General features: G+C 36.6%; 6 protein-coding genes across 10 annotated transcripts; 3 read left to right on the top strand and 3 right to left on the bottom strand.

The window, feature by feature from the left end:
* Positions 1-24,373: 24,373 nt before the first annotated feature.
* On the top strand, positions 24,374-42,977 carry LOC121997059 (serine/threonine-protein phosphatase 6 regulatory subunit 3-like). Of its 2 annotated transcripts, none has more exons than XM_042551276.1 (19): positions 24,374-24,775; positions 25,812-25,915; positions 28,075-28,161; positions 28,246-28,321; positions 28,421-28,495; positions 28,627-28,680; positions 32,245-32,304; positions 32,396-32,512; positions 34,956-35,050; positions 35,155-35,357; positions 37,514-37,611; positions 38,038-38,141; positions 38,220-38,385; positions 38,531-38,653; positions 39,110-39,192; positions 39,821-39,962; positions 41,596-41,622; positions 41,930-42,000; positions 42,085-42,977. In XM_042551276.1, the coding sequence occupies exons 1-19, from the start codon at positions 24,737-24,739 to the stop codon at positions 42,722-42,724; spliced, it is 2,364 nt and encodes a 787-aa protein (XP_042407210.1). In that variant the 5' UTR covers positions 24,374-24,736; the 3' UTR covers positions 42,725-42,977. The 2 variants fall into 2 exon arrangements, with proteins under 2 accessions (XP_042407210.1, XP_042407211.1); XM_042551277.1 differs by having other exon boundaries at positions 42,183-42,332.
* Positions 42,978-43,960: 983 nt separating this feature from the next.
* LOC121997058 (serine/threonine-protein phosphatase 6 regulatory subunit 3-like) lies at positions 43,961-58,984 on the top strand. The gene is made up of 20 exons (XM_042551275.1): positions 43,961-44,300; positions 44,377-44,427; positions 46,525-46,628; positions 47,516-47,602; positions 47,684-47,759; positions 47,871-47,945; positions 48,060-48,113; positions 49,346-49,405; positions 49,491-49,607; positions 51,060-51,154; positions 51,258-51,460; positions 52,168-52,265; positions 52,855-52,958; positions 53,034-53,199; positions 54,067-54,189; positions 54,708-54,790; positions 56,340-56,481; positions 57,318-57,347; positions 57,677-57,747; positions 57,847-58,984. The coding sequence occupies exons 2-20, from the start codon at positions 44,389-44,391 to the stop codon at positions 58,490-58,492; spliced, it is 2,373 nt and encodes a 790-aa protein (XP_042407209.1). The 5' UTR covers positions 43,961-44,300; positions 44,377-44,388; the 3' UTR covers positions 58,493-58,984.
* Positions 58,985-69,583: 10,599 nt separating this feature from the next.
* LOC121997056 (DNA damage-binding protein 1a) lies at positions 69,584-88,045 on the bottom strand. Its single transcript, XM_042551274.1, has 19 exons — positions 87,773-88,045; positions 87,263-87,311; positions 86,370-86,429; positions 86,185-86,276; positions 85,091-85,142; positions 83,866-83,928; positions 83,708-83,757; positions 81,963-82,038; positions 75,069-75,278; positions 74,852-74,958; positions 74,535-74,643; positions 74,148-74,348; positions 73,858-74,073; positions 73,541-73,651; positions 73,003-73,278; positions 72,628-72,902; positions 71,477-71,828; positions 70,772-71,056; positions 69,584-70,355 (listed from the first exon to the last, which is right to left on the bottom strand). Exons 1-19 carry the CDS (start codon positions 87,874-87,876, stop codon positions 69,774-69,776), a joined length of 3,270 nt encoding a protein of 1,089 aa, XP_042407208.1. The 5' UTR covers positions 87,877-88,045; the 3' UTR covers positions 69,584-69,773.
* Positions 88,046-89,676: 1,631 nt separating this feature from the next.
* On the bottom strand, positions 89,677-109,273 carry LOC121997055 (solanesyl-diphosphate synthase 1, mitochondrial-like). 4 transcript variants are annotated; one of them, XM_042551270.1, is made up of 12 exons: positions 108,945-109,273; positions 93,292-93,384; positions 93,010-93,090; positions 92,827-92,898; positions 92,376-92,507; positions 92,196-92,282; positions 91,944-92,015; positions 91,142-91,227; positions 90,857-90,989; positions 90,681-90,770; positions 90,465-90,563; positions 89,677-90,068 (listed from the first exon to the last, which is right to left on the bottom strand). In XM_042551270.1, the coding sequence occupies exons 1-12, from the start codon at positions 109,083-109,085 to the stop codon at positions 89,889-89,891; spliced, it is 1,266 nt and encodes a 421-aa protein (XP_042407204.1). In that variant the 5' UTR covers positions 109,086-109,273; the 3' UTR covers positions 89,677-89,888. The 4 variants fall into 4 exon arrangements, with proteins under 4 accessions (XP_042407204.1, XP_042407205.1, XP_042407206.1 ...); XM_042551271.1 differs by having other exon boundaries at positions 108,957-109,273; XM_042551272.1 differs by having other exon boundaries at positions 93,292-93,387; positions 108,957-109,082.
* Positions 109,274-113,616: 4,343 nt separating this feature from the next.
* Positions 113,617-125,749, top strand: LOC121997054 (translation initiation factor IF-2, chloroplastic-like). Its single transcript, XM_042551269.1, has 12 exons — positions 113,617-115,541; positions 115,642-115,674; positions 115,780-115,893; positions 116,692-116,841; positions 116,918-117,016; positions 117,124-117,186; positions 117,267-117,422; positions 117,589-117,654; positions 123,940-124,176; positions 124,262-124,537; positions 124,630-124,818; positions 125,171-125,749. The coding sequence occupies exons 1-12, from the start codon at positions 114,072-114,074 to the stop codon at positions 125,330-125,332; spliced, it is 3,015 nt and encodes a 1,004-aa protein (XP_042407203.1). The 5' UTR covers positions 113,617-114,071; the 3' UTR covers positions 125,333-125,749.
* Positions 125,750-126,413: 664 nt separating this feature from the next.
* LOC121994218 lies at positions 126,414-127,016 on the bottom strand. The gene has a single exon (XM_042548327.1). The coding sequence runs from the start codon at positions 126,929-126,931 to the stop codon at positions 126,569-126,571; it is 363 nt and encodes a 120-aa protein (XP_042404261.1). The 5' UTR covers positions 126,932-127,016; the 3' UTR covers positions 126,414-126,568.
* Positions 127,017-144,179: the final 17,163 nt, after the last annotated feature.

The following is a 144,179-nucleotide window of genomic DNA, read 5'->3' as shown; positions in this document are numbered from 1 at the left end:
TGTTGTATAAAGCCTAGCCGGCTAGCAGTGTGTTGATTGTGTTGTATTGGGCTTTCCGTTTTCGTTTTTCCGCTGTGTTGGTTTTTAATACAGCCGTGTGGGCTGTTTTATATATAACTGCGTGGTTGTGATTGTTTCATTCCAGCCGTGTGGGTTGTTATTATAACTGCATGGTTGTGTATATAAAAATTCCAGCCGCATGTGGCTGATGTATATTTTGTTTGTAGTGATGCTTCATATTGTCACCGGTATAGGGGAAATGCTGCCGGATTTTTGTCTGGCAGGGACTCCTTTGGGGGCGTGACAGATCAAACTTTATTTGTAAAAACCTTAGAAAAATATATCTTTATAACCCAAATTTACATAGATGATATAATTTTTGGCTCAACCAACACTAAGTTTTTAAAAGATTTTACTAAATTAATGGAAAGTGAATTTGAAATGAGCTTAGTAGGAGAACTTAACTTTTTCTTAGGCTTACAAATTAAACAAACCAAACATGAAATATATTTTTTCCAAACAAAAAATGATAAGGAATTAATTAACAAGTTTGGCATGGAAAATTCTAAAAATATAAATACCTCAATGACAATCAATGTTAAAATCGACTCTGATTTAGAAGAAAAATTAGTAGACTTAAAATATTATCGAAGTGGTATAGGGAGTCTACTATACCTAACTGTAAGTCTACCTAATATTTTGTTTGCAGTAGGTATGTGTGTTAGGTACCAATCTTGTGCAAAAAAAATTACACCTAACAAATGTTAAAAAAAATACTTAGATACATTAAGGAACCCTAAATGTAGGACTTTAGTACCCTAGGACTAGCACATTTGACCTAGTTGGATATTCTGACTCAGACTATACTAGGTGCAAACTAGATAGAAAAAGCACAAGTGGAAGCTATCAATTTCTAGGTCAGTGCCTAGTAAGTTGGTCAAGCAGAAAGTAGCACTGTGTTGCTTTATCCACTACTAAAGCAGAGTACATAGCCATGGGAGAATGTGCATCTCAACTATTATGGATGATGTATACCTTAAAAGACTATCAATTAGAATATAAAAATATAAAAATTTCAATTGATAATATAAGTTCAATTAACTTAACCAAAAATTCAATCCAACACTCAAGGACTAAACACATAGAAATGAAACATCACTTTGTAAAGGATCATGTAGCTAAGGGTGACAACTATGTTGAGTCCAAGTCCAACCTAGCTGACTGATCCGGTGGTAAGATCCCGGGACCCCCTAACGAGGGGTCAACGTCACGTGGAGGTCAAAGGGCCAGGTGGTCCGTCGAAGAAGGGTGAGCCGACCGGACGCATGAAAAAAGGGCAGGCCGATCGGCCTGCCCGTAAATGTCTGATAGTGAAAGACGCCCTGACAGGGGTCGGGGTTCCGACGCTCAATGAAATAGTAAATAATGACCGAGCGGAAGGCCTAAGAGAAGGCAGGACATAATGGGCGCTCCGGCCGGCCGGCGCAGGGAATTAAAGTCGTCCGGACGACGCTCTTCGCGTTGGCCGTCCGGACGAACATCCCGGCCGGGCGGTGGATGAAGGATAGGAACATCTTCTGATAGCCGTCAAGTCCTACGGCTAGGCCATACTCTAAGTCTGACAACAAGGTGTTCTGTTGTCCCATCGAAGACGTGATTGGACTGTAGCAGTATGGTGTCAGGTAAGCTCTCTGACAGGTACATACCGAGGTATGGGCTGCGGACACGTATACGCCTCGGTGGACGTGCATTAGTTCTTTCACCGCTCTATATAAAGAGCCTCTTACTTCGCCGGAGGTACGCATTCTACAAGCTTGGGAGCCACCTTTTGCTGTCCGCTTACCTGACTTGAGCGTCGGAGGGTCGCCGCCGGGAACCCCTTCCCGGCCCGACTTCTGTGCAGGATCGCCGGAGATTCGTACGACCAGTCGAAGACCCACATCAGCAACCGGAGAGCGCCACGTGCCCAACGTCCGTTGAGTCAGCCGTTCGGACAGGATCACTGACATTTTCATAAAACCCTTACCTGAACTTGAGTTCAGTGCACTTAAAAGATAAATAGGGTTGTGCTTAGTAGAATAGACTTTACTTTTAAAAATATTCCTATTTTAAAAGTTATAATTTTTTTTCTTGTTTTTAAAATTCTAGGAAAAATATTTTCAAATTTTCAATTTTATTAGATTTTCAAAAGATTAGACTTAGCCTAGGTATATACCCCTATAAAGCATATTCCCCTATGTCTCAGCCAGAGCATCTCACAAGCACACTAGGTTTATCTTGCTTGTGTATGAAAAATACTTAGAATGGTGTGGGATGCATATGGTACTGCCTGGACTTCAGAGTGCTTATGTCTGTGCATCAACATAAGTCTAGACAATAAATATCAAAATAAAATTAATCAAGTTAAGTTATCATGCTTAGTCAAACTAGCTGGAATACTTACTTAATTTGACTAACCAAGTGAAAGTTATTACATCATGGTAAACAGTTAGTAGCTAAAGGTTAGACATTTGTTTATAAGTAGATGATTAAGTTTAAAATATGTTCTTACTCATGCTTAGACTCTAGAACTCTAAAACTTAAAAAAAAAAAAAAGGGGGGGGGGGAGTGAAAGGAGTCAAGTTAAATATCTTTGAAAGTTAAAGTATTCTTTTTCAAAATTTCAAAGCTAAATTTTTCATTAAAAATTAAAAGAAAATTCAATTTTTATTTTTATTTTTTTAAAAAAAAGGGACAGTTTTTTTTAGTTTAAGCAAAATTATTTTTAAGCTAAGTATTTAAACAAAATTAGTTTTATGCTAAGTGTTTAAACAAAATTATTTTTAAGCTAAGTATTTATCAAATCCTTCTAAACCTAAGTGTTTATCAAAATCCTTTCAAAGCTTAAATTTTAACTAAGTGTTTATTGAAAAATTTAAGAATTTTCAAAAAGTATTTCTAATTTAGTTAAGTGTTTTTCAAAATAATTATTTTTAAAATTAAGTTTAGTTGAATTATTTGGTGAAAAAGCTAAGTACTAAATCTAAATATGTTTAAAAGCTAACCTTTACTCACAATAGTTTTTAAGCTAAGTACTTAAGCTACATTTGTTTAAAACTAAATTTTTATTAGAGATTAATTTTTTTTTTAACTATGAGTTTTCTCGAATTTTTAACTAAACATTTTTAAAAAATTCAATCTGTTTAATTTATTTTAACTACTTTTTTTTATATGACAAAGGGGAAGAGAAAAGTGAAGTTAAGTAACTAAAGAAAAGTGAAAGTTAAGTGATTAAGGGGGAGCTATAACTTAAGTGATTAAGTGTAATCTAGATATTACATCTTTTTATGGTATTGCATCTTTTTAACTTGTGCGCATTTATGTTCTACAAATTGTCTTTCTTTTTATAATCGAGTTATGTTTTACTTAACTTTAAATTTTGTTGTTATAATCAAAAAGGGGGAGATTGTTGGTGCGAGAAGCATTAGACGATCGAACCTGAGTTTTGATAATGGCAAAGGGTTCAAAGTTAAGGTTATTTGTGGTCTAATGAGTTTGAATGAAATTACAGGAAAGTCCTAAATGTACTTAGGCAAAAGTCCTAGCTACGGTTAGACAAGTGGAAAATCATAGGGGGGCGATAACCCTAGGTCCTAAGGGGAGGTAACTCTAGGCGGAGAGTCTTGGCGGGTCGAGCACTTCAGGCAAAAACCTAGAGTTAAGGACTCTAGGTTGAAATCCTGGTGTCGCGAACCGGGTGGAAGACTGGACAGATTGGGGATCAGGCGCCCAGCGCAGAAGTCCTTAAGACTCGGACGCTGAGCAAAAGTCCAGTCGATCTGGAGGACCGGTCTAGCAAAAGGTAGACTCTCCTGAGTGGAATAGGTGAAGATACATTCCCCGAAAAGGGAATAGTAGGTGTCAATTCGACCAAGGATTTCCGGAGAAAATCCGAAGTCAGAACCGAACAGTCCAATGATTGTCAAATGCTTATATTATTTGTATTTTATTGTGCTAACTTGGTTTTGCAGGGTATACTTTATTTGTGGACTAATATGCCTTGCAGGAATAAAGTTGCCCAAGGGAAGCCTCGGATGAACAGTACCCGAGGCGCCCTCCATGGAGCTTGGAGGCGCCTTAGATGCCTTAGATTAAAGCCTCACGGCAAGGAGCGAAGGCGCCTTCCAAGGAGATGGGAGGCGCCTCGAACGTTGGATGGAAGGCGCCCTCCATGGAGCTTGGAGGCGCCTTCGGGTGGATAAGCAGTGAATGTTGCGGAGCTTATCAACGCGGCTGACTCGGGGCTGGAGGCGCCTCTTATGGATGTTGGAGGCGCCCTCAATGGGCTATTTAAGCCTGGTTCAAAGAAGAGGCAAGAACAGACTTCAAATTACGATCTTTTTACTATATACTGCTTTACAAGATGAACCTGCTACTCAGTAACGCAACTCCGGCAACCGAGCGACGCAACTCCGATGATCAAGCAACGCGACTCCAGCTATCGAGCAACACGACTCTGATGACCAAAAGCATGACCATTCAGATCTGAAAAGTCGTTGGTATACTTTCAATTATTGCATTAAAACTGTACTTGAAGTTGTAACTTTCTCGAGCTTATAGTGATTGCCCACTAAAAACGATCAATGATCGCGGGCCTTGGAGTAGGAGTCGACACAGGCTCCAAACTAAGTAACCAAAAGTGTTGGTGATTACTTTTAGTTTATTTCTATATTTCGCTGCGTATTTATGAAACAAACATGAAAGCCACGAGCACTATTCACCCCCCCTCTAGCGCTTTTCGATCCTACACTAATTACCCTTGACTTGCTTGGACTTACCTTTGTCTAATCTCCAGTTAGAATTGGTCACTCAATAGACTTCTCACCTATCTAACATCTAGTTGGACTTTTCCTTATTTAATCTTCAGTATAACTTTTCCTTGCCTAACCTCTAATTAGGACTAGTCACTCAATAGACTTCTCACCCTTGTCTAACCTCTAGTTAGGACTTCTCTTTCTAGTCATTTGATTAGTGTTGACCTGACTAGACTTCTCCATGCTAGTCATTTGGTCAACTTTAACCTGACTAGACTTCACTCAAATTCAAACATTAAATTCTGTTTGGATCAACTGTTGATCAAACTAACCAAACTTAAGTATATTATCAAATATCGAAACCCTGGAGGTTGATTGCATCAACACATATCAGGTTCATGTTAGGGGTTAGAGATGATTTTTTTTCAATAACATTTTAACACCTCATGAGAAGATGAAATAAGTAATGGATGACACCATTGGACTCCTTACAACCTCAGAAATCAAAAGGACCTTAAACCATTGATAGACCTAAACAAGTCTGAATAGGCCTATTTTAGGTTCTTTGGATTTCTAAGACAGTAAGGAGTCCAATGGTGCCCTTCATTGAACTTTATCAGGCCCACATTAAGCCTAATATGATTCTATATAGTGGCCCTGATATAATTCATATCAGACCCAATATGTCCATCAGTGGATTTTGGTCAAACTCACTTATGTACCTTGACAAGTCTGATTAAATCTATTTTAGATCCTGTGGATTTCTGAGACTGCAAGGAGTCTAATGGTGACCTTCGTTGCTTATTTTGACTTCTTGAAGGTGGACCTAATATGATTCTATATCAGGCCCAATGTGTCCATCAATGAGTTTTGATTAAAATCTATTAATAGACATAGACATGTCTGATTGAACTCATTTTAGGTATTATGGATTTTTGAGACTACAAGGAGTCTAACCGTGTCATCCGTTACTTATTTAGACTTCTCAAAGGTGTTAAAATGTAATAAGGAAAAATCTAAACGGCTTGATATGATTATATATCAAGCCCAATGTGTCCATTAGTAAGTTTCGGTCAAAATCTACTAATGAACATACACAAATCCAATTAGACCCATTTTTTGTCATGTGGATTTCTGAGATTGCAAATAGTCTAACAGTATTTTCCGTTGCTTATTTCTATTTCTTGGAGGTGTTAAAATGTAATAAGAAAAATCGACTCTAATATCTAATGTGGGCCTGATATGAATCATATCAGAGCCATATTGGAACTGATATGGAAACATATCAGGCTGATATGATTCATATCAAGCTCAACGAGAGACCACATTAGGGTTTAGAGCTGATTCTTTCAATAATATTTTAACACCTCCGGAGAAACTAAAATAAGTAATAGAGGGCACCATTGGACTTCTTGTAGTCTTAGAATTCTAAAGGACCTATAATGTGTCCAATTAGATTTGTCTAGGTTAATCAGTAAGTTTTGACTAAAATCTAAAGGATCAAAATCCACTGATAGATCTAGATAGGTTCGATTGAATCCATTTTAGGTCATGTAGGTTCCTGTGACTGCAAGAAGTCCAAGGTTATCCTCCATTACTTATTTAGGCTTTTTTAGGTGTTAAAATATAATAAGAAAGAATCATATCTAAACCCAATGTGAGCCTGATATGAATCATATCAGGCCCAATATGGGCTTAGATAGGTCTGATTGAACTCATGTCAAGTCCTTTGTGTTGGAACAATCCCAATGGTCCGTGCGACCATGTGTTTTAGTGTTTAGACAAAGGGTTTAAGTTATGTTTACCCTTATATTTGATATGTGTATGTGAGTGTGTAGGTTTACAGAATACACATATGACTCAACTTGATGGCTTCGGGTTCGATGAAGAATGGAGCATCTGAGGGACTGTGAACAAGGGAGCAAGGACAAGAGCCGAGGGAAGCGCACTTCGAGGCATACAGGAAGGATGACATTGAGACAAGCTATGGACTTGAATGCATCCGAGGGACGAGAGGCAAAGGAAGAAGGCTTAAAGGAAAGAGCCGAGGGAAGCGACTTCGAGACATACGCGAAGGATGACATTAGGATGAGTCACGGGCTTGGATGCATCCGAGAGACGAGAGTCAAAGGAAGTAAACTTGAAGGTAAGAGGTCAAAGCTGCGAATAAGAGTCAAGTGAGTCATGAGAGTCCGAGTACTGAGAGAAATGTACTCGGGATGGAAAACCCTAGGTTTAAGGTTGTACCAGTCGACTAGTACTGGGATCAGTTGACTAGGGGTGAGCATAGAGAGCTTCTGTGCCTGAAATGGCTGGGATTAGTCGACTGGTCCATGGATCGGTCGACTGGTAAAGAGCCGTTGAGAGAGTCATTGGGCTGACACCAGTCAACTAGTGCAATGACCAATCGACTGGTAACGATAAAACAATAGGGATGTCTTCTTCCAAGTTCTATAAGAAGGAGCTTGGGATGGCCGACCAAGGTGATGAAATTAGACTTGGTTAAAGCCTAATTAGTAGTCACAAGAGTTCTCAAGTGCTTGTGTAATTCAAGAGGTCTTGGTGAGTTTTATGGTGAGGTTTCTCCACCCACAAGGAGACTTGAGATAACCGGAGTTTGTCGAGGGGTAATCCACCGAAAGATTGGGATCATCCATCTCAAGGATAGCCGTGGAGTATGAGCTCTAATCTCCAAACCACGTTACATCGACGTGCATTGGTTTGCTTGTTCTTTTTCTTTATTTTCAGCTTTCGTATTCATATTAGTATTTATATTTCCGCTTGCACACTAACGAATATGTAAGAAGCGATCAATTAGGGTCAATGTCTATTCAACTCCATTTCTAGCCGACCGCAAGATCTCCATCAATTTGTATCAGAGTAAGGACGCTTTCCTTTGGACTAACCGTCGAGAAAGTAAGGATGATCGACTTGATTGAACCGCCAAAGCTTGAAGGCGGAGGCTTATGGGACATCACCTATTGGATGATAAAGATGGAGGTCTTCTTCGACACAGATTGGGATACCATGATGGTGGTCAAGGAGTCGTTTGAAGTCTCAAAGGATAAGAAAGGGAAGAAGCTCTGACCACAATATTGGACGGAAGAACAAACCACACGATCGAAGGCAAATTCAAAGGTAATATCTATTTTGATTGATATTTTGCCTAATGATGTGATGAGTCATGTAGGTGAATACCAGAATGCTCACGATTTGTGGAGCAAGATAAGGAAGGTTTAATGGGAAGAACCTATGCCTATACAAGAAGAAGAAGAAGAGCCCAAGGAGATAGGTTTAATAGCTCAAGAAGAGGAGGTGGAGCAACTGGAAATTGAGTCATGCTCAACATCCAAGGAGGAGAAGGATGAAGAAATGCCCTCCGCAAGTGTGGATAAGGAAGCATCATCAACATCCTTAAGGGTTGAAGAAGAATCCAAGACGGATGAAGAAGAAGTCTTGGAGGTCAACTTAGTGAGTGTCTCTACCGAAGTCAAGTTAAAGGACAACATCATTTGCTTCAGTTGCAATGAGAAGAGGCACTACAAGAGTAGGTATCCAATGGGTAAGAAAAAGGTAACTCCTAAACCTACTAAAATTATTTTAGATACTAATGTGGGTTGTAGGAATGATGGTGCCAAGAAGAAGAAGGAGAAGAAATGACACATGGTACTGTGCTTCACGTGTGGTGAGCGGGGACATTACCGCACAAAATGCCCCAAGAAGAGAGAGATTAAGAAGCTTGCACATTTGAAGAAGTGGGAAGAAAAGAAGAGGAGTTCAAATCAAGGGGAAGCTTCAAGGGTAAGAGAGGTATACCCTAACTTGAATTACAATTATAATTCTTATACTCTCATGCATGCTAGAAATAATTTTCATTATTTATCCATGTAAAATTTCGAATTTAGATATCATGATAGGAATAAGGTAAATGTTAGAGATAACCCTAGGAGACTAATGCATGATAACTCTAGAAATGGTAGACCTAAGGAGAATCTTGGCAAAAATCCCAAGAAGGGAAGACATATGCCTAGAAAAATGGGTAGGTCTAGGAATGCCCAAGGTGGACATGTTGACTCTAGGGTTAGGAACCTAGAAAGGGGAAATCAAGCTTTAAAGGCAAAGCTTGATCAATTGAAGAAAATCCTAGATAGATTTAATGCTAGATCTAGAGGGTTAAGTATGATGTTGGGTAGCCACAGAGCCAACAATAATAGATTGAGTTTGGGATACTGATCTAGTGTCTCCCGGGCTAAGAGAAAGCTTTATGCTAGGGTTGCATATGAGTATAGTAAGGAGAAGACAATAAATGACAAGGGAAAGTCATTTAATGGTAAGGAGAAGTTAACCAAGGACAAGGTGACCAAGGTTAAGAAGGTTAGGTTTGTAGGCCAAGAAGTCCAACGTTACCCTCTATTACTTATTTAGGCTTTTTTTAGGTGTTAAAATATAATAAGGAAGAATCATATCTAAACCCAACGTGAGCCTGATATGAATCATATCAGGCCCAATGTGGGCTTAAATAGGTCTGATTGAACTCATGTTAGGTCCTTTGGATTTCTGAGACTGTAAGGAGTCTAACAGTCCCCTCTATTGCTTATTTTGACTTCTCTAAAGGTGTTCAAAAACTATTAAAAGAATCAACTCTAAACCCCAATGTGGGCCTAGTATTAATTATATCTAGGCCTGGTATGAATCATATCAGGCCTATGAAATCATATCAGGCCTATGTTGGGTCTAATATGAGCATATCAGGTTTATATCATGCTCAACATGGGCCTGATATGAATATTTATGTATGCACGCAAAAAGAGGGAGGAAAGAGAAGATATGTTACCTGCATAAGAGAGAGGAAAGATAAGAGAGAAAAGGACAGATTTGACAAGATAGGTAAAACAGGAAAAGCACATAATTGAGTGCGCCTTTTTGTAATAAAAGGTTATTACACTCATCTCAAATGCCTCTCACAACTCACCCCCAAGTTTCTTTCAGGAGACAGCAGTGTCAAAAAATCAACACAACTCATTAGAGAATAATGATTAATTGTCAGAGAATATTCTTCTATTACAATATAATCATTCAGTGGAACCTTCCTCGAAGGTGACTCTATACCTTCCATTAACTAACAGGTTATAACATCATATTCTCTCAACTGTATCATTAATGACATAAGTTATAAAAGATTGTTCATACACTATTAATGGGAGATTCCTCAGAGAGTGACTGCACATCTTCCATTACCTGACAGTTTATGACAGCTAATATTCCTTGTCACTTCATTATTATGAAAGTTATGAGAGGTGATATAAAAAGGGGAATGCCCTCTCTGTTGGCCAGGTATTCTCTCAGAGGCACACATACACATTTGCTATAGAACTACTGTTCATCTTCTTTACTTTGGCTAGTCCACTGTGTTGGTCCTAGTATGGTCAGTAAGAGAGGAGTGAATTGCCTGTAGAAATAAGACAACCCCTTTCTCGTTTGGACTTTGATTAGTAAGCATAATTCATTTAAATAAAAATAAACTAAACAACTAAAATAAAGAAGAGGTGAGAAATTACTTGGTTACAACATATGTGGTTATTAATCTAAGGCTTTGAAAGTGTTCCAGTAGATAAACTCCTTTGTTGAAGGTAGAGTAGCCTCTTATAGGCGTTGACAACTTACAAGAAAAACTAGGAAGTGATTACAAGACTTGTAGTTCAGCTGTTATTCAATTCCTACCTTCAGAGATCTTTTTATAGCTCTTGAAAAAACATATTCGTTGCTCTGAGACGTCTCAAAAGAGGTCCGGAGCACCTCCAACAGGATAAAACTTTATCCTCTATGCAACAGTAACCAAACAACTACTTGGAGGCACCTTCCACTAAGTGGAAGGCGCCTAGGCTAGGCAGTCCAGGTGGTTGGACCAGTCTAGGCGCCTAGACCAGCAGAAAGCAACATCTTTAACTCCGGTTGTTTTTCCACTGCTCCGCTCGCTTAGTGATTTCTTCCATCCGAAATTGGCTCACCTGAACCCATCTTCTGACCTTCTCCTCGAGCAAACTTCCGCTCCGGCTTCTCGTCCCTTGGAATTGTCGCGCACGTTCTTCTCATCCGCCGATGTAGTCTTCCGTAGCTTTTTGTCCCTCGGATATATCGAGCTTGTGGACTCGCTTCCCGCCATCTTCTTATCTGCTATGTCTTCTGCTTAATTTCTTGTGCTCCTAAGTTCCTGCATATTTAGACACAAGGCATCAAACACAAACATGACCTAATTTAACTTGGTTGATCACATCAAAACTGTCATCCTGCACACTTAGATATAAGGTATCAAACACAAATAGAATCTAACTTAACTTGGTTGATCACATAAAAATTACCATGAGGTATTTACAATCTCTCCCTTTTTGACATGCATCAACCCGAGTTAAAGTTAGGGTTAAAACAAAATATAATATAATGAATAAGTGAAGAAAAATTACAATGACACTAATTATTATACAAATAAGTATAGGAATAAATTTTTAATTATCACACCTCTCCCTTAACTTATACCTATTTCTCCCCCTTTGATCACGTAAAAAAAATAGAAAAAAATAAAATAAACAGTTAGAAAATTTTGAAAAATTTTCTACGGGGTGCATAACAAAAAGTACCAGTGGGTTAATATTTTTCAGAAATATTTTTTAAAAATATTTTATTTTTACTAATTAATCTTCTGCTTTGATAAAAATAAATTAAAAATGACTTTTCGGTTTCAAAAAATCTTAAAAAATTTTACCGAACTTAAACAAAAATGAAAGATCAGTAGAACAATTTTTATAAAAAGATATTATTTAATATAACAGAAATGATTTATTTCAGTAGAGAAACTAATTTTTGAAAATAAATCTTTAAAAATATTTTTTTCATCTCAAAAAATTCTGCTAATTTTCTTGGATATATAAAATAGATTGTTTAATGGCATAAAAATTAAAGTTTTCAAGTTTCTATTTTCTTAAGTTTTTAATATTAAAATTAACATTTCAGAAAATAATTTATAAAATTTTTATTATTTATCAAAAAAATTTGACAAAAAAAATCCCTCAACAGAAACACTACTGCTTTATTAGTCAAGAAATTTTGAACAAAAAAAATCAAATAGAAGATTGTTAAAAAAAAATTCTATGTCAAACAATTTCAACGCTAGAAAAAATTGAGAATTCAATCTAAAAAGGATTTCATAACCCAATATAGATTTCTACCTACTGGATTCACTAAACATTTTGGTGATACATAATTCCTAGAGATTTTCCTTATTTATCCCTCATAATTTTTAATGAACCAGTTAATTCTACCATAATTTTTAAACTTTGATTTTTGAAAAACATTTAAACATGCATAGTCATTTTTCAATTTCTCTATTTGTGATTTTAGTTTTTCATTTTTCATTTTTAACTTATCATATATTACTAAAGGACATGAATTTACTAAGTTTAATTTTAGCTTAACATTTTCATTTTCTAATTTTAGCATGTTTTTGGAAAGTATTTTAATAAATTTAAAAGATTCTTCAAGAAGTAAGGCTCGTACCTCACTTACCTCATGGTCGGATGCTTCATTTTTATTGTTGCTTTCTTCTGAAGATCCCCCCCTTGGTCGATACTCATTTTTGAAGAACTTTTGTCATTTCTCTGGTGGTCTGCCATTAGGGCTAATTTGGCATACTCTTCTAACTCCGATTTTGATGACGATGATTCATCTCATGTCGCCTCAAGGTCTTATGCTTCGATCTTATTAGTCTTTTACTCTTGTATTTCGCCTTTTTTTTAATTTAGGGCAGTCATTCTTGATGTTCCCTTCTTCTTGGCAATTGTAGCGTCAAACTTCCCTTTTACTTCGAAAGTGCTTCTTTGCTTATAATTTATTAAATTTATTAGCTTTAAGAAATTTACTAAAATTTCTTACCATTAAGGCCCCCGCTTCCTCGCCGATTGATGCTTTAGAGTCTGAATCGTCCGTTCTTGCCTTCAAGGCAATTATCTGACTTGGCTTCCTTCATTAATTCTACACATTTAGATTCATGAAGTTCTAGAGTCGAAAATAAACTTTCTAATGAATTTACCTCTATATCCTTATAAATGTAGTAGGAATCAACTATGTGCAACCATTCTTGTGTTCTAGGGAAAGCATTCAAAGTGTACCATAGTGAATCTCAGTTTATTACCTTTTCTCCGAGATTCGTGAGTCTGGTGATCAACTCCTTTAGTTTAGCATGAAGTTGCGTTACTAACTCTTCTTCTTTCAGGCGAAGGTTCGTCAGTTGGTTCCGAAGTAGGTCCCGTTTCATGAGCTTTGCTTCAGACGTTCCATCGTGTAACTCTAGGAACTTCTCCCAAAGTTCCTTTATTGATCTGTAGGCGTCGATCCTGCTGATTTCTTGAGATGGCATCACGCTTAGCAGGTGGAATTTAGCTCATCCATTTGTCATAAAGTTCCCTTGCTCCTTGTTTATCCAAAGGTACTCTTCTTTTTCTTCATCTTTTTTGATCTTTTGGAGCTACACAACCATATTTGATTATTAATAAAATCTCAAAGTTTGTTTTAAAAAATACCTCCATTTACTTTTTCCATAGGACGAACTCCCCCTCAAACTTTGGTGAATAGATACTTGGTTCGACCATCGTCTCATTTGCTTCGGTCGATGATTAGTTCTTCTGAACCTCCCTTGCTCTAATACCAATTGTTGATACCGATGCGGCCGACAAGAGAGGATGAATTGCCTGTAGAAATAAAACAACCTTTTTCTCATTCTTTGGACTCTGATTGGTAAGCACAATTAATTCAAATAAAAATAAACTAAAAAACTAAAATAAAAAAGAGACGAGAAATTATTTGATTACAACATAGGTGGTTACAACCTAAGTGGTTATTAATCGAAGGCTTTAAAAGTGCTCCACTAGAAAAACTCCTTTGTTGAAGGTGAAGTAGCATCTTACAAACATTGACAACTCACAAGAAAGACTAGGAAGTGATTACAAGACTTGTAATTCAGTTATTATTCAATTCCTACCTCCAGGGGTCTTTTTATAGCCCCTGTAAAAATATATTCATTGCTCAGAGGTGCCTTCAAAAAGGTCTAGAATGCCTCCAAGAGGATAAAACTTTATCCTCTGTGCAATGGTAGGTAAACAACTACTTGGAGGCACCTTCCATTGAGTGGAAGGTGTCTGGGCTGGGCAGTCCAGGCGCCTAAACCAACAAAAAATAGCATCTTTAACTCTGGTTGCTTTTCTGCTGCTCCATTCGCTTAGGTGGTTTCGGCCATTCGGAATTAAGATCACTCGAACCCATATTCCGACCTTCTCCTCGAGCAGACTTCTGCTCTGGCTTCTCGTCCTTCTCGTCCGTTAGTATACGCTTCCGCAGCTTCTCGTCTCTCGGATGTATCAAGCCCATCGACTCGCTTCCCGTACTATCCTTCTCGTTCGCTGCATCTTCCGCTCGACTTCTTGTGCTTCTAAGTTCTTGCACACTTAGACACAAGACATTAAATATAAATATAACCTAACTTAACTCAATTAATCACATCAAACTAATATAGGGTACTTACACACTGTACTAATTTAAGCATCAGAGGGTTTGCGCTAGGGCCCTAACATTATGTGGGATCTCTCTTTTATTTGCCTGGAGAGGAAGAAGACACTCAGCCTTTTCGCTCTAGTTTACTACCTTTTCTTCAATTCAAGATCTTCTCCGGGTCCACAACAGTGTCACTTGCCCAATGTGTCATCTCCACCTGTTTCAGGCATAATCAAATTTTACACAGTTTGTGGGAATTTTCGCCTAAATCTGAAATATAGAAATGGAAGAAGCTTGATGATTCACCACCGTCACCTTGTCTCAAGAGGATTTCAAGTTGTTGGTAACCACCCAAGCACAAACGTTAATGTAACAACAATAAGCAGTTGTCGCCAGTACGTTGCCTCACGACTCGGCCATGTTGAGGATGGCTCCTCACACTGAAAGAGAAACTCGAATAGAAGGTCCAACTGGGTTTCAACCAATTTCTCCTCCACCAGCGTATGGTTTCATATAGCCCCCCATACAACCAATCAACCTATCGCCTGTGCCACCATCCCTAATAGTATATCACCGGGCATTATTCTGCACTCCTCTCAAGGAGATGGACTGAGAAGAAAGGCCCCAAGTATCATTTCTAGAGATGTGCCCATGCAGGATTTGTGAAAAGGGAAAGCCCTGATGGGTGGCGGCTCTCCTGGATGGATTAGTATGTAGTTCTCGCACGAGATATTAGAGGATAAACTACCCAATCATTTTTGACCCTTGACAATTGGAGAATATGGAGGGATCATTGACTCGGAAGACCACCTCCATAAATTTAAAAATATTACTATCCTCTATCAGTATACAGATGGGGTAAAGTTCTAAGTGCTCCTTACTACACTCTTAGGCTCGGCACATAAATGGTTCAATCGGTTCTCTGCTAAGTCCATTTGCTACTTCAAGGATTTCAGCAAGACTCTCCTTCACCATTTCGCTAGCAGCCATAGGTACCATAAAACTACATTAAGTTTATTTTTACTCAAGCAGGGGCCAAGGAGACACTTAGGACCTACATCAAAAAATTCAACCAGGTGACTATGGACACCCCTCGACCACTCTTGATATTCTAGTGAATGTCTTCTGTTAAGAGCTCATAGACAGCAAGTTCTTTCACTCCCTGATTAAGAATCCTCCAAGGTACTTTGATCATCTACTTGGTCGAACGACCAAGTATATTAATATAGAAGAAGCTCAATCCGCTTGGAAGAAGGAGGTCCCCACACCCACTCCGACATCTACTCCCGAGTGTCGAGCTCCCCTCCCTCTTCCTCACAAGGGTCCTCTGGCAAGGCCTCAACCGCAAAGGCATGAGCCGAGGTCGCAAGCTATCCAGCATGTGGAGGTTGCACGTAGAAGATTTTTTGAGCTCCCTAGATGGGCTCCACTAAAATTCTGCACATATCATCGATTGGAGATACACAACACTCAAAATTATTATCATTATAATATAGAAAAATGCAGGCGGCTAACCAAGGATTTTGCCATCATTCGTCGTCCCCTAACCATCGATGCTATCAATGATCGAACGACCTGCCCCAAATAAATTACTAGGTCATCAAGAGGTGCCAAAGAATGCCCCAACAATAAGAGAATCGAACCCAGGTCACCGCCCGGGTGGAGCAGGAGCATTCCCCGATGCGGTAAGAGGAAAACTGTAATAATGTCGCTCAGAGAGATACCCAACCGATGAAGACTCCAATTGGGTGAGGAATTTATATGTTCGCGACTGGAGATCCACACAGTTGGCTACAGCCAGGACTAGGTACAAATGCCCGAGATTAGTTTCAGACCCAAATATTTAAAGGAAGTAGAAGTGCCTCATGATGACGCTTTAATAATCAAGGCTGTTATGACCAATTATAATATATACAGTACCTTTGTTGACACAGATAGCTCAGTCAATATCATCTTCAAAAAGGCATCTGAGTAACTATAGATTGATAAGAGCGAGCTCCAACCCATGATGATATCATTATACGACTTCACAGCCTATGTTTTAGACTCCCGAGTTGTTCAGCTGGGTTATAAGCGAGCATGCTCTCACGCTTATCTTCTAAACTCCCAAGCCATTCATCCGGATTATAAGTGAGCGTGCTCTCACGCTTATCTTCCAGACTCTTGGGTAGTTCGACCTAGTTATAAGCTAACATACTCTCACACATATCTTTTAGACTCTTGAGTCGTTTAACTGGGTTATAAGCTAGCATATTGTCACGCCTATCTTCCAGACTCTCGAGATATTCTGCTGGGTTATAAGCAAGTATGCTCTCATGAATATCTTCTAGACTCCCGAGCCATTCTACAGGGTTATAAGCGAGTATGCTCTCGTGCCTATCTTCCAAACTCCCGAGTCATTCGGTCGGGATATAACCAAGTGCACTCTCATGTCTATCTTCCAAACTCCCAAATTGTTCAGCTAGGTTATAAGTGAGCATACCCTCGTGTTGTCTTAAAACTCCTGAGTCGTTCGACCAAGTCGAGCTAGCTTTTGTGCCCATATTCTAAATGCTTAAGTCGTTCGATTGAGTTATAAGCAAGTTTGCTCTCGCATTTATCTTATTCACATTCTACCAAAGTTAATGTTTTGCCTAGATTAGGTTGCTCGGAGGATAGAGGAATTATTTTGCTATATCATTCAACCTAATTATGTCGGTCGGTCAAATCATATGTGTGTTTGCTCACACATTTACATATCAAATATTTATGCCACTCGACCTAATTATTATGCCGACTTAGTTACTGAAGAGATCACTTATGCTTCCAAACTCTTGAGCCCCGTGTTATCGAATATTTCTTGCGGAATGGCATTCACTCGGACTTCATTTTACAAACCCAAAGAATGCATCAACAAATTAGGAAAATGCATTAATAGTTAGGTATGATTTAACAAAGGTCAATATATATTTTACATTTTAATTCCATGCCCTCCCCTCAGCGGGCGTGCGACACAAAGATAATCACAGTATGCATTTAATCAAGCTTGCTTAAGAGGCCTCTAGGTAGACCATCTAAAAGTCGCTAGTGATTTATGAAACATCTCGGTGGCTCTGCCGATAGGAAGCCACCCTCACGGAGTTGTTGGACCACTCCTTTAGCTCCATAGATAAGCACCTAATGGTGAGCTCATCAAATTTCAAACCAAACTCGCAAGATTTAGGATAGGCTTTCCACCGGATCTCAAGACGTGTGTCCTCTCCATTTTGGTATGATGTTAGTTTGGACTTAGCAGATTCTAAGTCAGCAGTCTGCATTGATTCTAATCGGGCTTCTTATGTATTCAAGTTTTGTTGTTGCTCCATAATTAACATATTCTTGGTTGATAATTCTTTAGTTCACTCAACTGATCCCGAGGCATGAGAAACCTTCAGTTCCTCCAGCAGGGCAGTTTTCTGTGTCAAGTATAATAGGGCTTTGGATTTTATAGCAGTTTCTGCCAGTAGCTTGTATTCAACAGTATTTCTAATTTTCTTTTTTCTTCACTTATTGAAAATCCACCAGCTGTTGAAACTCTCCCAGGGTCCTCTCCATTTCCAATAGTAGCTCAACTTGAGTGTCCACTTCTTTCTGCAAGTTGATCACTTCAGGGTTAGGGACGGTCATAGGAGGGAGTTCCAATTCCTCCACACACTGTCTTAATATTTTATTATCCCACTCCAAGTCCACCACTAGGTAGCTCAGGTTTAGCTCGGCAGCATAAAGCTGAAAAGAACAACGTTAAGAGGTTTTCTTAATAGAGGGAGTAAAATTGGGAACTTACCATAATTGAGCTCTCGGCATATTCGCCCACACGCGCAAAAATAGAGAAGCCCCTTGGTTGTCTTCTCACACTCGTCCAAGCCTCGGCCAACGACCCTTTCAACTTCACCACCCAATAAGATGGCGGGGAAATAGAAATCATTCTCTATTGGGATAGCAAATTAAAAATAAAGCAGAATTGATGATCCGAGTTAAAAGAGGAGCTTGGCCTTGAAGAAGAGGTTCCCGAGATAAGACCTGCTGGTGGTGCCGGGCATGTGGAAGGCGAAGGTCTCTGAGTTAGCTCGACCGACTAGGGAGGGCGAGTGGATGATGAAGGCATGGTAATAGGTCGAGTGGGTTGTTAAAGAATGGGCCCAGCCGGAGGAGGACTGGTTATCAGCAAGTTTTTTCCTTGAGCTAGGGGAACTTGGGGTGTAGTAGCAATGGTCCGCTCGAGCCTCTATTGCTCGGATGAAGCCTATGCGTCTGGTCGATGCCTTTTACGCCTAAAGCTAAGTGACGAATCAGAGTCAGGAGCTTTAGGGGGGACAACTGGTACTTGAGGATGGTCGGAGTGTGAAGCTCCCCCACTCAGCTTCCCTAACCTCCAAAATTAGATTCCCAGTTGATTCAAGGTAGTTTTACCTAGCTTAGTGGATATCCTTAGATATAGTTTCAGCTACAAAGAGACACAAAAGGTTTTATTTATACTTAACATAAAGAGAGAAGTGAGAGTTTCTTACTGAAGGAGTATTCCAACCCCATCGGGGTGGGGCTCAATCCAAAGATATATACCAAATCCTCCTGGAGTAATCCAGGAATGTCAAACTTCAAGCTAGCTAGTTTTGTGGTAGTTGTGCTAAAGGTTTGATAATTGTTGAGGTCACTTAGCTCAAGTGTAGAGGGAAGGGATGACTACACTCGGTCGGCCAAAACACGAGTGTGGGGAGTCTAATAAAGAAGTATTTGCCCCTCTACTCTGTGTTTTGAGAGGGGATTTTGTCAAAGAATTTAGTCTTTGGTCGGGTATGGAAACGAAAGAGATTGTTGGTTATTTGTTAAGGGTAAAAAAAATAATAAAACACTTGGAGAGTCAAAAGAACTCTGAATAATTGAAATATAATGGTCACTCAACATAAGAGGCGAATAGAGTTGGGGACCAATTATTGAAGAGGAAGTCAAAAATACTAGCTACTTCAATAAAAAAGGGCAGAATGAGGAATCGTAGGTCGGCTAAGACTTGTTCCTTAAAAATAGTTACATAACCAGCAAGGGAAAGATTGAGACAATCCTGTTCCGTAGGTATGATTATATGCATAGAGTTGGAGACTTCGTAAGTAAATTGAAAGTCGTCCAAATCTACCCCACTGAAGTTTGAAGTGAGAAAAGTGCACCACACACCGGGAGGCATCCATGGTGAGGCTCGAAAGGCATGGTTAAAGGAAAACAAAGAAGAAAAAAAATCACTAGAACCTGTGAAAACATCGAATTGGTTAGCCTCGGGGGGAGAAAGAAGATGAAGAGACAAAGTCGCTAGGGTTTTTTAAGAAGTCCAGCAAACCCCTTCTCAATGGTAGTCATTGGATCAGATGTTGAAAAAAGTGGGCTAATTATAGTAATCGTTAGATTGGAAGAAAGGTGAACCATCTTACGTTTGAGAAATTGTGCACTATCAAAGTTGTTAAACACGTGTCAAAGGTAGGGGAGGCACATTTATCACAGACACAATGGGAAAATCATTATTCCAAAATGTCATCACTTATACCAATAAGAATATATCCCCTCATTTTTAGCAATCGGTACTTATTTAAAAGTCGATCAGCTTTAACTTCATTTGGATCTTGGGGGCTTCACCCCCATCGAATCACGGTCCTTACCATGTGTCCGATCGGCTCAAAGTCGGTCAGACCTTCATGATTTTGTTACTTGGTTAAGTACCCAGAATTGAGGTCCTTATTATATATCCTATCGACCCAAAGCTGATTTAACCTTAGATGATTGTTGCTTAAATACTTAAGAATGTGCACGGTCTTCTAAGCTACCCAATATATAAAGTAAGACTAAGATACCATTTGAATGCATGGAATACTTAAAATTACCAAGAAAAATTAGCAACAAGAAGTGACTAAATATGGAACAAGGTCAAGTAAACAATAATAAAAGTTTGATTACGAAAATTTTCTTGACCCATGAAAGGGGATAATATAGCAGATAGGTTATACAAGTTTGGGGAAGACACTGGGCCAAAGATCCTTCAAAATCCTCTGGCGGTCTAGAAACCGGGCAAGAGGTTTGAATGTAAGGTAGCCCCCCTCACGAAGTTGTGTAATCGCCCCTTCCGCTCCAATGAGAAACACTTTGTTAATAGAGGTGACGATGGGAATGTTAAAATCTCGTGATTGAAGGAGGGCTATTTTCCTAGTCTCAAAGTACTCATTCTCCTCTGCATGATAGCTTGTCAACTCTGCCCACGAGACTAATCATCTCAGAGGTAAGTTTCACTAGCTCGGACTTAGAGGCAATTAGTGTAGACTTGGTTGCTCGGATGCTAGATGAGTTTCAGCCATCAACTTGGCTTCTTTGACCTCCATCTTTGAGGCGTGAGCAACCGTCAATTCCTCTAACTGGGCAAAGGGGATCCGACTTCAATAATCTTCCCATTTAAATCAACCACCACTTTGGTTTGCCTGACTTTCTCAGATTGGAACTTATCTTCAATTATTTTAAGAGTAACCTCTGATGTATTTGCCCTCTCTGCCTCAGCATTCGCTGATACTTGAGATTCTTAGAGTTGTCATTTTAACTTGATTAGTTGATTGAGAGGAGCCTAGTTTCCTTGTGGGGATTGGGTGAGGGCATACATAGAGTCTGCCTCTGATAGACGCTTCTTTAGGACCTCGTTCTCCTGAGCTAATTCTACTACAAATCGTGATAAGTGCATCTCAACTCCCTAAAGCTAGGGAAAAGCATCATTAGCAATATTCTAAGTAAAAGATGGTAAGTGAGAGAAGGTGAGGAAAATAAGATCAGAAGGTTAAAATCAACCGTGGTCAAGTCATAAGAATATACCATTTGCCATCTCCGCCAGTGTGTGTTCATCCATTTGACTCATAGCTAGCTCTCAGGCCTTGGTTAAGGGGCCCTTCAATAATATTATATCCCAGACAGATGGGGGAGTCGATGGAGAAGATATTGCCTAGGTGGACAGTATGTCATAAACAACCGAAAATTGGTAGAGTCGTTTCAGCTCGCTCGGACGGGTCTCAGTCTGAACAAATATAGTAGGCTTTCATGCAACAATTTTGGACCTTGAACTTTAAGCCAACTAGCTTCCTCGAAGCAGAAACAAAGGCCAAATCATGTTTATAGTTTCCTACGTTGGGAATGGGAGGGAGTTCGGACTGTCTTTTTGTCGGCTAAGAAATCGATGCAGGCATCTGAATAAAAAAGAAATGAGATTTTTATCTCTTATTGGAGGAGAGCAGGTCCTTAAATAACACTGCCTTGGGGCACAATTAAAATAAGAAAACCTCCGATTCTGATTTCTTAGAATAAAAGAAGTAATGGAAACTTTGTGGGGTCAAGAGGAAGTCATATAAGCGAAATAAGATGGTCATGCCACACTTTGAGTGGAAGGCAATCAGTGCAAGTTGTTGTAGTAGAGTGCTAAAATAATATATAGCTTATTTCAATTAAGAAGGAAGGGGCGGGGGATAGGAAAGCGTAAACCAACAGAAAGTTAATATTTGAAAAAGTCACGAAACCATAAGGAGGACGACGAGGATGATCTTAGGCAGTCAAAATACTAATACGAAAGCTTTTAGAGATTTCTAAGGACAGACGAATCGTTTCTAAGTTGCAGTTGTCAAAATCCGAGCGAGTGGAAGTATATCAGGGAGCAAATAATTCTTGGGCCATAGATGAATGAAGAAAAAGCACAGGAAGGTTGAAGGGAGAACTTACTAACATAGGTCACAAGAAGGAAAGACTCGTCGACAAAAATTGTCGGAAGAAGGGGTTGAATGAGACGAAACACAAATAATGTTCTTCTGTGACCCTTAGGGTTTATAAATAAAAGTCATAAGTAATTATTCAATCTCAACCGTTCGACCAAAATGACTTAATCATTAGTAATCGCTGGATTAGAAAGGATAGAGCATTGTTGGTCCATATGAAAGTACATGTGTTAGCTGTCGTTTTAAAGAATACATTAATGAGACACGTGATGCTTACCCATAAATGAGCATTTATGATGGACGAGATAACCCAAATCATTTATCTAAAAAACGTATCACCAGCACCTTACTTAATGTAATAAGCATTTGACACACATCTTTTCAATTAAAATAAAGTTGACTGCTGCATTAATAGGCAAGCTTAAGCATAGTCAACCAGTCGGACCCATAAGAAGGGCAGATGGATGGAAATTAGAGTGGGATTTAGTTAGTCGACAATGGACCTCCTTCGATTAGACTTGAAAGGGAGGTTAGTGATACAGGATGTTACAAGTGTACTGGACCCAGAGATGACATGGTAGTCAAAGTCATGGTAAGGTGACGGCCAAAGTCAAGGTGAGATGGCGGCTAAAACGTCACTCTCATAAGGTCTTAGCTCCTCACTCAGCGTTAATGCCTTCGGTATAAGGACGACCGACCTAAAAGATGGTCGGACTTGAATGAGCTAGTGCTCCCACTTGTAAACAACCGACCGACACAAAGACTAGTTAAAATTATAACTCGCGCTATAGAACTTTGTTGTTTAGCCGACTGACTCAAAGACCGGCCAGGCGTATCTAAGCTTAGTATTCGCTCTCTCAATATATGGTTGAACGACCCTAGAGCTGGGCGGGCTTAATAGACCTATCTTTTCATTCAGTGCCAAGATATACAGACTATCCGAACGACCCCAGACTCGTTCGAGCATATGAGATACAACTCCCTATTACTGCAACGTATTCCCTTAGTATATAGTAGGATGAGTCTATGAGATTCAGTGTACTCTTCATATGCCAATCCTCATTCATACGACCAATCAGTAAAAAACTGGTTGGATTTATAGGGCTAAACATCCCTATCTCCTACACAAGCTGGTCAGTTATAACGTCAATTAGAATAAACTCATTTGGTCTTAATGCACTAGTCGAGCATATGAGGTTCAACTCTCCACTTCTGCAATATTAATTTCAGCTTACAAGCTCAGTCTTATCAATCTTATAATACAACTCTCAGTATACAGATGACTGACCCCATGGACGGTCGGACTTATAACACAACACTCCCCGTTCTACAAGGGTATAAATCCCTTATCAGATAGCTAGCCGGAAGCAGGGCCGATCGAGTTTCTTTCAAGAGATAGTAGTGTCAAAGACTTACAACAACTCGTAAGAGAATAATAACTATTTACCCGAGAATATTCTTTTGTTATAATATATTCATTCAGTGAGCAGGGTCGATCATGTTTCTTTCAAGGAGATAACAATGCCAATGACTCACAACAACTTGTAAGAGAATAACGATTATTTACCAAGAATATTTTTCTGTTACAATATATTCAAACCTTCCTCGAAGGTGACTCTACACCTTCATTAGCTAACATGTATAATAGCATATTCTCTCACCCACCTCATTATGACATAAGTTATAAAAGATGATTCAAACATTGTTAATGGAAGATTTCTTGGATGATGATTGTACATCTTCCATTACCTGATAGTTTTTAACAGTAAATATTTCTTATCACCTCATTATTACGGAGGTCATGAGAGGTGAAATAAAAAGAAGAAGTATTCTCCGTTGGTCAAGTACACTCTCAAATGTACACATACACATTTGTTATAGAACCACTGTTCATCTTCTTCACTTTGGCTGGTCTATTTACTAACTTGAACATCGCAGGACTTGTACCAGAGATTTTTTCCTTGGTTCTTGTCCTAACGTTATGTGGGATCTCTCTTTCGTGCGTGCAGAGAGGAAGAAGACACTCGGAGCCCCTTTTCGCTCTAGTTCGCAAGTCTCAACCTTTTCTCAAACTTTTCTCCAGGTTTATAGTAATATCACCTGTCCCATACGTCATTTCTACCGTTTTCGGACCGGATATATTATATTATATTAAATCTTAGATATTGAATTAATACCTATATTTTAATCTTAAATTCAGAGAGAGAATTATAAAATGACATGGTTATCTCTGCAGCACTACCAGACGTTGTCTTCATGACGTCTATTTAAGCTCTTGTAGGCCACACAAAGGCAATTATTATTTCAACTGATTGCCAACACTGCACACCCCCAAAATCCCCCCCTTCGTCCCGCGTCCAAGGTCCAGGGCGTCGCCCATCGGCCGCTCCGTCGCCGTCGCTTCCTCCTCTCGCACCCTCTCCGCTTCAATCCCTTCCTCTCCTCTCATTCCCTTATCCGCGTCCCTGTTCCTCTTCCATCTTGCTTTCTCGCTCTATTCCTTCCCGAAGCCCTCTGGAAGACCGGACTGGAGCCACCGAGATCTCTGAGCTAGGGTTTTGCTTCTTTGTTTTTTGGTTCCGTGGGATTCGAAGATTGAATTGGCGGCAGGGTTTGCCGTTTAGAACCCTAGATCTGAGTGGTTGATTCCCATTAACTATCAAGATGTTCTGGCGCATGAGCTCGTTCTCTCAAGGGTCGCCTGTAAGTGTGGCGTCATTGCTATACGTGTTTTCTTGTTCCCGTTGCTTTTTTCCTAAGGTCTTTTCTGCCTGTTGTGTTTTGTTTCATGTAATCGTAATCGGTGCTGGCAGTGATAGCTATCTGGTCATTTTTCTTAATCAGATTTTAGTTTTACAAACTCTATCTTCAATTTGCTTATTCCCTTGTATTTGAAACGGAAAAAACAGAGCTACTTGGTGGCCAGGGCATTATGTTCCACTATTTTGGTTCTTTATTTCTTAGTTATCTTAAAATTCTTTAAGTTGGATATAATGCCTATATGCACAGATACACTCACAAGATTTCCTACAGGGATGAAGCATGGTATGCTCATTAATTTCCTTTTGTCAATAAAGACGATGAATAGTTATATAGTCATGCCTAAATTAATTGATAATTGAGTATTACCTCTACGCCTAAAACTTTATTATGTGGCTGTGGGGATGGTATGGTCTCATCAACATTTTTCTGATTTAGCTATGTAAAGACTCTAGAGGAGTACTGAATTGTGTAGCAATAGACCTTGGCAGGCTTTGATTTCAAATAACCAGAGGGCATGTTGATCGGATTATGTTAAATGAATACGCTGCAGCTTTCCATTGCTTTTTGACCTAAAAATGTTTTTTTATTGTAATAGGTTTCCGCGATTTTCTTATTCTTCTTTCACGGTGATGGATTTTTCAGGTGGATTGCATTGGGTGCACTTTGCTTTTGGATTGGCTTTCTTTTTTAATTCTTAGTTTTGTGTATGGCGAAAAGCTTGGTCTTTGACTTTGGACTTTGATATAAGTATTGCCATCAATTTAGTTCTTCAATACCTCATAAGACCTCTGATTGATTCCTGATTCTATTTGTAATTTTTCTTCCAGAGAACCGGGAACCATGTTTGTTCCTTTTTTTTTGCAATATTTTCCTTATTTGTTTGTGCCTCCTTGAAAATGCTCTTTTGATTTCACAGGCTCTATTTCCTGCATTAACCAGTGAAAAATTTATTATTCTGGTTTCTGTGTTGTTTCAGGTGGAATCTATTTTAGACAAGGAAAATTTTACTTTGGAAGATCTTCTGGATGAGGATGAAGTTATTCAAGAATGCAAAGCACAAAATAGTCGTCTTATAGATTTGTAATGATTTGTTTACTCTTTCTTTGCTTGTTTATTCTATATCCAGAACATGCATATTTAAATCTGATCCTTTCTTTTTGCATATATTCATTCATGAAGAAATAATTTCCTTTATCAGTGTTTTTTCTATCCTGTCTATTACTTTTTTGGCAGTGTAAGTATGCTCTTTTTTTTGTGTTCCTATATCAGTAACCATTTATCGAGTATCTCATCTTGAAGTAGCAACACCTACTTGACACGAGAATGCAGAAAAATAATCTGGAATACATGTGACTGTGGGAATGACTAACCTAATTAAAGTGATGACATGCCTTCTCTTCTTCTTAGTAATTCATTAATATAAGAAACTACGTAGATTGAGATTCTAAGGCTACAATTCCTTTTTCTTTTATTTTTAATAAAATAAAATTGCAGAGTAAAATGTTTATCAGATAGCTAGCCTAGGTAAAGAGGTTATTTTCCTGTATTTCGTTCTGCATTTAAATTTATGCTGAAAACTGTTTCTGTTGTTTGGTTACTGATTTGTAAATAAAATGACCTATGGACCAATAATGACACAGTATGCGAGTTAACTTTAAGCCCAACCCATTGTGATGGTAAATTATGACATGTTTGGTAGTCGTCAACCAAATCAGTATTTTATGTGGACCCATGATGATGTTATCTCAGGGATAAAGTTTTCAAACTAGTCATACTGACTAAAAAAATATTAAATAGCAAAATAGACTAATTTTTAATTCAATAAAGAATGGTGCCTGTTGGTTTAAGAAACTAATTTCAAGGGAGAAGTCATCTTCCCAAATTTTATGTATTTTTTTCATTCATTTCAGTAGAAGAAAGCATTTTTTCTATTTGGAAGCAATTTGCCATGAAATAAACATAGACTAAAAGAATGAAAAATATTGACAGTGACAAGTTGAAGTCATGGAAATGGTAGAACCAAACTAATGGATAAGACAGAATGTATTGAATATGGATATATATATATCCTCACTTGAAAATTTTTATTCTACTAATTTATTGAGTAAAGAAGTAAATTGTGACATGACATCATCATCGAGCCATGTTTGTGCTAACTGGTGAGGATCAAATAGGTGGATCTTACCTGATTGCTGAGCTCTATTGCAAGATTAATAGTATTATTAATTTAAAAAAAAATCAATCAAATCAAATCAAACTGAAATTTGCTTTGGTCTTTCTCCTTCTTTTACACCTTTTACTCTAGTGGATTTTACTATAAGATACATTTGAACATCTCCATATATTACTCAAATTTATTCTCTCAAATTATCATATTTCAAAAAAAGCTAATAACTCTCAGATGTTGACATTTTTGTACATAACTTGATGAAATAAATATTTGTTTTTGGTTTTCATCAAAATATGGGTTAAATTGTATCTCCAATGTAGGCATAAGATTCCACTGTCTCTCATATGATAAACTCCATTTTAGATGCTTACTGGGAATTTTTGTAATGTCATATAACACAATGCTCAAAGTATAGTTCTACCATTAGTGATTGAAAGTATTTCATAAGGTGCCGTTCTCCATTGCCGATAGTCAGGAGTTGAATACCAATCTAGTGATCCATTTGTGGGCTGAAGGATATGTATTGTGCGAGAACTGGCTGACGAGATCATGTGTTAGCATGTATTGATGGTAGTTGTCACTGAAGAAGTAAAGCATATTAGAAAAAGGATCACTGGTGGCAGTCTATTTCTCCTGCCACCTCCATCTGTGCCTACTGTGAATGGATTACTGCAATTAAATGAGGATGCATTGGTGGGAGAAGATGAAAAGAGATAGGTATAGGAATCTTAAAAAAAGACATGATGCGTGTATTTCACTGCTCTGACATTGGTCCAAGAATTTTAATCGTTGCTTATAGCCTTATATTATTATTTTATGATCTTTAAACCCCCAACCGATCTTTTTTTACATGAAATGAACTCTTATCTATAACTTTCAAAAGAGAAGCAGTCTTGGTAATTCTCTATTCATTTTATATTTTTTTATTAGTCTTTGTGATTCATTGATGTATTTGATGTGAATGTCCTTTCTTTTGGTATATGACCCATGTATTTTAACTCTTTTTTCTAGTTATACAGTTTACTGAGTGTTTTAGATGTTTATAGTGTTGTTTTCCATTCTTATGCAGTTTGAAGGAAAAGTCTCAAGTGGAGAAATTGCTTCGTTACATTGTGGAGGAACCGTCAGAAGATGCTGATAAGAGACATGTATTCAAGTTAGTCTTTAGTTGTTTTCCCTTGGTTATTTCTTGAACACTGGACACATTTTATCGTCTTCTGAATTTGGGGACTAAATGCAGGTTTCCATTTATTGCATGCGAGTTATTTACTTGTGAGGTTGATATTTTATTGAGGACCTTAGTTGAGGACGAAGAGGTTAATATCACTAACACGTTCTTAATAGATTGAGTTATTTCAAACATTACCAACCTTTAACTTTTTCTTCGATAATCTGAACCCTGTTTTTCCTTGTAGTTGATGGATACGTTGTTCTCATTTGTCAAGCCGGATCGTCCCCATAGTACATTGTTGGCTGGATATTTTAGTAAGGTAATGGATATTTTCCTGTGTGTATGGGCTATTGGTTCATTCACAAAGTTATGGGAGCACCTTCAACAACTTCATCCTTTTCTTTCTTGCTTAACATTTGTGAATGAATAATGCTTGTTGTTTTTGAGTAGGTTGTAATCTGTCTGATGATGCGGAAGGCAGGCCAATTTTTCATTTATATGCAGGTATGCTATGTTTCACATACTACAATAAGCATAATCCACACTTTGTTTGTTCTATTTGGATTGCTTTATCATTTAGTCTTCTATATTTGTAAGAACTTACCTAGGTGAGAGAATTGATCAAATAACTATATTAGGCTCAACTATTATTTCAAAATGCATAATCTTAGGCGGCGTTTGGTTTAGGGGTTTGGGAATGAAGGAATGGATTCATTCTCAAATCTTGTGTTTGGTTGATGGGAATGGAATTGAAATTTAGGAATGAAACCTAAAAATTTAGGTATTGATGAAACCCACCACCTCCATTGGGTTTTGATGGGAATGAGAATGAGAATTAAGGTGGCGTTTCGTTTAAGGGTTTGGGAATGAGGGAATGGATTCATTCCCAAACCTTGTGTTTGGTTGATAGGAATGGAATCAAGATTTTGGAATGAAACTCAAAAACTTGGGTATGGATGAAACCCACCCCCTCCCTTGGGTTTTGATGGAATAGGAATGTGAATTAAGTTTTGGACGAAAATACCCTTAGTATATTTGTTCAATTTTTCTTTCATTTCACTCTTTCCTTATTCTCTCTCATCATACTTTCTCTCTCTTCATTCTATCATCACATTGTCTCATTTAATATACTTTCTCTCTCATCACATATTCTCTACTATTTTATCTATGTATTCTCTCTCATCACACACACTCTCTCTTATCATTTTCTCTCTTCATTCTCTCCTCATTTTTTTCATCATACTTTCTCTCTCATTCTATCATTACATTTTCTCTCTCAATATACTTTTTCTTTCCTCATTCTCTCTCATCACACATTCTCTACCATTTTCTCTCTGTATTCTCTCTCATCACACATTCTCTCTTAGGGCTGTAAATGAACCAAGCGTTCGTGAACAAGCTTGGTGTTCAGCTTGGTAAGAGCTTGTTTATGTTCATTCAATAAAATAAGATTAACTAAACGAACAAGCTTGAACAGCTCGTTAAGCTAAACAAACAACCTTGACCACATATGTGTTCAGTTCGTTAACGTTCGTGAATAACGTTCGTGAACAACGCTCGTGAACAATGTTCTCATGAACCATATTCATTAATAAAACTCTTTTCAATATGCTAAATAAATAATAAAATAAAATAAAATAAATAAATAAATTTAAATTATCAAGCTCAATAACCAATCAAACAACTAAAAGTTTGAAACAATCAAACAAGCTTGAATTAAGAGCTTGATAACATCTAAATGAACCAAGCTCAAGCCAAGCTTGAATTGAGAGCTTGATAACTAGGGCTGTAAATGAACCAAGCGTTCGTGAACAAGCTTGGTGTTCGGCTTGGTAATAGCTTGTTTATGTTCGTTTAATATACATAAGATTAACTAAACAAACAAGCTTGAACAACTCGTTAAGCTAAACAAACAACCTTGATCACATGTGTTTAGTTCGTTAACGTTCGTGAACAACGTTCATGAACCATATTCATTAATAAAACTCTTTTCAATATGCTAAATAAATAATAAAATAAAATAAAATAAATAAATAAATTTAAATTATCAAGCTCAATAACCAATCAAATAACTAAAAGTTTGAAACAATCAAACAAGCTTGAATTGAGATCTTGATAACATCTAAATGAATCAAGCTCAAGCTAAGCTTGAATTGAGAGCTTGATAACATCTAAATGAACCAAGCTCAAGCCAAGTTTGAACCAAGCTCAAGCCAAGCTTGAATTGAGAGTTTGATAACATCTAAACGAACCACGCTCAAACCAAGCTTTAAACAAGCTCATGCTTATAAAAAATAAACCAAGCCAAGCTTGAACACTCATTTCAAAAGCTTGGTTCATTTTAAGCTCGGCTCGACTCGGCTTGGCTTGGCTTGTTTACAGCCTTACTCTCTCTCATCATTTTCCCTCTCTTCATTCTCTCCTCATTTTTTTCATCATACTTTCTCTCTCCTCATTCTATCATCACATTTTCTCTCTGAATATACTTTCTCTCTCCTCATTCTCTCTCATCACACATTCTCTATCATTTTCTCTCTGTATTCTCTCTCATCACTCTCTCTCATCATTTTCTCTCTCGTCATGCTCTCCTCATTTTTTCATACTTTCTCTCATCATACTTTCTCTCTCCTCAATCTCTCTTACTATACACTCTCTACATTTTCTCTCATCACACTTTCTCTCAATTCATTCTCTTCCATCACACTCTCCTCCTCAGTTTCTCTCATCACACTTTCTCTCTCATCACATTTTCTCATCATACTTTCTCTCCTCAATCTCTCATTTTCTCTCATCACATTTTCTCTCTCTTCATTTCTTTCCTATCACTCTTTCTCTCTCACCACACTTTCTCTCTCATCATACTTTTTCTCTTTTCAATCTCTCCTATCACGTTCTCTCCTCATTTTCTCTTATCACACTTTCCCTCTCTTCATTTTTTCTCATCACACTTTCTCTCTCATCGTATGTTTCTCACATTCAACTTTCTCTTTCATCTAATTTTTTCTCTTATTTTCCTCTAAGGGTAAAAAAGAAAATTTAGGTTCATTCCGATTGAAAATATTCAACTAACCAAATATTATTTTTTTAAGAATGATACCTAAGCTCATACTCATCCCCATTCCATAATACTATGATACCTTAGTTAATAATAGTTTACTTGTCTTAGGATGTAAACTTCCTTCATCAGCCCACAATTGTCATGTAAGACTAAATTAGGATGTCACATTCTCCTTTAATTAACTCTTGATGTTTCCTTCAAGACCCGAAGGTCATCCATACAATCCATAACAATCGCTGCTAATATGTAGCATTAGAGGTTCAATGGTAGCTCTGCTTCGCCATATACAAAAGCAATCCTTTCCAAATACCTCACCATGTTCAAGATTAGATAGATTCACTCTAAGACAAATTTAACAATTGACTAAATTAGAGAATTGACTCATTACTTTTGTTGGATTCAACCACTAACCCAATATATCTAAACGCTAATTAATATTAGATTTTGTTCGTCTAAGCTTACAGCCCTCATTGACTTACAACTTTCCATGTGGGATAAAGTAGGGTGTCATCATAAAAAGTATTGTGAAGGTGACACCCTTGTTTAGTTCCACATGGAGAGGGGAGTTGTGGGCTGATGAAGAAGTCTAGATGAGTGAAACATTATTAACTCGAGTTTAACAATTTTGGATCAGTGGTTATACCTCATAAAATAAATAGGTCAATTTTCTCACCTAGGCGAGTTGTTAACATTTGGATTGGATTTACCAATTCCTCGAAAGCATTCACAGAGTTGTTCTTCTGTTGAAAAGTAAATCCTGTTTGGAAAATATACCACGGGTAGTAGGCATCATTGTTTGCATTTTTGGTTGGTTTTGGCACTATCTTTTTATCTGCATGTTGTGGGGTCTCTGCTTAGCAAACTACATAATGCTGTTCAGGGATAGTAACACATATTTGTATTTGCAAGGTATTAAAGAACGTTCATCCATATAACATTCTTATTTTATTTATCTTTACTTTTACTTTGGTAATGATTTTGTGATTATAATCTTTATTGTTATTGTCAAGGGCCATCTGGAGATAATTCATCAACTGGTTGATCTCATAGGGATAACATCTATCATGGAGGTTAGTGGATGGTGTTTGCATAATCTAAAAACATAGTATTCTTGTGTTTTCTATTTCTTTCTACATGTTCTGATTTGGGTATCTGAAACAGATTATCATCCGACTAATTGGCGCTGATGAAAATTTGCACCACAACTATGAGGAGACAATACAATGGTTGGAAGATATAGAAGTTCTTGAGATGATTGTGGATAAGTTTAGCTCATCAGTATGTGTATAATCGGAATTGTATTATCTTTTCATCCCAGAGATATGATACTGCTATTATTTAGAATATTTTTAATATTTAAATCTGTAGTCATAGAAGCTGATTCAGTAGCCAAGCACATAAGTTGGCCAGTAGTTCACAAAATCATTGGATTGGATGAGAGATTCTACAAATTGCCTGATGAATTGTTGTAGCGATCTCATCTGCTAATTCTTTTTGGTCTCTTTTTTTATGTAGCAAACCCTCACTTCAAATATATTGTATTAACAGGACAACATTGGATATCATATTATTTTAAATTGTTGATAGTTGGAGTCATGGCACTGACATGGTAGGATATACACTTTTATACTTGCAAAATAAGTTTGTTCTTGAAATTGAGCTGCAATTCCACTGTTTAGGTCACTGTGCTTCTGCAAAATGTTAGTGTAATTAATTTTTAAGTTTGATTAGTTGAAAAATACTTAAGCTTTCAGCCAAAGCCCTCTATACTTTCATACTCCTCACCTCACGCATGTCCTTAAAGAATGTATCTACCTGCCTTTTTGTCCATTCTCTGGATTTGCTTGCACTATTTTTATTAGCACTGCTAGGATTCAGACATTGAAACTTTGCTGTACTGCCATGTTGCATTTGATACACTCAACTTATTTGTAAAGGTCTCTATCTAAATATGCTACTTAGTATCTATTCTTTGCATCTTTAGGCATAAGGATCATATTTTGCAGGTTCTTCAACTTTCTTGACCTTATAATAATATGTGATTACATTTTTTTAGTTTTTATTGACTTTCTATCTGTCACAAGGAGCAGCTGTGACCAACTTAATGATTAACACTCTGTATGCCATTCTTTAGCACAAAGGTCTTTAGCACTGAATATCTTGTCTAGAGCTGAATGTCTGAGAAAATCATGAAGCATTTGCCAACTAGTTCTCACTTCATAGCTTTTCACCTTTTTGCTGTCACTGATTGATTAGGCTTAGCGTCACCTTTATTTTGTTTCCCTTTTCTTTTGAGCTCAAATTTATTATTGTTTTTCTTTCTCCTTAATGCTCACAGTGAAAATTCAAATATTGTGTCCTGTTAGGCGATATATCAATCATTTGTTCGCTGCACAAGTGATACCTTGACATTTTGCCCATGCTACCTTAGATGGTGCAATGTGAACAATGTGTGCAACATGAAGCTCCATGTTATGGATTCTGAATTGGATATGAGTGATACAGAGTCTCATACAAACAATTAATATAATGCAAAATTCATCACAACATTCTGCCTAATGTGCATGCATGATAGAAGTAGAATACAAATGTAAGATTGGGAAGAAACAAAATTTACACATAAGCCCCATGCTATCAAATTAGTGAAATTATGACTTGAGGATATAGTGTGGTCTCACATTTCCAAGCTTCAATTCATATCCCTTCGAAGTTGTAAATTCATAATAAGAAATTTTCTAAAGATTTTTGGTAACAATTACTAATTGAATAAGTTAGTCTTACCTTCCATTTGTGACTGTAGCAACTTCAGTAGCATCAATTTTGAAATGTTTGAGGTTTCAGACTTTTTATGGAAAAGGTAAGGAGACATCATATCTTACTGAAACATCATGACAATTTGCTAGGATAAACAAGAATATAAATCATGAAAATTTAATGAAGCAAAATATAGGGGAATGTATCTTTGTTTCTTGGTAGAGGCACACTCGTGCCGACTTGTATTGTGTTGATTTCAGTCGGCACTAAAACAATACTGATCCAGGTTGGGTCTGCGACTATTTCCTAAATTAAGATTTTAAACATTGTTTTAATATATAACTTGAGGTTATTTCTTCTATTGCATTCAGAAAATTTTAGAATTATTTATCTACTTTTGGTATTGAAAATTTGGACCTTTATTAGTCATGTTGATTAGCAATATTATGGCTTTTAAGGCTTATAAAAATTTCCTCAGATTTTCTCTATATGGTGTTTGATGATTGTATGAAAGGGAGGCACACATAGCTATTCAGAGGGGACATTTCTTTTCATTTATTGTCTACATTTAAGCTCTTCTCATCATCATTTAAAGGACCTATTACATGCCACTTAGGCTGAGGTTTTAGATGCATATTATCTGCCCACATCATTGCAAACAGGCCTACCCTTCAATTTCTTTAATTTGTCATGAAACATATTTGAATTTTAGGTTATACACATGTGAATAGGATGTAAAGGTGAATCTTTCTCAACCATTATGTTTGAAGCTAGCCTTCAAGGATATTATCATTAGAAGTTTAGAACTCAAAGGAAATCATGCTTTTCATGCTTTTCTAGTTTGGGGCAATGTTATATCCAAGATTGAGGACATCTGTGGTTCCTTGTGTTGTTGGACTGATTTAAGTTTATATTCCTTGTGTTGTTGGACTGATTTAATTTTATTTTCATTTTGCAATATTCTTAGGACTCTTTTGAGGTCCATACCAATGCAACAGAAATTCTTTGTTCGATTATTCGATGTGCCCCTCCTGTGCTTGCAGCCAAAATCTGCAGCCCAAGGTATGATTCCCTTAGATATACTGACAGTGAGTTTTAATAGTAGAAGTATTAGTTTTTGGTGATCGATCAACTCTTCTAATGTAAATATTTCTGTCAAAATGCAGTTATGTGCGGAGATTGTTTCAGCATGCTATGGAAGATTCCAGACCTAAATCTGTGCTGTTTCATGTCTTATCTTTCTGCGTATGTTTGTTAGATCCAAAGCGATTGGTACTGTCTTCCTATCAAGCATTTAGAAGCCAGCTTAATCATGGATCGTTTATTACTCCTAGTGATGATGCTGTTGTGGGATTGCTGGAGAGACTAGGTATTTTGCCACTTTTGCTGGTGGATCTGGCAATATTACTATATTAAGATATAGTCATTTTTCTTCAAATGCTAGGTTTTTAACCAAGCTGGTATTCTACTTGATATCGTACCAATCACTTTTAAATCATATCATCTCTCATTTTTACTTGAAAATTTTCTCATAGAAATGTATTTTGAATTTTCTAGTGTTCGGTGTGATAGGAAATCATGGTTATGCGTGGTTTAAATCTCAAGTGGTGTTAGAATTTCAACTTTTGATTAGAATAATATTAATACCATATCATGTTGTGCCAGTAGGGTTCCAATTCTTCTTTAATTGAATTATTAATTATAACATAATTAATTTTACATGGTATAAGTTGTAAGCTTTAACTCACTATCTTATTGTAATTAGTTATTCACAATAATTTTAATTTACTTATATTATAAGTATTTACTGAAAATTATAATTAATAATATTTGTTTTGTAATGATAATCAATAATTATAAATAAATATTTACTATAAGATACAAGAAAATAATTGCACTATTAATTATTATTTATTAGTAAATTAAGCTAGCTCTAATTATTATTTAACTGATTCTTTCTACATATTTACTAACACTAATTAATTAAACTGCTATATAATTTGTAACAAATAAATTAATCTAATCCTAATATATTTGTTATAAATTACACTGACCTAATTTATAATGAATGAATTAATCCAATCCTAATTTATAAATTACAAATTATATAACAAGTTTATTAACTAATCTATTACTTTCATATGTATCGATTTATTACCTCCATATTACTAATTTATATAACAAGATTGTTAGGGCCCATCACAAACAAGTTATTTTTCAGCATGACAATCAGAGGCTTTAGACTTTGCATGACCAGTATATATATATATATATATATATATATATATATATATATATATATATATATATATATATTCCATTATGACTGTCATCTGGTTGTATTTCCCTCCTGTTCCTATGTTTTTTTTTGCTGTTGAGATATTTGGTATTCCAAATATAATTGTTTAATGCATAGGTTGAATCTGTTGAGTAATTTCTAGAAGTACACAAGTAAAGAATGAACATGTAATGCAGCACTTTTGTTTTCAAGTTTAGAAATGATATTATAGTTTATCTTTAGCTATCTATGTTTACAGGGTTTCAAAGTACTTCAAAATTCACCAATCGTCTTAAACTTCATATTTTTATCAGGCTTGTTACTGAATAAATTTCTGCCATATGGCCAAACCAGTATGGCACACTGCAATGCATACTGTCTAGTACTGTTATAACAAAAACCATATGAATAATAAAACTGAAGAAAATATGAAGAGCTGCACCAAGCTGAAGGACCACTAGTTATTCTTTGTTTTACTAGCACAGTTAGTTTGCAATTTATGTTCATTTGGTATTTGCTAATCAAAACAAGACCTGTTCAAGGTTTAGACCCTTTCCTGACCAATTCAAGGTTTAGACTTTTAAACCCTATGTAAGAGGCTTAAAGATATTGATAGAGGTACCTTTTCAAATTATTATATAAAACTTTCTTTCTCCTCTATTTACTCTTCTTTCCTTTTTTTATTACTAGTACCGACAAATCAAGCCGACCCCATCTAATGGGATAATATTTGGTTGTTGTTGCACTACCGACAAATCAAAACTTCTGCAGTTTTAAGCTCATTTTCCCTTTTTGCCTTTGTGGATTCTTATGGATCTCTTCAGGTTGACAAGGCTCAGTTTTCTTGTTCTTAGGGCGAATGGTAATCAATAATCATCGAGGTCTAAAAAAAGCCAACATCACAGTGTGCTGGAGATGTTTGAACGTACACAAATGGCATCATTACAAGTTTCTTAACTTAGAACACGTGACTAAGTTGAGCTAGAATGCTTGCATACTTGGTCCTGGAAAATCGGTAGAAAATGCACTAGGCCATCAGACTGAAGTGATTGGTCATGCATTGCATACTTGGTTGTTTCTAGAATGCTGTCATCTTCAAATACCACATAATTGTTAAAGCAATCTATATTCTATAGTTGCACTTACTTGTGACTAGTCATTATTATTGTTTTTAGGCTCCTTGTTTTAATTGTTACAAATAATTTGTATGCCTTCACTAACCTTCTTCTCATTCAAACATGAAATAGGTGATTTATTGATATTGTTGGATGTTTCTTCTTTGGATAGTGCCTTGCCAACCACATATGGCAAACTGCAGCCTCCCCTTGGGAAACACCGTTTGAAGGTAGGACAGTGTCTCCTTGAGTTTTGTTTGTTCCTTTATCCTGTCAAGGTGAATTATGCACCCCCTCTTTTTATTTAAAATGAATCATTGTATTTTCACGATAGACCTTGATTAATGTGTTCTATCACCTATTCTTCTGAAAAACCTATCCTACTGATTAATCATTTGTTAATGTCTCGAAGGTTTTTTTTTTTTTTTTTTTTTTTGCATAGAAGTTAAAACTTAGTCTCTGCAGAATCAATTCATTTCTACCACGTGAGATTGCTTCATATTCGAGCTACATGTACCAAGTACAGGGTTTTTTTTTTTAATTTTAATATACTTTGACTGAGACATAAGCATTTGTGTTTAGTATTCTGTAATACAGTCTAGGCAATGTGTTGATGAAAGAAAGAAGGTAATGTGTCTTGTTTTTTTCCTTTCCAGATTGTGGAATTCATCTCTGTGTTATTGACCATTGGTAGTGAAGCTGTGGAGAAAGAACTGATCCAGCAGGGAGCGATAAAACTCGTTGTAAACTTATTCTTTGAGTGAGTAATATGTTTCAGTGATTTTCGATAAGGTTGCTAACTTTGTATCTTGTTGTTAAAGGTGGATCCATATTGCAGGTACCCTTTCAACAATTTTTTGCATCATCATGTGGAGAATATCATTGGATCTTGCTTGGAGAGCAAGACAACTTTGCTACTGGAACACATTTTGCAGGAGTGTGACATTGTCAGGAAAATTCTTGCGGCCGAAAAAAATCCTTTGCTGTCAACAGATTCTACTAAGGTAAAACTCAAGCAGTCCTTAGGTATAATTTTGATGCATAGAATTCGTACATGAATGCTCATCTTTTTGCTTCCTCATGTGTTTAGGTACCTCCCAAATTTGGTCATGCTAACTTTTCTTTTTGTCCCGAAATTCATATTTTCAGGCTACAGTATCTGCAGAGGAGCGATCACCCCCAAGGATAGGTAGTATAGGTCACATAACACGGATTGCTAACAAGCTTACTCAGTTGGGTGATAGCAACATCACAATCCAGACACACTTACAGGTCAATCATCTCTTGTTGAAAAAGAATATAATTTGTTAAAATATTTAGCTCATTTGGTTTATGTTTTATAGGAAAGTAATGTTATACAGTTTGGAATTGTTTGGATGAAAACTGTAGACTTTATCCTTCATTTGTAAATACTTGGTCTAACTTTCTTACTTTTTGATGCATATTTGCGTCCATAGTATATTATGAAGCAAAAAAATTTAAAGCATATCATTTTTGGTCAAAAAGACAAACAATAAACATCCTTTTATTGGTTTTGTGTTAAATTGCTTCTCCTTGATGATTGCTTGTTTTTACTACCATGTGTTTCATAGAGTTGCTACTTCTGCTCATTTTCATATTATTGGTTATGGCTTTACTGCACCCTTGTTTGTTTTTTTACTATTCAGATTATATTAGGTGTTGTCTGAAATATTATTCAATCTGCTGATTTTATTTTTTCACTTGCAGGAAAATAGTGATTGGGTTGATTGGCTTAACAATGTGTTGTTGAAGAGGAATGCTACAGAAAATGTTTTACAATGGTCTTGTGGGTATGGTTCTTAGTCGCTGTTGGATTCTTAATCATGATTATCATTACTAATTTTTCCAATGGCTCGCTCTCTTTAGTTTATTCAATCATACACAACCTAATGGTGCGCAAGGTATTATTGAAAATTAGTAAGGGTGAAATTAAACAAATATTTTGTTTGGGTGCGTGTTAACCACAATAATCCTTCAACAACAACACCAAGCCTTATCCGACTAGGTGGGGTTAACTATATGGATCCTTCTATGCCATTGAACTCTATCCTTTACTATATTCATCTATATTTAAATTTTTTTTTTCTTGTTTCATTGTTGTTAAGTTTTTTTAACCTTTCTTGTTTGATGTCCATATTTGTCAGAGTTTCACATCGCCTAACTAGAGTATTTATTGGTTGTCGAAGTACAATAATCCTTCATTTGGTTAAATTATCATATACTGAATTTTCTTAGCAGGTTGTTGCTCATGAGTCCAACAACATGTGACTTGTAACCATATGTACATGTTGCAGGCCTAAATCACTGTGACTGTAAATGTATTTAATAGAAATTAGAATCCTCATGTCTCTAATCTGTATATTCCTTTTTGAATCTCAATTGGGTCAAAACAAATATATATTTTTTCATCTCTTTCAGGCGTCCGACTACATTACAAGACCATGTTAGAGATAGTGATGATGATGACTTCCGAGATAAGGATTTTGATGTGGCAGCATTGGCTAGTAGCTTGAGCCAGGCATTTCGGTTGGATATCTATGCTAATGATGACATTGAAGAGGTATGCATCATGCTTTATAACTCAGTTTTGTTTTTAAGCACTCTCTTTTGCGTGTTTACTTTCTGGCAAGCTACTGGCATTTGCGATACATTTGGTTTGATGTGGATATGTCTTTGAACATACATTGTCCTTGATGTCTGTTGTGTTGTTCTGTTTGGCTATGAGGCTTGTTTCCTGACCTCTGGTAATTCCCCATGTTCTGGCAGTCGCTCACCTCTGACTTGCTATGTGCATATGTGGTGAGCTTGAATGACATATACTATGCAAACTGTTGTTATAATTGAATTGATGGGAAGAGTTCTTGCTTCATTGCCTTGATACAGCTTGAGTATAGCATAGACTAGTGGCAAGTTTTATGAGTTCCTTAGTATGTACGCCTGTCTTTGCATATCAATCCCTGCTTGTCAATTCTTTTAAGTTAACATGTTAGAACTTAGAACATTGCATGGTTAATGTTTCCAGTGTTCTAGCATGATAAGGAACATCTACAACTTCAGTTTTTTTAAACATCATTCTTTAGATCAGAAAATATATCACTAGGGATTACTTTCATTCTTGTTTTCTTGGATTAATAATTTTAAATAATCTGTCTGCTTTTGTAAGCCACAATCAACCTTGGAAATATCTTAAATGTTTAAAATTGTTTCTTACCATTTTCAGAAGTCTAGTGAAGTAGGTTTACTTCCATCCATACTTTTTTTTTATTAGAGTATGTTATAAAAAATTCACTGCAAGGAACTAGCTAAGCCAAAGATCAGCCACTGCTGCAATATAAGACACTGTAACAATCTGTTGTAGCATGGTATCTGGTCTAAGTGCTTTAATTCTTGATAGATAGATGGTGGGACAGCATGTGATCATTGGTTTGGGCCAGAAAAAAAACATTGAAGTCGTTCAGTATATGTTTGATAAAGCAATTTAACTAGTAAAAAAAAAATCTAAAATGGCAAATTAAAATGCACTACTATATTATAAAAGCATGGTTGATTACAACTGTGAATAAAGTATGAGTTCAAAGTTTTATTTTAATAATTTCACTCTATTGTATCATTTCAATTTTTCGGTCACTCTACTCCCATTTTCATGACTCCCTTCTGATTAATGTAAAAAGTATGTATACTTATTTCAAAAATTGGTTTCATATTATTTCCTAGATAGGTTTTTTCTTGTGAGCGGAACTTAACATTGTGTAGCCCTGTAATGGACCATTTTAAATGCAGAAAACTAAGATGATGCTGACGTTATAGAAGATAGAATAGCAAGGAAGAAATAATCATCCAAGGACACAAATTTCAATCAAAGATAGTTCTCCAAATAGATTGATAGTGAATTAAATTAAAATTTAGAAAAGTGCACTCTCTTCATGAGAAAGAAAATTGAAGAATTTAGAAGAATCACATTAAATTAACCAGCAGTAAAAGGTTTCTTTTTGTATTTCCACTATCCACAAGCTCTTAATATATGTGAGTTCCTTTCTATCCTGTAATCAATCCCAAGGTACTCGCAGGAAACCACATTAATCATTGTATATCAACAAGAAGGATAATAAATTTCATTTCACTATTTATATTATTGGTTTTTACATTCTAGACTGTCACTTATTTTATTTGTTTTGTTTTGCTGCTGAATGCAGGCTCAAGGATCTTTTGAGCGTGATGAGGTATGATACTCTGTCAAATATTTTCTTTAACCTGTTCCTGATTTCTTCTTTACTAATTTGGTACAGGTTAGTAAAATTATTTTATTGTTATTGTGTTATTGTTTTGTTATTAGGCACAGGTTAGGAAAGGTATTTTGTTGCTTAATTTTTGCTTGATTACTGATTGCATTTAGCTTTCATCTAATTTCCATGTTCCATTATCTTATTCTGGAATAGCTAGGTAGCTTATCAAGGTTCTTCATCATCTAGTTGAATTCGTTTGATTGTTTTGGTGAATGATCACATGCCTGATAAGTGATTTTTGCAGGATGTTTACTTTGATGATGAATCTGCAGAAGTTGTTATTTCATCTTTACACCTGGGGGATGACCGTGGCAGGTAACTAACATAAACACATACTTTGTTCATAGTAATCAATGGGAGTTAGTATTATCTAGGCTAATGATATCCCTTCTTGTGCAGTTCTTTCTTTACAAATTCAAACTGGTTTGCTTTTGATAATGATAGAGGGGTTAACAGATGTTTAACTGATTCCGTTGCTTCACCTTCACCAAATTCAGATGGAACGTTACCTGATGTGGATGAGGTGGATACTGTGGTACTTGATGATACGAATGATACAAGATCTATACACACAGCTGATCAAGGAGATACTATATTAGAAAATAAGGCTATGTTTGTAGGAAATGGTCCTGTTGATGGGTTCAAAGAAGACAGTGATGACTCTAACAAAGATGTCGATGAAAAGCCATTGGGGTGGGTTGAATGGAGGGAGACACCAGGACCTGAAGTGCCTGGTAAAATCACAAACGAAGATATTCCAAATGGTGATATTGTAAGGGGCAATGACAAGTGTATCTTGAAAGAAGTTATTGCTGATTCCACTAAGTGTGGATCTTCTGGTGATGAAGTGACAGATGATTGGGATACTGGAGGTCCAAAAACCACTAGTGAAGAAAGTCTATATGATTCTCAAGATTCTTGCAAGGTCATTTCGCATGGAAGTTTACCTGGATCTGAAATCATAGATACCAATTCAAGTTCTCAACAACTTGCAAATGAAGTTGCAGCCGAGGATTCAAAACACGAGAATGATCACTGAGAATGTAGGGTTCTGAAATTACGTTAGATGGCACTAGTACAGAAGAAGTGGTCTAACTATGGTTGTTCGTCAAAGTATGGTAACCTGAGTCACACTTATTGTAATTCTCAGAACCTTGTATATATTGGAATGAAGTTTATTGATGAATGCTGATGTATTGTTTTGTTGCCATCCAATATTATCTAATCAGCCAGTTATTGTAAAAACAAGAAACCCTCCGACATAAGAAATCATTACCATTTGCTTTTGATCATATATTTTGCGTTTGTTTATTTATTGCAAATATCCTGGTCAAATTAGTGCCCTGCTCTGTTGTTATTCAGCTTGGATCTCATGTTGAAACATTATAAGCTCATTAGTTTATCGTTAGCTAAATGGTTGATTTTATTCTTGTAGATAAGTTTGAACCTCAGCTTATCCCTGTGATGCTCTGTTGAAAGTTGGTGCAAGGGAAACATAGAGGAAGAACATAAATTGGAAAGACTCCTTTATTTGTTCCACCGGGAAGAGTCAAGGTTTGCTTGCTAAAAAATATTTATTTACAGAAATGATTTTTTAGAAAAAATTTAGGATAAAAATGTGATTCTAAAATTTATTGGAAAATATTTTATGTGTTTTGGTGCACATAAAAATATGTATATCCTTTTCCAAGCTGGGTTAAGTGATCCAAGTGAGCAAATTGTGCTTCACTCAATTGGTTGACCTGACAAAAGATTAGATCAATTGATGCAGTCGACCTTAGTAGTCCATCTAGTTCAAAAGCCGAAAAACACTGCCATTAGGTTAGTTGTCTCAGCATTTTGATCCATGCTATCAATACATTATTCATAGATCTCTACTCTGTTACTTGATTCTTAATCTGATAAGGTATAGAAAGACGCATGACTGCTAACACTGGACTTCATCTTTGGAAACCATATTATCCACTGCTTTCTTCAAGTCTGTAGTCTTTCCTTGCTACCTCACTTCATGACCATATCGCATGACTGGTTCTCTCCCCATTGATCAGTTCTTATTCCGTGAGGGATGAAGTCAATCTCAGACTATTCTCCCAGACAAATTAAATCGATATAACTTCCTCCAAAGAAACATGCGATAACAAAAATAAAATAAAGAACGCAGACTTGCCCACCAAAATAGAAAATAAAATATTTTTGTTATTATTATTATTATTATTTTTGTCTTTGAGAAAGAAAAAAAAAAGAAAACACCCATCCATATCCATAAATAAGGTGCTTCCTGCGACCGTGGAGGCAGTCGGGCAGTGTCATATTCTTCCCCAGCCCCACGCATTTTTATAAATTTTTTCGCTCCCCAAAGCCGTCGCCCCCCGTCTCGCGATCGAGGCTTCGACCATTCGCTTAACCTACCGCTAGTCTCGACTTCCGTTCCCTCCTTACCTTCCATTCCGCTTCTCTTCCTCTCAGGCCGCTCCCTTTTACTTTTCTTCGATTGCTTCCGTCTTCAATTCGATCTTGAAAGGCCTCGGGCATATCCGACTGGCGTCGCCGAGATCGGGGAACTAGGGCTGTCTTCTTGTCGCTCGGGGCTTTTCCGTGATCCCGGGAGCGAATTGGTAAGCAGGGTTAGGCGTTTCTAACCCTAGATCTGGAGGCCCGCAGTGTTTGATTGATATTGGGATCTTCCCATAGGGAACCGTCAAGATGTTCTGGCGCATGACCGGATTCACTCATGCGTCGCCGGTAGGTCTTTCGGTCTCCTTGTGCGCGTAGTGTTTTTTCCCCCCGTTTTCTTGTATCTATTCTGCTAGCTAGTTCGAGAGAATGAATTTGGGTTTTTTTTCGTAGTGATGGAACCGGCGGCTTATTAGTTTTGAGGGTTTTCGATGATGGCAAGATTACTAGTAATGCAATGGCAAGAAATCTGTGTTAATTTGGCTTAGGAGATGAAACATTTCTACTTCTAGCTTTGTCGATTATACTCGTATTTTTTTTTTACTGTTTTATCTGGTAAGGTCTTTCAACCTAGGTATTTACATATCCACCGTTTTACAAATTGATCACATAATTAGTTGATTAATTATGAGAAGTTTATTTATTATTAAAGTTATTTATGGGATCATAGAGTTGTTCTTGTAAATTTGTGCTTGCAAACGCCGGAGACATAAAAAACACTAAAGAAGGTGAGCTGGGTGATGGGAAGGAAGATGATTATGCTGATATCTGAAATAAAGTCGGTTGTCCTTTATACTGCTAGAAAGTTGACATTGCTACTCGGTGATTGAATCTGGTAATAAGCAACAGTAGTTATTTTTCTGAACCCTTATAGGATTTGAAGTCATTGTCATGTGCCCCATAGGTTAAAAAATTTTACAAGGCCATGGCACAACCAGTCCAACTGTACAGATCAGCTGATGTTGTAGTCAGGAAATAACACACGAAAAGCTAATGTAGCACTGTAGCAGAGATGTTAATGTTAAGATTGGCGTGTGAAATCGCTAGAGAAAAAAAAAATATTACTATCTAGGAGAAACTTAGGTGTAGCTTCAATTGACAAATAAAAGAGGGAAAATTCAGGTGCAGCTCTGATAGACAAATAAATGAGAAGAAATTTAGGTGTTGCTCTGATGGACGAATAAATTAAACTAATTAAATATTGTAAGACTGTGAAGGGGAGCCTTGGCGCAACGGTAAAGTTGTTGTCATGTGACCAAAAGATCACGGGTTCGAATCCTAGAAACAGTCTCTTTCAAAAAGCAGGGTAAGGCTGTGTACAATGGATCCTTCTCTGGGACCCCGCATGGCGGGAGCTTCGTGCACCGGGCTGCCCTTTTTTTTAAAATATTCTAAGATGGTAAAGAAAGAAGACTAAAGAAAACTCTAGTTGACTTAGTTAAAAGAATTAGAATAACTAATCATTACTAGCACTATATCTTTGCAATGAGTTCAATGGAGGGATATGAGTCGTCTCCAAATGGTTTGGATTGGCTTGCTTCAACTAGTCGAGACTAACATGGTTTGATGATGAAGAAGAGTAGTTTTTGTTTGACAATAACAAATCCTTCTGTAGGATTCAATTCTCATCATCTTAGACAATGCAGGGCACTTTTTGGGATTTGTGCTAGTGGAAACTATAATAAAAAGAAAAATGCATTTCTGCCTTGCATGAACAATTGCATCTGGCAGAAAAGACAAGGGATAAGACTTGGTTTGTTTATGTACTGGTTAAGGGCCACTGTTGTCATTATATGCAAGTTTGAAAATGTATATAGTTCATGCACATCTATCTAGTGCAGTCGGGTTATCTTGTACAGCAATCTATTCTCAGTCAGTACATCTTGTATGGCAGTCTGTTCTAGATCTTTTTATTTTGATATGCTTGCTTTCATCTATGTTGTAGATATGGATGTATTGAAAATAACTTAGCCATTCTCTTTTTCACTATACTTGCTTTGATATGCCTGCTTCTGAACCACGCTTGTGAATAGTTCATGAGCATTGATGTAGAAGACTTATTTGGCTATTTTTTTGGTCATAGGCGTGAAAATTTTTTCAATCTAAATTTATATTTAGCTCATCAGGATTGATAGTGGTCAGGCTTCAAAATATCGAAGTTTGGCTTTTAGAACCTTATTAACAAATTTGGTTTATGTTTTCTTTTTACTTCTTTTCCCATGCCTTCAACCTTTTTCTCTATGTTCACCAATCAACTGATGTACAGATTCAAGTTGTTGCTGATTCTAGCTTTATGATAAAACATACTGTTCCATCCCAGAATTCATACATATTATTCAAGGAGAAGCATCACATTTTTGTTATGAAATTCGTACATTATTGCAGGTGGATTCCATTTTGGAGAAGGAAAGGTTTACACTTGAAGATCTTCTTGATGAGGATGAAATAATCCAAGAGTGCAAAGCTCTCAATACACGCCTTATAAATTTGTAATGATTACACTATTTTACTTGATTCCACGCTGTATGCCAGTGGAAAATTTACTACTTGTCTTATATTTTTTTGCCAATATTTATCATAATTACATACAGATGCACTTCAAATTTTACACTAATTTTTCTCCACAGTTAAATTATATTCATAACTTGTGAGAAGTGAACATTCACAAAAGTTGAACAAATAATTTTGTGCATACTTATGATTTCAATTGCTGTCTCTTAGGCAGCTGTAAACTATAATTGCGTACTTGTAAAAATCAATATGCACTGACTTCAGGTTAGTTATTTTGAATATTTTTCATATTTAATTTGTCCTCTACTTCTCCAGGAACATGATCTACCAACTATTCTGGATATATATGTAAATTGTGTATCTACTAACTATACTTTTCATATATATGTAACTCATTGCAACTTTAGTTAATAATTTCAATGAGCATAGCATGGAGTAAACCTTCCCAATGTAAGATTTTCTATGGTTCATGTGGAAAAAGTAATTCTCCATGGACATATTTGGGGCTGCAAAAATTGGGTTTCTGCTAGTATATAGTGCCACATACATCAACTAAAAGAACCTAAGTTAGCTACTTGTTTGGATTTGATTAAAGTAATGAAGTCGGTCAATTTTCATTAAACCCATTTTAGTAGAACTTAACCTTCGCAACATTGAATTTTTCAGTTTTAGGTAGAACTTCCTGTTAGTTTAATGATGTTAGCTTCATGTATTATGTGAATATAGTTATTTCTGAGATCTATCCAATCTAATTGCTCAATTTGACATTACTTTGGTAAAGTCAATAAATTGTATGTTTTTTTTAATTATTATTTATTTATATATTCATGTCAGCTGTTTATTTGTTGTTTCTTTTTTTTTTCAGTTTGAGAGAAAAGGCCCAAGTGGAGAAATTGCTTCATTATATTGTGGAGGAGCCTCCTACAGATGCTGATCAGAAACATATTTTCAAGTGAGCCATTAATTGTCTTTTTCATCACTGTTAGATTTCTTCTACTGCTTGCACTATTTGTTGAATCTTGTTTCAATGCAGGTTTCCGTTTATTGCAAGTGAAATATTCACTTGTGAGGTTGATATAATATTGAGAACTTTAGTTGAGGACGTTGAGGTAGTTACTTCCATCAACTCCTTTTCTTGTTTTTGTTTTATCAGCATGTCCATCCTTATTTTTTTAGCAATTGAACTAACTGAGCTTGTTATTGTTTTCTTTTTCCTGCAGCTGATGGATTTGTTATTCTCCTTCATTAAGCCAGATCGGCCGCACAGTACATTGCTCGCTGGTTACTTCAGTAAGGTGAAATTTAACCTCCTTTTTGTTTGAGTCAACTGCCATGTTCCAATAATCTATTACATTTGTATGTGTTTTATTTTTGGCTTCCATCTATTAATAGCTATGTTGTTCTGGTAGGTTGTGATATGCCTGATGATCAGGAAGACAGGTTTGTTCATCAATTATATTCAGGTATGTGATGTAAGAGTATAGGTCATGCACTTGCAGAGATATTTTATTTTAGAAAAGTGTATTTTTAATTTCTGTATTGAAAGCATAACTAGAAACAATTTTTAATGATAATGACCATTTGATTAGTGAAGCCTCGTAGTGCATTGGTGTTTTGACTGAAAATTTGTTGTCTTTGGTGATTGCATATTCTCCGCTGTTTTAAATTTAGTTTTTTTTTAAAATATTATGACTACCTTTTTCATGATAACTTTTCCTTATGGACCCCAGAATTGTCACTGTACCAACACATTGCTTCTTTTTAGCTTAGTGTTTTTTTGATCCATAGGCAAATTGTTGCTGTACCAACACATTGCTTCTTTTTAGCTTAGTGTTTTTTTGATCCATAGGCAAATTGTTACTGTACCAACACATTGCTCCTTTTTTGCTGAATGTTCTTTTGATCCATAGGCTATTGCAAATTGCACATCTTTTTTGTTGTCCCTATCTTTTAACCATTGAAGCCTCTCTCACATGGTTCCTGATACTGAATTGGATTGCTCAATCCAATTTAGGAATGATAGTAGCTCATTTGTGATTTAGTAATAAATTTAACTTTTGCTGCTTATGGGGTTTCAACAATGGCCTTGCAATAACATAGTGACCAAAGGCTTAATATGACTTCTTTATGGTGGCTGAGTTCAGCTATCAATGCACGATAGAGGTCGTGAAGGTAGATATGATGAGATTGCTAGGAGTTGAAGATAAATAAATATATGGTTAAATTTTGTTTTATGTTATTAGGTCTGGTTTAGCCATTTATTAAATAAAAGGGCAATCTGGTGCTCGAAACTCCCGACAATGCGGGTCTCGGGTCCCAGGAGGTCAGATCATATTGAGTCTATTATATGCAGCCGTGCCTTACCTTGCTAGAGGTTGTTTCTGTGTTTAGGCATTTTATTAAATACATAATGAAAAATAAATATTAATTTGCAAATCAGTTACCTTGATCCCATGGCTGTATATTTTGTAAAAGAGTTAGATCTCTGTATTTTTAAATTTGCTCTCTTTTTACCTTGATCCTATAGCTGGACCCTTTGTTTTTAAAAAAAAATTGTATGCTATATCATTTGTACATAAAATTTTGTTTATTATATCTTCTTGCAAAATGCATCCCGCTGATGTTCATTCTTATTTCTGTTAAAAGTTGCATAGATATAGATTCATAATGGTGAACATTTTTTTTTATTTACTAGGGCCATGTAGAGATCATTGGTCAACTTGTTGACCTCATTGGTATCACATCGATAATGGAGGTCAGTGGTTTTTTGTTTTATTGTTTTCCTAAAAACTCAGCCTTTCCATTTTCCTCCAACTAGCTTGTGTGGCTGTGTGAATCAGGTATTAGTTCGTTTGATTGGAGCAGATGAAAACATGCATTCCAACTACGTGGAAGCAATGCAATGGCTGGAACATGTTGATGTTCTTGATATGATTGTGGATAAATTTAGCTCATCGGTATGCCATTGATTTCTTTAGAAAAAACTAATCTTGACTTTCTACTATCATTTTTCCTTAGGGATAGGGAATGGAATGTTTCTCCATGAATGCCTTGTGTTAGTTAAATTTAGTCGGCGATAGTTCTAGGAGAGTGATATATACAATAACAACAACCAGTGGTGAGGTCAGCTTCTAGGAGAGTTATATATATGGTATTTAAAATCGTTTCCCGTGTTTTCATCTTTTTGGCTTATTGAAGAACTTTTTTTTCTTTTCCTGTTCAATATCATAGTTTGTCTGTTGAAATACCATCATTTATTTATATTTGCAGCTCAAAATAATATTTTGTTTGAATTAATTTGCTGGCTTCTGGTGCTATTTCAGAAAAATGTGCTGTCATTCATTCACAGTCTAGTTGCAGAGTCCCAACTGATAATCTGCCAAAAATTGGAGTTTGGATCATATCATTTAGAGGTTGTAAGAAAATTAGAGCAAGTTGCACAAATGGCCACATATAATAGCAAATTATGCTATAGTTCAGATGGATGAAATATTATAATATTGCTCTGAGATAAATATTATACCATATATACGACCCGAACATAACATCCTATAACTAAACATCTAATGGGAGACTAAAGCAACAACACACTTAACTAACTATATTAACCTAATAACTCTTATAACACTCCTCTTCCTTTTCAAGTTGGAGCATGGATTTTGTCTATGTTCAATTTGCTGCATAAGTTAGCAAAGATTTCTCACTAACAAATATAAAACTGATTATGCCATTTAGTGATAATGAAGATGAAGGCATAATATTAGTGCAAAAGTTGAGTGGCTTTTGGTGACACGATACTCAAGATTTTAAGTTTGGACCAAAGTTGATGGCATCTTCATGAGACCCAAAGGCCAAGTTAGTCATCATCTCCAAAGGAATTGATATAATCTTCTTCCTTGACTCTCTCATAAAGTGAAGACATCATAGGATTTGAAGCTTGTAGACTTGATGACCTCTTCATGAGATCCAAAGGCGAACTTAGTGATTATCTTCAATGTAATTGATATGATCTTCTTCTTTGAATCTCCCATAAACTGAAGATATCGTAGGATTTGAAGCTTGTGAGAGGTTGTAGAGTGAAATAGATACAATTAGGTTCCAGAATTTAATCTTGAGATAAAGATTTAAAGTAGGAGAGAGACTAAGCAAGCACTGATTAGTTTAGAGAGAAGGATGTTAGAGAAGAGACTGTGAAATCTGAAATCTAGTTTAGAGAAAGCGGATAGATTCTGTTGGCCATGCTTATAGCCCCACCCATGATAGTTTTGACTTGCATTTGTTCTACCTCTAGCATATGGATACAAAATAACTTTTCCCTGCATGAGGCATACTCATAAAGCAATCGTGAAGACTTCATGTTCACTAATATCTGAGTTAACCTAAATCTTATCTTGCAATGTGCTATATAGGACTCTCCAGAAGTCCATGCCAATGCAACAGAAATTCTGTGTGCCATTATTCGATGTGCCCCTCCTGCTCTTGCAACTAAAATTTGCAGCCCCAGGTAATCATGGACTGCAAGTTCTATACACATCAGCTTGTCATGGTTATCTGACTGTTATTTGGAGTTGTACTTTTGCTGATGTACATATACTGTTAAAATGCAGTTATGTGGGGAGATTGTTTTGTTATGCATTGGAAGACTCTCGACCAGATTCGGTGCTATATAATGCCCTGTCTTTCTGTATATGTTTGTTAGATCCTAATCGGCTGGTAGCATCTTCCTACCAGGCATTTAGAAGCCAGTTAAGTCATGGAACAGTTGTTACTGCTAGCCAAGACACAGTGGAGGGAATGTTGGATAGACTAGGTATGTTGATACTTCAGTTGCTAATCTAGTAATGTTTATTTCGAGGCTTTAGTAGGATATTTAGTTATGATAAGAACTGCAGTTTACTTGTTTTCTAACTTTTAATTGGTTCCTTGTGCATGACTGCGTTGGCAAATTTGATCTTTTTCAGTTTATTAAGCCAAATCCATTTGCTGCAAGATACCATATTAAAGTATGTTTGAAGTATTAAATTCGAATCTATACTCTGATTCATTTTAAAACTTCTTAAATGTATTCCAACCTATGTATGATCATTGGTTCCAAATCTCAGCAATAATTATTGACAGGTTTTGATTTTTTTACCTAGTATTCGCCTAATTGGCCTCCATTTATTCAACATGGTATGTCTATATTCTTTGTACCTTAAAATATTTTCAGTCCATAAAATGTTACATGTGAGAAATCTTTCAACTTTACTAATGTTCACTTCATCTCAATCTTAAATAATAGATTATGAGATGAAAACTTTCATACCATCAACTCCAATGATACCAAGAAATTTGGTTTCCAAGTTGTATGCAAGATGCCAAATGCAATTTCCACAGTTAGATGCCACTCTTAAATTTTTTTTCCCGTTTTTGTAGGACAGTATTCTTCACGAATTTGTATAAGCAACAATAATTCACTGATTTTTGTTTCCAATCAAATCCCTTTTTTGTTCATTCACTTATTGAAACCTGAAACAGGTGATTTACTGAGGTTATTGAATTTTGATTCATCTGTTGGAATCTTGCCTACCACATATGGGAAACTCCAACCTCCTCTTGGAAAACAAAGATTAAAGGTATCACAATGATCAAGTTATGACTTATTTTCTCTCTTTTATAATTGAATGTATTCCTCCTTGTTTGGTTGTCACCTATTGGTTCCTAGATATCCATCTTTCAGTAAGACACATGATATTTCTTTAGACCCAAATTTCTTTAGTTCTCTGTTAGTTTTTAGTGTCTGTTATTAGCTGTTACCACCTTAAGTTATAAAAATCTTAATGGTGAAAAAATCATTAGATGGTATATTCACATCACATCTTTTTTTATTAGTTTATGCTTCTGAACCAGACGGATATTTCACTTTCATCCTTTGAGCGCAACCAAGAAATTTTCATATCACAATCAATGAATTTTGCTGGATATTACTTCAAAAGATGTCAGTCTACTTAATTATATCCTTTGCTATTATCATAAACCACAATAAACTATTTGATCTGTGCACTCTGATATTGATGGTCTATGTGGTAGAAACATTTTCTTTAAGTTTTTGATCCTTGTACCCGTCGTCTTGCATTGAAAGGCTAGAATTTTCCAAGGTAAATTGAGTGATCAATGCCGTTTCCACAGTACTGATTACCTAAATGACTACATTTTTTTTTCCAGATCGTGGAATTCATTTCTGTGTTGTTGACAATTGGGAGTGAAGCGGTCGAAAAAGAACTGGTCCAATTGGGAGCAATAAAACGTGTGATAGATTTGTTTTTTGAGTGAGTAATATATCAAATTATTTTTTATGGCTTTAATCAGCTTTTGATCTCATCAGTGGAAGTTTATGGAATTAGGTATCCGTTCAATAACTTTCTGCATCATCACGTCGAGAATGTTATTGGATCATGTTTAGCTGGTAGGAGGGCTCTGATAATTGAACATATTTTGCATGACTGTGACATTGTCGGCAAAATTCTTGCTGCTGAAAAGCAGTCTTCCTTGTCAACTGATTCTGTGAAGGTATGTACATAAGGACTTAGATTTTCTATATATGTGTAGCAATTTCTTGCTGAATTTCTAGATTAATTTGCTTCTCATGTTCTTTATGTGCCTAAATCCTGAAACTATTTTTCCTATACTTTGTTGTCAAAAGCAAGCGTAAAACTGGTCAACCTAAGCTAATTGTTTCTTGAGCACCTTAAACCTGTTCTAACTAGATAACTCATTTGCAAGATCAAATCTTTTTTTTTTTTTTTTGTTAAAAGTTACCTCTATGATTGGCTGCCCATGTTTAACCAATGTTGTGTTTGCTTTTCTTTCCTCTCACCTTTCCAGGCATATAAGATATCATATTATTCTATCTCTCATTTGATTTCTATAATGCACTTATCATATCCTACAAAAATATTTAAAAAACAAAAATGCAAAGATTCATAGTGTGAACAAATGTCATAATTCTACCATGAAGCAAAAGGTGCAGCTTCTATAACATTGTTGAAAATTTTATTTTCTTGTGCTGAAATTAACTTAAAATGCAGGTGTATTCCATGTTTATGTATGACAATACAAATGATCTCCCATCAAGAACCTTCTTGTGGTGAAAATAAAGTTTTATCTTTAATATGATGATCTTTGTTTAATATGGAATTCTCTGCCAGAGCTGCAGAACTGACTATATTAGAAAGTAGAATGATCAACTTTGACACTCATTTATATTATAGATTGGTTGAGGTCAGAACTTAGCAACTTAGATGATATGTTGCCTTGGAGATTTGCAAGCAATTTATGCTTTTGACAATACTCATGTAAATCATGCATTCTTTTCTTAAAGTTATCTATCAAGATTAATTGTAGCAAAATACATGGTAAGCTTGAAACTTTATGCAGGCTACAGTTTCTGCACAGGGACGATCGCCCCCAAGAATAGGGAATATAGGTCATATTACACGTATTGGAAATAAGCTTAGTCAATTGGCAAATAGCAACAGCATAATCAAGGAACACTTGCAGGTTAGTAATCTTGTATAGTTTCTTTAAAAGAAATATTACTTTTAGACATGCATTCAGTATAATTATTCAATTGATAAGCAAACAAAATGTTGTCAAATGTGACACCTTTGTCTGATCTGGATTTTGAAATCAAAGTTCAGATTTATAACTTTTCTAGGAAGATATTTGGTCTTTAGAATGTCATGTTTTGGTTGCAATATCCATTTAAGTGTCAGCATTCTATGGTTTTACATGTTAATATTTTTTTTATGAATTGTCTCTGGAATATCTTTAATGTCTCTACTTGTCAAAATCACTCTATTGAGATGCTTTTGTTATCCCATGTTATTTTTAAATTTGCCTCTACTGAATCCTGCTGCTCTATCCTTGGTTTAATGATGTTTTGTTATTTGAATGTACAAAGCATTTGCCTTCTATATCTTGCTAACTGTGCTCACTTATAAATGCAATGCTATATGTTAGTTGGATTGTGTTACTACATCGGCAATTTAATTCTTAAACTAGTGATTCACTTGCAGGAAAACAGTGATTGGATTGATTGGCATAACTTTGTCTTACACAAGAGGAATTGTGTGGAAAATGTTTATCAATGGGCTTGTGGGTGAGTTTCCTCAGAATTTTTTTCGCTGTCTGGGTGCTTCATGTAAATTATACTTCTCATTGAATTTCATTTTTTGACCAATTTGTATCTATTCCTGCAAAATAAATAAATGTACTACTTGTGGAGGTTAACATTGAATCACTGGAAAAGGATTGGTTCATTGAGTAAATTGATGCATAACTTAGGTTCCTATGTTTATTTTCTACGAATGTTACAAATAATAGATAAGGAATCATTTTTACAATGATAAATATCCTATATGAAATATTTTGTTTGGCTCATTCCACCCGCATGACCTACACTGCTATACCTGATCAAGCTACCTAGTCCGATAGGTCCATCTGGATCGATTGGTTTGTCTAGCACCTCTAGCTTGCTCAACCCCACTGATCCACTTGATTGACCTGCTCTGTCCTGCCTACTTACCCACTTGGCTAGCCTAATTGACTCAGCTAACTTGCTTGGGTCAACAATCTGAATTGTCAACCCAAATTCATTCATCCCACCTATTTGCTCAACCTGTCGGACCAACTCAGATCTCTCAGTCCACTTGACTCATTGGCCCATTCGTTTTGCTTGGACATCTCTCAGTCCACTTTGGAGGATAGAATAAAATAAGAATAAGTATTCCTTGAAAATTAGGATAGAGGATGAACTGCTATTTCTGGAATAGAATGACTTATTATTCTTTATTAATAGGGATCGTAATTCCATGTGTATTACTACTGACTTCAATTTTATAGCAAAATAGAGGAATATTTATTCCATAGAATTTGTATAAAACAAATTCTATTCCTATGTACCGAATACTTTACTTCCATGGAAAGGAATCAAATTGTAGTAAGGAATTAAGAAAAAGTACTCATTCCATTGTTTACTTGTGTAAGGACAAGTGAGTCCTGCACATGTTCCATGGATCCTTTTTTTTTCACTAAACCAGTTCAGTCTAAAAATGAATGAAAGAGGACAGAGAAGGTGATACAGCTTCTCCTTTTGGATGTAAAATTTTTTAGTTAGATCTATCTATGGGCATTATTGTTAGCATTTTTTTTAAAAATATATTTAGTCTAAAACCATTATTTACTTCTATTGTCTACTCAGTAATGTGTTCTGAGTCTTTTATCATCAATAAATATATTTTTAACAAAAAAAATGCTAAGAAGAAAGCCCACACTTTTAAAAATGTATTTCTTCTTTTATACATACTGGTAAAAGCTATTAGACAGGAAGGAGAAATTTGTAGAAATCCAGTGATAACCAATCTTTTAGTACTCTTCATATGGCAAATGTCACTGAATTAAATTCACTAGCATCAACCAGACAACTACTTTCTTATATGGTATGAATTCTATTTTCTCCTTTGTTCTATTAGATGTTGGCTTACTTGTAACATGTTTGTTATCTTTAATCCATGCTTTTCAGGACCCAGGACCTTTCCACTGAACTAGTTTGTTAGTCAGTTATCCGTGTTTGAGCTAGACATAATAAATACATCCCTCTCCATTGAAATTCTATTGGCTGTTTGAAAATCTCATCACATCATTTTCAGGCGTCCCACAACACTACATGATAGAGTTAGGGATAGCGACGATGATGATTTCCGAGATAGGGATATTGATGTGGCAGCATTGGCTAGTAATTTGAGCCAAGCTTTTCGATATGGGATTTATGGCAATGATGATACCAAAGAGGTACACGTTGAAATACATTATAGAATTTATTGTTAGTTTATTTTCCCCATCCTTGCTTTGAGAATCATGTATTTAAACATTTTCACAGTTGTATTGTACAATTGATTTTTAAAATGGTGTTGAAGTTCTAGATTCTTTAATCTGACATAGACTATTTGTGGAAAAGATTATGTATAAGCGTAGAGAATTTACACTAGTGTTTCCAAAAAGAACAAAATAAAGCCATGGGTTATGCTTTCAGCATGACCGTGACAACACAACCTAGTCTACTAGGATTTATCAGATGCTATCATACCTTTATTAATCTGGGGAAGTCATGATAAACTAGATTGCAAAAATTCATTCCATCAGTAGTCCACATAGGATTTTTTTTTTGTTTATTACCCAAAATTTGGACATTGAAGAATGAGCCTGTTCAAGGGATTGGACATGTCTATAGCAGTTACTCCAAGTTCTAGTAGCTGAGACAATGGGAAGTTTCAATTTTGATTGCCATAGATATCATCGATCATCAGGGATAATATTTCAAGCATGGAGTCTTCCTAGAGTGTCTTTCAAGTCTCAAGAGTCAACATGCCATCTAATCTGGTTTCTTTAAGTTACATATTGTGTTTTGGATGTTTAAGTTGTTTCACGGCATTTTGATGTTGTATAATAACAGTAGAGATGGTATTGGCTTGTCTAAGTCATATAATTTTTTTAGAATGTTTACGCTTTTATTGCTATTTTGAATCAGTGTAATTGCAGAGAAGCCTCATTTCAAAGTGATAATACCATATATTGTATCTAGATTCTAATTGTGATGTTTTTTCCTGATCTTTGGCTGCTGAATGCAGGCGCAAGGGTCTTTTGAACGAGATGATGAGGTATGCCAACATGTCCCCTGCTATAAATGTCTATTTTTACTAATTTGTAGAGGTTAGTTAGCACTTAGCATTGGCATGAAATCATGTAGATCAATGCCTTTGTGTTTGTATGGACTATGAAGAGACTTGTACTATTGTATACTATTCTCCTCCACTTCTCTTTTGTTGAGTGCATTAATTTTCCACTGGATTTGTTATATTTCTTTTCTATTTGCTAATTTGCTTAGATAGGGATAGGACTTGTATTGTCAATTCTCTTCAATCATCTAGTAATTTTTTTTTCCTGTTCCCAAGGCAGATCATGAACATAAATGAGAAATGACTTGCAGGATGTTTATTTTGACGATGAATCTGCAGAAGAAGTTATTTCGTCTTTGCGTTTGGGGGATGATCAGGAAAGGTAATAGCACATAGATGCACACCTTAATATGTTCACTTATTTCTTGTTTTGCTAGAATGGTATTATAAAAACCTGATAGCCAAAATATATATTGTGCAGTTCACTCTTTACCAATTCCAATTGGTTTTCTTTCGAAAATGATAAAGAGGTCTGTGATCATATCACTGATTCCCTTCCTTCTTCATCGAATTTGGATGAGATGCCATGCGATTCAGATGAGATCAATGAGGTTGTGCTGGGTGAAAATAAAGATCCGAGCGAAACAGTGAGTTCATTGCAAATAACAGATGTAGTGACTACTCCAGGAGAAAAGGAAGCTACAATTCTTAGCAATGGTCCTGTGAGTGAATCCATAGCAGATACTAGTAACTTGGATTCAGGTCAGGATGAGAAGCCACATGAGCAGGTTGAGTGTAGAGAAACATTGGACTGTGAAGTATCTGATATAAACCCAACTGCCCATATTCCAAGTAGTGAGCTTGAAATGGATAAAAATGCATGCCTCATGGAAGGCGTTGCAGTAGATACAGACGAGTGCCAAAGTTCATCTGGAGAAGCAGAAACAGATGGGCAAGATGTGGATACAAAATCAACTAAAGCTGTTTCTGGACATGGAGGAGAGTCTACTGACGATAGTGGACATGGAGAATTATCTGGATCTCAGATTGTCCCAGAATTGTCCGAAAGTGAAGCTGCGGATGAAGTCTCAGAGCTCAAGCAGACAACTGGCAACTTGAGTAAGTGAAATGTGGTTGGACAGTGTTTTTCCTTCATTCATTACCGATGCATGGGCCTGTCGGAGGTTGTAAAACCAGAGTTTTACTCGCTATCTTAGAAGCTCATCGTTGAAGAGGCTTATTCTACAAGCACTGGTAGATTGTTTCATCCACTTGTACTTCCTACTGACACAGGGGAGCCTTGCTAACATCTGAAAGAACCGGCAATATGCTCTTTTTGTCTCTTTTCATTGAATTTTTTTTTGGGTTAATTTATTGCCAATGGTATTTCTAGCTTATCTTTGTTCGTTTTGGTTCTTAATGGTCAGCCATTTGCACGTGTCATGCGTCAAAAGAACTACTATGTCTGGCGATTTCATAGCTGTAGACAGCGGTTGTTTGTGTGCAATTTCTTGCATGCTACTTCGTTGTCATACTTGGTGCGTCCTTTTTCTCCTGCTTCATTTGTAATTTGACGATTCTTCTATAGCCAATAGGTGATGGTTCAAATAGTTCGTAAATTCCTGTACTCGAGAACTGGAATTTGTCACTTTTGAATTTAGTTTCTTCTCTAAATTACAAAACTGAAATTTTAAATGCCATTTGTCCTGCAAGTGTTTTTCGTCTTCTTTTAGCTGTAATGGTTGCTAGTGGTATTTGGTAATAGTAGCATGTTGAAGTCTGAGTTTGTCATTCTGTTTTGAACGAGCTCTGAAGTTTTTTCTTCTCCAAACTTATATTTTCCTTCTCTATTAGCTTTTAGGCTTTGTTACTTGGGAAAGCGGATTTAAAAATTGAGAAAAGTTTTTTTTTTCTTTTTTTTATGTAGGGAAAGTGTCTTATTGTTGACTGTGTAAGGTAGGATGAATTGCTCGTCATTTCTACTGTTTAATTTGTAAGAGGCATCGCGTGACTGCACCAAGTGGCGCCGAGTGACGACCGAAGCACCGTGCAACTGCGTGAGGCTGTCGTAGCTCTGCCTCCCTCGGTGATAGGTGCAAGTAGAACCCTCTCTCAGCGATATCACGCTCCTGCTTTGCTGATGTCCTCGCCGAGTCTATAATCCACGAGGGCAGAAAGGGTCGATGACCAGCGGCATGATGGGGCTCAGAAACAGGTTAGGAAAGTCCAGCGAAATCCGAGATGGTTTTCGCTTGTGGCAGCTGCGAGGCGGTCGCTTTGTGCAAAGTCATTATGAGGTTCTTCATCTTGAGGCTCTCTCGCCGTTCATATAATTCGAAAGATTTCTTTTTGGGGCCGGTACCTGGAACCTTACTCGGAGGCGGCGGCAGTGGCGCATTGGTGGGAGGCGCGGCTCCGGAGGAGGTATTGCCGGTGAGCGTCTGGACCACTTTCTTGAAGGAGGAACAGTCGACCTGTACGAAGCAAGTCTCGCCGTCTCCCAAAATCCGAACCCTGAGAACCCTATCGTCGCCCCTCAGAGTGAAGGACGCTTCGTGCCTTTCCTTGTGCTTGGTGCGTAGATTTTCGGGCTGGTCCAATCTTTGCTGTCGAGTTTGATGGCATCAGAGGATGTGATGGGAAAGAGCGAGGGGGCCGGGGGGTGGTGTTGACGACGATCGTGAATCTCGCCGAGGCGAAGCTCACGCAAGAGGGAGTCAAGGCTCCCAGTCACACGATCCTGAGCGTCTGCAAGTCCCTTTCCCTCTCTTTCTCTTCTCTTCCCTTTTCCTTTCTCTTCTTCCGCTCAAAGGATTTATCCTTCGGCAGAGAATCCTTTCCCTCGTCAATCCGCACCTCGAGTTAAACATAGCATTAATATTTGTAGGTATTTTTTTTTTCTCTCAGAGCTGATGGATAATTCGACTGCTGCTTAGTTGACGCTAGTATATATTATCGCATTTTTTTTTTTTGAACTTTCTTTTTTTTTATGGAAAATTTGCTCTAAAATCTCCATGCAAATTTAAATATTTGGCTTCAATCCCGTGTCAGATTTTCTTTCTTTCCATACCAACCAAACTAATTTATTTGTTTTAACTCCCTTCTTATTAAATTAAAATCATCAAATATTACTTATTTTTCCTTTCTCTCCCAACTACCGATGCACTTCCTCTCCTTACTTCGGGCCTACGCGACTCCAAACCATCGGCGACATAGTCCTCGACTTCCCCTCCAAATCATCGACGATGACCTGAGCTCCCCTTACTTCGACTCTAAACATTTCCATCGACATTGAAGACAGAAATCGGAGAATTGACAGAACCCTACTTTCACCTTCAAATCAAAAATCATCAGTAAGTTATAATTTTCTGCCCTAGATTTTGATTAATTTGTTATTCTTGCGCGAAAAATTTAAACTTTAGGTTATGGGTATTTTAGTTCATGGGTATTTTTTATTTTGTAAGGTTGAGGTTCAATAAAATTCGATTTTTATTTTGGAATTACAAATTTATGAATGAGTTTGTATTCCATCTTCTTCAATTCAAGGAAAGAATGAGATATGTGGATATTTTGTAGTGATTATCAATAAACAGAGTATTATATCAAATTTAAGCAGTATGATGCTCAAAATTTATGAAGTTGAATAAAAATGTGTTTGTGAACAAGATAAGATTTAGGGTTTAATTTCTGTTTAAGTTTGTGTTATATAGAGACGAATTGATAGCAAATTTTTTTATGTTTTGTTCTTGAATAGAAAAAATCTTAAATCATTAGTAAATCTCTGGGAAAAAAAATTCTTGAATTGTATATGAATGAAACTTTGATCTTCAATTTTTATGATTGAATTGAATGTTATGTTTTTGTGGTTTAGGTTAAAATGGACTCTGAAGTGGGCTTTGCAACCTTACATTTTTGGATAGTTGTAAGTGCAAGAATCAGTTGTTTGTGATTTTAATTTTCAGTGGTTGCAATTTGATGGACATATATACGAGTATTGGTAAAAAAATGTGCGAAGATTACTCCCGAATATATGATTTTACAATACTTAGCTCCGCAACATAAGATGTATGTAACTTTGAATGATGATGATGATGTGCTCAATATGATACATTTTCATATGTGTATGAAACAAAGCATGGTCGATTTGAGGGTATAGAGCAGAAATGAACATGTCGACGACAACCTAAATTTGGGGAGGTAACATATATTATATCCCTCTTCATATTGTGATTTTGATAATATTATATGTTATATCTAGCACAAGTGCATATGATATAGTTAAATTGACACTATTAATCGTATCAAACTGGTAAGGGTTGAGGAGGAACAAACGCAATCAAGGAGTGATGAGGAGATCGAACAAGTCCATTGTTGAATACTATAGATGCTTGGATTAACTGCATCTAGGGCAAAGGGCACAATTTCAAGGATGCTGCTGATTTTAGAAGATATGTTAAAAACTATGTTGTTGCTACAAGACGTTCATTTTTGTATAGAAAAAATGACCGCGAGAAGGTAATTGTTATTTGTAGTGAAAGGAGTTGTGGATGAAGAATTTATGCTTCAAAATATAAAATAGACAGTATATTTGGGATCTGAAAATGCAACCTGTGGCATACTTGTTGTGAGAACAATCTGCGTAGTAGAGGGCATCCTAAAGCCGATGCAACTTGGATTGCTAATGTGGTGAAAGAAAAATTGAGAGGAGAGCCCTCTTATCACCCTTGTATAATTCAGAAAAAATTGTAAAGAGATTATGAGGTAGAGTTAGACTACCACAAAGTGTGGAAAGACGAGGAGTTAGCGATGCATGATATTCATAACACAGAGAAGGGATGCTACGATCTAAGATGGTATTGTCATGCTATTCGAAAAACAAATTCTGGCAGTGTTGCTGAGTAGATTGATCCCGTAATATCTAAATTCAAAAGGTTATTTATTTGTTTCCATGCATGTGTAGTTGGTTTTCTTACTAGTTGTAGGACGTTGATTTTTTTGGGCGAGACTCATATAAAGAATAAGTATAAAGTTGTATCCTAGTTGCTATATCGAAGGATGCCAACGATGATCTTTTCACAATTGGTTATTCTGTAGTGATGCGGAGAATGACGCTAATTGGGAATGATTTTGTTATCAATTGAGAAGTGCCCTAATTTCGTGTCAAAGCATTTCGTTCAACGAGTTCACTTTTTTCTTGGGCAGACATCCTAGAATTATGAAGATAGTTGAGCAATTATTTATGAGTAATCACCATTCCTATTGTTTAAGGCATTTAGTGGATAATTTTGTGAAGTAAGTAATTAATTAATTATTTACTTTTGTCCGGATACATGTTTTGAATCTGAAATGATTTTTTGTCTAATTCTTGGTGTTGTGAAGTTATCCAAAACATAACAAAAAGCACTGGTCTTTGGTATTCAAGAAAGTTGCGTATGCTTCATCTTTGCAAGAGCATGAACAACATATAAACAATATCATCGACTCCATGCCACTTGCCAAAGGGTTTATTGTCTAATCTCATCCTCAAAGTTGGACAAATGCTTTGTTTCTTGGTGATAGATGGGGTGTTATGAATAATAACATAGTCGAATGTTGGAATAATTGGGTTAAACCAGCTCGTTATCTCCCTATTGTGGCTATTGTGGAACACATACGCATGCAGATCATGAACATAATGCACTGGCGACGTGAATCAACATTGGTGATAGTTAAGGAATTAAGTCCGAGAAAGAAGAAGTCTATTGCTAGAGTATATCTTGAATCATAAAATTTGAGAGTGCATTGGTCATGTAATTGGAAGTTTGAAGTAGTTGATGGTAAAAAATCTTTTGTTGTTGATTTAATGGATAAGAATTGTTCATGCAGAGCTTGGCAGATCAATAAACTTCCATGCAAGTACGCTTGCGCAGCTATTGAGTCGAGGTCGTTATTGTTGTATGATTTTTGCGACAAGTATTTCAAGACTGGAATGTATCGTCAAGCATACAAAGGAATTATTAATCCAATCTCAACTTTTGACATTAACGAGTCAAATATTGATAAAGGAAATGTAATAAACGCACTTGATGTGCATAGTCAGTCAGGTCATAGAAGGACTAAGAGGATACCATCTCAAGTTGAAACACGTGTGTCAAAGCATAGTTATTGTCATTAGAAAGGTCACAACAGACGCAGCTACAAAGAAGCTACAAAATAGTTATTGTTTCATTAAAATGATGTCTAATTGTTTGATTTGTCATTTGTTAGTAAATATATAACACTTAGTTTATTTGTGGGTAGCCTGACTAATACTTTTTTTTTTACACTTATGCAGGAAAAAGAGATTGCTAGAAGGGGAATCAAGCATGGTCTTACATACTATAAGGCCTACATCGAGTAGTAGCATTAGTGATTTACGCATTGTATGATGGTTCTGTTTTTGAAAACCTTATGAGTTGTGTTTGTGCTTTATGTTGACTTTGTATCTTTTAATAATTACTGTTGTGTTTGTGGACGATATTAGGAACATGAATAATATGTGTTTGTGTTTTGATATTTGATATATGCTATTTTGTATACTTTGGTTCAATGCTAGGATTATAAATGACCATGTCCAATTTCGGCTGAAACTTGAGTACAAATGCTGATAAAATGAGTATATGATATGCAAGGACGAGTACAAATATTGAGAAATTAGGTATATGGTGATAATGACCAATTAACTGAAATATGGTACCATAGATGGTAAATTACTTTAAATCCCCATGCACTACTGTAGGCATGTTTGGTATTAATAAATTGGATATATGATATGTAATGATGTTCCTTCAATAAATATCCAGGAATGTGTGGTATATAATGCACAATCTCTCAATCAACTTAAATTTGCTTATATTATATATATATCGAATCAAGTAGTGTTTTTAGTAGGGCGCCATAAGAGTGTCAAACTTTCATCCAAATGTACTTGATAGTTTGCAAATTATACTTATACTGTGTAAATATATATATACCTAAATTAGAGTCAATTGTACCTGATTTTTTTTTATAATGAATTTTAAATGAGCTTATTAAGTATGACAAAATCTCCATAAGCAAATGAGATAGTCATATTCAGCTCCCACAAACAAGAAAGGATCAAGGAACAAGTTCATGCAGAAAATAGTTACGGGTACATTCAGCCAAGTGTTTTTTTATAAGAGATACATTCATCTAACTTAAACAAGTCTATTAATTAATCATTAACATGCAAAGAATCCAATATGTTTATTAACTCTTCATACATGTCAGCGCTCTTAGATGCATTTTTACGGTACTCATTAGCTAACTCTAGCTGAATATTGATTAACTTAGATAGTTCTTCAGTTTGCTTCTTTATTTGACTAGAACTTGAAGAGGCAGTTGAAGTTGACGCTGAACACATTGTCTCTCCTTGTATGAATTAAAAGCTGTCAATACTTCCTCTTTACTAAGATACGATTTGTGCAATGCACCGCTATATTTGTTAACTTGAGCATGAGTTTCTTCCCAATTATCATAAACACCGGGGTTCCTTCCAACAAAAACAACATAGATTTTCCCCTATATTTACAATAAACAAATATTTTAACCATAAATCCCTTTTAAAACAGTATGTTGAAATAAAATCTTAGGGCTCACCATTTTAGCACTCAAATCTCTCTTGTCGTCACTGCCTATCTTGCTATCACCGCCTCTATTACCGTCGTCACCATTTTTAGGATACAGATCAAAGTTTGTGAGAGGGGGTTGGGAGGGAGAGGATTGATTTTAGGGAGTTGGGTGGGAGATGAGAGATTAGGGTTTGGTAGGGTTTTACCGCCTCTGCTTCGGCTTTTAGGATTTTTTACCCACCCACGTGAGGATCACGTACACAACAACTGTAAAGTATTTTGTTTTAATAGCTTGGTAGGGACATATTTTAGATGATGGGGCTTTGTACCTGGATACTCGAATCTTGTATAATTATACTCAATTAAATTATATTTATACTCAATTAAACTACATTTATACTTTATTTAGGAAAATTTGTACCTAATTAACTGTACCTAATTTGTACATATTGATGATTGATCAACCTATTGTATATAGTGCTCAATTGGATAGAAAATATACTTGATTTAGTTTAAATTGTGCAGAATTAATGTGGAATTATACCTCCTTTTGGACTTTTTTACCTAATTAAATTACATTTTTATGATCAATGACATAAATTTGGACATTTAATTATACCAAATTAACATACAATTATACTTAATTTTGAAGATTTTGTACCTAATAAAGTGGAGCAATAGTGTCATTAACCTCTTCTAAAATTTCGTTATGGGTGTATATCACAGCATGTGAATATCCTATACATTTTTCTCTTCTATTTATGTTAATATGGCTTTTGTCTTACCGATAGAAATAATCATCACTAACGATGCTATTGACCACACTAAATGTGAAGTAGTAGGTTCTACAGCATTCTAATTAATGCCTATATTGTTTCCAATTGTAACTAATGCTTTATAAATTGTACTAAAATTGTGTGCATATATGATCAAGTGTATACACAAGGTGATATGGTCAAAACAACTCACAAACATTAACCTCTTCTAAAATTTAGTTATGGGTGTATATCACCTCATGTGAATATCCCGTACATTATTATCTTTCAGTACTTATGGACTCTCATATCAATAGTCTTATTGTAGATAGTGCTCAATTTGATAGGAATTATACTAGATTTAAGTAAACATTGGGTTGGATTTAGAATAAAGTATACCTGATTTTGGATTTTTTGTACCTAAATTTTATCACATGGCTCTAACAAGTTTTGATAGTTCTATTGTAGATAATGCTCAATTTGATAGGAGTTATACTAGATTTAGTAAACATTGGGTTGGATTTAGAAGGAAGTATACCTGATTTTGAACTTTTTGTGCCTAAATTTTGTCACATGGCTCTAACAAATTTTGATAGTCCAATTGTAGATAGTGCTCAATTTGATAGGAATTATATTAGATTTAGTAAATATTGGGTTGGATTTAGAAGGAAGTATACCTGATTTTGGACTTTTTGTACCTAAATTTTGTCACATGGCTCTAACAAGTTCTGATAGTCCTATTGTAGATAGTGCTCACTTTGATAGGAATTCTACTAAATTTAGTAAGCATTGTGCTGCATTTAGAGGGAAGTATACCTAATATTAGACTTTTTGTACCTAAATTTTGTCACATGGTTCTAACAAAATTAGATAGTCCTATTGTAGATAGTGCTCAATTTGATAGGAATTATACTAGATTTAGTAAACATTGGGCTGGATTTAGAAAGAAGTATATATGATTTTGGACTTTTTGTACCTAAATTTTGTCACATGGCTCTAACAAGTTTTGATAGTCCTATTGTAGATAGTGCTCACTTTGATAGGAATTATACTAGATTTAGTAAACATTGTACTATATTTAGAAGGAAATATACTTGATTTTGGACTTTTTGTAGCTATATTTCATACCTAATTAATAGTTTCATCATTGACCATTATGTACAATTATGATCAATGATGTCTCTTAATAATATTTTGAGCAATAGTTAAGGTTATTATCGACCTATTGTTGATAGTGCTTAATTGGTTACAAAATATACTAGATTTTAGTATAAATTATCCTAAATTTTGGAGGTGGTATACCTAATTTTTGACCTTTTGTACTTATAAATTGTGTGCTCAGGTTGTCATCACTCAACATAAATTTTACAGAATAAAAACCATATGTCTATCATCATTACAACACAAAAACCAACAGTATGAGAAGAATTAGCCATCAAATCTGTTTTGCCATAAAAACTCAGAGGACGAGAAAAATTAGCCAAATGTTTTTTCAACAAGAAAGAACGCGAAGACTGTTGGAATCTGTTTAATACTAAATCTATTCTGGTACTACTGATTGATATCTCAGGAATCTCGAATCATGGAGCAAGTGGAGTGTTTTTGATCCTCTCTTTTTACTTATTACCTAAATTGGGTAATACTTCATCCAACACTGCTTTAAAATATGTCAGTGAACAATGTGAACATGATTGTTTGCTGCTTTTGCTTTTGCTCTTGCTCTTGTTCTTCTCCACATATTTCCTCTTAACATCCTTTAATTTTACAGCTCTGGTTTTCTTTCCCATTTCTGTATAAAAATAAATTACTTAACAATTCATACCATAAACTATAATTCATGGAAAATATGGACATCAAAGCTAGTATAATATTCAGTTTATTGATAATCCCTACACAACAACTACATATCTTATTCAATCATTCAATTGAAGAAGATAAAACACAAACACAATCATAAAATAAGTTGCAATTAGAAATCCAAAACTCATTTTTATTCAAACTAACAAAATCAACCACACTCAAACAACAAGAACAATTTATAATTCATACCATAAAGTACAAGCCATGAAAAATATGAGCATCAAAGCGCTTAAATTGAGTATATTATTTGATTTTTGTAATATATATCTTTCAATTCTTGAATTGAAGAAGATAAAATACAAACACAGTCATAAAATTATAATTCGAACATAAAACTAATTTTATTCTAGCTAGCAGATTGGACAACATTAAAAATTTAAACTATTTATCTATTCATATCCTAAAGTACAAACCCTAAATATTTTGGGCATCAAAGCGCTTAAATTGAGCATATTATTCAGTTTATTAATAATGAATACTCAAAGCTAATATATATCTTTTAATTCTTCAATTAAAAAAGATAAAACACAAACACACTCATAAAACTGTAATTTGAACATCAAAACTACTTTTATTTGAGTCAGCGGAATGGATAACACCAATAATTATAACAATTTATCCATTCATAGCCCTAAAGTACAACCCTACAGATTTTGGGTATCAAAGTGCTTAAATTGAGTACATTATTCAATTTATTGAAAAACACTATAAAATTTGCACATATCTCACATTCCTTTAATTGAAGAAGATGCAATATAAAATCATTCGTAAAATTGTAATGCAGACATCTAAACTTAATTTTATTTAACCTCAACCTCACAAAATCGAAAACACCCATAAACTAAAGCTTCAATTTTTCACAGAGGAATAACAAATTAGTCGAAATCTAGGACATACAAATTTTATGTACCGATGATTCAAGGGTTTAAGAGGGTTTAGTTGGGTTCTGCCGCCTCTATGATTTTTGCCTTCAACGTCGATGGAGATGGTTTAGTGATAAAGTCGGAGTGCGTCGCCAATGGTTTGGAGTCGCGGAGGCGGAGTACGTCACCGAGGTTTAGAGTCGCGAAGTCATACGTCGAACGTTAGGAGAGAATGTATTCAATTGAACATTTTAAATCCAAGGACAATATAATAATTTCGCCAGAGTTAGGGAGTTGTAACAAATAAATTAATTTGGTCAGGTACCAAAAACAAATATATACTAACATAGGGACTAAACGTAAATGTTTAAATTTGAATGACGATTTAAAAATAATTTACTGTTCTTTTATTTCCTCAACCGATTAGGTAATAAATATTAGCTTTCAGGGTTTTTTTCCTCAATGTCTATTGGATTACTCTACCGCTACTTAACGGAAATATTACATTATAGCCACTCCAAGCTTACAATTGTTTTTCAATTTATAATTAATTCGACATACATACTAGCTCTTTTATATATATATATATATATATTCCACGACTGATTAAGCAATGCTATGTATTTTCCTAGACCCAAATAGCAAAAAACAGATGACTGTACTCATCCCCAGCAACCTATCCTAGAATTAACACGAAAAAGATAAATTACAAATATATGAAGATTCAAATTCTAAACATTAAGTTGACAACACCTTAATGATTAGACACCCAAGTGATTTAACTCACTTTTTATTACTTTACCTCAAGTGGACTGCACCTCAATCACTGGCCAATAGCCAAGTGATTTAACTCACTGTTTATTACTTGATTCTATAATTGTGAGCATACCATTGACATCACCCAGATACCTCAAGCCCCTTGTGTCATTTCCTAGCACAACTAGAATTTATTTACCACTATTTCATTTATAGCTTAGTATCAATGAAAACCTGGTATCCTTGGCACCTATTTCATCTTCATTAAGCTCCTCAATATCTTCCTAACACGTCATTCCCTTCAATGATTTGATATTCAATGCGAATGATGCGCTGCTCTGCAATATCAACACTGAAAATTGAAACCACAAACAGGCCATCAAAAAGGGATTTTTAAACAAAAAGGTTACTAAATGACCAAGCAAACAAACAAAAAAATTAGACATTTGCAGTAAAACAGTAATTTTTAGTTTCCTGCTGGGGTTTGTGAAACTAAAGCGCCATCAACATTGAACAACCCCAGTAGGCCAAAAGATGTTGATTTAGTAGCCGTGTTAACATTCTTCAATGCAGTCTCGTCAGCTCTTCCACTCTCTTGCAAAGCTCCTCCAATGTCACTCCCATCGAGGTTGCTATATCATCCATCCGACTGCGGCTGAGATCAAGGAAAGACTCGATCAAGTCTCCATCCAAGAAGTTCCTGGCATCTGCTGTCCTCTTCTCATTGTTGAAAGATCGCCACTGCTCATGGCTAAGGCCACCCACACCCTTTATTACCTTCACAAGGTTGGCTTGCAGCTTCTCAAAGAAAACATATTGGTCATGAGGCAAAGATGCAATAACACCAATGACCCCGTTGATTGTGCCAAATATGATAGTGGGAATGTTGCCTACTTCCGAGTCAGGAAGACGCATAACCAGAGAACCATGACGGAAGCGGTTGACAAATTCTCCAAGGTGGTATTCCCCAACAACTTCAAGACGTCCCCGTTCCTCATCTGATGCGGCATCACTATTTTTGCGCACTGTAAAAAGGTTATAGTTGTTCTCAGCACCAACAAAGACGTCATCATCAAGAATCTCAACAGCAGACATCCAGTTTGCATTATAATCTCGAGCTAGTTCCTCTATTGCACCTTCCTCATGCTGAAAAAAAACAAAGACCATATGGACTGAGAGAAAACAAAGTATGTGCTGGACAATAAACTCAGATCACTAAAATTAACTGGATGTAAATCATCTCAAGTCAACAAATTCTATGGGCAACATTCTAATTTATTTCGTTCATGCTGCTTCAAATTGAATACACAAATTTATTGGAAACTATAAATTTGAATACTCAATATAAGATATTGATCATAGACAATGAAAACCTTCCCCTTTAGACTTTAGTTTAAGTAAAAGGTATAAAAAAATAGTGATATATACTCTGTCCAAGCTAGCAAGGTGAAGCAAGATAAAATATAATTTTATTCGGAGACTACCAAAACAAAAAATGCAAATCCAAAACAAGACAGGGTCGTTCATGGTTAACAAGGAACAAAGGAGCAACAAACCAATACCTTGTATAACAACAGCGATATAGATTTCATCAGGTCACCAACCACAATGAAGTCTCCACGAGTTTGTACATAGAGAGCAAGTATATGCCCATGGTGTCCACATTCAGTTTGCAACTCACGTGATCCATCTTCTCTAAGTGTCCATTTGTATAGTTGGATCTTCTGATTAATGGCAGCTAGCAATTTGCCATTGAAAGCATTGAGTGAGTAAACTGCACCCTTAGTTTCTTTTTCAACAATTAATTGCAACTTCCCATCTTCCACTGCAAAAACCAGGATTCGCCCCTACAACATAGTGATTGCTCAAACAGTAAGTATCATGTAGGTGCTCTAGGATTGAACAGTACAAAAGAGTCGAATGGATTGTGTTGTATGCATGATCAAGGAGTAGCATATCTCACCAAATAGATCATACAAATACAAACAAATGCTTGAAATGCTCAAGCAAAATGTACTAGAAATTACAAGAAAATATTCTAACAATTGTACCAAAAGCTAAAGCTACTGAACAAGCATCTGAGAAGAGGGTCGCTTGTTACCCAAACCATATGGAGAAAAAGATGAAAGGTTCTGCTTAAATACAATGTTTGATTGAGAAGGATATACAAGAAGGTATGGATATGAAGAGAGAAAGTACTGTCTTCGTTAAGCATAACCCATATACAAGGATCAAAATGTCAGCAGAATCCATAGTTGAACACTCACCTTGCTAGGTTCGTTTTCTTCAGGCAAAACATAGGCAGTTCCAACACAGTAGTATGCATTATTATCATCTGAAAATGAACAGCTGATGATGGAGCAACCATATTCATAAGAGTCGAGCGGAAAAATTGACATGAACTCAAAAGTTTGATCATCCAACAGGCGAATGAAATGCATTTCAGTCTCCTCATTACTAATCTGGCAGTTCTTGAAACAACAAATTGAAAATGTTCGTGATTGTTCCTGATGGCAAATACGACGAGCATGTTGCCCCAAAGGAATTGTACGAATGTGAAGCTTTTGAATATCATCTATCGTACCAATTGATAGTTCGCCTTCCTTAGCGATAGCTAGACTGTTTGGAAACTAATAATGTCAATTAAATTTGAACAAGGAAGAAAATAAAAAAAAATGCAAAAACAATGCAACAGACACTTGAAAATTTGCATCTATCAACATTCAAGCATTAAGAAAATTTGACTGGTGCCAAAGAATCAACTCTTTAAATACGATGAACAAACACAGGTGGGCCATGTTTTCTCTGCCACCTAGCATTAGTTTAATAAAATATGGATGGAGCACAAGGTTCCAAATAATGTGATGCCAGGAAAAGTTATATGTAGTTTCCTACACTTATAAATTCACAAGCAACCAAAATGGTTGCATAACAAACTATATTTATTCAAGTTACAAAGAAGCACCCTCAATACTGATTAACAATACAGGACAATCTAATGCAAAAACATTGAAAAACAGGTAAGAACAGCTGAAGCCACACGTATAGTAGCCAAGACTCATTGCAAATTTCCATACCACAAAAAAATGAAACAAATTGGATCATTAGCAGAACACTGAATGGAGAAGAACCCATACAGCCAATAAAAGATCAAAACTTTCTTTGTCAGTTCATAAAGCCCTAGTGTCAGAGCATATTAACAACAATTCTGAAAAGAAAGATGAATAAAAATAAATAAGATGGCAGGCAAGACCAGCCCATTCTGATGTCACAAAAGTAAATTTGGTAAACAAGGCAACAAACTGACCTGAAATGCAAGCATGTATTTAATTGTACAATATTAGCATAAGCATGCACAGGACAATGGATGTAAAACAGATTATAAGAAAAAAAGAAATAGAAGAGTTGGAGAGAGTACCTGTCAGGAAAAGCAGCTGAATTAAATGGGCACATGTGACTGACTTCTTTCAAATTAACATTACTATAAAGCAACTTCTTGTTACTGCTGTAGATGACTGTAGGTCTATCTGATGCTGCAAACACATGTGTGGTGTCCTTTGAAGAAAAAGTTCTGAGTGTGATAGGTTGAGTACCAAGAGAAACTTTCTTCCTATTAGATAGCCCACCAGTATTAATATCCAGAAGAAAGTTTAAGAGGTGACCATCTCCAAGGGTACACAAAAGGTAGGATACCTGATAAGGAGCAACCGGACTTTAATAGAGACACATGGCATCTAAGATAAGCATGAGAATCAGCAGATCAAAGAAACATATTTAGGACAAATATCCATACCCCTTCAAAAGTACACTGAAGAATTGATCGAGGAATGATCTCTCCACCCAAATTTTCTTTTGTAAGTAGCTCTAGGCTTGGAAGTGAAAATATCCTGACAGTTAAATCAGTCCACATTCCGACTGCTGCTACTGTAGTATAATTTGGATTTTCACCTATTGGATTTATGTCAAGGCAAGATATCTCATATTCCAATTGTATATGTTTTACTTCAATCAACTTTTCTTTCTCAATCTCTAAATACACAAGATGACCACCACCAGTTGCCAACAAAACCTGCACTCCAGAAAACAGTCGCTATATCAGTGTGTTATTACAAAACTAAATTACTGGTATAATACCTCTTAATTATCAATAAAAATACAAGTTATCTTCATAGGAAAAATTCTAAAATCATATTTTTAAAAGCATGTTCCAGGCAAGAAAAATGGAGGTGAGCACTAATTTATCTTTCGGTAAAATACCATAAGGTGCAAAAGTTAAATATAATGGTGTCGACAAAAAAAAATCCAAAGATATAGAGAAACCAAAATTAAACCTGTGAGGCATTAGCAGTGGCAACATTGACCGAGTAACCTGATGGTGCATTCCATTCGTGCAACAACTGCCTTGTGGTAGAACTTACCAATCGAACAACAGTAGCAGTTACCTGTTGCATAATTATGTTAATGGCAAAATAAAACACAAAAATAATTTAAAAGGCTTGTTCATACTCTGTCCATGACCCATGACTACATAAAATATTATCATCTATAATTAGAATGATAATGAACTTAACAACAAATTTAAAGTAAAAGCATGGAAGTTGTCTAAAGATACATAAAGCCAGCGAAAAGACCCATTGTGAAACTGCACCTGAACAAGCTGATCATGGATAGCATTTTGACAAAACAGAGTTTGTTCTTCTGCAGAAAACCCTTCAATCTCTGATTCTTCCAACTCATCATCCATATTCATAGCAAGGACACGAGTCTCACTGATGAAGCTAACCACCAAGAGACTGTCATATGGATCATTAATAGAAGAGCGTAGGGACCATAACCCTTTGATACCCTGGAGTTCTACAGATGCCTATCCATGATGCAGAAATATAGTCAGAAAATTTTCAACTATGACAACCAAAGGCAGCAAAACAAAAATCCTACCTGTTCATTAATCCCTATTCCATTTCGAACTATCCGAAGGGAGCCATCTTTATAAGCACCAGAGCAAGTAACAACTTGACCCTGACCCTGCCTTTCTAGATCAACAACACAGAAATCGACAATGGGGCCCAGGTTGACATACGCTTCAAGAACTTCAACATATGAGCCCTTTGCATCAGGTTGCAGATTCAGTTTTATAAGCTGTTATGAACCAGTTTTTTTTCCACAAGTCTTAGTACTATAAAAAAAAGATAAAGCAAAAGGCTAAATACTAATTTAACAAGAATATGACAACAGAACATAACTACAACACAGAATGAATAATTTAGCAAGCTTAAGAAGAACAGAAGCAACAATAAATATTAATGGGCATTGCAATTAGTATACCTGTGAATCACCATAGCTTGAACCAACATATACAACTGCATTGTCAAGATATGATATTGTCGATGCAACAGTTGTCTCTCCCAAGTGCTCAATTTTCAGGCCATTTACCCTACAGCATAATGACAAAGAGGCTTTTCAGCAAAACAAGTCATTTAGTACCAACTATCTGGGATCAGCTAGCAGTCAAACAGATTTTACTTACGAAACAAGAAGTTAGAATCTTTAACCAAAATATTAGTTGAAACTTGAATATTTAAGAGATTAAAAACCTCAGTAGATTGAATCCATAAGTAATAAAGCAAGTACAGATGCTACACCTTTCCCTCTCATGTGTTATGACAAGAAGATGTATAAGGCCAGCATTATCACCAAGCAAGTACCGGGACCCATCGGCATCAACCCTTCCATAGGCTCTTGTAATCGACTGGGCACAACAAGAGAAAAATCCACAAAATCAGGAAAAGGTATGGAAATTTTGTTGGTTCTGTTCTGAAGAATTAAAACAGGGAAAGTGAATGGAGTAAAGCAACTTACTGGTCTGATAGGTATTGCTTTAAAGATAGTACCATTACAATAAACAATAGTCTCCTCCCCTATAATTATTACACCACCAAGTGGCATGGGAACAGGAATCAGAAGGCCAGCCCCGTTGTCAAGATTATTCTGTGACCATGGGCCCTCAACAAAGTCCTTATCCTTGAGCACAACTTCATATGTCTTAACATGTCGAGCATCCTTATTATCCTGCATTACATTCAGTTAATATATAAGTCTTGAAAGAATTAACCAGGTTACTTGGCTCAAATTTTTCATAAAATAAATCTAGTGAACTAAATTTTAAGGTCATTTATCCAAAAGCTAGAAGCGCAAGCAATGTCGGCATACAAACATATAACAAATAAAAGAATGTCAGTTTCAGTTAGATTATCATACATTATCATTAACCATATACTATAAGACTCACTGACTATGTATGCTTTTATCCTTAAGAAGTTATACTTTTGCAGTTAACTTGAACAAACATTTTCAGATGGTTTTATAACATCAAGGTCCTGTTACCCAGAATGCATGTATTACAGACTATGAAGAATGAGTACTAGATATCCACTGCCTTCCAATTTCTTGAAAAGAAAAAAAACAAAGATGGATTTCTTTCAAGCGGACAAGAAGAATTCCAGAATTCCAAAGCTTCAAGTGGAGAAGAATGTTAGGGCTTTTGGTGAGCAATGAATTCATTGAAGTCCATAATAAATGAAATAATACAGGCTTCAAGATTCTTAATTGAGTAAAAGATGAAAGAGGTAAGATCATATGGACATTAATAACACCTCCAAACTAGTGGATACAATAGTATTCTAGTGGCGACAAAAATTGTGAGGTGGGAAACCCCGCTCAAAACAAATGAAGAAGAATAGATAGTGAAAAAAAAAGAATAAGTTCCTCTCCCTGATACTAAATATCCTTACCACTGTCTCCAATTGTTTTAAAAAGTGAACTAAGTGATTAGTTCTGCTACTTTGCATACGAGGCACGGGCAATGGTTTGTTGCCCCATCCCCATCCTATAACATAGACAGGTGGATGTGGCAGCATCAATCAAATATGTTTAGGTGTGGGTCATATTCCCATTTCAACTCAATGTAGGAGAATATATTGCAATAAGGTCAATAGGTCCCTTTCCCAACCAATAGATGCACATTGCATTGTGATCTTGTTTTAATAAACCACTATATGATAAGGGATCACATCACAAATGGCATATATGGTCTGCATATGTTGTTAACTTTAGTATTCAAGAACATATGATCTATTAGGCCCTTGAACCAAATTTCAATTATATGGTGTTGGCATATGTGAGTCACACATACCATCATGCGGGTCACTTGTGGAGAAGACAAGGAACAGAACTTGTAGTTCATTCAAACAAGTTTTGGATAATTTAAATCAAATAAAATTTAAATTACTACTCATACTGATCCCTTCTCAATTATTAAGAGCTTTTATGATGTTTTCCTCCTAACAGAAGATTAGTTATTCTGATTGTGCAACACCTATATAAGCTTAATTATTGGTGAGGTAACCTATAAATGTCAATTTAACCACTTACATCACAAGTGTTCAATTACATGCCTATTAAACATTGTTAACCAAGATTTAAAATCTCATCCCGTGCCGAGGTTTCGGTCCACCGGAACGATACAGTTTCGGTATCGTATCGTGCCGTGCTGATACTATTTCGGTATTTTTTAATTATATATAGTAATTATTAGATAAATATGTTTATTGTGTATAATTTAAAAATAAGTTGTATATTTTATATAAATCCTCAATTATTGAACACCTTAATATGGTTAGAAAAATTAATTAAATATAGTTTTCTTTAAAAAAAATTGATCTATCAATAACTTGAATTAAAATTGATACATCATAATATGTTACCTTACTAATACGAAAAGCAGTAGCGTGAATCAAATGAAAATATTGATTCTTGCAATATTCTACTTAGGTCAACTTTATAGTTCTCCAACACCCAAATTAAATAATCATCCCATGACATACAATATTGATATTGATTTCTCCACATGTCCATTAGCGTGTCTCGATTCATCACCGCATATTAGATTTGAATTGGCACCACTGAAATTGGAACGGGTACAAAGGATGAGGATAAGAATAAGCATACGTCTCGGAGCTCTAGTATGACGGATCACCATATGATGCATCAGAATTATAATAAAAAGGTTGTGAGTATGATGAACTTCGACTCGAATCAATCTCAGCTAAACTCTTCCGCATATTTTGATAATTATGAGCTTTCTTTTATTTGTCCCTCTTATATCGACGTTGATATTGAATATCACTATTTCTAGCTCCATGATCAAAATTTTGAATTGCATGTGTGTAATCTATCTCACATGTCCATGGCTCCGGTGGTAGAGTAAGGGGGCATAATTTGTACCACTAGATGCATCACCACTGTCATCACTTCCATGAATACTTTCATGACTATCAACATCGCTATCCTTATTTCAAACTTCTCGTCAAATTACAATGTCAGAAGGTGATGATGTTTTATCAAGGTCATCATGTTCTTGCTCATTAATTGTATCGAGTAGATTTTCTCTAATTCTCAATTGACCCCTTCCCATAAAAGCAGGAGGTTTGCCTTTTTCTTTCTTTTTAGTAAAAATTATAGGAGCTTTTCCTTTGCCTTTATCTATGAACTTTGGTTGGGTTTGGGATTGGAATGTTTAAGAACGTCTAGACCGAGATCCAGAAAATCAAAATTCTTGATCAAAAGCTTCATCATCATCTTCTTCCTCACATATATCTCTTCTAGCTTGTATTTTTTCAATCTCTTGAGTAAGAAATTGAGATGGTCGTGCTGGATCTCCTACTTCATCAAGTAATGGATTCTCAGCCTCAACAGTGCTCCACCAATCCATCATTAGATCATTCTCAATTTGGACAAATCCAATATCAAATGGGTCTACATCACCAGTCTCTTCCTCATTCTCTTCTGTTATTGCTCTTAATTGAAGACGCATATTATAATAAACGTAGACCATCTTCTCCAAGCGACGATAAGAAAGATGATTTCGTACTTTTGTATGAATGAGGGAGAACGTTGACCAATTTCTTTCACAACCACTTGAAGACGTGTGAGAGAATTTGTACCGCATTCTTTTTTAAATTTAGAACTGATCCTCCATATTGCAACACCAGTCAACTATAAGATAAATAAGAACAAAATTAAAATAGTATTTACCTATGTTAACATGTTAACAATAATTAGTAATAATTTTAACTATATTTACCTGTATCCATCTTATAGTTGCATGATACTGCAATAGGATCACTAAAAGAACCATGTCTTTCGAAATAATCGACTTTCATTAATAGTCTCGCCAATTGATTCTATATTTGTATGTAGTCTTGATATTACATGTCTGAGACCACTAATAAATCATTATTTGTACCAAGATTATAACGATATTGATATGTCGGATTGAGATAATAACCTACAATAATTAAACATATATAATTATTAATAACAATATTAAAAAAAATTATTAAAAAATACGTACCGGTCAAATAAATAAATTTTCCCATTTGATCGTCCCATCTTGTAGTGATTATATCAATGTAATGTTGATACTTGGTTGGTGATTCTAGACTGCTCTTAATTTCCTCTTTTGCTTCATGAATTAAGCGATAAACATTGTCCATTTGTGGCTTCTTGTCCATATCAACTTTATGTAGAACAATGTACAATGGTTCTATTGCTATAAGAATATCTGTGATATCGTCCCAAAATCTGACAGATATAATAATTTTTTGCACCTCCTTACCTTCAATCGTGTTAAAATATTGAGAGGCTTCCCAATCCTTAGAAGAGAATATAGCCTTCAATCCAACTTTTTCTAATTCAGCAATTTTAACAAGAGAAAGTGAGTGACAAACCCTATTAATAAATTTCCTCATTAATCTATGAACCCAATGATGATTATAGAGGAATTTTGTTAAAGATTAACCTTTTTTCACTACCTTCTTTACTATATCAAGCTTACTAATATCTACCATCATCAAATCGATATAATGTGCTGCGCATGGTATCCAAAATAATGTTTGATACTTTTGCTTCAATAGCTCTCTAGCCCTTTTAAAGTTGGCACCATTCCTGCACTATATGTTCTGCACCTATCTCGTGAACTACACTATCCATCAAACGATATAAGTAGGGTGCATCATGATAGTCTGTAGTTGCATCAATAGATTTATGAAATATCATCTTTCTATTGCAGTATAGTAGAAAGTTGACAATGCTCATCCGTGTAGGTCCTGTCCAGTCATCACACATCAGCATAACCCTATATAAGCTCCATTGCTTCTTGCACGATAGGATCCAAGTCTTGATCTCCTCCACTTGTTCATCTAAATATGAACCGACAATTTTATATGCAGTCGGAGGTTGAATACCAGGATCAATATTTTGGATGTTGGACACCATGCTATGATAGTATGTGTTGCTTGCTGCATTAGGGGGAATATGGTTAAAATGAAAAAATTTAGCAATACTTTTACCGATTGATTTCTTCTTCTCTTTGGAATATGCATCATCAATCCTAGTCTGTTTGCTAATTTGGTCTGGGAATGTCAGTGGATCAATATCAGCAATATTAACTGCATGTCTTCGTCCCATAGAAGGAAAAAAACAACCAATACCATCTTGTGTTGAAGTAATATGAACACTTACATACCAAAGCCGCCACTTCTATGCCGCATATCTTGCTCATAGTCATATTGAGTTCGAGAGACAAGCTGCTAAAATTTTTTCATCATTTGGAACTTCACCACGAACTTCAAATTCATCATAGATTGATTTTTTAGAGCTTCGACTATCAACAAGTTCACATTGTCGTTGTTGTTTATTCATTAATGTTTTTTTGCCTTCAAGTTTCTCTTTTATTGAACGATAAACTTCTTGATAAACTTTTGGACAATTAAAAACATCAGGATATCCACAAGCAAGATGATGTTTTAAATGTGTGACCCCACCGCCACGTCCTATCATATCGCAATGCAAACATTGCCAATGGAATCGATTTTCTAATCGACGTGTGTCTCCAAGCTAGATCATGAGATTGTTATTTTGGTGTCATTACCTAAGCATTATACAAAAATTAAAAATAATACACATTTCCATATAATGATCATTATTTTATAACGTCAAGAATGTATTTATCAATATAAATTTACAAATTAAGTATATAAACTATAAAAAGCAACTTCCTGAAATTTGAAGCAATCTCCTAAAAATATTAAGTCATCTTTCTCAATTTAAAACGATCAGAATTGCACAAGATTATAAGTATTTTATTAGGAATCATAAACTTGACAGCATACAAAGCTACTAAAATAAAGGGCATGTAATATTTCCTAAACATATCAAGTAAAGACATTCTAAAACAAATATATATATGACGAAACATTCTCTAAAAAAACTATATATTTATATGTTCAGGAAGCCAGAATCATAAAAGTATAAAAGTTAAATATGTTAATATTCATGGATTCAAATTTCAAATTAATTCTAAGATAAAAAAAATATTATATATAATAAATATATAAATTAACATAAAGATGTTATTTATATATAATAATTATACAAATTAATTAATTAATTATTATTTGTAAAAAATATAAAATAATAAAAATATCAGAATATAAATTTAATTTATTAGATTTTTTAGAATATTTTTAAATGAAATTTAAAATAAAAAATAGAATATATATCTGAAATTTTATAATTTGTTTGAATTTTTAAATGAAATTTAAAATAAAAAAAATATTAGAATATAAATCAGATTTATATTTTTAAATATAATCTAAAACATTAAAAAATAATTTTTCAGAATATTAAATAAAATTTTAATTTTAAATATATTTTTTTATATATTTTATTGAGATAGTTTAATTAGGATTTATAAAAATCTGTTTGGCTACTCAGGAATTGTTTAAATTAATTAAATCTAAAATTTAATTTATTTTCTAAAAAAACTAGGGCACAGCAGCAGTGGCAAGCAATGACGGATCGTCGGGTTCAGCGTCGTCGAAGGCGTCCAACGATAATTCCGACGTCGCCAGAGCCATCCGGCACCGCATGTGACGCATCCGAGACGAGGATACCGATAAATAAGGGAAATTATACCTCTGAAGTGGTCGTTGCTCTTGTTGCCGCCTCGCTACTACTCGCCTCGCCACTGTCGCCTCGTTGCTGCTCGCCTCGCTGCCGCCTCGCCACTGCCACCTCGTTGCTGCTTGCCTCGCATCATCGCTGCTACTCGATCGCTCTCTGGTGCCTTTTTATAGATTATTTTTTACATTCTACTTGTCGGCGATCGATTAATCGCGACATAAGGAATTGATTTGATTCCTTCTGTCACTCGATTAATCGATCGCGACGGCACGTGTATCACGCACCAAAATCATAGCGTGTCTAGTGTCGGTTTCGGCCGAGCGATGGAACGGTAAAAACCGTTCGTGCCATCGGCACGAAACGACATTCTTTTTCTTGTTAACTAATATAGATTGTTATATATTGTTTGTTTCACATTGTATGGTTATGCAATGTGTAAAGAACGACTTAGTAAAGATCAAGTACAAAGATTGTGTTAGAGTGGAGATCTCGCTTGGTTAAGAAGTTTGTTGATGGCAATGAAGGCTATTAACCATATAGCAAAGAAAATGAGTGCAAATACCTAGATAGTACCCTCTATGACTTATATTTGTAGTTCATCTATATGTATAATAAACCCCTTATACTTAAAATATTCACATAGAGGTCCATAACAAAGAACATGGGTCATTAAGTAAGCATCATATAATAAATTTAAATAGTATCAATGGAAGAGCATTATACTCTTACCTGGTATAGGACTACAATTGTAGGCCTTGAACATCCATAGAGAAATTTTATGTCCAGAACTTGAAGTTCTTCAAGCCTGTGAAGTAAATCAAATATTAGAGAAAATTTGATTCACTAAAATTTGAAGCTAACATCTTACATATTGCTATCTTGCTTGAGAATGAGAGCTACAACGGACTTTTAGATTACACAACAATAATAAACTTGCAGGTGTACACCGTTTTCATAACTAGGAAAAAAAAACTCTTGCAATACAAACAAAGCAAATTTAAGAAATGGCACTTTAGATATCTGACTGAAGTGATTTGCAATCAGGACAACAATCAAACTGAATCAAACTGAAGGATGCAATTTCTAGGCATACAATGATCAATAAGAAGAATGAACAGGATGTGGAACTAGAGACTGGAGTGGGGCAGAAAGTGGATGATCGATAAAGAGTTGGGCATTCTATATTCTCTTTCCCTCTTTCTTTTCTCTCTTTCTTCAAGTGGTGTTGCCACCTGCTCCACCTTCCTTGCTGTGTGGGTGCCACCAACCCAAGTCGTTACCTCCTCCTGGCAGTTTCTCTTTCTCTCTCACTCTTTCTCTCAGTTCCTATTTCTCCCTTCTGTCTTTGATATGCAGGCAGCCATCAACACCTGGAGCTAGGGCAGCCACTGTAACATCCAGCAACAGTGGCTCATTGCTGGTGGCTCACTGCTTTGTCAATGCATTCATGCATGGACCAAACATCTTATGTAACCTAGAGCAAATCACAAAGTCAACATGGAGGTTTGAAATAGGCTAATATGAGTAGACATCTCTCTATCGAATTGGCATATCTAGAAGAGATCCCCAATCAACTGATAAGCACAAGAAATATCACTTATATTCACATCTCTTTCATGTGTCCACATCTTGAAGCATGACAAAAAGCATCAGCTACATGCTCATAGAGTTCATTGCTTACCAAAGTAGGGCTAATAGTATTAATTCTCTTCCAGGTGTTTACTTCAGACTCAAAAATCTTAGCAGTATTGGTTGATAAATTGCTCTAATTGATCTTGACCCACGATCCAAACTTTACCAGCTGCTTTCCATAAAGCATAATTTTTCATATTGAATTCTCTAAAGCAACAATCATGGAGCCTATAGTTTAGCACATGTATGAGAATTGGTAAATATGCAATGCATAATTTTGTACACTTGTAATATGATAACATACAAATAGGTAACGGGGGCTGCCAGGATGGACTTAACCACTATTATATTCTCCCATCTGAGACTCAGTATTTTATCTATAAAATTTAAAAATTTAATCAATAAATTCAAAATGCTAGTGCAACAGGGAGTTTTTGAGATAATAATACAGATATGAATAGATAAAGGTGGATGTAAAAGGCACAATGCACAAAACAACTATCACTATGAATTTTTAATCAATGTCTACACATCAAAACTGATCAGCTTTTTGGGGAATTGAAATGTGAGCATGGCTTAAACAATCAAAGCTGCAAACTCAGAGCAGCTCCAAAAGCACCACCATCATAATGTAGTCGTATTAATCTTTGGGACTGAGAGCTAACACAGTGGCTCTGACAACTTGAAAAAAGGGCATCCTAATTCTCCAGCCTTTCAAGTTCATGATTTAGACTTAACAAAATCAACTATCACCACAATATAGATCAGAAGTTCATGGAGAAATTAGTTCAGGATTAGTCATAGCATTTGGCATGATACCCACTTGGAAGATTTTTGGGTACCTGATGTTAAAAGCTTCCTTTAACTGTCCTTTATTATCAAATGGTATAACCTGAGCAAAAGATGAAAAACAAACTATCACATGCGCAAACACAAAACATGAAGGAATGGATATTAATAAGAAGAAATTATGACCTCACATATTGATTATCTAAATTACCTTAAATAGTCCATCATATAGGTGTAGACCGATTAATCTACAGTCAGGATCAATTAGACCAATCTACAAGAACGAGGACACAATTGATCAGATAGACAGGCTCTAGAAAGAAATAGAGATAAAAACCAGAGAAAAGAAAAAATGATTTTACACTCAATCTCCACATAAAGACCAGCCAGAATAAATGAATCAACAGAAAGAATTATTATATCCTATAACATTCATTAGCCTTTCCAATTCCAAGAAAATGAATATAGTATTCCATCAGACCAGGAAACTTCATGTGTTTTCCCAGAAAAAGGTGCACAAAAAACAAAATAAAATATCTTCTGTTTGACAAACAAAAAAATTCCAGTATGACCTTTTTGGAGATAATATCAATTCGGAAGACTTTTCGAAAAGCAATTTGACCTCATAAGAAAATCTAAAGTTCACATACGTATAAGCATCATGGTATAACCAGTGATTAGTGCAGCAGAGATCAAAATCAGATGGATATATAAGGTTATTAGAATAGATTAAATCAAAATTAGTATTATTCAGAAGCAATTAGATAATTTAATAGATAACCCAAGATGAAGTATGCTAAAACAGGATTGATATGTTTACATATAACTCATATATTATATAGTTAAACAAATGAATTAATTAATGTTGAAGGCATGAGGAATGAAAAAGACCAAGAAAGTTCTAAATAGTGCAGTTCTATAAACATATGCACGAATAAAATTAAAATATCAGTAATACTAAATGGCCACTGGTGTATAGCATTGTGTAGAATTTGATAGAGGTATAAGATCTCATAATGGTAGGAACTAACAGCGTTTATTATTGTTAGTATACTTGGTATATTGAGGCAAAATAAAAATGTGTCTTCTAGCCAAACTATTCTAAAACCTAAATAAGAATAACTACAATTATTTGAACAACTACAACAAGCAATATGTCCCCACTATTTGGATAGTTAACACAATCTTTTCCTCCATTGAGCTTCATCTAAGGATATAAGAATACTAGCACCAGCAATGATAATTCCTCAAAAACAACAATTTCAATCTGCAGCTTCATTTTATTACCATATTTCAGGAGCCCATGGATGATCTAGTAACATAGACAAAGGCTATCAGAATGAACCTTCAATGATCAATTCAGTTTTTCACATATCATCAAGTACCTAGTACATTTCTCAAACACAAATGAATTTCTTATATGAAACAATTTATACCTGCCCATTATCTGTTGGACGACCAATTCGATCAGAAACATCTCCCATAGCTCTGCACATCAAGGAAAATTATGTGCTTCAGTAAAATAGCACCAGCACTCAAACTTGTTAGTCACTATTCATGAAAAAGATAATCACGAATATGCATATTCTCCAAGATATATTAATGGAAGTAATGCATCTTTACAATACAATACAATACAATACAACGAACATGATTGGTAAAAATATGAGAAGAGTAAACACTGAAATGAGACTAAGCACTTGCAAACTATTGGAAAAGCAATGCACAATTATAAACTGAGTTACCTGAAGCAAGCAGCAGTGATGAGATTTAAAAATCAACAATTTACAATTTATTCCTATATGAAAATTAAAAATGTTAAGATTATGAATGACATCCACTATGTGATAGATAATTGAATAATCAGTCCAGTGGTAGTCAAGGAGTTTGTTCTCAGCAGGATCACAAACTTCCAGGTCTTGTAGCTGTACTTAAGCTAATGCTAAAAACTTTACAAAATAACACAGCCCATGTGAAACAGTTCCTTCCATTGAGTGGCAAACACAAGGGAGACAAACAACGGCAACAACCACTGATGGGCTGGTAACTCGGTGGCACTAACCAACAATCCTGATGGGCAACAAAGGGTTGTTGATTCCGCGGGTGAGTAGAAGACAAGTACGAAGATTTTTGTACATGTGGGGAGCGTTGTGAATAGTGTGGTAATAGTGCGGGAAATAACTTTTACTAGTGTAAAGAAAAGTTGTCTTCCCCTGACTATCCACATTTCTACTTACCAAGAATATATTCTCCATTGACTGTGATTTTCCATGAAGACAAACATTGGAAAGCCCAAAAACATTTTATGGGAAAAATTCACAAAATAAATAAATTCTAAGTGATATTTTGCATGGTGCATAATTTTAAAATTCACCCTTTATCTTTAGCTTTCATTCTCGTGATTGGTTCAAATCTAAGTCCTAAAAGATTAAAAAGAAAAATCAGATATTATGTCTTGTATAATGCTAATACCAAATCATTATTCCACCTTTTCCAACTTTTAAAGAAAAACATAGCATATTTTCATTACCTAGTAATAAGCTCAGATGTATCTGGATCCCATTGAAGGACACAAAATTTGTATCTCTCTGTAGAAATGAAAAGAAAATCCTGGGGTTCACCCTGTACAAATGAAGAGAGAGAGAGAGAGAGAGAGCGTTAGTAAAGAACTAATTTTTCAAAAGGAAAAAGAATATCAAATATAAATAGACTCACATGAGGACGAAAGAGTTCAAGTGTTGCAATTCTTCCATATATAGGTACGTCCAACATAGGCTGCATTGACAAAATGATAATTCTTGAATCATGAATCTTGCAATAAAATAAATCAGGCACTTTGTTTTGAATTTTTGCCTTAAAAAATGAAACATTCATATAACTAAATTAAGGAAACCATCCATCAAAGCTATTCAAGAGATGATGAAAATGTCTAAGGTATACAATTAAATTAGGACAGAAAATTAACAAAAAATTGAATTCCTAAATTTTTTTTAAAACAAATCTAATACTCAACTTGCATGTCATCTAACTGAAACAATATTACTGCTGTCCATGTCATAAAAAACAAAAATCTAGGTAGAAGCGATTCCACATTGATTTACATTGTAGGAATTTGTAATGGCTTCCTCCAAAACTAATTCATTCAGTGAAAAAAAAAGTTCATATTCAAATAAAATTTCCTAAATATGTTTCCATTCAAGAAGTCATCTCTTATTGTGAATTATACGGATAGTCATTTTTTGGGTGTAAATTTCCTGGAGTAAAAAATTCTTCCATAGAATATATATAAGCAGCCATTTGGTTAGAACAAGTTGATATTAACAAACATGCTATGACAAGGCGTGAAAAAATAATCATGTTATATAAAGACTGCTTGAATAATCAAGCATGGTTTCAAGGATTCTACTTGAACATCTAGGTCACTTTCATGTCCAATAAATCAACTGTTCTCCATGATTTCCAGTTTTCAAAACAGGTTCAACAGCCTCTAAAAAAAATATTAATAAGAGTATGCTGCAAGAGATTATCTTTTAACAAATAAGAATTTGTATTTACATGAATAATCTAATGAGTGAATATATAAGATATCTAGCCGGGAAGAAAATTACCTGCAGCCCGTGAGCAGTAAGCAAATGAATCTCAATGCGCGTGCATTTGCTGAGAAATATATACTTATGTATTAACAAAAAAACAAAAGGAAAATATTCATGCACAAGTGAGATATATAATATCCAATCATTGTAAGTAACAGTAGAAGCTGTGCGGGCATCACGAAGACCAAACCTTAAAAAAGCGTATAGTGTATCATCGTACTCCAAACATATAACTATAAAAAAAACATCAAGAGAAACTATGGAAAAGGCGTTTTTTTTTTTACAGAAAACTGTTCGAACTAACCTTGAGAACCAAATTGAATATGAGACCTATTCGACCACTCCAATAACAATCTAATGCGTAGACTTTTAAAACATTAAGACTAACTAAAACAAGGCCCTCCAATCTAAACCCTAATAAATTCAATCGCCGCCAAGATTCAGAAAACACGACCTACGAGCTGAAAGTCCACCGATCCAAACAATACAAATGATGAAAGATAATAAAGTGAACACATATTTTACGCAATGATGAGGTTGAGCTCTTGGGGACTGGTGAAGTTGCCGACGCATGAGTGAGTGACGTTGGTCGGCTTATGAGCCGTCACCACATAGTTCCACACACTCATCGCTGCGCTTCTGCCACTTCCCTGCTTCTTCCGTCGCCGCTGCCGCTGCCGCTGCCGCCGCCCCCGCCCCCGCCGAAGAGTGCAATTGAGGAAGGAGAGACGGAGCGAAGGGTTTCTCCGAATGCTATCGCGGTAAGGTCGGTCTTAGCTCCGCCGATTAGTAGTCCAACCGCATCACACGCGTGAGGGGCATGTGCCACCATCTTGGGCCTATAAGTACTAATTAATTAATGGGCTTTGTGTATTAAGGACCAAGATATAATGTTCCGGTGATTTATTTTTTATTTTTTTATTTTAAGGAAAAGAAAAAGAAAATAATAGGACAATCTTTGTTTCAATATGTGCTGCAATTAAAAATATCCTCGACCATTTATAGCCTTCAATTAAAAAATAAGTCTAAAAATACAAATAATAATAATAATAATAATAATAATAACTGTCAAAAAAAATAAAAATATTGTGTCAAAATCAAGATAATAGTATATAAAAAAAAATCTTGTAAATAGACCAATTTATAATAATAATAAAAACTTGGTACACGAAACATCCAACAAAAAGATCTATTATTTTTGAAATTTAAATATGTGGCCTCTAGATTATCTATTATTTTCAAAATTCATATATGTGACCTTTAAATTATACGATAATAGTTTTACGGTTACGCTAAAGCTCCTTAAATGTATTTATTAAACTCAAAGAAACAATGTAAAATTGTAAAATCAGATTTTACCATAAAAAAATTCAAGTGTAAAAAACAGAAAAATAAAATAAAATAAATTCATTATCATCTTACTATTTTATTTTACTATTTTATTAAGAAATATACCCATTACTAACTAATTCTTAATTAATTTAGTAAAACCTAAAATTAAACTAACTCTTAATTAATTTAGTAAAACCTAAAATTAAATTAAGTTAATATTTTTTTCCTTTTTACACTGAAATTTTTTTTTTGAGGTTTATAAGTAATTTTTACATATCTATCAATTAGGGATCTAGAGTTTAAAATTCAACTGCAGTATATTATTAGAAAATTTTCTTATTAATCAATCAGGAATCTAGAGTTTGAAACTCCGCTGCTACGCCATATTATTAAAAAAAATCATTAATCAATCAGGAATCTAAAGTTCAAAATTCAACCGCATCATATTATTAAAATTGTTCTCATAATAATTTTTTCTAATTCTCTTTATTCTCACATCGGAAGCTTTTATAAATACCTTGAGTCGGCGACATTAAAAGTATATTTTTCTCAACTTTTTAACTAAGATCAAGTATGATATTAAATTAATTTTTTATAAAAAGTGTTACAATAGTTTGCTACCCCTTGCATTGCACTTATCCAATTTATTGATGATATTTTGATTAAGATTAAATGTAATATTTATTTTTATCAATTTAATATATGATATAAATAATTAAATTATTTTTTTAACTAAAGAGAGTCCTTTTGAATAATATTGTTTAATTATTTTTTGAAAATATTCATTAAAAAAAAAATATGTGTATATACGTGTGCATAATTATTAATCATTGTTGATAATTTAAATGTCTAAAATTAATCCTAAAAATTGATGATTTTTTTTATTCATTTATCAGACAAATTCAAAATATAATTTATAAATATTTAAAAATTGAAATTCCAATAAAGGGTCATAAAATAATTTTAATATACATTTAGAATATTAAATGTACCTATAATATTAAATCATATTTTAATTAAAATATGCTCAAGTGTTCACAAGGACCATTGTCTTTAACCTGTCAACACTCATCATTCATAATAGGAACATAAAAAGATAAGTAAACATCAAATTGTAATCAAGTAAGCCTCAAAGAAAAAAACACTGTAAGAAATTGAAATAACAAAATTACCAAGAAGAATCGTAGTGGTTTGCTCAATTATGACTTTGTCTAACAAGCATATGTATTCAAAAGAACCAAATACCTAGAGCCTAATTAACGTTGTAGCACACAAATTCTGAGTTACAGTTTTTGTGTGAATTGCAGTTTTACTTTGATCGAGTGATCACCATGTGAGAAAGATCGACAAGCGCACGCCTAAAAATCAGGACATCCTCACTATCACTTTCAGGAAGGGCGTTGATCGCTGCAATTGCCTGATTAGCATGTTCAATTGCAAGTGCTCTCGTCCTCTCAATTCCTTGACTTTTTCCCAGATAATCAAGCGCCTGCAAGAATAATGAAGAGCCATCACGTTAGAAAATACGGAAACCAAAATCACCAGCATGATCAAACAGAAAATTTCAGCTACATGAGAGTAGTTTTAAAACTTCATGTTTCTTTGTAAAATGCACGTCGAAGAGCAACTCAAGCACAATCAACTATAGATGCCAACTCCAATCAGCATAACGAAAGGTGAGAAATTGCAAGCAAATATTATAAACAGCTTAGTGAATAGAAATTGTTCAGAAAGGACTGGTCAAGCATGATGCAAAAACAGTTTATCTTTCACGTGAGATATGTTGGTTCGAGCAATAACTGGCTAGATTCACAAAATGTTTACTGTCTTTTGTGTACTAATTGATTTAATGTGCTAGAAGCAAAATGGTTGACAGAGAACTTACGGCCTCTATATTTGCAGGATTGTCAAATCCCTTATCAATAACTGCTTGCAGCTCCGGGAACTCTTCTTTTGCAAAAAGGATTGGAGCTGTAATGATTCCCTGTAAAATAAGATTAACTCAACAAAACAGTGCTAAAGGAGGGAGAAACAAGGAGAGAAAAACAGGAAATCACTACAATCATCAAATCAGAGTCAAGTAGATTGCAAAAAGAATTACATGTCGAATATCAGATAGGGATCCCTTCCCCAGTGAAGCTGTAGTACCAACGAAATCAAGCACATCATCTATTAGTTGGAATGCTAAACCCTGTAAATAAACAATTTAGTTAGTATTTGCAAATGTATAATTAATTAAAAATGTCATCAGACTGAATTAAGATAATATCATCATACTAGATGTCGCCCATAACTATATGCATGTAATGCCACTTCTGTAGTTTGCCCTGCTAGCAAAGCAATAGCTTTGCAACTGTTTGAGATCAATGAAGCCGTCTTGTAGTATGACTTCGACAGGTAATACTCCATGCTGTAATTCCACATATATGTGACATTTTCATAAAAACGATATAAAACACAGTATTCAGGGATAAAGCTTCCTTTTGTATTCCTTCACAATGGATCTATTTACTTCAGGCAAGCTCCTGAAGTGAGGTAAACTGCTGCTGAAAAATTATTTACCTGTGACATTGCTCAGCATTAGTTGTCATCTGCATTGTTTCACCAGTGACCAGATGTCCAACAGCAGTGGCCAATAATGATACAACCTATGGAAGGAAGCAAGATTGTCACACACATATCCCTCCAACCAAAAGAAAAATAAATAAATAAACAAATGAATTTGTTCATGTACGCGGAAGAATATGAACACTGGTGTTTATAGAAGTGCATAGAGGATAGAAGTACTTCAGTATCTACTCATAATTCATGAATAGTTTTCTATCTCATAAGCATGCTTTTGATGGTTTCCTTCAATCAGGACCCAAGTCTTGAATTCATCTCGACCAGCCTATCTTCATGATTCTTGGCTAATGCTACAGTGACGGTTACACATTTACTGGCCACTGGAATTCTCAACTATTATAAATCCACACAGTTTGTGCTTTTGAATCCTATACAACTATTTCAAGGGCTGGGTTCTTGTATGTAATATACCTCAGGAAATAGAGAAGATGACTTTAGTTCGTTTACCAAGAATACCGCTCAGTTCATGGAGTGTGCTATTAGGTGCCATTTAAAACCTCAGGCAAGAAAGATAGAAACTTGATGGTTTTATCGTCATCTACCAAGAAATGCACATCTCTCATATGCATGGGATAGGCTATGTAGAAGAAGAGAAAAAAGGAAGATATAAAATAAAGCCTAAGAATATGAAAACTAGGCAAATATGCTTATAATGCAATATTAGCATTTTTCTCAATCATTGAAAACAAGATAACAGTGACACGCAGCTAGCTAACACTGACACAGCTAACCAAGATACCTCCGTGTTCTTTAGTGACGCAAGGGCAACACAAGCTCTAGAAAGTAAAAAATCTCCAGCAAGCACAGCAAGCTGCAACAAAGAAAATAAACCAAAATTGCAGTTAAACAGTTGAAAACACTTCTGCTATTGAGTAGTCAGTACGAACTGAAAAGGTCACGATTTCAATGTCCACCTATAATATTACCAACACTTGGAACATGCAGGGTGCAATTAAACTATAGTTGTCAGTAAAGAAACTAAAGGAGACACCTTGTTGCCCATTACAAAGTTCAGTGAACCAATACCACGTCTTGTATCCGCACCGTCTAAGACGTCATCATGGAGAAGGCTTGCAACCTACAAAAGTGAAAAAACAAAAGTATTGAAATGAGAAAGGAAAATTTTAAATATTTTCTCCAAAAGAGAAATAAAAAAAAAATTATGGCTAACATGAATCATTTCAGTTATTTCAGCAACACGCTGCTGCCTGGTGCGCATATTCTTTTGGAAACTACTAGCTACTTCAACAGCAATGGAAGTGGGTGTAGGCATACTCAGAGCTGAAGCCATCAATAGTAGTACCTGTGATATTTTTATTCTTTAGTCATAAACAAATAAAAAACAAAAAGGCACAAACTTCGGTAAGGATAATCACATTTTAATAGCAATAGCATGAATTTTTAATGCTTCCATATTACATACAGAGATTACCAAAAAAACTGGAAAAGTTAATGGGCATTCTATGAAAGAAGTAATAGGCAAGAGTATCTACAAGTTGTGAATAACCCAAAAGAGAAGGTATACTGATATTCAAGAGAGAGAGAGAGAGAGAATCATATCAGGCTGTATAACAAGCACTTGCAATTAAATAATAATGATAGTTATTTATCTCAGTACTTACTGTAGGTCGAAATTTTTTCCCTTCAGCTCCTACTTTGAAGAAATATTCAGCAGCTGATGCCAGCTTGGGGACCTGAAATGGTTTGGAATTAGGTGGTTGAGGTCATAACATTCAAAAGATCAAGACATGTTCCAGTCTTCAAATATCAGAATGACTAAATTGCTTCAGATTACATCAACCCACCTTACTGACCACCATTGACTGCAATCTATTTGCGATAATTGAGAGTTCATCAGAAACCAAGGCAAAGGGGTCCACTGGTTCCTAGATCAAATGGAAGATAAACAGAGGTAAACAGGTAATGACTACTATCAGAATTAAAATTTGAAAATACGTCTCTTCTTTAATTTTAGCGGAATCTTTCTAGGCAATATCCTTAATTATGGTGTCAAACACATGAGGCCTTCTTTTGTTCTATAATATCAGTTACTAAAAAGTCACCCCAAAAAATTAACAATTTTGCACCTTGGCTGCAGGTATTTTGTCTTGGTCAATCTGATATCTGATGTCATGTAAGCCATGTGAACTCTGAAAATGATATTCTCTATAATTCCGTACCTACTAATCATAGCACCAAATGGAGTAAATATAAAAGTTGATACAACTTTAGTAGAACAGTATGAAAATAACCAGTTTCGATTATAGTCATATTAGTTGTATCTAAGCAGAACTTAAAGTGAGATACTTCAACTTTTATGGCAAATAAGAAAGAAAATGAATCCTACAACATCTGTCTTAAAAAGGAGTATGCTAAGCAAGTTACTATGATTAATGTAGCAAAAGCTACTTTTTAGGGAAAATGCAGGCTAAACTTTAAACACATGCCAGCAAATATAAAGTTTACTATGTTATACCAGCCCTCAATAGTCAATATAATGTTAGGACCCTTGGCAGCCGACTAGAGGGGAGTGAATAGCCCTTGCACAAAAACAAACAAAAATATCTTCCTCAGCTTATAACTTAAACAAACACTTGCATAAAAATAAATAAAAGACTAAAAGGAAGAGGCACCGAGAATTTACTTGGTTACAACCGGGAGGTTGTTAATCCAAGGAAGTTAAAACACACTAAGAATCTCCTTCAGACGAAGAAGTCTCTTACAGCATTTAAGGTTCACAAAGCAAAGCTAAACTCTAACAAACTCAAGCACAAGTGTTGTGACTAACTATTCTGCGTTGTTATAATGCTTTAGGAGCAAGGCTGCTTATATAGCCTTGCTCGGGGTGCCTAGAAGAGTTCCAGGCACCCGGAATGGGATAAAACCTTATTCCCGACGCGTCGGTCAAAGTCCACGTCAATTTAAAACTTGGGTTCCGGGCGCCCCGAAGGGGAAAATCAATATTTTGTTGACTTTCTCTCCGAGTCTCTAGCTTCAGCTCCGCTTGCTTCAGTCCGGACCTTCCGCTCCGGCTCCGCTCGCTTGGGTGATTTCGGCCATCCGGAATAGGGCTCACCCGAACCCAACTTCCGACCTTCTCCTCGAGCAAGCTTCCACTCCGGCTTCTCGTTCCTCGAAAACGTTGCACACCTCCTTCTCGTTCGCCCGCGTACTCTTCCGCAGCACCTCGTCCCTCAGACGCACCGAGCCTCTCGGCTCTCTCCCGTGTCGTCCTTCTCGCTAGCTGCGTCTTTTGCTCGACATCCTGTGCTCATAAGTTCTTGCACACTCAGACATAGGATTAAACACAACATGACCTAACTTAATTTGTTTGATCACATCAAAACAACCTTGGAGTACCAACAATCTCCCCCTTTTTGATATGAGCAACCCAAGTTAAGTTAGAGTTAACCAACATAAAGTAAAAGCAAAGAATTTGCAATTCAAGTGCAAAAATTAAAAACTTTTAAAAAAATTTAAACTACCTCCCCCTAGACTTAATCTTCCCTTCTCCCCCTTTGATCACATAAAAAATGGGGTACAAAAAAAAAATCTAAGGATAACTTTTTCAAAAAATAGGAAAGTTTTTTTTTGGTTAAAAGAAAATAATTTTCAATATTTTGAAAAACTTATCAAGTTTTTGAAAATTTTGAAAAATAATTTTGATAGCACTTAAAAAAAATTCTAAGTTAAAAACATCGAAGAAAATTTGAGTAACTATTTAAAGTATTATTTAATTGCAATTAAATGCTTTATCAGTTAGTCAATTAAATATTTTATTTCATTAATTGATTTTCAGGCTATGGTGAGACACTAAACCTTCTTGGTTATTGGAGCAACAACCACCTTCTAAACAAAGTTTCTTAAGGAAATTCAAACATTTAATTTTCTCGCTGAAAGTGCTAAGTCTAATTATAGTTCAATTTAGCAAGACTTTGGAACCCAATATAGGTTCCAGCCAACTGGGTTAATTAAATATCTTTTAGGAATATATTTCTGAGAAATTGTCCTAATTTGTCCCTTGTGGTAATTAAAATAAATACCAGTTCAAATTATTATTTTTCTTAATATTTTGATTTAAGCATGCACGATTTTTCAAGTCTTCTACTTGTATTTTCAATTCATTATTTTCCAATTTTATTTTTTTTAAATCTTCTAATAGGCAAGATTTGGCTAGAATTAATTTTAATTCTTTATTTTCTTTTTCTAATTTGCAACAGTCTTTAGATAATAACTTAACAAATTTAAATAACTTATCCGGGGGAAGAAATCATACCTGACTTACCTTGTCGATCTCATTATCCGTAGCTCCCCTGAATTGCTGCTTTCTTCCGATGTCACTCCCCCTTCATCGATGCTCTCGATGCTCATTTCGGACGAGCTTCCTTCGTTTTCGTCGTCTTGATGACTTGTCATTAATGCAAGTCCGACAACAGCTTCAACTTCTGATTCAGACGACGTTTCGTCCCATGTCGCCCTTAGTGTCTTGTACTTGTTGGATTGGGCAGGCTTCTTATTCTTCCCTTTGTCCTTGTTCTTGATTTTTAACTTAGGCCAGTCATCTTTAACATGCCCTTCTTCATTGCAGTGACAGCATCTGATTGTTCTTTTCTTTCTACCCGCAGATAGTTAGTTTTTCTAGATTTAAATAATTTTTTAAATTGTCTTACCATCATTATCGTTTCTTCGTCGTCGAGAGAGGATTCTGAATTTTGTGCGTCCATCCTTGCCTTAAAGGCAACGTTGTGCTTCGGCTCCTTCAGATTTGCACATCTCATTTCATGCACTTCAAATGTTGAAAACATTTCTTCTAAAGTAATAAAATCTAAATCTTTAGAAATACAGTAAGCATCTACTAATGATGCCCACTCAGTAGATCTAGGAAATGTATTAAGTGCGTATCTTAGCGAATCTCGGTTGCTTACCTTTTCTCCGAGATTCGTGAGTCTGGTGATTAGTTTCTTCATTATCGAGTGAAGATGTGCAACGGTTTCTTTTGCTTCCAGTTTTATGTTGCTTAACTGATTCCTTAGCAGATCCCGTCTCGCGAGCTTGGCATTGGACGTCCCTTCGTGTAGCTCAAGGAACTTCTCCCAAAGTTCCTTTGCTGAGTCGTAGGCGCCGATCCGATTGACTTCTTATGATGGTAGGACGCTCAGCAAATGGAACTCTGCTTTGCCGTTTGCCAAGAAGTCTGCCTGCTCTTTCTTCGTCCACTAGTATTCTTCCTTTCCTTCGGGTGCTACAAAATCGAATTTCATTATTAAAAGTAATTCAAAGTCGATTTTAAATAATACTTCCATTTTCTTTTTCCAGCTCGCGAACTCCCCCTCGAACTTCAGTGGATAGATGCTCAGTCCGGCTATCTCGTGTGCTTCGTTCGACGGTTAGTCCTTCTGAAGCATTCTCGCTCTAATACCACTTGTTAGGACCCTTGGCAGTCAGTCGGCTAGAGGGGGGTGAATAACCCCTACACAAAAACAAACAAAAATACCTTCCTCGGCTTATAACTTAAACAAACACTTGCATAAGAATAAATAAAAGACTAAAAGGAAGAGGCACCGAGAATTTACTTAGTTACAACCGGGGAGGTTGTTAATCCAAGGAAGTTAAAGCGCGCTAAGAATCTCCTTCAGGCGGAGAAGCCTCTTACAACATTCAAGGTTCACAAAGCAAAGTAAACTCTAAAAAACTCAAGCACAAGTGTTGTGACTAATTATTCTACGTTGTTATAAAGCTTTAGGAGCAAGACTGCTTATATAGCCTTGCTCGGGGCACCTGGAAGCGTTCCAGGCGCCTGGAATGGGATAAAACCTTTTCCCTGACGCGTCGGTCAAAGTCCACTTCGATTTTGATAAAACTTGGGTTCCGGGCGCCCCGAAGGAGAAAGTCAACATTTTGTTGACTTTCTCTCCGGGCCTCCAAATTCGGCTCCGCTTGTTTCGGTCCGAGTCTTCCGCTCCAGCTTCGCTCGCTTGGGGGATTTCAGCCATCCGGAATAGGGCTCACCCGAACCCAACTTCCGACCTTCTCCTCAGGCAAGCTTCCGCTCTGACTTCTCATCCCTCGAAAAAGCTGCGCGCCTCCTTCTCGTCCGCCGACGTACTCTTCCGCAGCACCTCGTCCCTCAGACGCACCGAGCCCGTCGGCTCTCTCCCATGTCGTCCTTCTCGCTAGCTACGTCTTTTGCTCGACATCCTGTGCTCTTAAGTTCTTGCACACTTAGACACAGGATTAAACACAATAGGACTCCTAACTTAACTTGTATGATCACATCATAATAACTTTGGGGTACCAACATATAAGGCTATTCTTTGAAAAACTAGAATATGATTCTTACCACCCCATAGGCAATGAGAAAAAGGACAAATAGACAAGACTAAACAATGAGTGCTAACCATTTGATATTGAAATGGAACTTCTGTGCGTAAAGATCAAGCAATTTCTCAATCTTTTAATAGAGCCAATTGACAAACTTTACTTTCATGCTTGCAACTTCAGCACAAAAAGAAAGGACATGAAGAATATCTAAGTCATATGGTGACAAATTGACTACTCTATGAAAATGATAGCAAACTAATTATTGAGATAACTTGGAACAATAGTGATTTTGACTCCTACTTTCCAATACCAGACATTGTCTATAGATGTGTACTATTTTTATAATAGAGTGGTTGAACTTTGAAAAAAAAAAATAGCTAGCAGTTTTCCTAGTTATCAATGTTCCTCAAAAATCAAGGCATGTGACATAAGTAAATAGTTCCTGTGGGAGTATATGTGTGAAGGTTTATTTTTCATCACTTTTTATTCCAAATTTTTTGGGTTCACTGGTGATTTCCTTCTCTTCTTATCATTGTCAAGCCCTTGATGTTGGCTACATGGATCTTGTCATAGTTTACAAAATATAAGGTAGATAACTTAAGGTTAGTTGTGTTAAATTGATAGGATCAGTGAAATTGGAATCACTAGTGAAAAGAAGAATAAACTAGTGAAAAACACTCAAATATGTTGGTGCGGTTAGCACTGACGGTCCAACTCAGATTTTGATGAATGACAAAATAGGTTAAGTTAGTCTCGTTGTAATCTAATACTTTAAATAAGTGGGCAAGAGAAGTCCACCTAGGTCGACAGACTAACCTGATAGCTGGCACGAAGCCCAGCTAGGTCGACGGGCCGACTTGATAGCTGGCACGAAGCCTAGCTAGGTCGACGGACCGACCTGATAACTGACACGAAGTCCAGACCTGTTGACGGGCTGACCTGATGTCTGGCACGAAGTCCAGACTGGTCGACGGACTGACCTGATGTCTAGCACGAAGTCCAGCTAGGTCAACGGGCTGACCTGATAGCTAGAACGAAGTCCAGACAGGTCGATGGATTGACTGGGCGTCTGGCAGGTAAGTTAAGGTAAGTCACTGGAGGGGAGTGACTTAGTGAGGACGCGTTCCCTGTTTGAGGGAACAGTAAGCGTCGATCCAACTTATAACCATTTCGGAAATTTAAGTTGTGATCGTGACTAGATTCCGGTCTTCGTGAGACGGAATCTAATTACTACTCTTTTATTATATTTGTGCTAACTTTTGTTTTGCAGGATAGTATAACTTTTATTTTGCCTCGGACTAACATTTTCGTGCAGGAGAAGGACTTTCTGGAAGACGGCGGTCCGGACGCTCGGAAGGGATCCGGGCGCCCGAAGTTGGTTTGGGCGCCCGGAATCGGTCCGAGCACTCGGAAGGCAAAAATTCTATCATGTTGCAATGAGGAGTGCGCTGATTGGTCGGACCTACGTCACGGTCCGGGCGCCCAGAAGGGATCCGAGCGCCCGGAGCATCCTATATAAGGAGGTCTCGCCCAGGAGCAAAATACAACAACGTCTTCCAACGACTGTTCTACTGCGTTGTGCTTCTGCGACGCTGCGACTATGTGGAACTTCTCCGACAACCTTCGACTAAAGTTTTTTTTATTAGTGTTGTCGGTATTTTCTCTCTAAAGTTCTTGTACTTACATTTGTAATCTGATTTTGCGAACTATTAGTGATTGCCCAACGAAAGCACTCGATGAGTACGGGCTTTGGAGTAGGAGTCGACCAAGACTCCGAACCAAGTAAAACTGGTTCATGTTAGCATTGCTCTTATTTTTCCGCTGCTTACTCTAACTCGCTACGAATTCTTAAATCGCTATTCAACCCCCCCCCCCCTCCTCTAGCGAGCTCTACGATCTAACAAGGAAAAGACAAAGACCAAGCCTGAACCAGAAGATAAGTCTGACAAAGATTCAGAAGACGAAGAGTACCTGGTGAACTTGGTAAGGAAGATGTTTACCAGGAGGAAGAAGAACTTCAGCAGAAAGACCTACATAAGATCAACTCCACAACTGAACCAAGAAACGTGACATGCTTCGGGTGCAACAAGAAGGGCCACTACAAACATGAGTGCCCAAAATTAAAGAACGAGAAGTCAAAGACAACCAAGAAGAAGACACTCAAAGCGACGTGGGATGACTCGTCTTCAGAAGAATCAGAGGCCGAAGATCAGAAGCACCAAAGTCACCTCGCGCTAATAGCCCACGAATCAAAGGACGAATCGAAAGACGGGTCTGAACCCGAATCAAGCCACGAGTCCGTACTCATTTCCGAAGGTCCCGAAGAGATATACCTTAGTTTAAATAAGAAATTTTTTAAAATCATTGCAAGTTTAGATAGAAAATTAACTGCAATTGAAAATGAAAATAAAATGCTTCTGAGGAAAACCAAAACCTCAAGGAACAAATCACAAATTCTAATACAATTCAAGCTTTAACACTTGAGGAGGAAAATTGAACACTAAAAGCTGAAATTAATAAATTAAAAGGGTTTTTAGAGAAATTTACAACTAGATCTTAAAATTTAGATCTCATATTAAATAATCAAAAAGCTGTTTACAATAAATCTGGACTTGGATACAAGTCGAATTCAAATAAGTCGTTTATATCTCTAATAACTCAACACAAACAACAAATTAAAGCTTGGGTTCCGAAAGCGTGCTTAACCACGCAAATAGGAATTAACGAATATTATATACTCAAAGATAAAATATATTATGTAAAATCAAATAAACCAAATCAAAAGTCAAAATACAAACCTAGACCAACTAAACCAAAAACAAACTATTTTAGAACCTATCAAAAATCAGATTATCATGAAGTTAAATACAATTATAAAAGTAATCGACATAACCCCAAAATTAAAACATCAATCAGATTAATAATTCAGGGGGAGGCTCCAAAATAGTTGGCACCTCCAAAAATAATCTACCCGACAGGGTAATCAAAAACTAACCTACCTGGCAGGGTAATTAGGACTAGTTTAAAAAGGGCCAACAGTTTAGCATGACCTACGTTACTGGTGAAGTTTTGGATGATAGTACGTTAGGGAAACTCTGTATATGCATGTCTAGGAAGATATGGCTTCGACCTGGTGCATTTGGCTTAGTGGAACTAACCGAAGCTACCCCTTACGGATCTTAACTAGTTAGACCAAGGTTTTGTACTAAGTTCAGTGGATAGAACTATTTGGAAAACCTCGAAGGCATGGTTACTCTAATGATATCCAAGTGACTCACCATAGCCCAGAGGTTTATCCAAATAATATCTATTTGTTGAGCCCAAAACTAAACCTGAATCTAACACAAATTAAACCAAACCCTAAAAATTGAACTTAACTTCATCTCACAAAATTTATGTTTTCCTGATTGAAAACATAGATCGGATGAGATGACTAAGGATTTTAAATCAAATCAAATCTAATCGAACCGAACCAAATTAAATTAAATCTAATTAAATTAAATTAAATTATAATTAAATTAAATTAAATTAATTATAATTAAATTAAATTAAATCTAATTGAATTAAATCTAATTAAATTAAATTAAATTGAATCTAATTAAATTAAATTAAATTAATTTAAAACTAAATTAAAATTATAATAAATTAGAATTAAATTAAATTTAAAATGAAATTAAATTAAACTAAATCAAATTAAATTTAATTTAAAACTAAATTAACAATTTAATTTCAATTTTTTTTAAAAAATATATTTTTAAAAATTATTTTAACCTAAAAATTATTTTAACTTAAAAATTACTTTAAAAAACTAATTTAACTAAATCACTCCAAGTAAAATTAAATTCAAACCCAAACTAATCTTAATTCCTACTTGTTGTAGGAAACCAAGTGGATCTTGGACAGTAGTTGCTTCAAACATATGATTGGGGATCACACCAAATTCACTGAACTAACCTACAAAAGCTTAGGAACAGTTGTCTTTGGGAATAACGGTAAACTCAAGGTAATTGGTATAGGTAACATTGAACTTAGAATTGATTTTATTATTACAAAAGTATTACTCGTTGAAAATTTCAAGTATAATCTTCTTAGTATTAGTCAATTATGTGACACTGGATATAAGATTAGGTTTTTATCTTCAGAATGCTTAATCAAACACTTAGACAACCCTTCTGTAAGTTTAAAAGGGTTTAGACAAGACAACATCTATGCAATTAACCTAATCACTTCTTCAATTAAGTGTTACTTAACACAAAAAGAAGAAACCTGGTTATGGCATAGAAGAATGTCACACACTAACTTCAGAAATATAAGTAAATTAAATGGATTAGTTAGAGGATTACCAAAATTACCTAACTTAGACTCAACAATTTGTAATGCTTGTCAACAAAGAAAACTAACAAAATCTACTCATAAGACAACTAATCAACTTCAAACAAACTCAATATTAGAACTCTTACACTTATTTGACTCTCATGGGGTTAAATCAATAAATAATAACTTATATTGTCTAGTAATAATAGACGATTATTCTAGATTCACCTGGGTAAAATTCTTAAAAAATAAAATGAAACATTTGAAATCTTTACGAATTTTTGTAAACAAGTTGAAAATGAAAAAGACCTAAAAATTAAAAGAATTAGAAGTGACAACGGAGGTGAATTTAAAAATCATAACTTTAATCAATTTTGTCTTGAAAACAGATAGCATCACGAATTCTCCTATCCTAAAACACCTCAACAAAATAGAATTGTAGAAAGAAAAAATAGAACACTACTTGAAGCCTCTAGGACAATGTTAAATGAATATAACTTACCTAAATATTTTTGGGCAGAAGCTGTTAGTACAGCCTGCTATGTACAAAATAGAACCACACTGAATAAAACTCATAATAAAACCTTCTTTGAAATATATTATAATAAACAACCCAATATCAAATACTTTAAAGCATTTGGGTGTCCAGCCTACATACTAAACACAAGAGAACATTTAGGAAAATTCACTTCTAAAATAGAAAATGGAATTTTTTGTAGGATACTCACTGAACAGTAGGAGTTACAGAATATATAATAAGATTACACTAAGAATTGAAGAAACCTCAAATGTAAAATTTGAAGAGTCCAACCAAAACCTAGAACAAACCCAAATTCAGCCAATTGATTTTGTCCAAGGTAACAATAATCAAGAGGGAGCCAATGAATGTTTAAATCACGAAGAGGAAGATCAACTTCAAGTAAATCAACCCTCTAGGACCATAAGAGTCAACCCAAATCATCCAATTGACCAAATAATTGGTGATCCAAGCCTAAGGGTTCAGACTAGGTCATCCTTTAGAAACTTAAGTCAAATATCTCTAATTTTAAAAATTGAACTCAAAACTATAGATGAATCCTTACTTGACCCAGACTGGATCATAGCTATGCAAGAGGAACTAGCCCAATTTGAGATAAACCAAGTCTAGGATTAGTACCACCACCTAAAAATAAAAAGGTAATAGAAACAAAATGGGTGTTCAGAAATAAATTAAGCGAAACTGGGGAAATTACTAAAAACAAAGCTAGGCTAGTGGCTAAAGGATTCAGTCAAGTAGAGGAACTTGACTACGATGAAACCTATGCCCCAGTAACTAGACTAGAGTCCATTAGAATGTTACTCAGCTATGCAGCCCATAAAGGATTTAAATTATATCAAATGGATGTTAAATCTGCCTTTCTAAATGGACTAATAAAAGAAGTCTATGTAGGACAGCCACCTGAGTTTGAAAATTTAGATCATCTTGACTATGTCTTTAAGCTAAAGAAAGCCTTATACGGACTTAAGCAAGCACCTAGGGCATGGTATGAAAGGTTGACATCTTACCTAATATCCAAAGGGTTCAACCAAGGTCAAATCGACCCAACCTTATTTGTCAAATCAATAAAAGAGGATATCTTTATAGCCCAAATCTATGTAGATGACATTGATCCTGTCCGAACCGCCGAACCAAAGGACGCTGGGCACGTGGCGCACTCCTAGTCGATGGTGTAGGCTTCCGTTGGGTCGCACGAATCTCCGGCGAACCTGCACAGAAGTCGGGCCGGGAAGGGGTTCCCGGCGGCGACCCTCCGACGCTCAAGTCAGGTAAGCGAACAGTGAGTGGCTCCAAAATCCAACGCGTACCTCCGGCGAAGGAAGAGGCTCTTTATATAGAGCGGTGAAAGAACTAGTGCACGTCCATCGAGGCGCATACGTGTCCTGACCCATACCTCGGTATGTACTGTCGAGAGTTTACCGACACCATACTGCTACAGTCAGAGTGTGTGACTTAGAGTATGGCCTAGCCATAGGACTTGACGGCTGTCAGAAGATGTTCCTATCCTTCACCCACCGCCCGGCCGACCGGCGTGAATAGCGTCGTCCGGATGGCCCTAATTTCCCGCGCCAGCCGGGCGGCGCGCCCATTATGTCCTGCCCTCTCTTAGCCCTTCCGCTCGGCCATTTACTACTTCATTGAGCGTCGGAACCCCGACCCCTGTCAGGGCGTCTTTCACGATCAGACGTGTATGGGCAGGCCGATCGACCTGCCCTTTTGTCATACGTCCGGTCGGCTCACCCTTCTCCGACGGACCACTTGGCCCTCTGACCTCCACGTGGCACTGACCCCTCGTTAGGGGGTCCCGGGCTCTTACCACCGGATCAAACATAATCTTTGGATCAACCAACTCAAAATTTTTACAAGAATTTACAACTCTAATGGAACAAGAATTTGAAATGAGTCTAGTAGGTAAATTAACTTACTTTTTAGGATTACAAATCAAACAAACAAATGAAGGTAATTACATTTATCAACAAAAATATACTAAAGAATTACTTAAAAAATTCTGGATGGAAAATACTAAAGAAATAAAAACACCTATGCCAGTTAACACAATCCTAGATGACGACCCTAATGGAAAACCAATTGACTTAAAATATTATAGGAGTGTCATCGGTAGCCTACTATACTTAACTGCAAGTCGACTCAATATTTTATTTACAGTTAGTATGTGTTGCTAGATACCAAACCTGTGCTAAAGAATCTCATTTGACTCAAGTCAAGCGAATCTTTAGATATCTTAAAGGAACATCCAATGTAGAAATATGATATTCTAGTACTAACAATTTTGAACTAATAGCCTATTTTGACTCAGATTACGCTAGATGTAAGTTAGACCGTAAAAGTACAAGTGGTGGATGTCAACTACTGGGCCCATCACTTGTAGAAAGCAACACTGTGTTGCTCTATCTACTACTGAGTCAGAATACATAGCTATAGGAGAATATGTCGCACAACTATTATGGATGATGCACACCTTAAAAGACTTTAATTTAAACCTTACAAATGTAAAAGTATTAATTGATAATGTTAGCTCAATTAATTTGACAAAAAATCTTGTGCATCATTCAAGAACCAAACACATTGAAATTAGGCACCACTTTATCAGGGATCTTGTTACTAAAGGAGATGGCAAGCGTATTCGTCTTTTGCCACCATGTTACTAAAGGAGATATTGAACTCGAATACATTGAGTCCGAGTCTAATTTAGCTGACATACTCACTAAACCCCTCCCTGAAAGTGAGTTTAGTAATCTACGTCGAAAATTAGGAATGTGTTTAATAGAGTAGGATTCTTAGATTGAAAAATTGTTTTCAAAAAGTGTCTTTAAAATTCTAGGATAAAACTTCTTAAATATTTCTCAAAATTCCCTATTTTTAGATTATTTTTTTTTAAAAAAAATTATTTTTAGTCTTAGAATAGATTAATCCCTTAGAAAGCATGCTCCTATAGATCTAAGGTTTGAACATCTCACCAACACACTAGGGCCAACTTGTTTGTGAATTTCTGAACTTAGAAAGGGGTGAGATGTATAGGCAGATTGCCTGGACTTAAAGATGATTATATCAGTGCATCATCATAAGTCTGGGCGTTAAAAAAACCAAACAAATATTAATCAGGTTAAGTATTTCAACTTAGTCAAACACTAACTGAATACAATCAACTTAACCTGACTAACCAAGTGAAAGCTGTTATCTGCTGATAGTCAGTTAGACAGTTGAAGTTTTGTTAATGTCAGGTTCAGGGGGAGGATTAATTATTTTCATACTTATTATTTTCTCTCCTTTGAAAATATTTTTTGCAAAATTACTTTTAAAGAGTATTTTTCATTTCCTTAAAAATACTTTAGGAAAATTGTTTAAAAAATTGCTTTAATTTTGTAAATTTAATTTTTGAAAAATGACTTTCAAAATCTTATTGAAAATAACTTTCAAAATAACCTTCAAAAACTTATTTTTGAAAATGGATTTCAAAAACTTATTTTTGAAAATGACTTTCAAAAACTTATTTCTAAAAATTGACTTAATTTTTCAAACTTATGTTTGAAAATTCGTTTAATTTTACAAAACTTGTTTTTGAAATTTATTATTGACTTAATATTTCTGATAAAAAGTTAGCTATTTTTCAAAACCTTAGCTATTTTGAAAAAGTTAAAGGATGTTGAAAATTATTTTTGATCTCAAAGATCATATTTTTGCCTTAAACGACTTTTTCAAAATTTTCCTTTAACTTATTTTTCTAAGTTAACTCCCCCAAGTCAAATTTTAGTTAAATTTTATGTTGTTAAATTTTAGTTTCAAAGTTAACTTATTTTTCTAAATTATTTTCTGTTGTCAACCTGAAAATTGTCTATGCTTGCATTTTTTTTTATAAATGTCAAAGGGGGAGGGTTAGGTGGTTTAAGTTAGTTGGCAATAAAATACCAAACATAAAATAAGGCTAACTTAAAAACCATTTCTTTTGCATAATTTTCACTAACTTAACCCAGGTTGTCATTGCATCAAAAAGGGAGAGATTGTTGGTGCGGTTAGCACTGACGGTCTAACTCAGGTTTTGGTGAATGACAAAATAGGTTAAGTTAGTCTCGTTGTGATCTAATACTTTGAATAAGTGTGCAGGAGAAGTTCAGCTAAGTCGACGGGCTGACATGATAGCTGGCACGAAGCCCAGCTAGGTCGACGGGTCGACCTGATAGCTGACACGAAGCCCAGCTAGGTCGACGGGCTGACCTGATAGTTGGCACGATGTCCAAACTGGTCGACGGGCTGACTTGATGTCTGGCACAAAGTCCAGACTAGTCGACGGACTGACCTGATGTCTGGCACGAAGTCCAGCTAGGTCGACGGGCTGATTTGATAGCTGGCACGAAATCTAGAAGGGTCGACGGACTGACTGGACGTCTGGCAGGTAAGTTAAGGTAAGTCATTAGAGGGGAGTGACTTGGTGAGGACGCGTTCCCCGTTTGAGGGATCAGTAAGCGTCGATCCAACTTAGAATTATTTCGGAAATCTAAGTTGAGATCGTGACTATATTCCGATCTCGGTGAGATGGAATCTAATTACTACTCTTTTATTATATTTGTGCTAACTTTTGTTTTGCAGGGTAGTATAACTTTTATTTTGCTTCGGACTAACATTTTCTTGCAGGAGAAGGACTTTCTGGAAGATGGTGGTCCGAGCGCCCGAAAGGGATCCGGCCACCCGGAGTTGATCTGGGCGCCCGGAAGGCAAAAATTCTATCTTGTCGCAACGAGGAGCGCGTTGATTGACCGGACCTACGTCAAGGTCCGGGCGCCCGGAGCATCCTATATAAGGAGGTATCGCCCTAGAACAAAATACAACAACGTCTTCCAACGACTACTCTACTGCACTGTGCTTCTGCGACGCTGCGACTCTGCAGAGCTTCTCCGACAACCTTCGGCTAAAGTTTTTTTTATTATTGTTGTTGGTATTTTCTCTCTAAAGTTCTTGTACTTACATTTGTAATCTGATTTTGCGAACTATTAGTGATTGCCCAACGAAAGCACTCGACGAGTACGGGCCTTGGAGTAGGAGTCAGCCAAGGCTCCGAACCAAGTAAAACTGGTTCGTGTTAGCATTGCTCTTATTTTTCCGCTGCTTACTCTAACTTGCTACAAATTTTTAAATCGCTATTCCCCCCCACCTCTAGCGAGCTCTACGATCTAACAAGTTCATGGTTTTGTTCTTGGGCTCTACCTAAAAAGCCTCATGACAATGGAGATATCTTTTCTATTATAAACCTATGATCTTTCCTATGTGTTTTCAATGTAGGACTATGTGTGCAACCTTGCAACCCCAACAAAATATCCTAGCAATTCATGAAAATTTTGCTAAAAAGTAAGGACACTAGATTAAAATAGAATTTAAGAAAAATAAATATTGTGTCATATCAAATAAGTATAAATTCCTCCATTAATACTGAGTCAAATTCAATAAATAGTCTATTAGTATGATTACATCTATTAATATTATTCAAATAGTTAATATTATTTGTCATCATGCTACTTTATCAAGCTAATAAAGCATTAAAAAACGCTCTCCATCTTGTCAAAGAGATAGTGGAGATTGGGATCACTATGTGGCCAAGGCTTCTGGATCTAATGTGAGCTCTGAACTGGAGTGGTAGTTCTTTGACTTCCCTGACCGACCTCAGTCCATCCCACAAGCTGAATATGCATCAGAGATGCTTTGAATAACCCTTCTTCAGTGCCTTGCAAAGTCATTTTTGTCTATTTTTTGTGGCTGATCTGGGACTGATTGGAACTTTGGTAGGTTAGTTCCGACTATGACAGGTGCACCTGGCATGATATTTCCACAATTAAATAATATCTCATTCTGGTTGTTGCCACTAAGTCTCTTGCTCCTGTTAAGCTCAACCTAGTAGAAGATGTGGGTACCAACACTGGCTGGACGGTCTATCTGCCCTTAAGCGGCATTAATGTTGGTTACCAAGGCCTAATACTATCATCAATCTTTGCCAACTGGTTTAGGGCTAAGATCAACAAATTTGATTCTCTTCAACTTATGAGACTCTAAAATTCTTTCATTGTATTTGGAGTATCAGTTTGGGTTCACATGGTATTCAAATTTATTTCATCGGCCAGGAAGATCTAAATAAATTATTTCCAGTGCAGTGGGAAAAAATTGAGCTAAAATTAGTTAAACTTTGGCATTCATCTGATCACTACCAGGTAAATGTGATTACAACATGATCTAGGATGTAAGGACGATCGTCGATAGACCTTACGGCAATGAACCAATACCTTGAAGGAATTAAGTCAAAAAACTGATGACCAGATATAGTTTAACATCTTCAGTTGACTATTTTTCAGTATCTCTCAGTGACCCATTGGCAAGCAAAAACGACAGATAAAAGGAGAGTGAAATGTCTATCGTTTCATAATAGACTAGCAACAAATATGATCAAGAAATAACAAGAGCTAAGAAGACCAACAAGAACATCAGTCTACAATCAAATTAGATAACAAAAAGGAAAGTTAATTCTATCCATCAAAGGGAAGCCAAAAAACAAAAAAAATGCACCTTTGAGAGTACCTCAGCAGGGATTTGACTTAAAGGAGCCCCAAGAGAAGCCACAGGAAGAAATATTTTCAAAGAATATGCATCAGATCCGACTGTCCTCGATCGACACAAACTCCTGAAGCCCCACCTGAGCATCTGCATCCTAAGCGCCGACCCGGCGGAAAATGCGCAACTCTGAGGAAAACACAATAACGAAGACAAAACTCGCTAGTGCGAAAGAATGTTCTCGCAAGGAAGAACAAGAAGAGCTCGGACTAACGATCGTCCTTTGCCCATGCGATGCGCCGCAGCCACGGCGATCGGTGGTGATCAGGAAGCGTGGTCCTGTATCAGGTTCATATAATTTCAAGTAGACTCGATCCGGGCCGGATCCCGCACGCTGCCTAGGCGGGTCCGGTCTGTCCCGGCGGTCAACAGACCGGTCGCCCGTTGATTTAGTTTGCCAGGTCGAACTGGGTTGTCGGGCTAGTTCGTTCTATAAGTTAAAAATTGTCAGACCGCCGATTCATCCTTAAAAAAAAAAAAAAAAAAAATCAAATAAAATAAAATTTTTGTCCATTGGAACTCTGGCGTTTCCTAGCCATTGGAATTATCGGTTCTTAGCTTTTGAGGAACGGGTGGGATTTTATTAAGTATTTTTTTTTTAATGATTAAGCTCATTTGATTATTTTTTATTAATGATTATAATTTAGTGTATGTTACTATCAAAATTCTATAAATAGAGAGTTCATTTCATTATTTTCACACATATTTTCTCTATTCTTAATCTCAAATTCATATTCTCTACGTTTTCGTCTTCATTTCTACGCACTTTCATTTACAATTTTTATTATAATGAAAATATATCGTGGAGGTGCATCATCTCGATCTCAGAAGGGAAAGAAAATACTGAATCCACGCGAGGACCCCAATATTTAATCAACGAATGATGAGATCGAACACTTTCCAAATCCCAAATCCGAAACACAGGGAAGTACCTATACAATTATTTCTAAGGCTCGGGAAAATCCTCCTCTAAAGTCTTCTATTTTCACTAAACATTTTGAGAAGATCATTCTTCCATCGGGAGAATTGTGTGTAAAATGTAAGCCCTGCAATGTTTCCTATAAATTTTAAGCCGACGGCATTTATGGGTCATTGAAATAATATGAAGAAACGAAGTACCCGATGGAATATGGACTCGACCGTTCTTAAACATAATTATTTAGATTTTCTTCAACTAACGGTAGTATTGATTTCAATTTATTTTTATATTTGGATAATAAATTAAGAGAATCATTAGTTAAATTTATTTTCATTCTTAATTTATTTTCTAAACGTGTTCCTAGAATTACCCTTACTCGTATCATTCAAAAATTAGTAAAATAAGAAAAAATAAATTTAATTAATAAATTTAGTAAATTAGATAATAAAGTTTATTTATGTTCCGATATTTGGAATGATCGAAAACACATTCGTATATGGATATGACCTCTAATTGAATCAATAACTCTTGAAATCTCAAAAAAAAAAAAATATTAGCTTATAAAGTTTTTAATGAATCATATAATACTCATAACATCGCACATTATGTTTAATTTTAGAAGAATATTGTATTAACTCATAAAATATTTTCAATATCATTAGATAATGTCAAATTCCAATACCGTTTGTATAGATGATCTAAAAATTGCTTGTCAACTTATTATTGGTGGTTTATTTTTTCATATTTGTTGTGCATGTCATGTTTTAAATTTATGTATTCAAATTAAAAATTATATTAAACCAATTAGAATTGTAATTTCTTATTTATGGTTGCATTCATTTATAATGAAACAATGAGATAAGTTTTGTAAAACTAATGGAATGAGACATAAAAAATTTTCATGTGATGTACCAATACGTAATTCAACATACAAATTATTATAATATTTATTTCAATATAAAGAATTATTATGTTTATTTGTTTGCACAAAATACTAATACTAATATATATTTATTTTCATAATAATAGAATATTTGTATTAGTATTTGTGAAATTTTAAAAGTATTTAATAATTCAACCGAATAATTTTTCGGTGTTTATTATCCTACTGTTCACTTAGTTTTAGAAAAAAATTATAATATAGTATTAGTTTTATATAGACATATTAATAATGAATCTTTATCTTCTTAAATATTAATTAAGAAAACTAAATGGAAACAAATTTTATTTTATCCTTCAAATTTATTTAATTATATTTATTTTAACCTTAAATTTAAATTATAAGTTTTATAATAAAAATGTTTTAATTCCAATTATAGATTTTGTTTCCTGATCTAGTTAATATTATATATAATATTATAATTTATTTATATGATATTTATAATCAATATTATATAAAATATGTAATACAAACTAATATTTCTAAAATACAATAAACTACTATTAGTAATTTAAAATTTACAAAAATATAAATTTTATTAAAATAACAGACGAAACGTTCATGAGTATCCTTAAGTTCGACACAGAAACTTGAGAATTTATTTACGACTTATTTTGATTTTAATAAAGTAGATAACGAAAATTTCGATATTTTAAAAGGGTAATCACAGAGTTCAATCTTTCCCGTCCTCTCCGTGATCGCCAAAGAAATTTTAACTTGTTTAACGTCAACTATTGTTGTGGAGCAGACGTCCAATGCTAACGGCAACATATTAGATAAATAACGATCAACTTTGTCTCTCCACTCATTGGAAGTCAAAGCATTACTTAACGATTAGACCAGAACCGAGAAAAGAATTTAAGGAATATAACTTTCAGATGACGAAGTTGAAGATTTTGAACGGAAAATGATAGTGCGTGACAACGTCACTTTCAAATATAAAAGAAACATGTGAGCTTTGATTCCTAAATACTCTAAGGGTGCGTTTGGTTCAAGTTATAACCAAATGTTGTTTAGTTTAACTTAGTAATGAAACAAAAATTTATTTATTTGAAGGTTTTAATAAATAACCTAATTTAATATTTTATTATATTACTCTCAGTTACAAAATCCACCATACATAATATTTATTATTATTTAAACTCTATGTTTTTATATTGTTCACGTTTTTTTTATTTTATATGTTTTAAAATTATTTTTTACATTTTCTTTATTTTTTACAGTTTTTTAAAATTTTTAGGTTATTTATTTTTTTAACATTTTTTAACTTTTTTACATTTTTTCTATTTTTTAACGTTTTTTATATTTTATATATTTTTAACATTTTTATTATTTTTATGTGTTTTTTTATTTTTTTACGTTCTTTTATTTTATTTTTATTTTTTTTACGGTTTTCATTTTTTATGTTTTTTATTTTTACATTTTTTATTATTTTTACATTTGTTCCTTCTTTTAAAGTTATTTTATTTTTTATATTTTTCTTTACATTTTTTTTATCCCATTTTTCTTTTATCCAAAGATATTTTGGATAAAAAAAAATTATTAACCCCGGAGTCAAGAAAAACCTCAGTTTTTCGATTCAGGGTTACATGCCCATTTTACTGATGTATCGGGTATGAAACATTACTCAGGAATAATCGATTACCTAAACCGAACAAGGTTTTCGTTGATAACCTTAGGTGAATAACTAAAGTTATCAAGGATAATCCCCAATCAAACGCGCTCTAAGGGGATACGTAAGTAACTTAAATGAGTGCAAGCTCTTTTTTAAATAAAATTTATTTTATTTTTAATATAATAATCTTGAACAGTGATGAACCGTAATGAACCGTGAATCGAATCATGAACCGGTGGTTCCGAACCGTGAACTATAATAATCTTGGGTAGTTAAGATTAACAATCGACCTGCTAAAAAGTATTGAATCGATAGTTTTAAATAGTTTAAGCCGTCGATTTCGAACAATTGTAGAATTGAAAAGAATTTAAATATTTCCACAATGGTATAATATTATCAGACAATTCGAGCTCTGATACCAATTGTAGGATCGAAAAGAATTTAAATATCTCCACAATGATATGATATTATCCACTTTGGATCTATCTCTCATGATTTTACTTTCGAACTCTATCTAAAAGTCTTAGATTAATGAAGATATCTTTTCTTTTATAAATATATAATATTTTTCATATACTGTCAAATATGGATTATCTTTACCACCTTTTTAACCCAACAACCGTGACAAATTCTAACATAAAGTCGGCCCAAAACCTAAGAAGGAAATGTGGAACGAAGCACGTGTTTGTCGCACGACAGCATGACACGCACTCGTGTCACGTGCCAGCCACACTCTTTAATGGCCCGCTTACTTGAGAAGAAAGGGCAGTGACAAAAACATAGACCCGATCAAGTGACACAGCCACGCTCTTTAATGGCTCGCTTACTTGAGAAGAAAGGGCAGTGACAAAAACATAGACCCGATCAAGTGACACAATCTCACGTATTTTAAATATCTTAAAAATATTTTTAATTACAAAAATCTATCTTTATTTATTGACAATAATTTAACAAAAAAAATGAACAATAATTGTCGAGGTTTTAACAAAAACTCAAGAAGGGTCTAAAATTGTTCTTTATTTAGAGATTTCTATAGGGAAAATCTATCAAAAATAAGAGATAAAAAAAACATTTGAGTTTTACTATTTAAGCAAAATTCTAGGACGACAATAAGTATTTCACATGAATTTAGAAAACATTTAGAACACGAGCAGGGATTTCCTTCAACCACAAACCTTCATCATCACAAACGTATCGACGACAGGCGGAGAGCGAGCCACATCCTTCTCTACGAGACTACGACAAACAGCAGATTTCCTTCCTAAATTTCCCCCTTTTCCCCCTGTTTTTTTGCTTTCGTGGGGGGCAGAAATAACCGCGAGTCTGCTTCATGCTGCTCAGGTACTGTTCTCTCCACAACCTGTCGCTGGCCCTTATCCGCTACCAGGAAAATCTCTTGGCACAACATTAGGTTTTTTTTTTTTTTTGTGGTTCTTAGAACCTGTAGTCTGAGATTTTGGCGAAAGTTTGTGTTTTTTTGGCTTAAAAATCGAACTTTATTTTGCATCTTGCCGTCCGAGATCAGGCTGCGATCGAAAGATGGTATTTTTATGCTAGTTTGGAGAGAATCGTTCGTTTGTGTGGCTTCAGGGCTATTCGTGTGATGCCATGGCTTGCCCTGCTTCCCTCGCGTTTTTGGGAGGCGCGATGGCAATCTCCCCAGTTCTCCTAGAGGTCTCGCCGACGGCCGTCGCCGTCGGGAGGATTCACGTTGTTTCTGGGGTTCGATTCGGTACCTTCCTCAGCCCGAGGCAATGGCATCATCTTGGAGGTCGTGTCTATAGGTGTATGGTGACCACTAATTTAATCGAGGAGAGGGGGATTCCGTCATCTGCCGATTCCATATTGAAGATCACTAACAGTAGTGGTAGCAGAGACGAGGATGCTGATCTCATTATCAAGCCTACCCCCAAGCCTATACTGGCAGCACGCCCCAATGGCCCAGTAAATCCTCCAAACACAGCTTCAGCCATTTGGTCGCCTGACTTGGCTGTTCGAGAGAAGCCAGCAACCTCATTGGAAGACAGAGAGAAAGTAGTAGAATCTCTTAGTGAGGTTTTAGAGAAGGTAGAAAAGCTTGAGAAGACCACTAATTCAGTGAACTTGAGTGATAAAGCTATCAAGGATAATGGTGTGGCCAATGGCAGCTCCAAACAAGTTAGGCCACAAAATGCAACTCCAACTATAAGGAAATCGAAGACTGTTAAGAGTATTTGGCGGAAAGGGAACCCTGTTACAAGTGCACAAACGGTGGTTAAAGAAATTCCCAAGGGTGAAGTGAAGAGTGAACCCTCTTTAACCAAAGGGACAAAGATATTCGGAACTCCTGCTGTATCCCCTATCAAGCCTCAAATGCCTTCTCCAGCCCGACCAAAGCTGCAAGCAAAACCTGCTGTTATTTCACCCTCCCTTTCTGCAGTGAAGAAACCTGATGCCCCAAAGGAAAGAAAACCCATTCTTATAGATAAATTTGCATCCAAGAAGCCGCCTGTTGATCCAATTGCAGCTGCAGTGATGACATCAATCCCTTCAAAGCCAGTAAAAGGGTCCTTGGCATCCAAAGTCAAAGATGAGCGTCGGAAGAAATCTAGTTCTACTAGTGGTTTGCGTAGAAGGCTGGTGGAAGATGGTGAGATATCTGAAGAGGAAGCTTCAGAGCTTAATGTGCCTATCCCTGGGGTCATGGAACAAAGGAAAGGAAGAAAATGGAGCAAGGCAAGCCGCAAAGCTGCAAGACTTGAAGCAGCTAAAGCTGCAGAACCTGTAAAGGTTGAGATACTTGAGGTAGGTGAGGAGGGTATGCTCATGGAGGAGTTAGCATACAACTTGGCCATTAATGAAGCAGATATTCTCGCATTTCTGTTCTCAAGAGGGGTCAAGCCAGATGCAGTCCACATTCTAGATAAAGACATGGTTAAAATGATATGCAAGGAATATGATGTGGAAGTAATTGAAGTTGATTCAGTTAGAGTGGAAGAGATGGCAAAGAAGAAAGAAGTACTTGATGAAGAGGACTTGGACATGTTAGAAGATAGGCCTCCTGTAATTACAATCATGGGGCATGTGGATCATGGGAAGGTACAGTTATTTTATTTATTTCTTGTTTTCCATATTATAGTGATTAAATCCATGTATATATGAACCTTAAATTGTTTTCTTCTTTAATTTGCCTGTGCAGACAACATTGCTGGACTATATTCGAAAGAGCAGGGTAACGTCAGAATATTTTCTTTCAGAATGTTGATCTGTTTGATTGAATATCTACACAATTCAATTTCAGTAGGCAATTTAAGTTTTGTTAGGTTTACTTCTACAGGTGGTTGCATCAGAGGCAGGTGGAATAACCCAAGGTATTGGAGCATACAAGGTTCTTGTCCCAGTAGATGGGAAGCCTCAGCCATGCATATTTCTTGATACTCCGGGCCATGAGGTATGCAATATCTTGCTCCTTTTCTTGCATTATTAGGATTTTCAACTGATTTTTAAGTTTTTTGAGGACCTCTTAGTGGTTTTGGCTTTAACACAATGCAATCCAAAGTTTCGAATCTCAATTTTGAGTCAGGGTTTTGGTTCCCAGATGGAACAAGATGTTTCAATGTTGTGCTAACAGTGCGATAGATGATGCTCATGACATTAACACATGATTGGGAGGGGGGATTGGAGAGGAGTAGATAAAAAGGAGAAGATTGGGGGAGAAAAAGAACAAAAACTCTAACAACTTAACCTCGTCACTTAGTTGCCATGCGAAAGCTCGCGTAGTCTCAGATAGTTTGCGGAAGCCTTGAGCAGTTTTGTTGTCTCAGACAAGTCATGGAAGTTTCATCATCATCTTAGACAACTTGCAAAATCTTCATCATTGTCTGGGATGTCGTAGAAGCTTCTTCATCATCCCAAAGAATCTCATTGTCGATAAGTTCTATGTGTCGGTCAGTTAGCGGCATGAGATTCTTTACTCATGTTAGTCGACACGGAACAATATTTAAATCCTTGATGCAAGGTTCCTATTTGAATTTGACACCTGATGTCCTAACTACCTTGTTAAGTAGTGGGATGAGCCATTTGAGAGATTAAGTCTATGTTTACTAAGTTTTTGTTTGGGACCTCCAAATGGTTTTGGCTTTAACACAATGCAAGTTTCCTATTTGAATTGACATTTGAAGTCCTGACTACCTTGTTGAATAGTGGGGCGAGCCATTTGAGAGACTAAATTCTAACTGATTTGCAACAGGCATTTGGTGCGATGAGGGCTCGTGGAGCGAGAGTAACTGACATTGCAATCATTGTAGTGGCTGCTGATGATGGAGTTCGCCCACAAACTAATGAGGCAATTGCTCATGCAAACGCTGCTGGGGTGCCTATTATCATAGCCATCAATAAGGCATGTTTCATCGACAGCTATATAGGTTCTTCATGCTATGCAAAAAACTGATTATTTCTTTCTTATATGGACTCAGGTAGATAAGGATGGAGCAAATCCAGAAAGGGTAATGCAAGAGCTTTCTTCTGTTGGCCTTATGCCAGAAATTTGGGGTGGTCACATCCCTATGGTTCAGGTTTCTCCTCTCTCTCTACACACACACCAAAAAACACAAAAAACAAAAAAAAACTAGACATGCTCTTCCTTTTTTCATACTTTTTAATTCTCTATCTCTTGAATCAGATCAGTGCTCTTAAAGGTGAGAACATTGATGAATTGCTGGAGACTGTTATGCTTGTAGCAGAGGTATAAACTTTCTGCTTAGGTTCTTAGATGTTTCCTTTGTCAAATTTTATATCTGAATCATCCTTTTCATGATTGTGAAGATGCAAGAATTGAAAGCCAACCCAAAAAGAAATGCTAAAGGCACCATTATAGAAGCAGGTCTTGATAAAGCAAAGGGAGCTGTCGCCTCACTTATTGTGCAAAATGGAACTCTTAAAAAGGGTGACATTGTAGTTTGTGGTGAAGCTTATGGAAAGGTGCTCCTTTTGACTTGTTACTTGCCCTGAAAATCATTCCTGAAACATATTTACAGTTTTTACAGGCATTTGTGTTTTTCTTCTCAAATCGTTAAGCTGTATTGACCTTGGTTCCTTCATTTTGATAGCTTACTACCTCGTTTTCATTGCTTAAATTGATGAGTAGGTGCGCGCTATGTTTGATGATAGAGGAGGCCGTGTTGATGAAGCTGGACCGTCAATGGCAGTACAGGTTGGTTTCCTCAGCTCATGCTATCTTCTTCACCATTAATCCAAAGTTTACAACTCTTTTAACATAGTTACAACAAGGATAAATATGGTTTGAAACTCCATTCAATGCTTGAAACAGAGGGAACTGACGAACTTAGCATGTAAATGCATTTTGGATCTTTTGGATCTTTTGCTCACCTATTAAATGCATTTGCTTGATTTAAAGCATTTTCCAGTATTTGTATTTCCTTGTGACTTATAAGCTAAGGTCAATAATGTCATTAACGAATTTCAATCTTTTTTGACCATCTATGTGTCCTGAAAGCATCAACAATCTGTATCTGAAACTAAGTGTCATTAGTACAATTTCGAGAATCAGATACAGTTTTACAACTAGGTGGTTTGGATATTAGTTGAACCTATATTTAAGATGTTTATCTAATACTAGTTTCTTTTCATGCCTTTTGTTTTCAAATTTTGTTAAATACTAATAACCACACAAACTCCGCCCATGATGACCGGTCATGGCCGGTCCCAAGCCCGGATAAAGGAGGAGGATTGCGTTAGGTTGCCAACCAGCGTCAAACTATGACAAATATTCAATGAATGAATCCATTAAACTATTGTGCTAATGCTAGGTTGTTTCCCGGAAGGAACGCGTTGCAGGGTCCGACTGTAATGTCTCGGCAAGGACCGCTATATCTCCAGAACTCGGGTGTAGTGATAAATATGCAAGAGTTCGCGTTACAGGGTTCGACTGTAACGTCTCAGCAAGGACCGCTACATCTCCATGAGAACTTGGGTGTAGTGTTAAATACACAAAAGTTCTCACACCATAGGTTAGATAAGAATAAATATGATAGGAAAACTAATAATCTAAGATTTGGAACATGGAATATAGGAACTTTCACTGGTAAATCAATGGAGGTAGTAGATATGATGATTAGGAGAAAAATTGGTATTTTGTATGTACAAGAGACAAAATGGATAAGCGAGAAGGCAAAGATGATAGAAAACTCGGGTTTCAAGTTATGGTACACTGGAAAGAGTAAAGCAAGAAATGGAGTGGGTATCATTGTAGATAATTTGTTAAAAGATGAAGTTGTAGGAGTAGTTAGAAAAGGGGATAGAATTATATCCCTTAAGATAATAGTGGCGAAAGAAACTATGAACATAATTAGCGTATATGCACCACAAGTAGGATTAGACGAGGCTACCAAATCAAGGTTTTGGGAGGACTTAGATGAAATATCACAAAATATTTCACCAAATGAAATGATTTTAATAGGATGTGATCTAAATGGGCATGTCGAAGTGAAAAATGAGGAATATGAGAGAGTACATGGAAGTTATGGGTTTGGAACGAGGAATGAGGAAGGGAAAACTATATTAGATTTTGTGATAGCATATGACCTTATATTAGCTAATACGTTTTTTAAAAAAAGAGAAGAACACTTAGTCACATTCAAAAGTGGGAATAATAAATCGCAAATTGACTTTCTTATGGTTAAGAAGAAGGATAGAAAGATTTGTAAAGATTGCAAAGTCATCCCTGGAGAAAGCTTAACTCTCCAACATAGGGTAGTAGTGTTGGATATACGCCTCAAACATAGTATCAATAGAAAGAAAATATATACAATTCCTAGAATTAAGTGGTGGAAGTTAATGGATGAGAAACGAAATATATTTAAGGAGAAGGTAGAAGTACAAGCATTAGATGAAATATACGATGACTCTAATATAACACGGGATAAAATTGTATCAAAGTTGAAAATTGTAGCTAAGAGTGTACTCGGTGAGTCAAAGGGACATGCACCACTAAGTAAAGAATCTTGGCGGTGTAATGAGAAAGTACAAGAGAAAGTGAAAGAAAAACGAATAGCTTATAAGGAATTATATATTTGTAAGAACGAGGAAAACTTAAAAAGATATACAATAGCCAAGAAAGAAGCTAAGAAAGTAGTGAGTGAAGCAAAAAATGAAACTTTTGAACAGTTATATCAAAAATTGGATACAAAAGAAGGGGAAAGAGATATTTATAGAATAGCTAAAGGGAGAGAAAGGAAAACAAGAGATCTTAGCCAAATAAAATGTATTAAAGATGAATATAATAGGGTATTAGTAAATGATGGAGAAATAAAAGAGCGGTGGAAGAGGTATTTTCATCAACTTTTTAATGAAGGTTTAGGTGACCAACTTAACTTAGGTAATTTAATTAGGTCAAATGAGCATAGAAATTTTAATTTTTATCGTAGAATTCAAACTTCAGAAGTAAAACAAACTTTAAATGAGATGCACAATGGAAAAGCCGTTGGACCAGATGATATTCCGATAGAGGTATGGAAGTGCTTAAGGAAACAAGGTATTGAATGACTTACAAAATTATTTAACATGATATTGAAAACGAAAAGAATGTCTGATCAATGGAGGATAAGTACTCTAGTTCCCTTATATAAGAACAAGGGAGACATACAAAATTGTGCAAACTATAGGGGTATTAAACTAATGAGTCATACTATGAAACTTTGAGAAAAAGTAATAGAAAAAAGATTAAGGAAGGAGACCACAGTGACAAAAAATCAATTTGGGTTCATGCCTGGAAGGTTGACAAGAGAAGCTATACATCTCCTTAGACAATTAATTGAAAAATATCGGGAGCAAAAACAGGATCTACACATGGTATTCATTGACTTAGAAAAAGCTTATGATAGAGTCCCAAGAAAAATTATATGGAGAATTTTAGAAAAGAGAGGTGTTAGCGTAACATATATTAAACTAATTAAGGATATGTATGAGGATGTAACGACCAAAGTAAAGACTTCAGGCTAAGTAACTGAAGCATTTCCAATAAAGATAGGGTTACATCAAGGATCAACCCTAAGTCCTTATCTTTTTACACTAATTATGGACGAACTCACTTCCCACATTCAAGACACAGTAAGTACCGTGGTGCATGTTGTTTGCAGATGATATTATTTTGGTAGATGAGACACGTGAAGGAGTAAATGCTAAGCTAGAATCTTGGAGGGAAACACTAGAAGGGAAAGGTTTTAAGCTTAGTAGATTCAAGACAGAATATATGGAATTTAAATTTAGCAATATTAGAAGTAATGAACAATTGTTAAGATAGGAGAGGACGAGTTGTCCGGAATCGAGAGATTTAAATATTTAGGATCATTTTTACAAAATGATGGAGGGATTGAGAGAGACGTCTTACATAGAATACAAGTAGGATGGGTGAAATGGAGGGAAGCGTCGGGTGTTTTATGTGACCGTAAAGTACCTCTTAAACTTAAAAGTAAGTTCTATAAAACCGCTGTTAGACCTGCTATGTTATATGGAGCTGAATGTTGGGCTATGACTCGAGCACATGAGCATAAGATGAGAGTTGCAGAGATGAGGATATTAAGGTGGATGTGTGGACATACGAAGATGGACAAAATAAGGAATAAGAGCATTAGAGAGAAAGTCGGAGTTGCATCTATTGAGGACAAACTCCGAGAGACACGTTTAAGATGGTACGGACATGTACTTAGACGACCAATAAATGCTCCAGTTAGGCGATGTGAAACTAAACATGCATATCAAACGAGGAAGAGGAAGACCAAAAAAGACTTGGTTAGCAACAATAAAATAAGATAAAATTTATTTAAATATAGATGATGATATAATAGGAGATAGAGCTCAATGGCGTAAAAGGATTCATACAGCCGACCCCACCTAGTGGGAAAAGACTTGGTTGTTGTTGTTGTACTAATAACCACACAAAAGATCATTTTTCTATTTCATTAGGGAGTGGCCACATTCCATTTCTCACATTCTGGTTTACAGAAATCTTACGTGGGAAACTCATTTATAAATCCTTTGTATGCTCATGCATCAAAAACAATACTTCTGAGAAATGTTGGACTAGAGAGGTTTTGCAAAATGCTTACTTGTTTTGTTTACTATATTATTCTGTTTGATTTTATGTTCAATATCAAATAGATGCATTGTTGTAGCTGTTAAAGTTACGTGAGCTTGATGCATTGTTGTATGAGAAAAAGTCAAAAGAGTGCTCCTATTTTTCTGAGTCGTCAAAAAGGCGATCCATTTTAATTTTTTATCAAAAGGGCCCCACCACCTTGTAAAATGGCATAACTGACCTTTAGTACACTGCTTGACATTATTACACTGTTCTCATTATTATCCTGCCTATATCTCTGACTCCTGCTTAAATCTAGAATTGATCAGGCGCGTTATAGCAACTATGAAATGATAGCTACTATAACTACAACAGTTGTAGCTTTAGGATCGTTATGCACGTGAGAGGGGGTTGAATAACGTGATTTTTAAAAACTTGTTCTTTTTCGATTTTGAAAACGAGTATGCAATGGAAATAAGGTAAAAGCGGAAACTAAAAAAGAACAAACACAATGACTTAGTAGATTATTTGGTTCGGAGCCTTTGGCAACTCCTACTCCAAGACCCAGGCCCCTTGGACTTATCAATACGTAATCCACTAAATTCTCTTTCGGAACCGCCAGAAGAGTAATCCGAATAGAAATGATCTAAGGAAGTGTAACAACTCTACACTTCCTCTATTAAACAATAAACAATAAATAATTATAGCTTAAATTAAAATATACCGACTCGTAGTAAATGGGAGTCAAGGCTTGTAGTCGGTGTTGCAGCGTCGTAGCAGAGCAGCAACGCGGTCGGACTAGTAGAAGAATCGTTTGCGCTCGGATATTAGTTGTGTATTGAAAAGTGGTTGAACCTCTCCTTTATAGGATGTTGGAGGTGCCTCCAATGCCACTGGAGGCGCCTTCAACCCCAAAGTATATCCCCGCAGATTCGACTTCTTATCATCGACGAAGCCTTCTGCCTTATCCGATTGAAGGCGCCTTCAAAGCTCTCCAAGGCGCCTTCAGCCGTATAGAAGGCGTTTATGCGTCCTTCAGCACAGGGCCTTCTACCAATGCTTTCGAGGTGCCTCCAACAACGGAGGTGCCTCGAGAACTGTTCACTCGAGGTTTCTTGTTATTTTTTCTCATTCAAAACATGTTCAACGAGAAAATATCTACTCTGCAAAACAGAATTAGTACAATTATAAAATAGTAGTATTAATTAGACTCTGTCTTCATGGTCTCAATTTAGGTTTTCAAAATGGACCTAATTGGACCTGTATAAGTCCCTAATTGGGACTCGTCCTCACTGGAACACTCCCCTCTAGTGACTTACCTTACCATGCAGAGTCGTTTGATTTTACTTCGGTCCACCGAGTCTTCCCGCTAGTGTCCGTAGATCCAACTGGATTTCAGCTAGTTGTTAGGTCCCGCGGACTCAACCAGACTTCCTGCCAGATATTGGGTCACTCCTTGACATATTTGAACTTCTACACTAGCTATTAAGTCCTCCAGATCTAGCTGGATTTCAACTTGGTATCAGACCAGTCAAGTCTTGCACACTTGGTAGAAATGTTAGATCACAACACACCTAACTTTAATCCATTTGCCATTCATCAAAACTTAGATTTGGTCATTGGTGCCAACTGCACTAATAGTAAAAACATAACTGCTACAACATAGAAAATAACCTTAATAAAGAGGACTAAAATTTTCCGGAGTCTTTGAAAAGGCTTTAAACGATGTTTTTTTTTCTTAAGACTCGGTCATTAAGGGTTGCACAAATGTATATCAGAAGAAGCTTCGATTTGATATATCGTGCGTCTCGTGGTTCAACTTGAGTCAAAAGTTATAATCTCTTGTAACAACTATGAAATCATATATGCTACAACTATGTAGCAGCTACGGGTTTGTGGCTACTACAACGCGTCTCCAATTCAGGATTTAGGCGGGAAATATAGGCGAGAGATAATAATGAGAATAGTGTAGTGGAGAGTAGTTGGATAATTGTACATGGGGACGGGCGCCCTTTTGATAAAAAATCAAAGTAGAGCACCATCTTGATGATTCAAAAATAAGGGGCTCCACTTTTTATTTTTGCCCTTGTTGTATCGATTAAAGTGGTGTATGTTTGGATGAGACAACAACAATAGAAACTGTAAAATAAAATATATATTTTTTGCACTTCTGATGACTTCAATAAGTTACTAAGTAGGTAGTGATCTATTGTTTATACACGGAAGAGTTAAATATTCAAATTTTCAATTATTTGCATAAAAATAATATTGTGATGAACTAGGCAAACATGGTTCGTGCCTTACAATTCGATAGTAGCATGTTGCATTAATTTCTATTTATTCTGTTCTTTGTTTGTGTCTTCTCTCAGCCTTACCTCACAGTTTGAACATTTGATTTCCTAGGTCATTGGTTTGAATAGAGTTCCTATTGCCGGTGATGAATTTGAGGTTGTTGAAACTCTTGATCTTGCACGTGAAAGGGCAGAACTTCGTGCGGAATCATTAAGGGTTGCACGGATATCTGCAAAGGCAGGGGAAACAAAGGTCACCCTATCTTCCATTGCTTCTGCTGTTGCGATGGGAAAACAAGCAGGTCTAGACATGCATCAGCTGAATATCATTTTAAAGGTTGACGTTCAGGTAAGATTTCTGAATAATGTTATCTTATATGTTTATACCAGGGGATATTGTTTCCCGATATCATCTTATCCTATATGCATCGTAGGGTTCAATTGAGGCCATCAGACAAGCTCTTCAAGTCCTCCCTCAAGACAATGTTAACTTGAAGTTCCTCCTTCAAGCTCCAGGGGAGGTTACCACTAGCGACGTTGACCTGGCTGTTGCTTCTGAGGCCATTATATTTGGTTTCAATGTAAAAGTACCCAGTTCAGTAAAGAGCTATGCAGACAAAAAGACTGTCGAGATTCATTTATATAGAGTCATTTATGACCTCATAGACGACATGAGGAATGCAATGGAAGGACTTTTAGAGTCTGTTGAGGTGAACACTTGACCGATATTAGGCTTCTTCCTTATAGATTCATACCCCATAGAGATGCTGGTCTAAATTCTGTTTTATATTATATCTTCTAGGAACAAATACAAATAGGAACAGGAGAGGTTAGAGCAACATTCAGTAGCGGCAGCGGACGTGTTGCTGGATGCATGATCACCGAGGGAAAGGTAGTGAAAGAATGTGGTGCCCGGGTTATTCGAAATGGGAAGATTATTCACAGTGGTACAGTTGATTCTTTGAGGCGGGTGAAGGAAGATGTGAAAGAGGTATGTCTCAAATATCTAATTGATGCTTTATAGTGTCTATCTCTGCGTAGCTTAGGTGCATTGAAGCGACATTTTCGTAGTAACAATGCTTTGCTAAAAGTACTTCATTGTGTTCATTGTATCCTTGATAATTTTGAATGCCAGAATCGTCAATAATGTTTGTCATGCTTATAAATGAAGTCACATGACATTCTCCCGGACTAACAAAATTTTGACTATGATCTTCTATCAGTAGCCGTAAATGTTATAAGAATTTCTATCCACATGTTGCAAGTATCGAGCCGATGTTGTAATGTCACTTTAATCCACAGTAGATGGTTTCAAGCAAACTTAAAGATTCTTATGGTTGCAGGTCGGTGCTGGACTTGAGTGTGGTATTGGTGTTGATGATTTTGATGATTGGGAAGCCGGAGATGTTATAGAGGCCTTCAATACAGTGAAGAAACAACGCACGCTCGAGGAAGCATCTGCTTCTGTCACAGCTGCATTAACTAGAGCTGGTGTTGATTTGTGAAGCAGTAAAGCATTCATAATTAACATTTATGGTGGATTTGAGATTGTAAAGCATCCCCCAGATGGTGGTCCAAAGAAAGTTCATTGCTGATTTAGCTCTCGGCAGGCCAGTTTGCTTACCAAATCTTTACTTATCTTTGATAACGCTGTGGTTCTTGTGGTTCTCGGCCGTAAAGCTCATACCCTTCTTTGGGCTCTGCAGAGAAGGCAGTCACTAAACTTCTTCTCAATGGCAACCTGTACTTAATAGTGACAGTCAGAATGCTGTTTGATATTTTATAATTTGCATTCCTTTGGCCTATGTATAAAGAGGTTGTACATGAAATAATGGGGAAACTATACAATTCTGTTTTCAGTACCTGCAGTATTTTTGTACTAACCTCAGACTACAATCTTTTGGAAAGATCACTTCATTTCATATTGTTTTTGGAGTCTTAAGCTTGTGGATGACCATTTTGCTAAAACCACATTATGAACAAGTGTTGGATGGAACAATGTAGTGGCATCAAATAATTTTGGCTCAAAATTAATGAATGATATTCCTCTACTCCAACATGTGGTGAACCTATCACTTGTTGGTACTATATTGTTCATATTTATCAACAGACTGAAAGCAAAATGAATCATAAAGAACACCAGCTTTCATCTGTTAAAATATCAAATGCACATGAATACATGAACAAATTTAAGTGCAACATGAATTGTAAGCACTAGGAATGGAACATGGTCTGCAATTTCTTCCATGTCAGAAGCAGAGATCTTGTAAGGAGATACAAGTAATTGCATGGTCTAGCTCATCATTTCTTGTTCGCAACAGGATCCTAATAGGCGGATCAATCTGCATTAGTGTGTAGTTGGATTTCATTCAGGCAGCAAAAGTATGATAACACATGCAATTAAGTAGTCTTTAAAGCCTGCTAAAATTTTCTATATTTTCCCAAGTTGCAGGACAATTTACAAAAGATCACAAGCAGCACAAACCTTAGCAGAATAAACCAAAATTAAGTATAAACGCAACGAAGCGCATCCATTCACATTTGAGTACGATTTTTTTTTTCACGTCTAACTAACTCAATCTGCATTAGAAAGTTGCCTCTTTCGTTAGCTGAAGCAGAAAAGGAACAAAGCCCTAAGCAGAACATATAGGTAGTCCAAAGATCGTTTTTTTTTCTCTCTCTGTTATTAAGGATTTCGAGGAAACAATCGGAAAAAGAAAAAGAAAAAAAAACAAAAAAGTTCAATGTGCAGCGACCAGATCCACACCGAAAGCGTCCAAGAAGGGATCTGCAAGATCCGGAGACGAGGAGGCCAGATAGACGGACTTGGCGGGGGAAAGCTTCTTCCGCCTTGGAAATCGAGGGCCGTGCACCCTGGCGGCGAAGAAAGGGCGGAGCCCCTCGACCTGGGCAGGCGGCGCGGCACGGGCGGAAGGGAAGGGGGGCAGCGAGAGGTCGAGGAGCGCGAGCGAGGCGGATCTGGCGGTGCTGATCCTCTCGTCGCGGAGACGGGCGAGCGCGCCAGGCCTCAGGTACCGGTGCAGCCGCTCGTTGGTGGTTGGCGGCGGGGGCTTCGCGTTGGAGCTCCGGAATCTCTGATTCATCACGGACACTGAGGCGGAGGCGAGATCAGAGAGACGAATGAACTGTTTCCTCTTTGCTACGGAGGGCAAAGGCGAAGGCAAAGACAAAGGCAGGGCAAAAGGGGCGCGATTTCGAATATTTTAAGGGTGGAGTTGGATGCGAGAAAGGCGGGAGCATTGAGGAGGGAAAACGATAAGGCAGCGGATTTTAAAGGTTAAGGCGGGACTGTTGCTTTTCTTTTTCTGGTAGAATTTTACATAATCATCCTTTCAAATTATAAAATTACAAATTAGATCCTTTGAATTTAAGATAGATAAATAAGGATCTAATTGTTACAGCTGTTGGACGGGTCAATTCATAGATGGATCCAACAATTAAAGTTAGGGGCTTGAATTTAATGTAATAAATTATATATTATTATTAAAAATATAATAAATTATATAGATATATAACAAAAAAAAATTATTACATTATATTGTTCAAAGTTGTGCCCTACAAAATTTTGAAATATAAAATTTATTTATAATAGAATCTACATCTATATCTTTAGCTAAATTTCATTCAATATAGAGTGTCAATTGATATTCAAGAAAATCATCCTCTATTTTATTGTGAAGTGTCGTCTTCACATGCTTCATTACTAAAAAGATTCACTCAGTAATAATGGCAGAAACCGGTAACGTCAAAACAAGATGAACCAATCTAGTCAACATGATATAAACCTTTGATAGTCCACTTTCAGTCAATTACTGACACAACTCAACAAGTGTTGGAACCTTTAAATTTTGTGTCATATCAAGTTTATAATGTATCAATTCATACTCCAAAGTAGCGATGTCTTATAAAAGTGAAATCTTCATGATAAAACTTCTTTGCAAGTTTGCAAATATAAATACTGTTAATTGAGTCAAATAAATTTTTATAATCTAAAGTTGTACTAAGAGAAAGAAGTACCCCTGATGACTCATTGAATAGAGTATTTTACTTTATCAAGATGAAATCTATTGCTATATTAAAAACATCAAAATGGTAATAACGCACTGTAGTTTGCTGTCGAGATCGTCCAATCTTATATAGACAATCAAGGACAAGCATATCAATTTCATTTCTAAAAAAAAAAACTTTCACTTCATGAAAAAATTTTCTCACTCACATTCTCTAAGTTCTTGAAGGATAGTTTTGGTAGTAGAGATAAATATAATAATAGTTAAAATGTCTTGAGATTTTCTTTAAAGAATTTGACAAAGAATATCTGTTGTTCTCATAATTTTATGCATTAAGTGGAAAATAAACACAAATTCAAAACTTGTTTTGTTTTTATAAATTTCCCAAATTTTAGCTTTAGCTCTTCCATTTAAAGAATAGTCACCGAGAACTTTAAAAACTTTGCAAGTTGCGACATACATACTTATCAAACTTTTTACTGAGTCATAGTGAGAACTCCAACAAGTAGCTCATGCCCACTGCAAATCACCAATTTTATTGGCCCCACTTCTAGAATCACGTTCTCAAATTGCCAACATATGTTCGATTTCATTTCTTTATGCAGTATGTAACTCAGCAATGCGCTTAGTTAGTGTTGTAAACGAGCTGAGCCGAGTCGAGCTTTGGGATGTTCTAGCTTGTTTGATAAGGTAACCGAGTCTAGCTTAAAATGGACCAAGCTTTTGAAATGATTGTTCAAGCTTTGCTTGATTTATTTTTTATGAGCTTGAGCTTGGTTCATTTAGATGTTATCGAAATCTCAATTCAAGCTTGCTTGAGTTTGGTTTGATCTTGGCTTGAGCTTTGTTCGTTTAGATGTTATTGAGCTCTCAATTCAATGATTGTTTGAAACTTTTAGTTGTTTGATTGATTATTGAGCTTGATAATTTAAACTTATTTGTTTATTTTATTTTATTATTTCTTTAACCTATTATAAAGATTTTTTATTAATGAATATGGTTCATGAACATTATTCACGAATGTTGTGTTGGTGCATTTTGTACAAATGATCTAACTAAAGTTTTGATGAATGACAAGTGGATTAAAGTTAGAGTGTCTTGTGATCTAATTGCTTTACCAAGTGTGCAGCAGTTGACGAGTTTGGAGGACCTGACACTAGGTTGAAATTCAGCTAGGTCCGTAGGACCCAATAGCTGGTGCGAAGTCTAGATAGGTCCGTGGGACCCGATATCTGGCGAAAATTTAGGTTGGGTCTGCAGGACCTGATAATTGGCCAAAGTCCAGTTGGGTCCACGGGACCTGACAACTGGCGGGAAGACCTAGTAAGTAAGAGGTAAGCAACTGAAGGAGAGATCCGGTGAGGATGCATTCCTGATTGAGGGAACTGTAGGCCTCGGTCCAACTTAGGTTAATTTGTGAAACCTAAGTTGAGACTTTGACTAGATCTTGGTCTTAGGGAGACAGAATCTAATTAGTGCTATTATCTTGCTATATTGTATTAACTTTTTTTTACAAGATAAACATATTTTTTGTTGTATGGACTAACCCTTTTTGCAAGGAAGGAGTTGTTGAAAAAGGGAGTTCGGGCGCTCGAAAGGGATTCGGGCGCTTGGACTCCGAGTGCCCAGAGCTTGTCCGAGAGCCCGGAGTTAGTCCAGATGCCCGGAGCTGCCTTGCTCGGGCAGCTTGGCTAAGCACCCGGGCAGTTCGGGCGCCCAGGGTTGGTCCAAGTACTCAGATCAGAAAAGTTATCCAGAAGTTGAGTTGGAGCTGTTGGTTGCTACTCGGAAAACCTAGAGGTTCCACTGTACAAAAATTTTGTACAAAGGTCTGAACCTTTTCCTAGCTACCATGTGTTCTTTTAAATTAAATTTTGGATCGCCTGCGGAACTTAACACGTTTGATCCAGAACTTAATCTATTTGTTCTTTTAGGTTTTGACTTGGGTCTCCTGCGGAACTTAACACGTTCGACCCAAATCACCTTAAGTTATTAATTCCATTAAATATTAATTTTCATAATTGGTTCCCAGTACTGACGTGGCGAGGCACACGGCCTTCTTGGATATGGGAGCAACCACCACCGACTAGATAAAACCTTTTATAGAAAGCTAATATTTAATTTCCTAAAATAACTTTAGGTCAACCGAAAAGAACAATCAAATCACAAGGAAAAAAAACAAAGAAACACTATATCGAAAACAAATTCGAAACACTAGAATCGTATGCCTCTTGTATTTAGTATTATTTCCAAAAATAACTAGTATGATGCGGAAAGAAAAATTACTAGTTATACCTTTTAGAAAGACCTCTTGATCTTCTACCGTATTCCTCTTCTAACCTCGGACGTTATGTGGGCAACGATCTTCCGAGATGAGAACCACCAAGCACCTTCTTCTTCCTTACAAGTTTCGGCCATCAAAACTTCTCCTAGGATGAAGAGGTTCGACCACCACCACCATGCTCCAAGGGATGCTAGAAAAGAGGCTTCTTTTCTCTCCTTCTTCTCCTTCTTAGATCCGGCCACCAAAGCTATCTCCACCATGAGAAGGTTTCGGCCACACAAAGGAGAGGAGAGGAAAGAAAGGGCCGGCCACACCCAAGGAGAAAAGAGAGGAAAAATAGAATAGAGTCGTTCGCCTTGAAGCCTCCTCTACCCCCTCTTTTATAATCCTTGGTCTTGGCAAATAAGGAAAATTTAATAAAAACTTCTTTAATTCTTTTGCCATTGAAAAGGAAAATTTATTTAATTAAAATAATTTTCTCTTTTCAAATTATAATGGCCCGCCACTCTTCTCCCCAAAACAAGGAGAGTTTTAATTAAAACAAAAATTAAAACTTCCTAATTTGTTTCTAGAAATTTATAAAAATTTCTCCAATAATTTTAATCCCTTCATGATTGGTTAATAAAAATAAATTTTATAAATTAAAATCTTTCTTTTAAACATGTGGATAATTTCCAAAAAGAAAAGTTATCTCTAAAAATTAAAATCTCCTTTCAATCTACAAATAAGGAAAGATATTAAATCTTTTCTTAATCTTTTGTAGAAACTAATAAAAGAGAATTTTTAATTTTTAAACTTTCTTTTAAATCATGAATATAATTAAAAGGAAAGTTTTTACCAAAATTAAAATCAACCTTTTAATCTACAAATAAGGAAAGAGATTTTAACTCTTCTCTTAATCTTTTGTAGAATCTTATAAAAGGAATGATTTAAATTTTTAAACTCTCTTTTAAATTATATTATACACATAAGAAAAATTTTAAATTTTAAAATTCCTTTTTATTTAATAGGGCCGGCCACATGAATTCACCCATGAACATACCCATGGCCGGCCCTAGCTTGGTCTCCAAGCTAGCTTGGTCGACCCCTATAGGATGGGTAAGAAGTTGGGTATAGGTGGGTATAGTACTCTATAATTAAGAGGCTACGATAGGGACCGAGAGGAGGAATTGGTTTTGGTCTCCCGATAAAATTAAGCATCCCGTGCTCGCCCCGAACACACAACTTAATTTTATCAATAATAATTCATTCCACTAGAGAACTATTATTGAACTACCGCACCAATCCCAAATTACATTTTGGGCTCCTTCTTATCATGAGTGTGTTAGTCTCCCTGTGTTTAAGATAACAAATGTCCACTAATTAAGTAAGTTACTGACAACTCGCTTAATTAATATCTAGCTCCAAGAGTAGTACCACTCAACTTCATCGTCATGTCGGACTAAGTCCACCTGCAGGGTTTAACATGACAATCCTTATGAGCTCCTCTTGGGGACATTCTCAACCTAGATCACTAGGACACAGTTTCCTTCTATAATCAACAACACACACTATAAGTGATATCATTTCCCAACTTATCGGGCTTATTGATTTATTGAACTAAATCTCACCCATTGATAAATTAAAGAAATAAATATCAAATATATGTGCTTGTTATTATATTAGGATTAAGAGCACACACTTCCATAATAACTGAGGTCTTTGTTCCTTTATAAAGTCAGTATAAAAGGAACGACCTCAAATGGTCCTACTCAATACACTCTAAGTGTACTAGTGTAATTATATAGTTAAGATAAACTAATACCTAATTACACTACGACCTTCCAATGGTTTGTTCCTTTCCATCTTGGTCGTGAGCCACTGTTTATAATTTATAAGGAACCGATAACATGATCTTCTGTGTGTGACACCACACACCATGTTATCTACAATATAAATTAATTGAGCAACTACATTTATCATAAATGTAGAAATTTGACCAATGTGATTCTTATTTCTAGATAAATGTTCATACCAAAAGCTAGGCTTTTAGTATACACTCTAACAGGAGCACGATGACTGGCTGAACCCACGTCAACGGTCCAGGCGCCTGGAGGGGGATAAACTTGACGGATCAAGTTTCGACGAGAGATCACCATGTCAGCAGCGGTTTAAGTGCCTAGAGGGGTTCCAGGCACTTGGAATGAGCCTATATAAAGGTCTTCAACCAACAGCTTCACAACATCTGCTACAAGTTTCATTCTTACGTGCTGCTCCGACGATACCGAAAGGCTGCTCCGAAGTTCAAAGAATAAAAGATTTTAAATTTTCTTTCTATTTGTCAGTAACAATTAATTTTAGTTCTTGTACTTAATCTTTGTAACTCATTATTCGAATTGATAGCGATTTCCCAATGAAAGCACTCAAAGAGTGTGGGCCTTGGAGTAGGAGTCATCGAAAGCTCCGAACCAAGTAAAAAATTACTTGTGTAGTGCATACTTGCTTCTTCCTTCTAGTTTCATTTTCGTTCTTTCTTTTTCGTTGCGTAACTTATTTTAAATCATGATTTTCGATGAACGCTATTCACCTCCTCTAGTGTCTTAAGTATCCAACAAGTGGTATCAGAGCCAGGTTGGTTCTGAATTGGTACAATCACTAATGAGGCAAGGGGTGATTTTTAAAATTTCTTTTTGCTTTTTAAGCTTTTCGATATAGTCTAAATTGGTACAATTATCTCTTTGAACAAGATTTTTCATTGCAAAATACTTTTAATTGGTGCAACACCAATCAAGTTTTAATACTTTTATTATCTCCCACATTACTAATCCAAGACCTAGTCTTGGGATTTCTTTCTACTTTTCTTTGTGTGCAAGGTTCTATCTTAATGACCCAAAACAAGGGATACAACACTGTTCGCCCCCCCTCTTCAACAGGATGACTTCCCGTATTGGAAGAAACCGATGGAGGTGTACCTGAAGATCAACATCGATCAATGGTTCATTATTCGACGAGGATACAGGGCACCGATAGACGAAGCAACAAAAGTACCGATTGACCTAAAAAGATGGAATCCGAAAGACAAGAAAATGGCCCAGATTGACTCGAAGGCAATGAACACAATCAGTGTGGACTTACTAAGGAAGAACTAAACCGTGTTGACCCATTCAAGAACGCCAACGAGCTCTAAAACAAACTGATCGAATTACACAAAGGCACAGGTAATGCAAAGGTAACGAAGCGTGATTTATTATTAAATAATTTACTTAACATCAAAATGCAGGAAGAAGATAAGGTGACTTAGGATGAAGAGTCGGATATCGAAGATTGGAAGCATTACAACTATCGAGCTAATGACAACCGAACCGGAATCAGAAAGCGAGACGGAACAAGACGACGAGTCCGAAGACGAATCAAGCCACAAGTCCACACTTGTTTCTGAAAGTTCGAACAAGGTATCATCTATCTTAACTGCTAAGTTTTTTAAAATAATTACACGTCTCAATAAAAAATTAATAAAATTTGGAAAACAAAATAACTCACTCTTTAAGGAAAACCAACACCTTAAGGAACAATTAAACTTCCAAAAAGAAAACACTAACTCAACTCAAGTCGAAAGACTTGAAGAAGAAAACTCTAAATTGAAAGCTGAAGTAATCAATTTAAAAGATTTGTTAAAAAAAATTCACAACTAGATCCAAGTGCCTAAATATGATATTTGAATCACAAAGAGCTGTGTACAATAAGTCCAAACTAAGATACAAGTCCAACTCGACTAACAAAACCTTCATATCTCTAGTCACTCAAACTACGAGTAAAACCAAAGCCTGAGTTCCGAAAGCATGCCTAACCACGCAAGTAAGACTCAATTAATTCTATATGCCTAAAAATAAAATACACAACCTAAAATCAAACCAAAATAAACCTTCAAAGATAAAATCCAAACTAAAGAATAAAATAAAATAAAAAATTAAACCTAAATTAAATAAATACTGATCCTGTCCAAAAGTTAAAGAGATGGAAAGTCGGGGATGTGGCGCTCCCGCTGACCGCCTGTAGACTCTGCTTGGACCTGCAACACAAACTACGTCAGTGTCAAGCCAGGGAAGGGGTCACCGACGTTGACCCTCCGACGCTTAAGTCAGTCACCGACGATGAAGTAGAAAGTGGAGCAACAAGAAGACTGTAGCGTAAACAGTGAATATCACATAGCTCCACCAATGCTTGGACCCCCCTTTATATAGAGATACGGTAGCACGCTTGTATGCTTCCCAAGGTAGGCATGCTTCTCAAAGTTTTTCTGAAAAGACTTGTCAGTAAAGTATCCCTGACATACTACCTTAACAGGCCGAGCATATCTCTGAAGGATGTCCACTATCGAGACCTGCTGCCAGGCCGAGCGGAGTAGCCGCTCGACCGAAGTTGAACTCTGTCGATATCAGGCTTAGATGTCTGGCTGAGCGGGGTAGCCGCTTGGCCGAAGTTCCATCTGCCAATGCCAAATATTGGTGCCTTGACGAGTGGGGAAGCCACTTGGGCGGCTTCTACATATTGTCTTCATTGAGCGTCAGTCATTTGACTTCTCCATGTGTTAAAGGCGGCGGTGGATCAGGGCCTCTCCCCCAGTCGGGGCATGCTTCACCCAACCGTCCGATGCCATCTACGCCATATTACAACGATTCTCCACCTGCCGACCAAAGAGTGGTGCAAGTCGGCAGGCGCTTCATCCCGAGCCCCTGAGCACCAGATCATCATCCAAGGGTCGCTTGCCCAAATATGAGCGGATGCCCGAGCCCATGCGACGATGATGCCTCTGGGGGCGCTCGCGAATAACCACACTCAGATGTTTGTTGGGGTAAGTGTTAACATTCTTTTTAGTCCATTTCCGTTTGGCACTTATATTCTCTTTGTTGCTTGCAGTACTGGGTGGAGAGTCTAGCCATGTGCTAAAGGCTCGCATTTTTGGAGGAGGAAATGAAGAAGATGAAGGCGTCGAGCGACCAATCCTCTGCCGCTTAAGAGTAGACGAACGCTGAGGTGGCCAAACTGCGAGCTGATCTAGCGAAGAGCACAAAACTACTCGAGGTCGAACGGGAAAAGAGTTCAGGATAGGCCACTCTTTTGGCTTGGCTCAATAAGCAGGTCACCACCTTCGATAATAAAATTGAGTCGGCCAATGCGAGGAAGAATCGGGCCATCGAAGACCTCGAGTTGAAGAATAAGGGGGCACGTGCCCTCGCCCTAAAACTCAAGGAAGTTGAGGATTTCCTGGTTGCCGAGCGGAACATCCGGTCAGTCAAAGAAGTTGCCCTTCGCAGCCAACTTGCCGACAAAGATAATGCGCTGGCCACCATGAAGGATGAGCTGGAGGCCTTCCGAGAGGCATTGAAGACTTATCAGGATGCCGAGGCTGGCGGTTTGAGGCGGTAAGGAAGAATTATATTCGCTCGGATGCGTTCAATGACAAGATTATCGACCGGACACTCCGCCTGTTCAACCTGGCGATCGACGGGGCGACCAACCAGCTTAGAGAAGGTGACTACCTGCCGGTAGCTCTGACCAGTAGCATCATCAGTCGAGATAAACTTACTGCGTCACTGCCTGACGACGCCCTAAACTACCTTGAGTGAGGCCGAGAGTCCCTGTAAAATTTATATACAATTTTTGAAGTCTCAATGAATGCTTGTCCTTTCGGACGAGTTTTATCTTCTTGTATGTTTTTTTTACTCCCCTTTTCTTTGAGCATTGTATGAATTCGTGGCCTCGTGACTCCGATCGTCCATGATTAATCTATCCAGCCGACCGATCCCTATTGTATTCAGTTTCGTCATGATCCTATGAACTTTTGATCGATCCTGGGAACGTCTTGAAGAATAGTGCCGAACGGTCACTATATTTTGAAGACATAGGATTTTGAGTAGCCGACGCTTGCCCTCATTGAGCCAAGGGTTTAAGGTTGCTGCTAGACCATTGAAGAAGATTAGGCGAACACTAGGGTTTAAGGTCGCCGCTCGACCGTCGATGTGATCCCGGGTTTAAGGTCGTTGCTTGACCGTTGATGTGATCCCGGGTTTAAGGTCGCCGCTCGACCGTTGGTGGAGACAAGAGCTTAAGGTCGCCGCTTGACCTTTGGTGGAAACAAGAGTTTAAGGTCTCCGCTCGACCGTTGATGGAGACAAACATTTAAGGTCGTCGCTCGACCATTGGTGGAGACAAGCGTTTAAAGTTGCCACTCGATCGTTGGTGGAGATAAGCGTTTAAGGTCTCCGTTCGACCGTTGGTGTATACCAGAGTTTAAGGTCACCGCTCGACCGTTGGTGGAGACAAGCGTTTAAGGTCGCCACTCGACCGTTGGTGGAGACAAGCGTTTAAGGTCGCCGCTCGACTATTGGTGGAGACGAGCATTTAAGGTCGCCACTCGACCGTTGGTGTATAGTCGAGTTTAACATTGCCGCTCGACCGTTGGTAGAGACAAGCGTTTAAGGTCACCGTTCGACCGTTGGTGTATACTCGAGTTTAAGGTCGTCGCTCGACCGTTGGTGAAGACAAGCGTTTAAGGTCGTCGCTCGACCGTTGGTGGAGACAAGCATTTAAGATCGCTGCTCGACCGTTGGTGTAGACAAGCGTTTAAAGTCGTCGCTCGACCGTTGGTGGAGACAAGCATTTAAGGTCGTCGCTCGACTGTTGGTGGAGACAAGCGTTTAAGGTCGCTGCTCGACCGTTGGTGTATACCCGAGTTTAACATCGCCGCTCGACTGTTGGTGTATACCCGAGTTTAAGGTCGCTGCTTGACCATTGGTGGAAATAAGCGTTTAAGGTCACCGCTTGATCATTTGTAAGATATCGACAAATTTAAATAAATAGGTTATTTGGGAAATAGCCTTATAGAATTTCTCCGGAATTCTTAGAAATTTTCTTGGGAATTTTTTGGAGCTCGTACGACGGGTTTTGAGGGGACGAATTGACAGGTTCGGATAAAGCCTATTTTGGATACCTATTTAAGTGAGGAAATGTTAATATATAAATTCGTTTCCTTTATTATTCCTCCCCAACCCAAATCGCCAAACTCGAGCCTTCTTCTTCCTCTCTTCCCCGATCTCCCATCTCTTCCTTCTCTGTTCTCTCTCGCAGACGAGTGACGTCGACGGGAGCGAGGCTCCAGCTCCGGTGATCTTCTCTTCCGGCATCGACACCCATTGAGCTCAGATCTGACCGATGTTTTTCTCTCCGGGCCGCATCACAGCATCGCATCTCCTCTAGCTGGATGCCGACGCCACTAGATCGATCCAGATCCACTTGATCGCCGGTGTAGGTAAGCTAGCTTTAACCGAATCTTCTTCTTCTTTGGATTTCCTCCTACTCGTGCCCTAGAACATTTGGTGATTCTTCTTCTTCTCTTGATTATTTCCGAACCATGCCCTAGGTTCGTTGTCGGTGCTTTGCATTCGGATCACTACTTCGTGTGAGCAGATCTTCGATCAGGAAGGGGGTCCTAGCCTTAGCCCTAGCCTCAAACCTCCTCTGTTCTTGATATCGTGCCCTAGCTCCGAACTTCGCCTCCTCTTCATAGAAATGGGGTTTCGACAGTGAGACAGCGCCTCCAGCAATTTCTCTATCTCTGCCCGAATGATCATATTTTGCTCTGCACTGAAGTCCCTCTTTCTTTGCTTCATTGGCCGAGCGTCCGGTCGGACATGAAGCTCGTGCTGAGCCACGCTCGGGGAGATACCGAGAAGTTCTTGTGTCGACCAGGCGAACACATCATGATTTTGTCTAAGGCAGGCAACCAACTCTGCCTTCTTCTCCACCTCCAAGTCGGCAGCAATAAAGGTGGTTGCTTCTGCTCGGCTGCGGTAGATCTGAACCTCCTCCTTTTCTTCATATACCAATGTAGGAGGCTTTTCCATGATTGCGTTCACCTCCAAGCGCGGATTCTTCCAAGTGCTCCTCGCCTCGGGCTTGACCATCTCGATGTAGCATCGCCGAGCGACCGGCTGATCACCTTTGACCTCTCCCACCCGATCATTGTTAGTTAGAACCCTAGAGCCAATCATTTGATGATTGTATGGACTCATGTATATCATATTCATGTATATATATTAAGGCATTTGGTTTTTGGTTATTATGCTTATTTGTATTAGTGCCAGATAAAATAAGTATAGTAACGTCCTAGAGTAGAAATGTTCTTACCTATATCAATTGATTGGTTGAATCGATAGTGAGATGATATAGGGAACACTACTCTAAATCATTCCTAGTCAAGTATTAACATTCAGGGACAATGTTAATACAATAAGACTAGCATGTAGGTCAGCTCGATGACTTGATCTCACAAGTCATGGATATAGAGATATCAAGCTGACACATGGGTATGCATTAGAGAATGTATACTGAATGACCCGCCATGAGAAAGTATCATGGATCGTTATATGAGTGTCATATATTTTCTCATGTGGCTATTAGTATGACTATTAGTCCTTTGACTTGAAGTCACCATGGATCTCTACATAAGGAGTTATGTACTTTGGTTTCGTCAAACGTCACCCGTAACTGGGTGGACTATAAAGGCGATTACTGGGTATATAACGAATTATGTAGAGGGATGTGAGTGATGTAGATGGGATCTATCCCTCCCATATGATGGGAGCGACATCGGTATTCTTGATAGAGTTAGACCACGAAGTGCATGACCATGCCCAAATGAGTCAACATTAGATGTTGAGCTCATTTGATCGAGTGAGTCTACTTGGAGTTCAAGATTTAGATTGATTAGAGGATGACACGGTCTATGCCTCACATTGATCAATCTAGATGTCTAGGACAGAAGGACAATGTCACATATTTTGTGAGGAGTCACAATTGGTAGTCACAAGGTGATGTCGGATCTCGACATTCTTGTAACTTGGGTAGTAATGATGTGTTGCTAGATACCGCTCATTACTTATGCTCCTAAATGGGTTTAGGGCATTGCCAACGTTACAAGAACCTATAGGGTCACACACTAAGGACAATTAGATGGAGATTTGGTTCATATGATGAACCAAGAGGATTAGATTCATTTGATGAATCATATTGGATTAACAGTAATCCAAATTGGGCTAATTGAGTTAGACTCAAGTTGATTCATGTATTCAATGAGTCTAATTTAGATTATGACTCATTAAATAAACTTAATTTAATGAATTAGATTCATTATATTAAGTTGACTTGAATCATATGGTTGGATTAGATCAACCATGAGAGAGATTTGATCAAGTTTGACTTGATTTGAGAGGAAGAGAAAAAGTCATGTTTGACTTGACTTTTTGCCACATCACTAGTGAGTTGGCAAGATGTGGACCAATAGGATTGCTCCACATCATCAATGTGTGCCACCTCATGGAGGTTACAAGCCTCCATAGCATTTAATGTGGTCGGCCCACATTAAATGAGGAGGTTACACTTGTTGCCATGTTATTTAGTGAGGTGGCAAGATGTGGACCAATAGTGTTGATTCACATCATCCTAGAGTGCCACCTCATGGGGGTTACAACTCTTAATGGTCTCCACATTAATTGAAATTAATGTGGGGGTTACACCTCCTAGAGTGGCCGGCCACTTGATGGCTAAGGGGTTGTTTTGAATTTCCTCTCATTTGATTTCATTCACTCTTCTTCTCCCTTGGGTGCTCTCTCTTCTCCTTCTCCCATTCCTTGGCCGAACACTCCATTGGTGCTAGCACACCTTGTGTTTTGGTCATCTCCTTCTACTTGTGTCCGTGTGGATACATATAGAGGTTGTCTACTTTGACAACTAGAGATCCGGCGACATCTTGGACAAGCGGGAACGCGAAGGGCTTCGCTACAAGGGTAATGATCTTAACTTTAGTGTAGATCTAAAGTTTTTACAAACTCGTACAAGAAAAAGGTTTTTCGAAAAATTTTGTTTACGAATCTTTGCACGAGATCCATGGCTTTGGGTGACTCGGGGTTTCCGCGACGCGAAAAAGCGGTTTTCGCGGCCCGACGAACCCAGCAGTCATCTACCAGGAACTTGATTTTTTGGCAGTAAGTAGATACTACCGCCCGGAACTCATTGAGGATCGGTCGACCCAAGATAATGTTGTAGGCCGACAGTGCATCTACCACGATAAAGTTTGTGGTTCTGGTTCTCCTCAATGATTCTTCCCCGAGCGAGATGGCCAGTCGGGCCTGTTAGAGCGGCAGCACTTCATTGCCCACAAAATCATAAAGAGTGGTTGTCATAGGCAGCAGCTCATTCTAATCAATTTGTAATTGATCGAACACCTTCTTAAAAATAATATTCACCGAACTCCCTGTATCAACAAAAGTCTGGTGAATAGTGTAATTAGCGATTACTGCTAGGATGATCTGTACGTTGTCGTGAGGGATCTCAACTTCCTCCAAGTTGCTGGAGCCGAAGATGATTTCGGGCCCTTCGACCTTCTCCTTGCTACATCCCACCGTGTGGATCTCTAGCCGCTGAGCGTATGACTTCCTCGCTCGATTGGAGTCACCGTCGGTCGGCCCACCGGCAATCATGCCTATCTTCCCCCGGGATGCATTGTTTCTGTTTTCTTCTTCCTGAGCGGAGGGTCTATTTCGTTAGGTCGGGACTCGTGAGGGATCCGCGCCATCCCTCCACTGATGTTGATGGTGCCGCTCGGGCGCCCTTCTTTCGTGCTTGGTGGATCGATGTCTTTATCGCTGATCGGGAGAAGGAGATCGACGGCGGTATCCTCTTGGAGCCGGTCGGCTGACAATTGATGTCAGACCGCAACAATCACACGTGTTGTGGGTCGTCGACTGATGGAAAGAACAAAACATCGGTGTCCACACCTTACCTTTTTCCGCCTTCTACCGATAGGAAGCCATATGTTGTACAACATGTGTCCTGGTCTCCTAGTGCGGTCGCGCTCTTTCAACCCCTTAGGCGGCTGATGGTTGCTTGATGGTCGGCGCTCGATCGTCACCGAGGGCTCGGCTGGCGCCTCTTTTCTTCTCGCCGCTTGGGCTTCTTCCACATTTATATATTTGTTGGACTTCCTGAGCATGTGGTTGAAGTCCCTGGGCGGCTTCCTGATGAGCGATCGAAAGAAGTCTCCATCGACGAGCCCTTGAGTAAAGGCGTTCATCATTGTCTCAGATGAGACCGAGGGGATGTCCATGGCTACTTGATTGAAACGCTGTATGTATGCTCGGAGCGTTTCCTTGGGCCCTTGCTTTAGGGCAAAGTGGGTGACGCTCGTCTTCTGATAGCGTCTTGCTGGCGAACTAATGCTGGAATGCGGCTCAGAAGTCTTTGAAGCTCAGTATTGAGCCATCTGGTAGTCTTAGGAACCAACGTTGCGCCGATCCAAAGAGGGTAGTGGGGAAGACTCGGCACTTCACTCCATCTGTATACTGGTGCAGCGTAGCTTCATTATCAAACCTATCCAGATGATCATCTTGATCGGTCAACCCATTGTATGTCCCAATCGCCAGCGGGGTATAGTGTTTAGGTAAAGGGTCTTGTAAGATCCCCTCCGAGAACTTCCGGTTGATCCGTTCGGGCGACGCGTTGCTTCGGGGAGACGCGCCCTTTCATGCGTCCTGAATGGGAGCATCATCCGAAGACGATCCCTGTTCTTGATTCGCCTGGGTTATTTCTGAGGGAGTTTGGAACAAGGTACGAGGGAAGGGGATTGATGCGAGTGACGCTTCCCCCTGTGTGCTGGTTAGCCTTCTGTTCTACCCCCATATGGAGATTTGCTCTACTTGGTCTTCTTGCCCCGCTCATCTGCCAGCCCCCGATGTTGCATGCTGTGGCGCTAGTCGATCGGCTAATACTTGTTGTTGCTGCTGCTCGATCATCTTTACTGCTCGGGCTTGCACAAGCATGTCGAGCTCTTCTTGAGTGAGCGTCATGATGGTAAGTCGTCCAGCGTCCTCCATCTTCTTAGGTCGGATTAGGGCTGTGCAAAAAAACCGACAAATCGAAAATCGGACCGGAACCGGTAGCTTACCGGTTCCGGTTTACCGGTTAACCGGTTAATCGGTTCTAATCGGTTCCGATTAATCGATTTTTACCGGTTTACTAGTTGGTTCCCGGTTTTGGATTTTTTTTACCGGTTTAACCGGTAAACCGGTAAAACTAGGCACCAACCGGTATATCATAGGGTCTTCCTCTTACCAAGACGAAGTCTAGCTGTCTTATTGATCCTTCGACGACTTGTGCTTTGTGTTGTTGCTCCTTGAGCACCATGGCAGCAAAAATCAGAGGAAGAGGAAGACGAAGTCTAGCTGTCTTATTGATTATTGCAGGAGGAAGCGCGAGAGAAGGAAGGGACGATCCAAATCGAGAGCAAAAAGGAAGCAGTGACTGATCTGGCAAAGTTTTTGAACCGATTCAGAAAATCTTCAATCTGAATGGGGATAATAAACTTGAAATTTGCATCAAACACACCAATGTTGACAACAACAAAAAAAACTAAATAATACTTACATTCATCCTTCCAGCTACTTTTGAATTAAATATCTTATAAATCCAGCAACCTTCAAAAAGACTAGCACATAAACCCTTTCTCCACAATGTCTCCACCGACGACAGCTGAGGTAAAATAAGGGAAGGAAATAAATATAATAAAAAAACACATGTTGCAATGAATATTGTCAGAAAAAAAACACTTCTTTGCAAAGACTGAATTAAAAGATGAAGAACGTGTGCTTGGACTTGTTAGAATGCATAAAGAGGAAAATAACTTGAAGACATGTGAGAACAAACTTTGGTTAAACAATTGATTTATTCGTCAAAGTTAACAACAAATGACAATATTAATCAAAGCAAGCAATAAATCATGTGTTCCAGCTATTTTTTATATTTGGTTGTAAACTTAGATATTCCTTAGATTTCTATTCTTTTAGTAATACATATTCTTATCACCTCGAAGCAGATTTTATCGCCCAAACTCTCTCTCTCCGCTCTCGAGCGCAGACTTCGCAAGGTAACTCTCTGTCACTGCCTTGTTTTTTTTCTCGCTCCCTTTTAAGCCTCGCCTTCCATCTTCCTGCGTTGGGTCTGATCGATCGAATTAAACCCACCGATTTAGTCAGATCACCATCTACTATTCTGATTTAGTTAATTAGTTTGTAAAAAAAAAGCCCAATAACCCACTTCACTAAGTACACTTACCCCAGCCCAATGGTCTTTATCGGTTCTCGATTGGAACCGGTTAACCGACCGGAACTGGTTCAACCGAAACCGATAGAACCGGTAAGATACCGGTCGGTTAACTGGTTTTAAATAAACCATGGTAAACCGGAATTAACCAGAACCGATAAACTGGTTAACCGACCGATTGAACAGGCCTAGGTCGGATGCAGACTACGTTCCCATAGATGGCGCTAAATATGATCCTGTCCGAAATTTGAAGAGATGGAAGCCGGGGATGTGGTGCTCCCGCTGACCACCTGTAGACTCCGCTCGGACCTGCAACACAAATTATATCAGTGCCGAGCCAGGGAAGGAGTCCCCGGCGTTGGCCCTCAGACGCTCAAGTCAGTCACCGACGATGAAGTAGAAAGCGGAGCAACAAGAAGATTGTAACGCAAACATTGAATATCGCATACCTCCGCCGATGCTTGGACCTCCCTTTATATAGAGCTTCGGTAGTGCGCGTGCATGCTTTCCAAGGTGGACATGCTTCTCAAAGTTTTTCCTAAAAAAACTTGTCAATAAAGTGTCCCTGACACAACACCTTAACGGGCCGAGCATATCTCTGAAGTGATAGTGGAAGCTTTCGCCGTACGATATTCTGGCTGTCCATGCCTAGTGTCGGCGGCACCAACTCCCAAAATGATGCCCATGGATATCAGTGTACTGTACTACTAGGCCGAGCGGGTTAGCCGCTCGGCTAGAGTTTCGCCGCTCTGGTGCCCCTTCCCGTCGGCCAAAACCTTGCTACTCCCGTGTGTGTGTCCAGTTGACCGAAGTTCTACTCTACCACTGTCGAGACCTGCTGCTAGGCCGAGCGGGGTAGCCACTCGGCCGAAGTTGAACTCTGTCAATGTCAGGCTCGGATGTCTG

This window comes from Zingiber officinale, chromosome 6A, assembly GCF_018446385.1.
Source record: "Zingiber officinale cultivar Zhangliang chromosome 6A, Zo_v1.1, whole genome shotgun sequence".
Classification (NCBI taxonomy): Eukaryota; Viridiplantae; Streptophyta; class Magnoliopsida; order Zingiberales; family Zingiberaceae; genus Zingiber; species Zingiber officinale.
This window is presented reverse-complemented; position numbering and strand designations above follow the sequence as displayed.

Bases quoted from the DNA above. Each gene is read 5' to 3' on its own strand.
- LOC121997056 (XM_042551274.1), bottom strand. From the start codon at position 87,876: ATGAGTGTGTGGAACTATGTGGTGACGGCTCATAAGCCGACCAACGTC. The intron at 83,758-83,865 runs GTAATTTAGATA...TCTTTTGCTCAG, and splicing joins TATATGATGGACTATTTAAG to GTTATACCATTTGATAATAA. The intron at 82,039-83,707 runs GTACCCAAAAAT...TTTACTTCACAG, and splicing joins AAGGAAGCTTTTAACATCAG to GCTTGAAGAACTTCAAGTTC.
- LOC121997055 (XM_042551270.1), bottom strand. From the start codon at position 109,085: ATGCAGATGCTCAGGTGGGGCTTCAGGAGTTTGTGTCGATCGAGGACA. The intron at 92,899-93,009 runs GTGGGTTGATGT...AAACCATTTCAG, and splicing joins AGTCAATGGTGGTCAGTAAG to GTCCCCAAGCTGGCATCAGC. The intron at 90,771-90,856 runs GTATGATGATAT...GTTTATTTACAG, and splicing joins ATAGTTATGGGCGACATCTA to GGTTTAGCATTCCAACTAAT.
- LOC121997058 (XM_042551275.1), top strand. From the start codon at position 44,389: ATGTTCTGGCGCATGACCGGATTCACTCATGCGTCGCCG. The intron at 49,406-49,490 runs GTCAGTGGTTTT...TGTGTGAATCAG, and splicing joins GTATCACATCGATAATGGAG to GTATTAGTTCGTTTGATTGG. The intron at 57,348-57,676 runs GTATGCCAACAT...AATGACTTGCAG, and splicing joins CTTTTGAACGAGATGATGAG to GATGTTTATTTTGACGATGA.
- LOC121997059 (XM_042551276.1), top strand. From the start codon at position 24,737: ATGTTCTGGCGCATGAGCTCGTTCTCTCAAGGGTCGCCT. The intron at 32,513-34,955 runs GTATGTGTATAA...CAATATTCTTAG, and splicing joins TGGATAAGTTTAGCTCATCA to GACTCTTTTGAGGTCCATAC. The intron at 38,386-38,530 runs GTAAAACTCAAG...TCATATTTTCAG, and splicing joins TGTCAACAGATTCTACTAAG to GCTACAGTATCTGCAGAGGA.
- LOC121994218 (XM_042548327.1), bottom strand. From the start codon at position 126,931: ATGAATCAGAGATTCCGGAGCTCCAACGCGAAGCCCCCGCCGCCAACC.
- LOC121997054 (XM_042551269.1), top strand. From the start codon at position 114,072: ATGGCTTGCCCTGCTTCCCTCGCGTTTTTGGGAGGCGCGATGGCAATC. The intron at 115,542-115,641 runs GTACAGTTATTT...TTGCCTGTGCAG, and splicing joins GGCATGTGGATCATGGGAAG to ACAACATTGCTGGACTATAT. The intron at 117,017-117,123 runs GTTTCTCCTCTC...CTCTTGAATCAG, and splicing joins GTCACATCCCTATGGTTCAG to ATCAGTGCTCTTAAAGGTGA.